The sequence below is a fragment of the Mercenaria mercenaria genome, chromosome 4, assembly GCF_021730395.1.
Source record: "Mercenaria mercenaria strain notata chromosome 4, MADL_Memer_1, whole genome shotgun sequence".
Taxonomy (NCBI): Eukaryota; Metazoa; Mollusca; class Bivalvia; order Venerida; family Veneridae; genus Mercenaria; species Mercenaria mercenaria.
The window spans coordinates 49,035,653-49,179,831 of NC_069364.1; the positions used below are offsets into that span (position 1 = coordinate 49,035,653).

The 144,179-nt window shown below is 35.6% G+C and overlaps 4 protein-coding genes across 4 annotated transcripts; 3 read left to right on the top strand and 1 right to left on the bottom strand.

Moving 5' to 3' along the window:
* Window positions 1-6,576: 6,576 nt before the first annotated feature.
* Window positions 6,577-16,532, bottom strand: LOC123540428 (uncharacterized). Its single transcript, XM_053542177.1, has 7 exons — window positions 15,906-16,532; window positions 11,507-12,004; window positions 8,843-8,936; window positions 7,897-8,080; window positions 7,534-7,637; window positions 6,915-7,081; window positions 6,577-6,596 (listed from the first exon to the last, which is right to left on the bottom strand). The coding sequence occupies exons 1-7, from the start codon at window positions 16,216-16,218 to the stop codon at window positions 6,577-6,579; spliced, it is 1,380 nt and encodes a 459-aa protein (XP_053398152.1). The 5' UTR covers window positions 16,219-16,532.
* Window positions 16,533-31,200: 14,668 nt separating this feature from the next.
* LOC123551623 (DNA-directed RNA polymerase I subunit RPA1-like) lies at window positions 31,201-93,019 on the top strand. Its single transcript, XM_053541102.1, has 34 exons — window positions 31,201-31,277; window positions 32,977-33,104; window positions 33,493-33,700; window positions 35,554-35,749; window positions 37,865-38,025; window positions 47,990-48,129; window positions 48,591-48,740; window positions 50,456-50,596; window positions 52,585-52,805; window positions 53,917-54,052; window positions 54,604-54,687; window positions 57,026-57,164; window positions 57,807-57,921; window positions 59,308-59,416; window positions 60,153-60,236; window positions 62,068-62,226; window positions 62,394-62,510; window positions 62,991-63,202; window positions 65,098-65,182; window positions 67,335-67,535; window positions 67,791-67,919; window positions 68,616-68,777; window positions 69,329-69,522; window positions 70,845-70,965; window positions 72,945-73,034; window positions 74,658-74,882; window positions 78,174-78,229; window positions 82,013-82,174; window positions 82,991-83,214; window positions 84,364-84,473; window positions 85,189-85,269; window positions 86,754-86,918; window positions 87,485-87,595; window positions 92,648-93,019. The coding sequence occupies exons 2-34, from the start codon at window positions 32,997-32,999 to the stop codon at window positions 92,942-92,944; spliced, it is 4,893 nt and encodes a 1,630-aa protein (XP_053397077.1). The 5' UTR covers window positions 31,201-31,277; window positions 32,977-32,996; the 3' UTR covers window positions 92,945-93,019.
* Window positions 93,020-109,360: 16,341 nt separating this feature from the next.
* LOC123551625 (uncharacterized) lies at window positions 109,361-117,868 on the top strand. Its single transcript, XM_045340689.2, has 4 exons — window positions 109,361-109,518; window positions 114,175-114,268; window positions 115,694-115,848; window positions 116,304-117,868. Exons 1-4 carry the CDS (start codon window positions 109,458-109,460, stop codon window positions 116,486-116,488), a joined length of 495 nt encoding a protein of 164 aa, XP_045196624.2. The 5' UTR covers window positions 109,361-109,457; the 3' UTR covers window positions 116,489-117,868.
* A 7,650-nt stretch (window positions 117,869-125,518) lies between these two features.
* Window positions 125,519-135,111, top strand: LOC128546008 (uncharacterized). The gene is made up of 4 exons (XM_053541104.1): window positions 125,519-125,677; window positions 128,280-128,373; window positions 129,575-129,729; window positions 130,284-135,111. The coding sequence occupies exons 1-4, from the start codon at window positions 125,617-125,619 to the stop codon at window positions 130,466-130,468; spliced, it is 495 nt and encodes a 164-aa protein (XP_053397079.1). The 5' UTR covers window positions 125,519-125,616; the 3' UTR covers window positions 130,469-135,111.
* The last annotated feature ends 9,068 nt before the right edge of the window (window positions 135,112-144,179 follow it).

The following is a 144,179-nucleotide window of genomic DNA, read 5'->3' on the forward strand; positions in this document are numbered from 1 at the left end:
TAATTTTATCTTCAATATGTTGTAAATATATTTCTTAACATTTTTATAAAGTTTGAAGACAAGACATTGTGAAGCTTTAAAGTAATCTTGAAAAATGTTCTATTGTTTACATTTTTGCTAGTCAATTTCTTGGGTGGCCAGAGCAGACCAAATGGGCCTCCGTGGCCGAGTGGTTAAGGTCGCTGACTACAAATCACTTGCTCCTCACCGACGTGGGTTCGAGCCTGACTTGAGGCGTTGAATTATTCATGTGAGGAAGCCATCCAGCTGGCTTACGGAAGGTCGGTGGTTCTACCCAGGTGCCCGCTCGTGATAAAATAATGCACGGAGGGGCACCTGGGGTCTTCCTCCACCATCAAGCTGGAAAGTCGCCATATGACCTATAACTGTGTCGGCGCGACGTTAAACCCAACAAAAAAGAGCTGACCAATGCAAATGAATTATTAAAAATGTTAAGTGATATTTTTCAGGATACAAATTTTGCTGTCATGTTTTAGTTATACTGAATATTATAGATTTTTAGAAGCCTGACCGTTCAAAAGCGGTATCTCACAGTATTTCTTTATTTGCTCAGTTTCTCACGTGTGTAGGCGTGGGAAGATGAGGGCGAGGAGGTAGGCAGAGCTTTTTAAAGTACCTTTCATTATTTGATATTTATTCTTGAGTTCTCTTTGGCTGTGTTATATTTTTTTGTGAAATATAGGGAGAAATAGATTACAATATCATTTATGAAATTTTCGCATTATTATTTAAGACAGAAACAATTTTATGGAAAGAATTGTTAATGCTATGGATATCTTCTGTAAGGACCTAGCTACTTAATACTTACATTAATATAAAGTAGAAAACAGCTTTTCAGAAAAGGTACGAATTAACTGTCGTATACATTCAGATAAGAGATGCTATTTAATCAAGAATCATCATGTATTTTTTGTCAATGAAAACAGAGAGTAATACTTACAAAGACAGAAATTATTTCGAACTAATATATATCCTCTAAAAAATTTACAAATATTTAATTAAAAAAGCAATATGTGTAGTTTGTATTAGATTATAAACTACACCCCATTCTGTACACGGGACAGTGTTCTTATGTTGGTGTATTGTTTTTGTTGTTTTTGTTGATTTTATTCAATGTTCGTTCGATCTTTGATAAAATTTACTGAAAATGTCCGTAATTTGCAACAACGGCAACCCTTAAAAATTGGGTTATGGCGATACTATATGTGTATTTTCCTTTTTACTTGAAATTTTAAATACACCCTAAGTATATGGCATTCCCTAAGAAGTTTTGCTGTCCGTATCCGCATGTCCATGAGTATCGGGATATGCCACAGTATTTGAATAGAGACTAAGAGAATATCTTGTTTTCTCAATAAAGAAGTCTGGATCAGTTTCATTGTATTCGATCCCTAATAATTGCTCAAACATCCTATGAGTGAGTCAATGTTGGGTCAGCAATTTTTTTTTGTGTTGGTAGATCCTGTCTCCATTTCCAGTACATTGTTAATTGTTAAGGTTCAAAAGTCACCAGAGATAGAATGACACTCAAGGCGTTGGTGTCGTTTATAGACATTTTGTTTACGATTCTTTAGTAAGCACATATCTCGATTGTTACTCAATAAAAGCTAAGAAAATTCATACAAGACTTTCCCATACTAATTACAAGTGAATAAAATAATTAAGCACTCTAATTCTCGTCTGCTTTTTCATATTTACCACCCTTTCAGCAATTTTTCCAGGGAACTTTATCATTGCCAGTGAAACAAAATATTGTTTTTTGGTTCGTCTCGTATGAAATTGGAATCCCGGAAATAGAATCAGCTTTCTAATGATTCTGAATGTCTTCCAATGCTTTAAAAGCTGTTCAGTGTACTTGTGTGAAAAATGCCACTGTATCAGTTAATATACGATCGTTTATAAAAGAAGAAAGAAACAAAAATACCTAAGTCAACATTTTTAATACAGCACAACAAATACACAAATATTATACAATCCTACAATTGTTTAAAGAGTTCCTCTCAGTAAATCCTCTGAACACACAATAGATTTATAGGACTGGTATACCTGCATACCTAAATAATATTAAAATCCCTTCAGGGATTACAGAGTTATTGATCATAAAAGAAAACAACTAACGACATTTGACCTCCAAGTATGACCTTGACCTTTGAGTTAGGGGTCTGGGTGTTTAGCATGACACTGTTGTATCATGTGGTGCATTTATGCTAAGTACTAGTAATATGAAAATCCCTTTAAGGATTGTTGAGTAACAAACCGGACAGGAAAATAGCCGTTTTGGCCTTTGACTCTCAAGTGTGACCTTGACCTTTCAGCTAAGGGTCCAGGTTTTGCGCATGACACAATGTATTATCAAGGGAAATCTGATATTCAAATCCTGTTTTGCATGACAAAGTTATAGACCGGAAAGGAAAAAAAACATATTACACTTTGATCTCCGAGCGTGACGTTGGCCTTTAAATTAGGGCTCTGGGTGCTGCACGTGGCACGTCGACTCATCATGGGGAACATTTATGCCAAGTAACATTGTAATCCCTTACTGGATGACGGAGTTCCAGACAGGACACAACACAGACTCTGTGCATGCCATGTTAACATTTGACTGCCAAGAGTGACCGTAACGTTTAAGCTAGGGGTCTGAAAGTTGTGCATGACACATCGTTTCGTCATGGGGAACATTTGTGCCAAGTAATAATAGAGCCCGTTGATGAATGGCAGAGTTATGTATGGGACGCAAACAAACCCTCATCATGCTGTGTTAACATTTGGCTGCCAAGTGTGCCCTTGACCTTTGAGCTAGAGTACTTAACGATGTGCATCATGTTATTTAAGAAATAATAAGTTCCCAAACGTGGTTTATCGTAGAATAAGTCGTGTTTTGAGTTCTTATGCGTAAGAATATATCACGAAGGCCGTAGGCCCGAGTGATATATTGTTTCGCATAAGAACGAAAAACTCGGGTTATTCTACGATAAATCGCACTTGGGAACTTGTTATTTCGATTCTAACACGAGATACTAGTATCAAAAGTGTTAGAAAAAAATAGTAACTACTTTTTACGACCGTGCTACGCAGATGTATCGAATGACGTCATTGCACGCGAGTGGTTTATTGCACAATAACTCGAGATAGATTTTGCTCTAAACACGGGTGGTAAACGCGCAATCCAATTCCCGCCGGGAATACGCTTAAAATGGGTTGCGCAACGTCCGGTGCTGGTGTTGCGCGTAAAAAAAGACGAAATTGAGGTATGTGAAGTTATGATTTTGCTTAGTATGAGACAAGAATAAAATTTCTCGAAAAAAGCAAAATGCTATTCGACACAAATATGATAATACATCATATGTGTAAAATATCTGGTTTGTAATTTATGATTCGGCTCTATTATCACAAAAACTCAGGCGACACGAAGCGTGAAAAAAGTATGAAATCAACAAAAATGGGAGTTTCTGACCTCATATGCCTAATCTGAGGACATCTGATGCTTTTTATGATAACTCAACTGTTATAAAGTAACGAATATCAAAATTATTTGCTTCAAATCCAGTTTACGGGGACATAATTGACAAAAAAATCATCGGAAATGGGGTTGCGCAGCGGGAATGGAGCTGCTCGTATACATCATAATGTATATAATGTATACGCGCAACTCCATTCCCGGGGCGCAACCCCATTCCCGATTATTTTTTGCCAATCTTTCCCCCAAAAGCAACATTTCATTGAAGTGTATGTAATTTAATGACTGTTTTACACGCGTTTGGTCATTAGAAGCGTCACATTTCCAGAAAGAAGGCACAAGAGTTAGAAAATCCGCATTTTTCATGATTCCATGCTTTTTTGACAGCTCGAGCCAGCAGAGTTTTCGTGATAACAGGGCCGATTCTTAAATTAATAAGTTGATATTTCACACATATGATCTTTATTCATTTTTGTGTCGAATAGCATTTTGCTTTTTTTCGAAAGCACTCGTAAATGTGTCATTATTTACAAAAACAAAAACCCACCTACCTCGATTTTGTATATATTGATGCGCAACACCAGCACCGGAAGTCGCGCAACCCATTTTTAGCGTATTCCCAGTGGGAATTGGATTGCGCGTTTACCACCCGTGCTAAATGTATGTAGGTTATTCGCCTGTCGTGATAGAATATGGCGTACATTTGTGCCAAGTAATGTTAGTGTTGATCATATTTTCATATACTATGCCAAAGAAGTATAAAACACTTTTTATAGCTCTTTGACTATGCAAAATAAAAGTATAAATAACGTAGTGTCTTCTTTTTTCCGTTCCGTATTTTACATTATTGAAAAACAGAAGTAAACCAAGTTGATGACTATATTTGCTGTTGTTGTTTTACCGGTACTTAAAATTGGTGTAAAATAAATCACCCTTCCCGCTACGTTTTTACAGGAGATCTCTAATCTATAATCCTTGTTTTTTATGATCGGCACCTCCCGTGATACGATAAGCGGAGATAGCCGAACCATAACGATCTAAAAAATATCCGATAGTGATCGATATTTAGCTAGACGGTCGAAGGGAGACAACAAGGTATAGCGTTGATCTCAATAAACAAGGAAAGATAATAGAATCGAGTTTTGCCCAATTCTTTAGTATGAACTTCGCAGATGGCAAAATTTAGCCTTTCGACATTTGACCTCCAATTTTGACCTGAACGTTTGATTAGGGATCTGGGTTTTGTGTATGACATGTCGCTCATCATGTGGAACATTTGTGCCAAGTAGTGTTAAAATTACTCGATGAATTATGGACCGGATATAAAAATGCGGACGAACTGATGACGGAAGGACGGACGGAAAGGCGCAGTTCTTTCGACCAGTAGGGAACAAATAATTAAATCTATTCAACATTGCAAATAACACAACACAGGTAAATTACTAAAATGATAAGTATCGCTAACAAGACCAGTGTAGTCTGCTAGTTAAGGTGTCGGCCACTCAGCCCTGGGGTCGAGGCTACACACTCTAACATGACACCAGAACTAGTTTTCCTGGGAACGGAATCAAGACTGGTTCAAATGAAATAGAACATCTCATCATAATCAAGCTAAAATGAATTAGTATAAGCTATCCCAAACAAAAAAAGATTGGAATGAATCGGTGTAATAAATGGTAAACAAATCAGGTGATTTGTTCACTATTCGATCACGATTCAAATGGTATGCAAATGAGCTAATGAATCGGTAATAAATCGTAAACAAATCGTTTAATAAATGGGTAACACATCAGGACTTGAAATTGTTTTGCTAAATAATGAATCGGTAACAAATCGGGTATGCTGAAGTTGAAATGAAAGGAATTTCGAAATCGGTGGCACTAATAAATCGGTAATAAATCGTGCTAATGAATCGGTAATGAATCGTACTAATAACTCAGCATTATTTTTAAGGGACGAAAGCATGAGTACAAAAACTTTGAGGACAAATTGTAATTCTCTAGAAAGGATTAACTATAAAAATGGCAAACTAAATGTTCTAGTAAGGAAAGAACAACATGAAATATATAGATTCTATTTAAAGTATAGCAATTGCAAAATTCAAATATATGATACATATTAGAACATATGCATTCAGATCTAATTTATAAAATTTCTTTAAAATTGTCATGAAAACATATGACAATCTTGTAATTATTTCCTAAAAACTTAACAGCTTCAAATATAGTGTAAAGAGTTAATGTATGCACTTAAACATGTCCTTTTACAATTATATTAGACAATCAAACATTTGCACTTACTCCATAACAGTTAAAATTCCAGTATTTTAGAGGATGCATGTGGTGTCTCTGTGTATTTCAGTTATCCTGCCAAAATTTTAATGCATTAAAGATGGCTGACAATATACTCATGTTTCCCGCCTTTACTTTTTAATGAATCGGTAATTAAATGATCACTCTTTTTTTTTTTTTTTTTTTTTATAAGAAAAGGCCAAAATTTTTTATGATAATAAATATTTATTAGGTTACATATAGATCACGTTTTAACAATAACACAACATACATATATGAACTAACCAAATTTTATGAGTCAGAGTAGTACATTTCTCATATAAAAGGTTAGTTATCATTCACTACTGACTACTGTCAACTACAAGATACAAGATACAAGATACAAGAAGCTTTATTTTAAGTCGGGTAGTATAAACAAAGAAACATTAGCTAGACAGCTATTTTCCGACAAAAACAAAGTCATGCAACAACAAAACGAGAAAAACAAAAATACCTGTAAAAGAAATATTTAGCACATAAAAACAATTAAGTTAAAGAGCACATTTAAAGGGAGATCATGCAGATAAAACATATATCACAAAAAGTATTTAGTTAAAGAGCACATTTAAAGAGAGATCATGCAGGTAAAACACATATCATAAAAACTATGTTAGGAGAAGCTATATGAAAAAATCACAAAAGGATACATATTAAGACTAGGTTTCAGCAAAGATAGTGTACAAAGGCATATAATGGCAGCACAAAAGTTATATAAAACAACACAAAATAACTGATAGTTTAAGGCATCTAAGACAAAGTAAGTAAACATTACATAGTATGGCTAAGAACTAAAACACAAATACAAAATAAAGCAAAATTGAAAGACAACTAAAAGCAAGCTGGGTAATACAACAGAATCACAAGCAAGCATTCAGAAATGATACAAAAAAAAACAAAAAAAAAAAAAAAAACATGCAAATTAAAGACAAACTACATACATAGGGAGCTTTTACAGAGGTCCAGTCCAGGTACGGATAAAAAAAAGCAACAATTAAGAGACAACTAAAACAAGCTGGGTATTACAAAAGAATAAGCACAAGCAGGCATTTAGAAATGATACAAAAAACACGCAAACTAAACAAACTACATACATAGGGAGCATTTACAGGATGGTCCAGCCCAGGTGCGGATCAGTCTCCTGAACTCTTTGAAGTTATCCACCTGTCTGATTTCATTTGGGAGGCTGTTCCACACCTGCACTGCCTCATACCTGAACGACTTCTTACCATAGGTAGTGGATTTTACAGTTGGTACTAGTAAAGTATTTACATACCTGAAAGCATAAGAATCATTTTTAAAGTTAACAAGATCATGAAGATAGGAAGGAGAAATTTTGTACAAACATTTGAAGGTTTCTATAGCCAAAGCTCGTTTCCTGCTAAGATGTAAGGTTGGCATATCAGCCTTATGTAAAAGGTCATTATATGAGGATATAAAATCATTGAAGGTTATTTTCAATGCTCGGTGTTGAAGTTTTTCTAATTTTTCAGTATTAGCTTTATTGCAAAAGTGCCAAACAAGAGGACAATAGTTAAAATTGGATCTAATAAAAGATTTGTATATAAGTATTTTGTTTTCAGTATTAAGAAATTTGCTCATGCGTAAAAGTACGTTCAGCTGCATTGCTGCTTTCCTGCACATCTTGGCAATTTGGTCATTAAAGTTTAGCATAAAATCAATGTCTACACCCAGCAACTTAACAGTATCATCACAAGTAATATTTACATCTCCAACTTGAAAGGTAGGAGAGACATCATGCGTATCTTTTCCAACAGAAATTGCTTGAAATTTGTCAGGGTTTGCTTGCATCTGGCTAAATTTGAACCATTCTATAAGATTTAAACTTTCTTCTTCTAAAACAGATTTTAAGACATTTATATCTTTATGATTAAAAGAAATGGTATTGTCATCAGCATAATTATACAGTTTAGATTTTTCCACAAAATAAAAAATATCATTAATAAAAATATTGAAAATCATTGGTCCCAAAATTGACCCCTGTGGAACACCTTTAGAGAGTTCAAGCCATGTGCTAGATGCCTCTCCTATTTTGACCGTTTGTTTTCTATTTGACAAGTAGTTATGTACAAGTTTGGAGGCTCTGTCAGTCAGCCCATATGCCTGTAGCTTGAGGACAAGAAGATCATGAGGGATACAGTCAAAAGCTTTTGACAGATCCATAAGTATTGCGGCCACGTGGTCTCCCCTGTCCAGTGCAATCTTCCAGTCCTCAACCACACGCAAGAGGGCTGTCTGACAGCTATAGCCTGGCCTGAAAGCAGAAAGTAAATCATTAAAAAGGTTGTTAAAATGTGTATTAAGCTGATCATTTAAAACTTTTTCATAAATTTTAGACATTGTTGGGAGGATGCTTACAGGTCTGTAATTTTTTGCAACAAAAGGATCATCTTTTTTGAAAATTGGTGTGACCTGTGCTAGTTTGAGATTTGATGGAAAAGATGAAGTGTCAATCATAGTGTTGATTACTCTTGAAGTTGGACCTGCAAGTACCCTTCCAGCAGATTTTAGTATTTTAGGAAGGATGCAGTCATATCCAGTGGCTTTTTTAACATTCAAATTTTTAAAATATTTAAAGACATTTTCAGGCGAGACATGACTAAAACTAAAATTATCTATATCAGGGTTTCTGTGTTTAATTTGAACAATGCTAAGATGAGTATTATCTATTGGGGTATTGTCCTGGATGCCTATATTTTTGGCTACATTGATATAAAAATCATTTAGGATCCCGCAGACATCTCTTTGATTTGAGATTATTTTGTTTTCTTCTTTTAAAATGATTTCTGATGATTTACTTGTTGACTTATTTGACAAAAATGGTTTGATAGTACTCCAAAAGTCTTTTGATTTTGGTCCTCCACCACACCTTTCATGAAAGTAGATAGAAATAGATTGACGTTTTCTTTTTTCTTTTTGATTACGAAGTTTTCTAAAGTTTTCCCAGTTTTGTGGACATTTATTTTTAAGAAATTTGTTGTGAGCCTGATGTGTTTTATAAATAATTTTTCTGTACTCTGCATTCATGTAAGGGGGTGGGTTTTTTCTTGGACGTTTCTTTTTTATAGGAGCATGATCATCAATAACTTGCTTTAGTAATGTTTCATGAACTGAATAAACATCATCAATGTCATCAAAAATATGAGCAATATGGAAAGGAACATGTGAAAGATCCTGATTAAACTTTTCTTCGTCAAAGTTTTTATAGCTTCTGAGCAAAATCTGTCGGTTTTTAGTACTTGGTAAAGATTCACGTAGCGTTGTTATTATCATACAGTGACAGTCACAAAGCCACAAATTGTAACGGTAGTGTTGCAAAAAAGATTTGGTGAGTTTGTCAAAATTACATCAATGAGTGACGGTTTATTATTTTTTGTAAAACAGGTTGGCTCTTTTATCAAATTTGTTAAGTTATAAGCATCTTGTAGATGTTGTAGAGGTTTTTGTTTTGTTGAAATCAAAACATCATAATTCAAATCTCCGTGAACAATAACATGGTCATAACTTAAAAACATTTTGTCAAGGGTAGAACTGACATCATTTTCAAAAATAGCATCTGACATAGAGGGGGGCCTATAGGAACACAAAATAAACTTATTCAGTATAAGAAAACTGAATATCTACATAAATAAGACAGTAATCATTATAAATTTTCAACTAAACGCTTACTATCAGAAATCAAATAAACAACAAACAATAGACAAGTAAACATATAAATATTACATGAAATTATAAACACATATACAATAATATCAAGGGCAGGGCGGGTTCGGGTATTTTCAAAATTATTTTAGACGTGATCCAACCAAGAAAAATACAGAATGAAGAAAATTGTCTATATTGAATTATAAAATACAAGAATAAGCCTATCAATGATTTTGATAAAAAAAACCAATAGATTTAAAAAGAATAAAAACCGTTGACCAATCAGAAACGATGACACATAAGACGATTAACTTGATTTACAGATGCGAAAAAAGTGCTGTTCTCAATAATTAACCGATTTTATGAATACAGAAAATCGCCTAAATTAAATGATCACTCTTTTTTTTCTTTTTTTTTTTATAAGAAAAGGCCAAAATTTTTTATGATAATAAATATTTATTAGGTTACATATAGATCACGTTTTAACAATAACACAACATACATATATGAACTAACCAAATTTTATGAGTCAGAGTAGTACATTTCTCATATAAAAGGTTAGTTATCATTCACTACTGACTACTGTCAACTACAAAATAAACTTATTCAGTATAAGAAAACTGAATATCTACATAAATAAGACAGTAATCATTATAAATATTCAACTAAACGCCAACCCACAGGCCCAGCATAAAAACTTAATACATTATACATTTACATAAATAAACCAAGCAATTGCTACATATAACAAAACCTCAAAGAAACATATATGTAACCATCTACAGATACTATATCAACAGATACTATATATACTGTATTGATAATTGTAAATTTACATCAAACTTCCTATAAAATTGAACTCCTAATAAGAATGTCTGCCCTTTATGAGATTGTTAACTGAATATTCCATAAATTTTAATGCACTTAAACAACCGTATTACTACTACAATAACCAACCTTTTTCTAGGGAAACGTTACATACCATTTCCTCTAAAATTATTTTATTCCAAAGTATGACATACTACTTTGTAAACTGAATCAACTTCCTTTGAATAAATTTATACAAAGTGAAGTTATTGCACTTAATGCATTCCATTTTTATTAAAAGGTATTTTTTCTTATAATTATGACAACTACCAAGGTTTACTTCTAATCACAATGATTCTTTGAATAAATATATAAAAGTAAAGTAAATGTGTTCAGTTTCAATCTAAAGGTATTCATACATTTAAAGTAAGTATAAAGAAACTACTATGATTCACCGCAATGAAAACAATGTATTTTCTTGTATGAAATGAATTAAATAAATAAATTCCTAAATAACAAATTTATAATACAACTGTCCTTTTTCTAGGGAAACGTCACATACCATTTCCTCTAGAAAAACCTTATTCCAAAGTATAAGATACTACTTTGTGAATAGATAGACTTCCTTTGATAAATTATCTGAAGTGAAGTACATGTTGTTAGATCAATAAAATTCTAAACACACAAGTCTATAATACCACTGTCCTTTTCTAGGGAAATGTCATATACCATTTCCTCTAGAAACTCCTTATTCCAAAGTATAAGATACTACTTTGTGAATAGATAAACTTCCTTTGATAAATTATCTAAAGTGAAGTATATACTGTCAATCACTATTTGTAAAGGAATATAATCCCTTAAATAACACATAAATGTAAAAAAATTTTTTTAAGACATTCGAGTCTTAGACTGTTAGTGTACTGTCCCTTTTCTAGGGAAATATTGCTTACTACTTCCTCTAGAAATATCATATTCCAAAGTATAACATACTACTTTGTGAATATATCCATCTTCCTTTGATATATTATATCCAAAGTGAAGTGAAACTCAGTTAAGCAGTAATAAAAAAAAAATTTCTATGATGAGAATAGAACAACTTACAGAATACACAGATACACAATTATAACTGAATAACAATTCTAACAAGACCATATTACAACCTTCCATTCATATAGTGTTTACATATGTGCTACTGTGTTTATAAAAAAATGCTTTAGCCTTCTAGTACCCTCTAAATTTAGATGTAAGCCGCCATCTTTGATGGCGTAAAGCTCTCTACGAGGCTGATTGGCTTTGAGAAAGGGACGAAAAGATTTTAGAAACTTAATCTTCCTATCCTTACAAATGGCTTCAAGAGATAAATTTATCTCTTTGACTTTCGGTCCTGTTTCTGAGAAATCTACTGGTCTAGGCAAGATAGAGGACAAGTATATTGTGACAGAACTATCTGTGAAGGTCTTGACAGCAGTGATTAAGTTAGAATACAGAGAGGAAATTTCACCCGAAGAAAAGTTATTGACATCATTAGTACCTACATGAATAACAATATTTTCGTAATTTAAATTTATTGAACCCTTCATGATCTTAGAAGTTAAATGTCCAATAGTTATCCCAGGATAAGACCGTATGTCTGTTTCACGAATGTCAGTTACATGCTTAGCCATAGAGTCAGACAGAATTAGACACCTCTTCACTTTCGGGTTCCTGAGTTGGTTTATGCGAGAAACTGAAGTAGAAGAGAAAAACAAAAAAAAAATTTATTAAGAGGACACTAGAATGCTTAAAGCCATTTATCTTATTAAAAATTTAATTTATCACTTACGGATTTCATAATATCAAGTTTGTCTTCTAAAGTAAGAGAAATATATTTCTTATATACGTCTGACCTCCAGTCTCCTAATATCTGAATTTCATCAGCTGCTACGTTCGATCGAAAGGCAAAAGTTGCAAACCCCCTACGAAATGAATGTGACGAAAAACTGACCGGATCATAACCTAGTTCCGCAAGAATAGACTTTAATTTATTTTGAAACATATAATAATTGATCATATGTTTTTCATCCAGAGAAAATAAAGGTTGATCATCTCTAATGGTAGGAACAAATTCTAACATTTTGTAATAGGCTACAACTGGACACAAACAAGATCTAGGTAACCTCAACAGAGGAGTTTGAAGTAATCTGTCTCCAAATTGCAAAGTTTTTGACCATCTAAAATTAACACACAAATGATCTCCGAAAGGAGTAACATCTTTTCTTAATAAAAATTCACTAACTTCAATGTCTGCTTTTTTTGTTGGTACTAAATTAGATTTTCTAGCTACTAAGAAAAAGGCAAACAAAAATAAACACCAAAAAACAATGTCATTTTTATTTGACATATCTAAAATGGAATGAATCTCACTTAAAATCTTAGGTGTAATAGGTTCTGCTTGTTTAATGAAATGTTGTTTTATTCTAGTTAAACCCTTCAGAGATAAATTTAATAAAAACTGATTTATTTTATCTAACGAAAGGCCTAACAATAAATGCATGGTTCTAACAGCGCTTAAATAATTTCTGATACTGTCCACTGATTTGAAAGAACGGCTCAAAAATTGAGCATACAATTGTAAAGTGTAAGTTTCAGCTGGAAGATACTGTAAATGAAAGTATAAACAAAAAAGTATAAAGGACTCTCATTGAATTTTTAAATTCTTCCGTGAACCAGATGCATATGCAGACAAATTTGAAACTTTGAGGTCCTGCTTTAATTCCTTAAACTGTTTATCTGAAATTAGATATCAAAATGTTACCAAATATTTAAAAATTTAAACATTTTCTCTGATATAAAACATTCATATACCTCCTGTTCATGTGTTAATTTTTTAAATTCATCCTGATAATGAATATCTAAATGCCACCTAGAAAGACAATCTGCTAGCCTGTTCTCATTACTAGATAAATGAATTGTTCTTATCTCACATTCATGAATAGCACACAAATAGCTAACCTCTCTTAAGCCATCTTGAAAAGTCTCTGACCTTGACCTACCTGTATTTAAAACTTGGCACACTGATTGATTGTCGCAATACACTAAAATTCTTTTTCCTTTAAATTCTTGTCCCCATAATCGAAGAGCTATTATAATAGTAACCATTTCTAACAAACCTATATCTAAATTTTTGCATTTTACAGCTTCTGGAAATTCTGAATGAAAGTAGGCTCCTTGGAAATAACCTCCACATCCAGTTCAACAACTGTCTGTGGAAAAAATACCATCTGGTTTTGACCAGTCTTTATATAACATAATAGATATTCCATTGTAACTCACAAGGAACCTATCCCACCAATTCAAATCCTTTTTAACATAATCTGGGATATCAACTTCCACTGTAGGATTTAATCCATGTATGGCTCTTAACCAGTTTAATAACCTATTTATGAAAATGCGTCCTGGTCTTACACAAGCGGCCACAAAATTTAATTTTCCAATGAGAGACTGTAATTTCTTTAAAGAAGCTTTAGTTTTATTTAACCAAAAAACAACTAACTTTTTAATTTCGTTTAACCTTTCATTGGTTAATTCCATTGTCATGGAGTTAGAGTTAAACAAAATGCCTAGAAATATCATTATTTCTGATGGTGGACAAGCTTTATCAATTGATTCTGACAAACCAGCCTTATATAAAACCTGCCTTAAGCAATGAAAAGCAAACCATGCTTTGTCATTTTTCTCTACGCCTGCTAAGTCATCTAGATAATTTAAAATTGCAATTCCTATTTTAAACATCATAAAAGCTACAGCATTAGTTACTCTTTGACAGATAGCTGCAGCATTTCTTAAACCCATTGACAAAACGGTATCACAGAAGATATGTTTTTTCCAACGATAAGCTACTAGATTATAATCACCTGGACAAATACAAATTTGTCTATAAGCTTTCCTCAAGTCTAATTTAAACATCAAACAATGTTTACCTTTAGCTTTTATCAAATGAATAAAATCATCAACTTTTGGGAAAATTAATTCAATATCTTCTCCTAAATAACGATCTTTTTTAATTGAATCATTAACTGCATTACCCTTAGGGAAACTAAGGTCCAGAATAATCCGTCTTTCTAACGTATCTTTTTTAGGAACAGAATTTAACGGAGAAATCTTTAACGGACTGCTAAAAGGATTTTTCTTAAAAGGACCAATAATACAGTGACTTTGCTTTTCTTTTTCCAAATAACTATTAATTTCTGAAGGGAAGCTTTCTGCTCCTTTATGATTTTTACATTTCCATAACTCTGTTTTTTCAAAAGAAGATATATTGCCTTGAAAATCTAATGGAAAACCATACTTAAGTAATTCTATAACTAATATATCTTTATAACAAGATAACATTCTGTTCCAAAATTCTGTGTCTATTTTTTCATTCACTACTACTTTACAACTTAAAAAATTTGGTTGACCTGAATTTTTACCCTTTTCATGCAATTCTATTTTACTGAGAGAATCTTTATCATGACTAATTTTTGTGACTTTACAAATATCACATTTTACTGAATGATGACAAAAACAAGTATTTATTTCGACTTCTTTGTCACTAATGATTTTTTCAATGTTTCTCAAACAATATTTTGGCAGAAACAAATTTTCCAGATGTTCCTTGGACGTACTAGCTTCTGTTAATTTTGAAAAACCATTTTTAAGTCACTTTTGGGCATGTGGACATGCACTTAGCATTCTGGATGTTCAAGTTTTTTGTTGTCTTTCAACCAGCATGTTGCACAAACATGTTGTGCCCATCGTTGTTTCCCCTTTACAACCATCATGTGCGAATTGGATTTGTGTAGACATTTATTTTTCTGATATAAAGGGCAAAACCAAACTTTTTCATTAGAAATTTCTTCTCTTTTTGATTTTAAACCAAATTTGTTTGATGGTAAAGATTTTTTGACTGAAGCCCTAGCTAAAATATTTGTTTCTACATAATTGAAATCGCTGCCCCATTTTTTGTGTCCCAATTCAATTTCTCTCAAAATAGCTGCATACAGCGATTTTATGGTACTGAAATTATAAGTACCGCTTAAATACATGAGCCGTTTTAAAAGTTCTACACGTGCTTTTCTTTCCTTTTCTTTTGTAGAAGAGCTGGATATAATTTCTAGTTCTCCCGCTACAAATAGATTCATTTCTAGAGTATCAAAACTTAACTTTGCATTTACATGTTCAAATCTTAAATAAGCATGTGGATATTTTTGTCTGTATTTTACATGATCTGACGACTTTGCCGAAATGCCAGATTTATTTTTATGTTTTTTATGTTTTCTTTTGGATTCTTTAGAACTAGAGCTATCAGAGCTTGATGTTTCGTCACTACTAGACTCATCTTCATAATGATTATTTTTGCTAGAGCTTTTCTTACTTTTCTTTTTATTTTTCTTTGATTTCTTTTCTTTACTCACTTTTTCAGAATCTTGTTTATCTGATTCAGACCCCGAATCATCGGAACTGCTGTCTGACTCTGAATTTGATTCTGAAACTAATCCAGTCTCCTTCAATTTTTTACTTGCTTCCGAACGCAATTTTTTTGTCCTTTCTCAAGTCTTTCAAAGAAACTTTACTGTCTTCAACTGAATTAAAGTTTTTATTCTCACCTCGTAATTCTGCTACTGACTTTTTCTTCTGCTCAATCCTTTTCTGCAATTTTGTAATTTCTGCATCTTTCCTCAACTCCTCCCCTTCTTGATCCAACGATTGTAACTGGCTTTGCAGAAGAGCCAAAGTCTCATCCTTCTTATTTTTCACTGGGCTGAAAACGGCGGTAGAAATGCCGGTAGCGCCATCTTGGTTGTCCGAATTTTCGGAAGGATTTCCAGTGTCATCATCTCCGAATCCTATCTCGTTGACCTTACCGTAGTCATGGCGTGTTGTTGGTCTACCAGACTTCCTATTTTCAGACCCCGACATATTGAAAAATTTTTTTGAAAACTACGAAATGTTCCAATAACAAATAATTAATACTTTGTATTGTCCAAATAAATTTCGAAATTCCTTTCGTTTCTACATGACTGTAAGTTGTATAAATTATAAAAAATTTTGCCAACGAAAATACTTCTGTATTAAAAACTTTTCAAAATTATTTTAGACGTGATCCAACCAAGAAAAATACAGAATGAAGAAAATTGTCTAAATTGAATTATAAAATACAAGAATAAGCCTATCAATGATTTTGATAAAAAAAAAAAACAATAGATTTAAAAAGAATAAAAACCGTTGACCAATCAGAAACGATGACACATATTAACTTGATTTACAGATGCGAAAAAAGTGCTGTTCTCAATAATTAACCGATTTTATGAATACAGAAAATCGCCTAAATAAATGGTACTGCACAAAATATCCGTTTCTAATGAATGGTAAACAAATCAGTTGGTTGCAATGAATTGGGGAGGGACTTTCTCTGCTAAACCCGATTAGCTTCCGAATCGTAAACAAATGGTGTTGATAAATAGGCAAATCCCGGTTTGTTCACCATTTATTCACGATTTTGATACCATTTGTTACTTGATTTTTTTTGTTTGGGATAGAACTAAAGTTACAACACTTGGCCGGTAAATTATTAAATATATATACTAATAACACAAACAAATCATTGAACGGAGATTCATGTGACATACCGTATATTTCCGCTTGCAAGACGCCCTAGCTTTTAAAAGGTCGGACATGCAATCTGGGGTTTCTTTTTCTCAGCTTTTTATCATTAATTGAAGATTGTAAGTTTGAAACATTTAGTGATTTTCCTGATCCCTGAAATTATTTAGCTCCTAATGGAAATCATTTACGAATCATTGGTACGCGAATCATTTAGGCAAGGTAGCCAGAGGAAAATTCTGTATATATGAGATATTTGGTCTCAACAGCTATACGTTTTAACAAAGGACATTCTATTTCGTTTGTCAGCTAGTCTAAACATAGTCGCCTTAAGAATAGGACCCATTTCATTGTTCAAGATACTAAAAGCGTAAGCACTTCCCTGGGTCATATAACTCGTATCCTGACAAAGGGAACTTTTCTATGATTTGAATTTCCCGCGCTACAACTGACATCACAATTTTGCATTTATCAGCTGTTCAAATTTTCTAAAGAATTAACAATCATTATCTCTCACTTTGATTTACAGACATCAAACATCACGAAGTTTTAATTATTACAAATACTGACGGGGGCAAAACTCGAAGTGTACCCTGCTACTTAAATCAAATTAGAAATTATCATAAATTGAAAAATATAAAAATCGTTTAATTTTCTGTTGGAATGATATAAAAAGATGTTTATAAGTGTATATTTTGTAAACATCCGTCTTTCTGAGAAATGTAAAGTCTTGTCACAAAAATGTTTATTCGTTTAAAAAATGCTGTTTGCAATGTGTGCCAAGCAAAATCAATTAATTAGAATAATGCTAGGAAGTAAATTGCCATGATCTGATAATGTATTTACGGAGGCATGCTTAGGACATGCATTTATTTCTTTTAGATTAAATTATCTCGTGCGCACGACATCTTATGGAAATGTTTCACTGATAACTCTCAATATTACTAGTAAAAACATATTACAGTCAGTGATAGTTTGTTTTGTTCGGTGTATGTAAAGAGAGTATCATTTCCTACTCTCACATATAAAGTTCAGATACTGACAAGCAAACCAAAGGAAGTGAAAATTGTGCTAATAAAATATTTAAACAAAATCGATACAAGACAATTATGATTTTTAGCTCACCTGAGCATGGTACTATTCTGATCTTCATGTCTACATCTTTTGTCGTTGTCCATTAAGGTAGTTATGCACGTTTGATAACCGGAAGTGATGGTGTAACGTCAATTTCCACAAAACGAAAAATAAAGCCTGGATTCGGTGTACGGAAATGAAAATCATTTTATGAACTAGAGCTGTTTTTGAGAAAAGTGCATGTCTCCTACAACTGCCTTATCATCTGAATATAATTTATCTGAGTCAACCATGCACCAATATATGTATCACTGGCATATGCATACAAAGTAATTTTAGGTAATTCAAGAGTCATAATTCTGAAGTGTCTGACCGAGGACTTATTAGCAAACAAATTTTGTCCAAGTTTGGTGAAGATCAGATGAGAAATGTTCGACTTAGAGTGCGGACAAGTGTTACAGAGCGATTTACGGTAATTCAAGGACCATAATTCTGAAGTGCCTGGGCCGATTTGGCTAGTTATCGAACTTGGTCGAGGAATTATTGACAAATACATTTTGTTTAAGTTTAGTGAAGATCGGATGAGAATTATTTAAGTTAAAATGCGGACAAGAGTAAAAGGCCAATTTTCGGTAATTTAAGGGCCATAATTCTGAAGCGCCTGGGACAATTTGGCACGTTATCGAACTTGGCCGAGGACTTATTGGTAAATATATTTTGTTGAAGTTTGGTGAAGATCTGATGGGAACTGTTCAACTAAAAGCGCGGACAACATTTGCGACAGACTGACACACGTACACACACAGCGAGCAGTAAATCAGTATATCTCACACCGTTTGGGACATAATCAATGGACCTTGTAAGCAGATTTATTACAATGGCACTGTTACTATCTTAATAAAGTTAGAGTGTGATATTAAAACATCTGACGCGTTATATATTTAATAATGTCTTAAATTTAGCGTGAAATGTGCGGCTCATTTTAATCATGGTCAAATATCTCAAAAATAAGCACACGGACCTATACATTTTATTTCACCATATTATTAGCTATTATATTTATTAATAACTGTGAACAATTACATTAAAATCTACATTGTAGAAAAATTTCTTTTCGCGAAAATGTTATAAAAGTTATTATTTTCCCATAGACTTCCATTATATAAAAAATGCCTAAGGTCATTCATTCATTTCATTCTAGCAAAAAAAAAATCAAACAGATGGCTCTATCTTTTTTAATTGCAGAATTTTCTAAGTATATTCGGAAGATGTTTAAAACCAGAGTTTAATCGAATTCTACATTGTAGAAAGAATTTCTATACAAACGTACAGAACTATCTGAAATGTGACTGTTCACAATATTGGTCTTATCTTAACGAACCTTAGTCAGATGGTTTGGTTCAGTGTTGTATTATTTTCTGGTCCTTTGGGATCATGGAGGCAATTCAATATCTTTGTAATAGAATTCCGCTTAAGCCGGTGCAAGTGGACGTGAGAGGTGTTGCACTTTCAATTACCTCTCATGAACAGACTCAATCAAACCGAGTCTGCTATTATTTTGTTTGGTCGCATTCTGTGCTTCCAAAGGATCTTTTTACAGATATTATTGCTTTGATAAAATATCGAAGCACTGTGATTTTGAGCCATCTTGAGTCAAGAGCCTATAGGTCTCTACATGAAATAATAGACAAATATGATTAAAACTCTAGTGCCTTTAATCAAAAACTCTTCGTCAAAAAATATTCGTCCCTATAATCAGATTAGAAACTGATTAATCTGGAGTGAAATACTAGGCCGCTGGGCTAAGTTGTAGAAGAATCTTACTGAGTTTCTAAATGTCACATTTTCTACCTGATCTATATGATATCACATCAGAATGTTCTTGTTAATGAATGGAAAGCCGGTCGTTTGATGTACAAATCTAGGAAGATATTATGACCTTCATGACTCTCTTGTTATGAAATATATTTCCGAGAAACTGCGTCGTGAAAATGTAGTTTTCACGGGGGAGGAACTGTTACACGAGACTCGGTTGTGGAGGATATCATGTTACAGATTTAGGATGCTTCTGTTACAGTATTCCTGGATAACGTTACAGCATTCGGAGGATAATAATAGCTATCGGTATTTTGTTTGCCAGAGATGTGGTAAAGATTTATCTCTTTTTCCAAAAATAGAAATTGTTTTTCTAGATCAGTGATATGCACGTCTGTTGAGACATGGCTTAACCTGCGAAACACAGTATATTGATGTCAGTCAAGCGTTTTATGAAAAAAATTCGAAATTTTGATAGAAAAATACTCTAAAAGAAATTGATTAAAAGATATTCCAACCGTATTTCATGCAAATTTGCATTGATTAAAACCCTCTTCAGGCATGGACTTATAAAACGAGGTAGAAAAATTACTGTTGATCTAATATTTCGTGGTTTTATAGAATGTTGCAGTTTAGCCGGATATGTTACAGTTGTGGGGTGCTGCTTTCGAATATGTTACAGATTTAGGATGATACTTTTTCCTTCTTTAGGATTCTGTCGTTAGATGTAAATACTGCTAAACAACATTTATTTGGTCATTTGAGGCAGTCAGACATTTACTAGAGTGGCGTTGCTGTAACGACGTTTAAAACACAGGAAAGTCCACCTAACGGGAGAAGATGTCGGTTGTGATATGTCAAGAATCATATATGATGGACAGTTGATGATACAAGTTATGCAGAGCAAATCTCCCATCCTTTCCATGCAAATTGACCGATCGTTTGAACAATCTCTAAAAACATCGGTTGTTAAATGTTTTTCCATCACCTCTAAATAAATCACCAAAGATATCGCGGAGCGAAATCGAAAAATGTTTTAAGTGTGTATTTATTTATATTCCCATAGATTAATTACTTTCGTTCAAATCTAAAAAGAGAGTGAGTTACTATGTTTATAGGGTAACTAATTTTTGAACAACCCGAATTTAATGTGCTCATGCTCGCGTTTACGCAATGCCTACAGTCCTGAGACATGCCTTCTAATGGCGCACAGTCCTGAAAAGCCCTTGCCACCGTCATACACACAAAGACAAAGACGCATATACTTTTAGATGAAAATCCCGAAACATGATCCATTTTAACTATGAATTGCGTATAAAATCCTCTGTTAAATGATTTAGGCTCCTAACTGTGACAAAACGGATTCAATGCTTCAGATTAGCCTATTTGATTGTGCATGCTTGCCAAATCTTCATTGCGCAGACGCATATCTGCTTGTAGGCAGCTACGCGCCTGCAAGCAGACTATGATTCGATGGTTGTTCCAACAGTAAACATGTATACATGTTTAACAAAAAAAGAATATTTTGTTATTTGAAATAAAGTTTTATTGCACATGTGCGAGTTGTCTTGAGGAAAGCCAATTAATTTCTTAAGTTCTCCTTTACCGATTCCGAGAGGATATTTTCTTTTAAGCTTATTAGTAATTGAAATCGTTGACAAAGACACGCATTGCCAAACTCTTCTGAAGCTAGGACACATCGTTCGCTAGCTTAATACATGTAGCATAAACAGGTACTATTTATGAAAGAACAGCTTATTAAAGTGCAAACGACGATTCAATGCGAATTGGTGATTATGGTATCATATACATTAGATATAGAACACTAGCTTTCCATTGAAAATGTTTATATATCATTTTATTATATAGCTGTTGAACCAGATTTAGAATTTCGAAATTAGAAAAAAATGCACTTGGTATAATATATTTGTTACATCTTACAAAAAATCCCGCATAATTCATGATATCTAAATTTTATTTGCTATCCTGGTATTGTATATTGTCAAAATGTATTCTAAAAAGTATCATCCTAAATCTGTAACACATCCAGAAGAAGCACCCCACAACTGTAACATTCTATAAAATCACGAAAAATTAGACCCACGTTGATTTTTCTACCTCGTATTATAACTGCATGCCTAAAGAGGGTCTTTGTCGATGCAAATGAGCATAAAATATGGTTGAAACATATTTTAATCAACTTCTTTTAGATAATTTTCTATCAAAATTTCGGATTTTGACATTAAACGCTTGATAGACATCAATATACTGTGTTTCACGTGTTAAACCATATCTCAGCAGACGTACATACCATTGATCTAGAAAAACAATTTTTACTTTTGCAAAAAAGAGATAAATATTTACTACTTTTTTGGCAAACAAAACACCGACAGTGATTTTTATCCTCCGAATGCTGTAACGTTATCCAGGAATACTATAACAGTAGCATCCTAAATCTGTAACATGATATCCTCCACAACCGAGTCTCGTGTAACAGTTCCTCCCCCGTGGTTTTAGCAAATGCCGAAGATCACAATGTAGTTTTCGTAATTGATAAAAATGGCCAACAGAATTTTTGTTTAGAAAATTAAAAACTATTTCCGTGATTTTGTTTGGACATTGAAATATTCCATGGGAAAATATGACGGTGATACATGTGTTATTAGATGGTTAATTTTTTCTAGGCTACGTCACTTAATTAGCAAATGCATAGTTACTGTTTTTATTTTGTAACATACTAATATGAGTATCCAAAGAAAAAGTTTGTATGGATTAGTCATAACTTTTGATATTCAATCAGAATTTTTTACTGTTGTTTGAGTAATGAAGTTTTATTCAAATATGTTTAAGATGCAATCTTCTTGTTAAAGATGCTCTACAGAGTAGCCTAACTGCATTATTTTTCATTTCCATGATGGTAATAATACATACATTACTGACAGTGACATATATATGTAATTGATATTTAACCTTTACCCTGCTAAATTTCTAAAATGGACTGGCCTGTCATTCAATTTGGACAGTACTATTTATTAATTGAAGGAAAATTTACTGACTGAACAGCAAACAGTGCAGACCATTATCAGACTGCTCTGATGTGCAGGCTGATCTTAGTCTGCACAGGTCGCAAAGGCAGAATCACATGCCGCCAGTAGGTTGAAGGTTAATGTAGCATTCTAACAAGATCCGATTCATTTTTCCCATTAAACAAAGAAGGCAGAAAACAGTGAATTATTATACAACAAATCACTGTTCTGACGTCACACTAATGATTATTACGGCATGGCGTCAAACGGCATAGCGGCGCGCTGGAAAAGAAACCGATTGAAAACGGGCAAATATTTAATGAATGTCGTCAAGGATGTACTTAAAAATCCTTGGTAACGTGTTAGAATCGAAATAATATATCTCATTTAGTGATTTGCTCTTGAATAAATCATTGTTTGTCGTTCAGATGCGTATTATTATATCACTCGGGCTGCGCCCTCGTGATATAATTCCTTCGCATCTGAACTCCAAACAATGATTTATTCAACGACAAATCACTGGATGAGATATATTATTTCTTAAGTATACACATTACTTGCATGATGTATCAAGTTATGTTTAGACCACACATTGTTTCTACAGTGTGAGAAATGTTAATAACACTATACTGAAAAGAGATTGACGGAACAAGTTCTTGTAACCGACCTTGAATGTCTTTGTTACTGAACTGCAAATAAATGCAAAATAAGAAGTCTAGACATAACTTGAAAACACAGTTACATCGTTTGTACTTCTTTTAGCGGAAGCTATTACCAGATTACCGTTCACAGCGAGAGGACTGCATCGGACACTCCATGTGAAAAAATACGGCAAAAATAAAAATGGAAAGAATGTGCAACAAAAAAATCAAGAAACTGTTTGATTATCTTATAGTCAAACTGAAATCAAGTATTAAAATATCAAGACGTTGTGATACGTTAAATAAGACAAATACGAAGGAAAGTGGGATCGTTCACTCACCTTCTAACTGGAAACAAAGGTATTATTGAGGTTTAGGTCTTGAAATGAGCCGCGCATGAGAAAACCACCATAGTGCGTGTGCGACGCCTAGCATGGATCCAGATCAGCCTGCGCATCCGCAGTTGTCAGGACCCATGCTGTTCGCTAACGGTTTCCTTCTAATTTCAATATTCTTGAAGAGAACAACCTTGGGATCTGTCAGAATCCATGCTGGGGCGCAAATCCACTTCATCATGACCCGCGGCTCAAATATAACACAACCGCTGATTTCTAATGTAAGTAACAAGATTTGTATTCCATTTTTGTGTGAGAACGAAAAAATATCTTAGAGAAGTTATATAGTATTTAAGGCATAAGAAAGGCAGCTTTGAACTAACACAAAATTATTAATGGTATTAAAACACTGTTCATTAAATTTTCAGATCACTCTGTTACATTATCTGACATGGGATTAAGAAAGTAATTGTTGTTGTTGTTGTTGTTGTATTTCATTTCTTTCAGCATTCGAGTCAATGCGGTTTCAACTTCAACTTGATTACGGTTACTCCACAATATCTTGTATGAAATCTAACGGAGTGGCGGGGACTGTACGTTGTTAAATCTGAACATGTATTACACTGATATACACTGTACATACATTTAGTCCCGCTTTACTCCCTCACAGTTGATTGGACAGCGGCCTTGAAACCATCAGTTATCAAACTGCAGACTGACTGTGTAGGCGTTTCCCAGGATGACAACCCGTGAAAAGAATGTCGGATGATTTTACGCATTTTGCAAAGAGGAAGTCAATGTTGGAACACTCACATAAATATAATCGTTTAATGGAATAAGAAAATGTACAAAGGCTCTGAATACTGTAAATATCCGTATTTAGAGTTTTTCTGTAAAACTGTAGTAGGTGGCTGAAAGTCTTCCAAAGTACGATGCAGTTGATAATAATATAATAATAATCTGACTCATAAAAATTATGATATTTATACAAAAATACTCATAGAAAAGGAAGCCTGTCCCAAAGAAGATAGAACAGTGAGAAGTTTATCGGATTCGGATAGAATGGTATTATAAAATATGTACTAAATTAAACTTTACCTGGAGAACATTCAGTACGAATTAATTTGTACATATCTCATTTTTTTTCTTTGAAAACATGGAGATAGAACATTGATATTGTAGGGCGATGAGGGTCTTATGTCATTAATTCAAATGATAATCATGAGATCTGGCCAAAGTGAATTGAAAGGATGCATTTAACATAAACATTTTAAAATTTATGGTAGAGGATGGCTTTATAGGCTGAAAACTACAAAATCAAATGTAAGTCTACGCCAGGTCTAGTCACAATTAGTAGTCCAAATATAAAAAGGGCTGATCTTTTTCTTTGCTTGTTCCTTTTCTCCAATAGCATCGTGTTTTTCCTTTACTCTACCGCGTTTCAGTATATGTATGTGTAGCATTCTTTCGAAATCGGCATGTTCCTATTGCATGCTAGATTAAAATGGCGGCGTAAGAATAGTGACATTGAAAGAGGCGAAAATGAGTAGAAAATTCAGCGGGTTGTATTTTGGCTGATCACAACATAATCAAATGTAAGCCTCCGCAGGTCTAGTTGCAAGAAGTACAGATATATATAGAGCTAATCTCTTTTTCCTTTTTTTTTCTTTCCTAGTGCCTTTTCTCAACAGCAACGTGTTTCTTTTACTCTACCACGTTTCAGTATGTATCACTTTGCATTCTGTCGAAATCGGCATGATTTTATCGCATGCTAGGTAAAAATGGGGCTTAAGAATTTAATGTCTCGAATAGAGAACTTGAAATAAGCAAAAAGGAATTAATTCAGCATTTCGTATTTAACGAACGGTAGTTTTCATATATTTATTTTATTTATTTTGTTGGGTTTAAAGTCGCGCCGACACAATTATAGGTGATATGGCGACTTTCCAGCTTTGATGGCGAAGGAAGACGCCAGAGCCCCTTCGTGCATTATTTTATCACGAGCGGGCACCTGGGTAGAACCACCGACCTTCCGTAAGCCAGCCGGATGGCTTCCTCACATGAAGAATTCAATGCCCCGAGTAAGACTCGAACACACATCGATGAGGGGAAAGTGATTTGAAGTCAGCGACCTTATATAACCACTAGGCCGCGGAGGCCCCTGTTTTCCTATATAAAAGATAACACCCCCTTTTCTTTTTGTTTTTCGAAAGTAGCGATTTAGTTCTTTATGGGAATGTAAGTCTCTGAAAATCTGATGCGCTAGAAAATGTCGAAAACCCGTTATAAAGTAAGTGAATTTTATATGAAATAAAGAACAGCCGGATTTAGAGGTGTTTAGCCTTTAGCGAACTGTAGTTTTCTTATATTGAAAATAAGTATCTGAAAATCTGATATGCTATAAATGTCTAAAAACCGTTACGAAGTTAGTGGATTTTATATAAAATAATAAAAATGTAGTGGTGTTCAGCCTGTAGAGTTAGGTCTCTCTGACCTTGTGACCCGTGATTTAGTGATTATCACAAACTAATATTTTCCATGTTTCACAACACATGCCAATAAATAAATAAATAAATCATGACTGTGGCTACATTTTAGTAGGTATAACACAATTTTAATAAAAGTTATTCTTAACTTGAAACACTTTCAAGTAATGATAATTTTTAGAAATTGTCATGCATTATTTCAAACGTCAAAGCTGTTTGTCTTTAGTTTTCGCGATTTATCCGTTTGCATCTTTTTCTATTTTATTGGTTTTGTAGAACTTTCTCCAGTTCTGAGTGTCAGATTTTAAGTTCTAGCTAGACACAGGCACTTGGAGGGCAGGCACTTCTCTTCCCTCTCCAACCCTGTCAAATGGCGGCCAATATTTAGCTTTTTAATACTGTAATAATCTATAGATTCAGCATGTTTTGAAAAATTCATTTACAGTCAATGCAATAAAGAAGTAAAGACAAGTTACTTCAAGTGTTTTTAAACACTTTCCTTATGAGGGAATATGAAAATGGAATCTGAGCTTGGTTGATGTAGCAAAGCCAAATTAACATCAGAGTGGACATTTGTTATAGATATTCTTAATTACAAAAAAATGTTCCCTTGGCCGCGGTTAAGGCATGGGTTTCTATGCTGCACTCCTTTGCTATGGCCGTGAGTTCGCTTTCTGTTATATGACAGTCTTTTTTTTTTACTCACCTGTCACATAGTGACTAGGGACAGGGTGAGCTTTTGTGATCGCCCTTCGTCTGTCGTCCGTCCTTCCGTCCACAATTTCCTTGTGAAGACGATAGAGACCACATTTTATATTTGATTTTAATCAAACTTGCACACAACTTGTCTTGGCGTAATATCTCGGTTTCTTTTCGAAAACTGGCCGGGTCCCATTATGGGTTCCAGAGTCATGGCTCCTTAAAGGGCCAAAAAATTTGCCATTTGGCTTTGTGAAACGTAGAGCACACTTTTGGCAATCAATTAATAAAACTGGCACCACACTTGTATTTGATTAATATCTTGGTTCCTTTGAAACTGGCCAGATCATATGGGGTTCCAGGAGTTAAGGCCCCTTAAAGGGCCAAAAATTGCTATGTGAACTCATAATAGAGACCACATTTTGCAGTCAACTTTGATCAAACTTGCACATAGCTTGTATTGGCATAATATCTCAGTTCCGTGGAAAACTGGCCAGATCCTGTCATGGGTTGAGGAGTTATGGCCCCTTAAAGGGCCAGAATTTGCTATTTTTGGTTTGTGAACACGATTGAAGACAACATTTTGCAATCAACTTTAATCAAACTTGCACACAACTAGTATTGTGCTATCTTCCCCGGTTCTTTTCAGAAACTGGCCAGATCCCTTCATGGGTTGCAGAGTTTTGGCCCTTAAAGGGCCAAAATTTGCTATTGGCTTTTGCTGCTATATAGAGACTTCATTTATGTTTGATTTGCTACAAACTTGCCATAATATCTTCAACAACAATAAGTCTTGGATTCCATGATGAATCTGTCAGATCCAATCATACATGTAGTTCCAGAGTTATGGCCCTTTATTGACCCCTAAAAGAGCCAAAGTTTCGTAAATTTTATTGCCCTTGAACACCATAGAAGTGCATTTTATATTTGATTTTAACCACCCTTACACACAACTTAAGTCACAATAAGATCTTGTTTCCTTTCGTAAACCATCTAGATTCCATCATGGGTTCTAGAGTTACTGCCCCTGTCAGAAAGGGGCAAAATTTTCTATTCATAACTTTATCATGACATCAGGAGTTCTAAGTGACAAATCAGAGCACTGCATTTTCAAGTACCCACCAGTTTCCACTTGGGTAAAACAAGTTATTTTTACTATGAACATAGTGACTTTAGAAGTAAATATCACACTATTTCAGAAGTCAAATTAGATTTTTGACTGCCCATGCCCCAGGTGATGCTAAAAACTACAAAACTTCGAAGTTTCATTGAACTGATATATGGATATAATGGTTTGAATTTCCATTGGATTTTAACAAGGTGTCTATGATAAAGGTCTGATTATCTGATGATGTTAGGCCAAGTTTGAATGGGTCATATAGGTCAGAAACTAGGTCATCAGGCTCAAATAAAGAAAAGCTTGTTAACACTTTCAGGCCACATTTATGACCCTATCTTCATGAAACTTGGTGGGCATATTAAAATCGCACTGTCCGTGCGTGCGTGTGTGCGTCCAGTTAAATTCTTGTCGGGCTGTAACTTTCATTCATAAGGTTTTTGAAATAAATTGGATAAATGTTACACCATAATTAGATGATGTGTCATGCGCAAGACCCAGACCCCTAGCTCCAAGGTCTATGGTCACACTTAGGGGCAAAGGTTAACATGGTCTGGTTTGTGTCCAGTCCATAACTCTGCCATCCATGAAGGGATTTTGAAACAACTTGGCATAAATATTTACCATAATGAGAAGATGTGTCATGCACAGACAGACCCCTAGCTTCAAATGGTCAGGTCACACTTAGAAGTTAAAAGGTTAACTGGGTATGTTTCGTGTCTACGGTCCATAACTTCTCACCAATGATGAAAGATTTTGAAATTACCTGATAAATGGTGCCTCATGATCAGATGATTTGTCATGTGCAAGACTCAGATTCTACTCCAGGGTCAAGGTACATTAGAGGTCAAAGGTTAACATGGTCTGTTTCTTTCCGGTCCATAACTCTCACATTGATGAAAGGATTTTGAAATTATTTTTAATTATGTTTCGTGTCCAGTCCATAACCCTGCCATTCATTAAGGGATTTTGAAATTACTTTGCATAAATGTTCCCTATATAAGATGAGGTGTTATTCGCAAGACACAGACTCTTAGCTCAAGGTCAAGGTTCATACTTAGAAGTCAAAGGTGTTCTTGTTGGTCCATAACTCTGCATTTATCAAGGGAATTGAAAATAATTTGACACAAATGTTATCCAGAATGAGAAGATGTGTCTTGCTTATGGACCCAGGCCTTATAGGTTCAAGGTCAATGTCAAAAATGATATTTGATTTTTTTGCGATTACAACTGTGGCCTTCTTGGGCCTGCTTCGGTGGCATTTGTCACAGTAGTGGACAGCTCTTGTTGATTCTATCGTCATAATTTTGGTCAGAATGTTTGTTATCATGAAATCTTGGGATGATTTCTAATCTTGGTCATGTGGGGTTAAAATCTAGGTCATTAGGTCAAATCATAGGAAAAGCTTGTATACACTCTAGAGGCCACTTTTTTGCTCCAATCTTCACAAAACTTTGTCAGAACGTTTGTTTTCATGAAATTTTGGCCAAGTTCGAATCTGGGTCGCATGAGTTAAAAAACTAGGTCAAATCAAAGAAAATGTTTGTTTACATTCAAGAGGCCACGTTTTTTGATCCAATCTTAATGAAAATTGGTCAGAATATTTTTCTCCATGAAATCACTAAGTAAAACATGTTTACACTGTTATGGTGTGTTACACAGGTGAGCGACCTAGGGCCATCTTGGTCCTCTTGTTTTGTTTTAAGTATAATATTTTTGTCTTGAAAGTATGTCATAAAAAAAGAAACGAAGTAGCTAAGGGTCTGGTAACTGGACCTCTAGACATGGAGTCTGTTAATCAGTATACTTGTAACGATATGTTCTGTGTTACAAGTGTATAGCATAATTGCTGTGGAAAGTTATAATTATAAGGTTGTCATAAAGTTGCTATTTTAATGTAGTTTTTGTAAATCGAAGGCTTGGAGCGAAACTATTCTATTTGTTCTGTATATAGAAATAGAAGCAGATAGAATAGTTTGCGCTAAGCGCTCGAAATATTCTTTATGATTTCTCACTTGGCTTTGAGGTGAATTGAATATGAAATTTTATCGGCGAATTCCGTCAGTGAATGTTATTTACTTTAGCAGTAAACAAATTCAGCAATTTATAAGCACAATCCAATTCAAACATACTAAAGATAAACATATGTTTATTGTTTTAATCCTTCATTCCTGCAGCAACCTGAAATTGATAAAAAAGTCCATTAATTATATATTACCCACAAATGGCTAATTACTTTTAATAATTTATCAAATTCTCAATAGCGTTTTTCTCATCATTAAAGTATTATAAATACATCTGTTTCCCATCATTTGCAATGTCTTCAAAACCATGAAAAAACAAGATCAAATTTATGAAATCATTGCCAATTTTGATAGATAAATGAAAGTTTCCTCTCTGCAAGTATCATTTTAAGTTTCGTATTGATTCTGCAGAACTTGTAACCTCTTTACCATATTTTAATATTGTTAAAACACGGTCACATTGATGTCACATAAACATAGTACTTGATGCTATACATACATCTCTGTTTCATCTTTCTTCTGGCATATGACCTTTTTGTTATGTTTAAGTGTATTAACACATGGTTCTGCTATATCTACCTACCTCTAAAATTGTGAAGGATAGTTCAGCACACAAATATAATTGAGTCGTGCCATGAGAAAATCAACATTCATTTTTGTGGCTTTGCGACCAGCATGGATCCAGACCAGCCTGCACATCCAAGCAGTCTGGTCAGGATCCATGCTGTTCACTTTTAAAGCCTATTGCAAATAGAGAAACAGTTAGCGAACAGCATGGATCCTGACCAGACTGCGCGGATGCGCAGGCTGGTCGTGACCCATGCTGATCGCAAAGCTACTGTTGATTTTCTCATGGTGCAGCTCAATTATTATTTTAAGGATGCCCCTATTTGCTTGGCAAATGCTGCACAAGAAGGTAACACAGTTATTATGTCATAATTATAATATATTCTGACTTCTCTAGGTGATGCATTAAAAGATTGGCAGAATGGATCCAGATCTCAATATTGAGTACAACCCACCGTTTTCTATTGAGGAGTCAAGTTCGTTGTACTCGCAGCGGAGATAGGAGCGGAAGTGTGAAAGAAATTAACAAATGTAGAAACATTGATTGTCTTGGGCATACCAACACTGGTGGGCTGTATGACCCAGCACTTGGTAAGTACTTTTTTATCCCCCGCCGATGAAATCGGGAGGGGGGTATTGAAATGGCGTTACTAGCTGGTAGAATTTCATGAAACTTGAAATAAACATGCCACCAACATACTGCGATGATGCCCGTCAAGTTTTTTTTTGATTGGTCAATTTCCCTTAGAGTTATTGCCTTGATTTAATATAAATGTCCGTCCGCAGCCATGTTTCAGTAATACTCAGGTAGAAATTTCATATAAAAATTGATTTAACATGAACCAACATACTTCAAATGATCGCCGGTCATGTTTTTTTTTCGATTGGTCAATTTTCCCTTAGAGTTATTGCCTTGATTTAATGAAAAATGTCCATCCACAGCCATTTCTCAGTAACTATCAGGTAGAATTTCATGAAACTTGAAATAAATATGAACCAACATACTTTGATGATGCCTGTCAATTTTTTATTTTACTTTGTCAATTTTCCTTAGAGTTATTGCCCTTTAATTGTTTAAAAATATACAGATTTGTAATAACAAACCGACACAATTGGTAGATTTTCATTATTTAAATTCTTTCATTTTTCTTCCATGGAAAATTTATTATATGTGAAGTTTTGTACCCACACTGGTCACCACATTGCCTTTGGCAACCCTTCCCCCCCCCCCCCCCCCCCCAGCCCCGCAAAAAAAAAAAATTCATTCCTTTTTTTATTTCTTTTCAAACCTTCCATGATATTATCAGCATACAAAGTGTACCACTCTTCCCCCACCTCACTCTCACTCAGTCTTGCCACACCCCGATCATGCATCCCATTCCCCACAATTTTTTTTTTCTTCATTTTTAATTTTCCATCAGTATTTATAATCAAACATGTGAAATTTTGTACCCTCAACCTGGTCCACCCTGCTGCCCCCCCCCCCCCCCCCCCCCAAAAAAAACGCCAAAAACATTCATATTCTGTTAAAATGATTTTGACTAATGAAATTATTTGCTTCTTAGTAACATCCTTAACTTTTTGTCAGATACATTTTTAACTGTTTAACTGCTTGGCATGCTGGTTCATAACTGGCATAATTGGAAAGAAAATATACATGTATGTCTTGTTTTGAAGTTTTCTTTAAAGGGTAAGGCAACGTTGTTCTTGTGTTAATTCATCAGCTGGGTTTCTTAAAAATTTTAAAAAAGGTTGAAAGAGTTTCAAAAGTCGGGAGTAAAAATTGAGAATATGAGCATTTAAATATTTGGTCAAATTGGTGGACATTTTTGTTTCCATGTCAACAAAAAAAACATAAATGGCGGATTTATTAAATTTGTAGATACACATTTAAACTGTAGTTACGTTTTTCTGTAAAATAAATTTCTCATACTTTTTCCAGCGGTAATGAAAGAAATTATCATGTTTTCACCCTACACTCAAGAAAACATATGAAATCAATTTATCTCAAAGGTTATTTGTAAATAAAGAATTCAGCTGTGTGTAAATGACGTCATAAACACTAAAATGGCTGCCTCCATGATCAGTTATTTTCTTTAATTTCAAACTGCCAGATCTTTTTCAATAGTTATCCGATTTTAAAAATTCTTTCAGCATTATGAAAGGCTTCAGGATGGCTTTCATATAACTGTAACTTAGTGTGAGGCTTTCCTTACCCTTTAAAGTGTCATTTACCTTATACCAAAGGTTATACTTAAGTAAAACATATTTGTATATTTGTCAATTTCAGGTACATGTGAATTGTTTGAAATGTGCTATACATGCGGGCTGTCATGTCAGAACTGTCCAGGACATATGGGACACATAGAACTGGCTCTTCCATTGTTCAACACTGTCGTGTTTCCTACATTATATCATGTAGGTGTTAACTAAAAAATTGCACAAACTTGAAAAGATTTAAAACGTACATAGCTTATACTTGCGTCATTTCACTAGTTACTTACTTGTACATTTACTGTATGGTACCAGATAAAAACTGATTATAGTATTGTGGGGGGGAATAAAGGGTTTATTTATTGATTACAGTGCCTTATTAGAAATAGGTAGCTGTTTGCCATAAGATTGGGTGTATATTTTCTTTATACTCTTGGAACTTCTTTTTATACTTAAGTAATATGTGTATTTTGTAAACAAAAGTAATACCAATATTGTATTGAGATACTGAATACATGTATTCATGTAAGTTTCTTCAAACCTTTATGCTCCTCCTAAATTTTAAAGTTGTCATCTCTATCTGATTTTCCAGCTTCTGAAGGCAGTATGTTTTAATTGCCACAGATTGAGTGTAGGACAGAGTGCAGCTGAATTATTACTAGCACAATGTAAACTTTTAGATGAAGGCCTTGTTGCAGAGGCTAAAGAACTACAGGGTTTATTTGCTGAAGTTGACAAAGCATCGGAGAAACAAGACAAGATAACAGAGATCAAAGCATTTACAGAAAATGCCTTTAATGGTAAAATTTCACTTTAAATTGTTGTGTAAAGTTGATTTAGTGGGAATTGTCATTGTACATTTCTTTCATTCAGTAGTTTTGTTTAAATGTGTAAGGAACTGACTGAAGGTGACCACTATAGACTAACACAGGTTACCGCTGACTCCAGTATCCAGGTTTCATACGTGTCTACTATTGTGGAAGGATTTTTAGCTCGACTATTCGAAGAATAAGTAGAGCTATCCTACTCACCACGGCGTCGGCGTCGCGTCGGCGTCACACCCTGGTTAAGTTTTTTGTACCAGTCCACATTTTGACAAAGTCTTTTGAGATAAAGCTTTGAAACTTTCAGCACTTGTTTACCATCACCATGTCCAGTTATAGGCAAGAGTACATAACTCTGTCAAGCATTTTGACTGAATTATGGCCCCTTTTGACTTAGAAATCTTGGTTAAGTTTTTCGTACCAGTTCATATTTTGGCAAAGTCTTTTGAGATAAAGCTTTGAAACTTTCAACACTTGTTTACCATCACCATGTCCAGTTGTAGGCAAGAGTACATAACTCCATCAAGCATTTTGGTTGAATTATTGCCCCTTTTTTACTTAGAAATCTTGGTTAAGTTTTTCGTACCAATCTACATTTTGACAAAGTCTTTTGAGATAAAGCTTTGAAACTTTTAACACTTTTTTACCATTACCATATCCAGTTGTAGGCAAGAGTACATAACTCCATCAAGCATTTTGGCTGAATTATGGCCCCTTCTGACTTAGAAATCTTGGTTAAGTTTTTCGTACCAGTTTATATTTTGTGTAAAGTGTTTGACATATGGCTTTGAAACTTTTATATCTTGTTCAGTATTATAGTCTCTATCAATAGGCAAGAGTACAAAACTCTGTCATCTTTTTGGCTGAATTATGGCCCTTTTTGAACTTGGAAATTGGTTTTGTTTTCGTATATGTCCATGTTTTGTCAAGACTATTTGACATATGGCTTTTAAACTTTAAACACTTGTTTATCATTATGATTTCCATCTGCAGGCAAGAGTACATAACTCTTGACAACTATTTTGGTTGAATTATGGCCCTTTTTGGACTTGGAAATTTTTGTCAAAATATTTGAACTGTGGCTTTGAAACTGTTAACACTAGTATATCAACATGATTTCCATCTGTAGGCAAGTGTACATAACTCTGTCAACTATTTTGACTGAATTATGACCCTTTTTGGACTTGGAAATTAGTTAAACTTTTCATACTAGTCTATGTTTTGCCTAACATATAACTTAATAACATATTTGCCATCATGGTCACACATTGCCACTTAGTGCAAGACTAATCGAAATCCACAAATACAGGAAAATTGTTTGTTTAATCCATTTTTTTCTTTTGTCTGAAAATCTGTGGAAATATTTTGACCCCATTCTTCAATCAATTCTTCGAATAGTCGAGCGCGCTGTCATCCGACAGCTCTTGTTCAAATTTATGATGCCTTTTGTGAAGTTAAGGTTTATGTATATTCAGCATTACTGTTAAAAGGTTTTCCTTGATTTTGTCTTTTGCATTAACTTTGATAAAATAAGGTGTTAAAGAATGATACCACATACTTAAAGCATTGATGGTTAAAGCACCCGAGCTGTACAAAACACTAATCCCTTGAGAACTGATAGTTGTAGCACCCGGAAACATTTAAGCAATTTACATGGTTCCCAAGCATTTTCCGTGTATTTTCTATGTTCTCATTGCCCAGTCACCAGGGTAACTTTAACACTTTGCACCTGAGTGACTGGTGTTTTATTTTATCCTGTTTAAAAGGTCTTTTTGTATAACTAAAAAAAATTTTAAAATTTACCGTATTGCATTTAATCTATGTTGCAGATAGAAGGAACGGTACAATTAAAGAATCTGGAATAAAAAATGTAGAAGCTGTGAAACAAGAAATCTCGAAAAGTTTCATGAAAACTCATGTGAAACACAGTAATAAATGTGTTTATTGCTCCACACGGATGCCGAAACTTCGAATGGAGTACAATGCGAAGATATTTGTGGTTGGCGAAAGTATTGGTAGTAAAAAGTTAGTGCATGGTTTCAGTTATTTATTACAGGAATGAATGGTGAATACATAGTTCTTTCTTGGGGTATGAATTTTGTTTGTTTATGAAGGCCTGAAATAAATATATAACCTTAACATGCATTGCATTTCCAAGTAAAAATTATTCAAACTGTGATACAAAAGAATTCTCATGTAGGAGAAATAGAACATGTATACTGTTTTATCTCATGCCTGTCGTTACCTTGGTAGATATTTTGTTCTCCAGTCAACAGTATGAGAATATGTAGAACTGTGGCTGCCGAGACTCCAAATGGTGGCTGCCTGTGGCCGCTACATTAAGTCAGAGAACAGGTCCCGATGAACTTGAGACTAAAATTTGTCTCTGATCAGTAACTGGAAAAGGCCCAGACCTTCATCAATGAACTTTCATTACTGCTTGACGCTACTGATTTCACTGGCACTAAATTTGATGATTTTAGCCAAAACCAATATTTAGTCAGGATATGAATTTATCAACTTCGATTTTGAACATTAAATAAAAGTTTTACTTATAAGTCAGGGCACTCGTTTGGCCATTTATGTGGCCGAATATGGGTACCATTCCCTTTCTAAAATAATATGTTTTTTCCCCTTTCTCAGAAGAAAATTCCCCTGATGATAGGTTGTTTGACACAAATTGATATTAACTCTTTCTTTTAATATTATATAGTGCCTCTAAGGAAGATTACTGTTGCAATATAATCACATCAGTTAGAAATGATTGAAAACAGTATTAATAAGTAAAAACTTCCCCTTTTTGTCTTAAAATGTCGAAAATTCCCCTTCCTGAGGGTATGGGTACCTGTCCCCAAAAGTTGTCTAGTGCCCTGTAAGTTGAGATTAAATTCTATTGATTGACCACGAAATCCACCAAAATTGTCAACCGCAAATAATAATGTTTTTACTGTAGTGGTTCTGGAGATTAAAAGATAGTTTTTCATCTGAAAACTGGTAGAGGATATTGTACGGTTGTGCAACACAAGGAAGATGTACATGCTTGTCCTATTTCCAAACTAGTAAATGCATATTTGGAACTCCATTAATTACACCCAAAAGTGAATAGCTCTCTACAATGACTTACATTTTATAAAAGAATAGAATTCTGAATAATTCTATTCCTCGAAGCAAAGGGCTCTTTACAACAAAGTCTCCCAGTGGTAGTCAGTCCTGAGGGTTAATTTTCCAGTGGTGTTCAGTCTTTTGAAGAAAATTTTCCAGTGCATGGTCCATCTAGAGAAGTAATGAGTTGATGCTGGTTTAAAAGTTATCTAGAGTGATTGATCCCAGTGGAACTTCGAAGTCAGTCTAGAGTGATTGATCCCAGTGGAAGTCTGTCTAGTGATTGATCCCAGTGGAAGTTTGTCTGGAGCAATTGATCCCAGTGGAAGTCTGTCTAGAATGATTGATCCCAGTTGAAGTCTGTTTGGAGTGATTGATCCCAGTGGAAGTCTGTCTGGAGTGATTGATCCTGGGCAGTGGAAGTCTATCCAGAGTGATTGATCCCAGTGGAGGTCTGTCTAGAGTGATTGATCCCAGTGGAAGTCTATCTAGTGGTGATTGATCCAAGTGAAATTCTGCCTAGAGTGATTGATTCCAGTGGAAGTCTGTCTAGAGTGATTGATCCCAGTGGAAGTCTGTCTAGAGTGATTGATTCCAGTGGAAGTCTGTCTAGAGTGATTGATCCCAGTGGAAGTTTGTCTAGAGTGATTGATCCCAATGGAAGTCTATCTAGTTGTGATTGATCCAAGTGGAAGTCTGTCTAGAGTGATTGATCCCAGTGGAAGTCTGTCTAGAGTGATTGATTCCAGTGGAAGTCTGTCTAGAGTGATTGATCCCAGTGGAAGTCTGTCTAGAGTGATTGATCCCAGTGGAAGTCTGTCTAGAGTGATTGTTCCCAGTGGAAGTCTGTCTAGAGTGATTGATCCCAGTGGAAGTCTGTCTAAAGTGATTGATTCCAGTGGAAGTCTGTCTAGAGTGATTGATCTCAGTGGAGGTCTGTCCAAAGTACTTGATCTTAGTGGAAGTCTGTCTAGAGGGGATATATTGTGCATTGCTTAATTTCTTCGTCAATGTCAGACAAAACATTTTGAAATACAGAAATACCAAGAATGTTGTTAGTGATGATGAAGATGAGGATGATGAAGATGATGATGATTCGGGAGGTCAGCCCAAAAAGAAGAAACAGAAATTGCAAACAGTGAAGGAAATTGGTAGCAAGGCTGTTGATGTTACACTTCTTACACCGATTAATATTAGAGGTATTATTTTTAGCTTGACTTTTGAAGACAAAGTAATGCTATAGCATATTCCCCAGCGTCAATGTCGCCAATTGTTAAAGTTTTTAATAAAGTCAAATATCTCTGTTCCTATCAAAACTATTGACTTGAAACTTAAAATAATTATTAACTATCAATGTCTACACCAGGAGAAACAATCTCTAAAACTCTGATTGTATTTTGACAGAGTTATGCCCCTTTTAACTTAGAATTTATTTTGGTTAAAGTTGAAGTAATGCACTGAGAAAAGTCTGTCTATAAACAGCTCTTGTTGTTATGCTTCTTACACCTTTTAATATCAGAAGTATCATTTTTAGCTCATCTGATTTTTTGAAAAAAAATGATGAGTTACTGTCATCACTTGAGCGGTTGTCGATGTCTGCATCGGCGTTGCCTGGTTAAGTTTTATGTTTAGGTCAGCTTTTCTCCTAAACTATCAAAGCTATTGCTTTGAAACTTGGAATACTTGTTCACCATCATAAGTTGACCCTGTATGGCAAGAAACATAACTCCATCTTGCTTTTTGCAAGATTTATGGCCCCTTTTGTACTTAGAAAATATCAGATTTCTTGGTTAAGTTTTATGTTTAAGTCAACTTTTCTCCTAAACTATCAAAGCTATTGCTTTGAAACTTGGAATACTTGTTCACCATCATAAGCAGACCCTGTACATCAAGAAACATAACTCCATCTTGCTTTTTGCAAGAATTATTGCCCCTTTTGGACTTAGAAAATGAGTTTTCTTGGTTAAGTTTTATGTTTAGGTCAGCTGTTATCCTAAACTATCAAAGCTATTGCTTTAAAACTTGCAACACTTGTTCACCATCATAAGTTGACCCTGTACAGCAAGAAACATAACTCCATCCTGCTTTTTGCAAGATTTATGGCCCCTTTTGGACTTAGAAAATATCAGATTTCTTGGTTAAGTTTTATGTTTAGGTCAACTTTTTCTCTTAAACTATCAAAGCTATTGCTTTGAAACTTGCAACACTTGTTCACCATCATAAGCTGACCCTGTACAGCAACTCCATCCTGCTTTTTGCAATAATTATTGCCCCTTTTGGACTTAGAAAATCATTTTCTTGGTTGAGTATTATGTTTAAGTCAATTTTTCTCCTAAACTATCAAAGCTATTGCTTTAAAACTTGCAACAGTTTTTCACCATCATAAGTGGACACTGTACATCAAGAAACATAACTCTATCCTGCTTTTTGCAAGAATGATGGCCCTTTTTAGACTTAGAAAATCATGGGTAGGACAATATTTCTATTACACAAAAAAAATCAGATGAGCGTCAGCACCCGCAAGGTGGTGCTCTTGTTTATGCTTCCTACACTACTTCATATCAGAAGTATAATTTTTGTTTATGCTTCCTACACTACTTCATATCAGAAGTATAATTTTTGTTTATGCTTCCTACACTACTTCATATCAGAAGTATAATTTTTGTTTATGCTTCCTACACTACTTCATATCAGAAGTATAATTTTTGTTATGCTTCTTGCACTATTTTATATCAGAGGGGCTGGTTTAGTTCACTTGAGCACAGAGTGCAGGCGGTGAGCATTTTGTGATCACTCACCAGCCGTCTTACCATTGTCCATCCACTTTTGTCTTCAGACAACTTCTTGGAAAACCAGGTGGTGGAAGTTGATGAAAATTGGCCTGGATGTTTCTTGGGTAGTCTCCTTCAAAATATTGTTCAGATGGGTCCACTTGGTTGCAAATACTACGGGGGCTGCATGAGCTAAAAATAGAAAAATCTACAAATGACATTTTAAGATAATTTTACACAAATAGTTCTTGTGTGACCCCCTTCCGATATTGTTCAAATCATTCAGATTCGCCAAAAAACATGGCTGCCAGGGGACGTGGTCACTTTCCCATGTATGAATATAGTAGAAACTAAAAAAATCTTTTTGTATGAAACTTCTGGCACAATCTTAAAATAATTTCACTCATATTATCCTTAGGTGACCCTCTACGAAGATTGTTCTGACTTGTTGAAACCATGGCCACCAGGGAGCATGATATTTTCTAATCTAAACTACTTCAAAATTGGTAGTGTTTTACAAACTTTTTTTCAAAATACTTAAGGTCAATGACATTGACTCGCATATTAGACATTAGGTCTAATTTTTAGGAGAAAAACTTCATCTTATAGGGGAGTAAATATAGTAATATTTTTATACATCTGTTTTGATAAAATGGGTTGTATTATATGATGGTGCATGTGTCTGTCCTTCCATTTGTTTGTTTGTTTTGTTTGTTTCTTTGATTTGGGTTTAACGCCGTTTTTCAACAGTATTTCAGTCATATAACAGCGGGCAGTTAACCTAACCAGTGTTCTTGGAATCTGTACCACTTCAAACCTGTTCTCCGCAAGTAACTGCCAACTTCCCCACATGAATCAGAGGTGGAGGACTAATGATTTCAGACACAATGTTGTTTATCAAATAGTCAAAGAGAACATACGCCCCGCCTGAGGATCGAACTCGCGACCCTGCGATCCATAGACAGACCCTCTACCTACTGAGCTAAGCCGGGGGGTTCTGTCCTTCCGTACATTAAAATTCATGTCAGAAGCATAACTTAATAACCATTAAAGCTATTGACTGTAAAGTTGGCATATAGGTAGATGGCAATGAGTCAATGTGTAGAGCCCTTGAACAACTCTGTAAGTCAAAGGCCAAGGTCACAAATTGGGCTAAAAGGTCAATATTGTCCATTACTTTTTATCCGGAGCATAACTAAATAACCATGCAAGATATTGACTTCAAACTTGGCTTGTAGGTAGGTGGTGATGAGTGATGGGCAAAGCACATGAACTGGGTCTGTAGGTCAAAGGTCAAGGTCACTGATTGAGCTCAAAGATCAGATCTGTCTGTCATGTTTTGTCTGAGCATAAGTTACTAACAATTCAAGGTATTGACTTCAAACTTGAGATGTTGGTAGGTGATGATGAGAGGATGTGTAGAGTGCATGAACCAGGGAGGTAGGCCAAGGCCAAGGTTACAGCAAGGTCAAATCTGCCCATCATATGTGTCCAGGGCAAAGTATATTAGAGATTCTGACTTGAAACTTAAAATATAGGCAGGTGGTGGTCATTACACCCCTCATTCCCAGCCATTAACACCTCTCCACCCCTAAATAGATATATACAGTCGAATACCGTTACCTCGATATTCAAGGGACTGTAAAAATTGCATCGACGTATCCGAAGTTCGACGTAACGATATCGACTATCTGGGACTTCTTTGTACTTGTGTCGGACGTCTATATTGTTATTATATCCAATGCATTTTCAAAGGGTTTGAAAGGGGAAAGAAATAATATAAAACGTAAATACAATGTTAATTTTATTGACAAATAAAACACCCTATTTAAGTAGTACATACATACATACAACTTTTTAATTTTTCAAAAAATACGTGTACACATTAGCATTTTTATTCCTTCCCTAAACAAATCTGAATGTAGCGGTAATGTTCCTAGATGAGTAGTCATTTTGACTGTGCTTCGACACCTAAATTTGCCAGTTAAAAACGCATATTGTTACTCAACCCTAAATGGCAGATTTTTATTCTGTCAGACAGAAAATATATTTCATCCAAATTAGTTGTTATATTGGAAAACAGCTTGCCCGCTTGCACGCTGTTTTATCAGACTAATTATTGGGAATTAAATACAAACTTCCTGACATTTAAATTGGATTAAAGATTAAATAACAAACAAAACTAACACACAAACCAACTTGATTATGATAACTACATCGCCAGACAACAATAGGTTGATTTTCACACCTTACACATAACATGGATATTTTTTTGACAAGCTGTGATATCGACGAAACCAGGTGTAAAAAACAGTACAGGTAAGTTGACGGGACTGAAAAATCTCATCGAGCTAAACAAAATATCGGGCTAATCATATCGAGGTAATGATAAATAATTACATTGAAGTATATAGGGAAAAATTGGGACCGACTAAAAGACATCGTGCTAACCGGAGTATCGAGCTAACCGATATCGAGGTAACGATATTTAACTGTACATATATATATTTTTGTTTTTTTTGTTTTTTGCCCTTTTGTATCCTGTCACTGCAACAATCTACATTACACCCCCACACCATTACCCCTCCCCCACCTTTAGTATCCTTTGATCCCCCCCTCATCACCGCACACACACATACCCTGCTTTCACCAACCACCCCACACCCATCCCCCATTCTACGCCCCCCCCTCCCCCACACAGGACCTTTCTCTGTATCCTGTCACTGCAACAGTCTACATAACAGCCCCCACTGCACACACACTACCTGCTCCCTTCACGTCTTCCACACACACACCCTGCTCCCTCTCCCTACCTTCACACACATGCACCCTGCTTTCACCCCCTCCACACACACACCATGCTCCCCTCACCCATTCCACACACACCTTGCTCCCCTCCTGCCTTAAACCCTGCTCCCCTCAACCCCTCCACACATACACCCTGCTCCTCTCCTTACCTCCACACACACACCCTGCTCCCCTCCTGGCCTCAATACACACACCCTGCTCCCCCACCCCCTCCACACACACCCTGCTCCCCTCACCACCTCCACACACACCCTGCTCCTCTCATCCCCTCCACACATTCATCCTGCTCCCCTCACTCCTCCACACACAAACACTCTGCTCCCCTCACCCCCTCCACACACACAAACACACCCTGCTCCCCTCACCCCCCTCCACACACACACCCTGCTCAGTGTTCCCACTACATTTTTTGGCCGGGGGTATTTTAACCTCCAGCCAAACAAATCTGGGGGTGAAACATGAAAAGTGGGGGTGACAAAATTAAAGTGAACAGATAAAAGAAATAAACAATTTTTTAAGTATTCTTTGTGACATAGTGCATTCACTAAAATTCTGTTGCCCATTCTAGTCTATATAGCAGTGGTTTTCTGGACGCTTTACACCCATGGACAATGGGAACAGGGCCGGGGGGTTGGGGGTGTTGTCAGTTACATGCTGTTCGGGCTTTGTGGATGAATGTTGCACATCCCCACCCGCAGTTACAAACATGTTGGAAATTTTTCACTGTGCAGCCATTTTGTACCGCAAAAGTAAATAATTTCAGTACTATACTGATACCGCATTATCAAGTTTTAGTACCAGTCCACTACGTCACGCATTCGGGTTTAAAAAATGAATCGAAAATAGAAGTAAACTGTCAATTTGCATCAGAACTAAATAAATATTTTAATTAGTGAAGGTACATGACGGCGATATTACGGAATATTGATTAAACACGGTGATGTCTTTTTTATTAGCTCACCTGTCACATAGTGACAAGGTGAGCTTTTGTGATCATCCGTCGTCCGTCGTCTGTGCATGCGGGCGTCTGTCCGTCAACAATTTCTTGTCTGCACGATAGTGGTTTCATTTATGATTTTATTTTAACCAAACTTGCACACAACTTGTATCACCATAAGATCTCGGTTCCTTTCTTGAACTGGCCAGATCCCATTATGGGTTCCAGAGTTATGGCCCCTGAAAGGTCCAAAATTAGCTAATTTGACCTTGTCTGCACAATAACAGCTTTATTATGTCTCCCACCACACAGTGGTGTGGGAGACATATTGATTTACTCCAGTCTGTCTGTCTGTGTGTGTGTCTGTCACAAAGCTTGTCCGCACTCTTAAGTCAAACATTTCTCATCCGATTTTCACCAAACTTAAACAAAATGTGTTTGACCATAAGACCTCAGCCAAGTTCGATAACTAGCTAAATCGGCCAAGACACTTCGGAATTATGGCCCTTGACAATAATTTATGAATCACCTAGATGCATAAAAATGCTGAAGTCTTCATTCTCAAACATGCACCAAAAACCATTCATCTTGTCCGCACTATAAGTCGAATATTTCTCATCCGATCTTCACCAAACTTGAACAAAATGTGTTTGACCATAAGACCTTGGCCAAGTTCGATAACTAGCTAAATCGGCCAAGACACTTTGGAATTATGGCCCTTGACAATAATTTATGAATCACCTAGATGCATAAAAAGGCTGAAGTCTTCATTCTCAAACATGCACCAAAAACCATTCATCTTGTCCGCACTCTAAGTCAAAGATTTTGTATCCGATCTTCACCAAACTCGAACAAAATGTGTTTGCAAATAAGACCTTGGCCAAGTTCGATAACTAGACAAATCGGTTAAGACACTTCGGAATTATGGCCCTTGACAATAACTAATGAATCACCTAGACTCATAAAAATGCTGAAGTCTTCATTCTCAGACATGCACCAAAAACCATTCATCTTGTCCACACTCCTAGTCAAACATTTTTTATCAGATCTTCACCAAACTTAAACAAAATGTGTATGACCATAATTCCTCTCCCAGGTTCAATAACTAGCAAAATTGGCATAGGCACTTCAGAATTATGGCCCTTGAATTACTGAAAATCAGCCATTTTACTCTTCAAAGGTATACTTGTTGTGACTAAACAGTATAAAAACACTGACTTAGTGTTTAGATGATTAGGAAGTTGTGGGAGACATGCACTTTTCTCAAAAGTTGCTCTAGTTTTTGATTTGATTTTTACCAAACTTGCACACAACTTGTATCACCATGAGATCTCGTTTCCTTTCTTGAACTGGCCAGATCCCATTATGGGTTCCAGAGTTATGGCCCCTGAAAGGGCCAAAATTAGCTATTTTGACCTTGTCTGCACAATAGCAGCTTCATTTATGATATGATTTTAACCAAACTTGCACACAACTTGTATCAGCATAAGATCTTGATTCTTTTCTTGAACAGGCCAGATTCCTTTATAGGTTCCAGAGTTATGGCCCCTGAAAGGGCCAGAATTAGCTATTTTGACCTTGTCTGCACAATAGCAGCTTCATTTATGATTTTATTTTAACCAAACTTGCACACAACTTGTATCACCACAAGATCTTGGTTCCTTTCTGGAACTGGCCAGATTCCATCATGGGTTCCAGAGTTATGGCCCCGTAAAAGTCCAAAATTAGCTATTTTGGCTTTTGCAGCCATATGGAGACTTCATTTATGGTTTGATTTGATACAAACTTCCAAAATATCTTCAACAACAATAAATCTTGGATTCCATGATGAATCTGTCAGATCCAAAAATTATTTTATATCTGATTACCTCCCCTGATTGTAATCAAAATGGATTTATATCAGTAAGTCCTTATAGGACTTATTTGAAATTTCATTATTGTCATTAGTTGGACTGAGACAATCAGGGTAGATAACTATGGACTGATTTTATGTCAAATTACGACTCTTTATTTCAAATTAAAATGGGTATTTCTCCATAACTAATGAAGATACTGATCTGAAATTTCAACAGATGGACTTGGAGAATCAGTGAAGATACATATTGACAAATTACCTTATAGGACTTATTTGAAATTTCATTATTGTCATTAGTTGGACTGAGACAATCAGGGTAGATAACCAGGGCTCCGGAAATTTTGATAACTCAATCGGTCCGAAACGAAAATCCTGACATCGGCGCTACCCCACCCACCGCATTCCCAATATTACATATTTTGTAAAACGTGATAGGGTAAAGAAATAAGCATGTCATGCATTAAAACTGAGTTACCAGTCACCGCGCGTTACCATACAATGAAGACAGTTATTCAGTGTTATGTGTGATCGTTACTTTGTTTAAATTTCATTATTTTTTCCGAGATAATACGAGGCATTGACACCGTGTGCGTAACTAGTCTAAAAGCCAACGCACGTGACTTCGATACCGTATACACGGCAGATACTTTGTGATGTTTCCTCATTCTTTGATGGAATTCTATAAAATACGATGCGTCAAAGAGAGTTACACGACACATATTCTCTGCTAAACAGCCTCAGTATTTAAAGAATACTCTGCCGCGGACCGATGTGTACGTTATTTGAACGCTGAGATCGAATTTCCCGCATATATAGTACCAAAACATCACGCGGGTTGGCCACGGATATTTCCCAACTTACGTTGTACTTCAATAAGCAACTACATTTTATAAAGTTATATGTTCTCTTCTGATGTAAACCAAATTTCATTTTGAAACGTTTTTTAAAAGACCGATTTGATAAACAGTGCCACTCCGGTTTTCTTTATCATTCGTGGTTGCCCGTCCATTTTTTTCTTTTTTGTACAGTCGGGTTGCAAAGACGATTTTCTGCATTTGTTTCAACTGGAGCCCCAACAAATGAATCATGTAATTTTTTCAATCAAGTAATTATAAAAATTATTTTTATCGGTTTTCCGTGTGATGTCTCATTAAATCAAAGACCTATAATGTACAATTATAGCTCTTTGATTAAATGCAGCGACCATTTGTTTGTTACCGTGATCAAACATAGCCTTTTGAAATAAACCATCTGTCGGATTCTAAATAAAAGAAGTGGATCCCCGTCGAAATGATTTGGATCCAGTCAGAAACGTTAGGGAACCAGTCAAAAATGTTTAATACACCGCAGTCGGCTGTCTGCAAACATTAAAGGATGTGCCGCGCGAACATTGATTGCGTCACGCGCTAATTACGGACCGATTATCAAAGTGACAATCAGACCGGTTGACACGTTTATTGATTATCTGATGGTGCGACCAACAATTTCCTACTTGGCAGGTGATTGTGTATTGAGATATCAGACCAAAATTTATACTTTTCTCCGTTTTTACCGGACCGATTTTTTTCGTTTTTTCACTTCACGAATCGGTCTGAAAAGTCAAAAATCGGTCCAAAACCGACAAACCGGCAAATTTCCGAAGCCCTGTAGATAACTATGGACTGATTTTATGTCAAATTACCTCTCTTTATTTCAAATTAAAATGGATATTTCTCCGTAACTAATGAAGATACTGATCTGAAATTTCAACAGATGGACTTGGAGAATCAGTGAAGATACATATTGACAAATTACCTCCCTTTATTTTTTATCTAAATGAATACACCTTAGCAGCTTCTAATGAGATTGGTTTGAAACGATCATATCATTTTGAGCAATGGTACTCAGGTGAGCGATATAGGGCCATTGTGGCCCTCTTGTTTTTCTTTGCGTGATTTTTCATTCGGGAGACTTTTTCTTTGTGTGGAATGTGAAATCTGTGCATGAAAAACGTACATATTTACAAGAATGGGAACACTGCTGCTCCCCTCCCAAGCCTTCACACACCCACCCTGCTCCCCTCCACACACACACACCCTGCTCCCCTCCACACACACACACCCTGTTCCCCTCATCCCCTCCTCACACACACACACACACACACACACACACACACACACTGCTCCCCTCACCCCCTCCACACACACACTCTGCTCCAGTGACCCCCCACCACACACACACCCTGTTCCTCTCACCCCCTCCACACAAACACTCTGCTCCCCTCACCCTCTCCACACACTTATTCCCTCCACACGCACCCTGCTCCCATCTCCTCCTCCACACACACACCATGCTCCCCTCACCGCCTTCACACACACACACACACATTCTGCTTCCCTCACTCCCTCCACACACACACCCTGCTCCCCTTACCCCCTCCACACACACACACACACCTTACCCCCCTCCCCTGCTCTCCTCTCCCCTTCGACATATACACCTTGCTCCCCTCAGTCCCTCCACACACACACACCCTGCTCCCCTCACCATCTCCACACACAAATCACTCACTCACACCCTGCTCCCCTCACCCCTCCACACACCCTGCTCCCCATCCCTGCCTTCACACACATCTATCTCCCTTCTTTAAAAAAATCTTTAAAATTTGCCCGCCTTCTCTGATATAACCATTTGGGTGTATATTGTCCCGCTTGGCAGAGCTGCTGTACGAAGTATTTTATATTTCAGTTACAATTGTCAAAATAACTTGCATTTTCTTTGTCAGGTGACAGACTTGTACCTTTCTATTTCAGAAAATTTAAGAAAGGTGTGGAAGTTAGAAAGTGAGTTGTTAAAACAAATGTACCCATCATTGATGTCCACAGATATGGAATATCCAACAGATATGTTCTTTGTAGAAGTTGTTGCAGTCCCGCCAACAAAGTTCAGACCAGTTAGTGACTTTATCTATTGAATGATTGAAAAAAAGAGTACTTAGAGATTTTACTCTATCATCATTAATATATGTGTGGGACTTTGTGGGTTTTGTAGTTGATTCAATCTAGAAACTTAATTCTGTCAAACTGGCAAAATTTCCATTCATTCAGAGATCAAAATCCATGAATGTATATCCCCATGAAATAGCCATTTTTGCATAAAACATAGAATTTTCATGTCTACAAGATTAACAGATTTCACAGTATTCATAGTAGTGATATATTTGCTTAAATCTATTACTTTCCTTTTAAGGAATATAAAACTAGCGTCATTTTACAAAAAAAAGTATTTGTGGCTACAAGTTGTACTAAGTACTGGTTTGGAAAAGATTGGGTGGAGCTAAAGTCATTTTACATGGTGCTTATTTATCAGTGTTGTAAAACTTAGGAATACAAGACCTTTGATCATATCTTGTAGATTTCCATGAGATATGGGAAGAAGTTTGAGCATTCCCAGACCTCAAATTTACTACGTGTATTGAAGTGTAACTACATTGTGAGAGAGATACTATGGGAGATGGAGAAAGCCTCTGCCAACACACAGCTTGAAGAACAGGGCAAATACTCCGTAAGTTATATATCTTGAACAAGTAATGAAGGATTAATAAAAAGCATAAGGTATCAATAATATTGCCTTTCTTTAGACGAAAGATAAAAAATTGGGCAAAATTCTAATTGTTAACCATGTTTGTAGAGTTGCCCAATTTGAAATTGCTTGTCCTTTGTAGCTCTTGAGTTTGAGCTATAATTATGCACTTGGTTCAATTCTTTTATGTAAAGAAGTCATCCAGCTGGCTTGTGAAAGCTGTTGGTTTGTCAAATGTGCATTGCCGTTTCTGAAATAATCCCTAGAAAGTAATATTTGAAACAAATAAAAGCTAGACATTTATCTACCTCCACGCAGATGTTGGTATTTTTTGTGTTTCAAAACAATATTGTTAGTGCACATTCTCTATTCATTCAAGAGTGAACTTTTAATGATCACCTTCAGTACAAGCTTTACCCTATTATTATACCCCCACAAAACGAAGTTTGTGGGGTGGGGGGTATATAGGAGTGAGCTGGTGATCGGTCGGTCCATTGGTTTTCATGGTTTCCAGATGATAACTCAGGAAAGGCTTGACTGATTTATGACTGATTTCAATAATTTTTGGTACCCAGGTGTAACATCAGAAAATACAGGTCAAGTTCGAATTTGGGGTCAGTAGGTCAAAGGTCAAGGTCACAGTGACCCTGAACAGTTAAACGGTTTCTGGATGATAACTTGAGAACACTTGGGCCTAGGATCATAAATTTTGGTACACAGGTGTAACATGATAAAATAAAGGTCAAATTTGACTTTTAGGTCTGTAGGTCAAAGTCACAGTGACTCGGAACAGTTAAATGGTTTCGAGATGATAACTTGAGAACGCTTGGGCCTAGAATCATAAATTTTGGTACACAGTTGTACCATTATAAAATACAGGTGAAGTTTTACTTTGAGGTCAGTAGGTCAAAGGTCAAGGTTACAGTGACTCAGAACAATTGAACGGTTTTCGGATGATAACTTGAGAATGTTTGGGTCTTGGATCATGAATTTCTGTACACAGGTGTAACATGATAAAATACAGGTCAAGTTCAACTTTGAGGCTAGTAGGTGAAAGGTCAAGGTCAGAATAACAGGAAACAGTTAAACGATTTCTGGATGATAACTTGAGAATGCTTGGGCCTAGGATCATGAAAATTGATAAGGAGGTTGGTTATGAGCAGCAGATGACCCCTATTGACTTTGAGGTCAGTAGGTCACAGGTCAAGGTCACAGTGACCCGGAACATTTAAACCATTTTTGGACAATAACTTCAGAACGCTTGGGACTAGGATCATGAAACTTAATAGGGAGGTTGGTTATGACCAGCAGATGACCTGTATTGATTTTGACTTCCAAAGGTCAAAGTTCTGAACGACCTGGAACATTTAAACATTTTTCGGACAATAACTTGAGAATGCTTTGGCTGAGGATCATGAAACTTCATAGGGAGGTTGATCATGACCAGCAGATGGCCTCTATTGATTTTGAAGACAGTAGGTCAATTGGCTTAGTTCTGTGACAGTGTGGGCGTATAATTCGTCACTCCTGTTACAACTCTAGTTGGAAATTATTTGATTGCATTGTATTTCTTAACTATGGCCAGTAACTTGTTTCGTACTTTTGTGAAAGATATTTTCCTCATTAGAAACTAAATTAATATACTAAAATGCTTAAATTGCATTAAACCATGTAGAAATATTTTTTTCTGTCTTCAGAGAGACGTTAGTCAGATTCCAGGAAAAACTTTGGTCGATAAACTTAGTAATGCATTAGCGAAGTTGCAAGCATACGCTAATGCAGTTATTGACAGTGATCTTGACAAAGTCTCGGATGATGTCAATCCAGGAATTAAACAGGTAAAAATATCAGCTTCATGTTTAAAGTTTTTTTGTTGTTTTTTTTTCGTGTTCACTTTTAGGATCATTTCTTAGGTGGCCCTATTTCAAATTTTCTCTCAGGTCTAGATAATCATTGCAAAATTCTGGTTGTGATGGCAACCAAAAGGAAAAACTTCAAGAATCTTCAGAAATCAGAGGCCAGATCTAAAATAATTTCATAGTAGTGATATTGAAACTTTTTTTTTTTCCTGAAACAACTGGCCCGATTTTAAAACTGTTTCACATGAATGTTCCCTTGGTCCTTCAGATCATTCTGCTATGTCAAAGAAGTTGGCCACCGGGAGACGCTGCACACTTTCTCTTAAAGCTATAGTGGAAACTTTGAGAATCTTCTTGTCAAAAATTGTTGGCCAGAGTGCAATGCTCAGTTTTCACTGTATGTGTATACAAGGATTGATCCTAAAGTGACGTCACTAGAGCCATATGAATTTAAGGAAAACCTAATCTGTACAGGCTCAAGTTGTGCTTTGGTTGTCAGGTGAGGGAACCATCCACATGATTCATGTGTGGGGGGCAGGGTTCATGGTTCTACTCAGGTGCTTGGCCATGCCTGTAGTATTGTCCACATGGGTACCTGGGATTTTCCTCCTCTTGAAAAGCTGCAAAATCATTTTTGTCTAAACATAAGGCATGTTGCTTAAAACTTGGCCAAACATTTTTAAAATATGATTGGAAACCAACTCTTAAACTTACGAACAAGATAAAAGTATTCTTATCCACTACATTAGAAAAAAAGCTTTGCTGGGATGGAATACAAGTAGGCTTACAGAAAACATCCACAGTTTTCCATCCAGAATATATTATGTCAATATAAGGGAATAGGCTGACCAGACACGTACATTCAGACCATTGAGGTCAGGACACATTCATATGGGGTGCATTTGATCACACCTAAATTTTATACTAGACCAAGAATTAAACCATAACTCCAAGTTATCCGAAAGACAAAGGCACGGAACAAAAACTATGTTACAAGGACATGGACACAGTTGAAAAATAAAATGGCCATCAAATTAGTCATACCAAGAAAATTACTCTCTATGTAAAGTAGCCACAATAATCATCGAGCTAAAGCTTTGATTTTGATACCTTCGTTTTTTATATTACCACAAAACAAGATTTTAGTATCTGATTTTGTGTTTATTGTCACTAGGTGTTTGGCGTTGCGGTAAGTTTTATTTAGTCAGCTTTTCTCCTAAATATAGCTTTTGTTTGAAACTGGAATATTGTTCACAATCATAACTGACCCTGTATAGCAGAAACATAAGGACTATCTTGCTTTTTGCAAGAGTTTATCCCCCTCTTGTACTTAGAAAATATCAGATTTCTTGGTTAAGTTTTATGTTTAGGTCAGCTTTAATCCTAAACTATCAAAGCTATTGCTTTAAAACTTGCAACACTTGGTCACCATCATAGGCTGACCCTGTACAGCAAGAAACATAACTCCATCCTGCTTTTTGCAAGATTTATGGCCCCTTTTGGACTTAGAAAATATCAGATTTCTTGGTTAAGTTTTATGTTTAGGTAAACTTTTTCTCTTAAACTATCAAAGCTATTGCTTTGAAACTTGTAACACTTGTTCACCATCATAAGCTGACCCTGTACAGCAAGCAACATAACTCCATCCTGCTTTTTGCAATAATTATTGCCCCTTTTGGACTTAGAAAAATCATTTTCTTGGTTGAATATTATGTTTAAGTCAACTTTTCTCATAAACTATCAAAGCTATTGCTTTAAAACTTGCAACAGTTTTTCACCATCATAAGTGGACACTGTACATCAAGAAACATAACTCTATCCTGCTTTTTGCAAGAATGATGGCCCTTTTTAGACTTAGAAAATCATGGGTAGGACAATATTTCTATTATACAAAAAAAATCAGATGAGCGTCAGCACCCGCAAGGCGGTGCTCTTGTTTGATATGAATTTGTGTTTATTGTCTCTAGGTGATTGAGAAAAAGGAAGGTATATTCAGGAAAAATATGATGGGAAAACGTGTCAATTTTGCAGCAAGATCGGTTATCTCCCCTGATCCAAACATCAACACCTGTGAGATTGGTATACCGGAAGTGTTTGCGAAGGTTTTATCCTATCCCCAACCTGTCACACCGTGGAATGTACATGAACTGAGGCAGGCAGTCATAAATGGACCAGATATACACCCAGGGTATTTGAACAAAAATTTATCACCCTAGTTCTTTTGTAATACATTTTTTGTTGAGCCTGCTTGTGGAAGCAAAGACATAGTCGTCCAAATGGCAGTTCGGTGTATGTGTGTGCATCGTGTGTGCGTGCGTCTATCCGGATTTGTTTGTCCGGACCGTAACTTTGACATGCATGGAGCAATCTTGTTTATATTTAGTATGATTGTTAACCTCAGTGAGACAGAGTGTCTTGCCCAAACAGCAAGTTCCTATCTCAAAGGTCAGGGTCACAGTTGAAGGTCAGATGTCATATCTGATCTTCATAGCTGGTGGGCTTGACATGTTGCCTGTTGGCATCTAGTCTGATATTGAGATATTTCATTGCATCATAGTAACTCTGGTATTTTACTGAATGAGGAGGCAGTCTGAATGGACAGAATCACAGGTTTTACATACATTCTCACTGTTTCTTTTGAATAATTAGCTTAAAAACAAGATGTCAATGATCTATGGTTAAGATGTTGTGTACTGTCTATTGTATTTGATTATTTCGGCACATAGCTAATTTGCATTTGTAATTAAAGGCTGATCTTCAACAGCAATACTAAACTCAAGGTATCACATTTTGGAGAACAAATGTCATATTTGAGCTTATTGTGGTCGACATGTTGATGTTGTTGGATCTGAGATAATACATTATCATAAATTTGATATACACTAGAATAAAGCTGATTAATGTTGACCATTTTAGTCATAGGAGACGTTGTTCAAATTGGCTTGGTTTATGATAGGTAAAGAAAGACGAAATTTTGATGTTTCAGTAGTAAAAATTTTACAAGTGATAAAAACAATGTTACATTTGTTTCTTTTCACATTGCATTTATCATATTAAACTTCTTGAATAAGATACATAAAATGCTTGGCAGAGCCTCGCATTTTATTATTTTATTCAATTTGTTTAATGAAATCAGTATAAAAATACAATCATGTAATTTCCTGTATTACATCATTTTAGGATTATTTTTTGTGAATTATAGTGAAAGGAAATCCGTCTGAAGTAATACCTGATTTTGTAATATTCATAAAGAACATAAGGTCATGAAATTCCTAATATGAACTGTTTGTTTGTTACAGGGCTACTCATGTTGTAGATGAGAATGGACATAAAACACGACTGGATAGTAGATACCCTGGTAAACGAGAGGCCATAGCCAAACAGCTGCTCACTCCTACCATGGTTACAGAAAAAAATCCAAATGGAGTGAAAAAGGTATGTCTTTGTTACACAAAAAAATAAGGGGATCGTTTTTGTCTTGCCTGCTTTTAGTGGAAGCGAGGCTAAGCGATCCAAATTCCGCCGATGGCATCAACAATTGGGAATAATTAAAAAATTGTTACATATATTTCTTTTAAACCTTGTAGAATGATTTAGAAACTAATTTTACACCCCCATGGTGACTCCTGGCCCCCAAGGGACCTTGACTCAACATGTACGTGATGCTAATTTGCACTTGAACTAACCAAAAAAATAAAACTTGCTTTACTATAAGGTTCTGATATCTGTAATGTTGATAATAATTGGAATTATTTGACTTTGGCAGATATTTTCAACCAGTAGTTTAAAAAAACAAGTAATTGGGCAAGAACGTTTAGAGCGTATTATCTCACAAATAACCTTCTGCATGATACAAATAGTGTTTTAAACCACATGGGCCATAATTTGGAAATAAAAGCAAGATAATATCAGTATGATTCTTATACATATAATTTCTCTGATGTAATTGATGAGATTTTGAAAGATAAATTTCTATACATTTTCAGGTTTTTAGGCATTTAAAGAATGGGGATGTGTTGTTGATCAACAGACAGCCTACCCTACATAGACCGAGTATACAGGCACACAAGGTAGGGATAGAGTGGGCATTATTTGTCAAGTGATTAAGGTGCAGTGAAACATGGCTGACCCAAGCATTGTCAGCTTTAGCATCCAGGCTCCTTTGAATTATTATGTCCCCACCAGTAGTGGAGACATATTGTTTCTGCTCTGTTCATCCGTCTGTGAGGCAGTCCATCCGTCTGCCACACTTCATTTCCAATCAATAACTGGAGAACCATTTGACCTAGAACCTTCAAACTTCATAGGGTGGTAGGGCTTATGGAGTAGACGACCTAAGGGTGTAACGAAGGTTAATTGATTTTGTTGGGTCCCGTACGATTTACAGAACAACGCATGTCCGCATATGGTACAGCACGGTGTATTCCCATACTCCAAATACTAGGGAAGTAAAAATCAATAATCATGGCATCAGTTGAATTCAATCACCACTGGGGACAATTAAATAAAAAATTTGGACTCGTTTTTGTTTGAGGACTATCAAGTAGGATGACAACAGATTTAACAACATGCTTGCATTGTTATAATGAAGTGTCATAAATCAAGTAATGCATCCAATATGGCAGCCATCATCGTATATTTTTGACATGTCTGTCGTCAAAGCAAAAAAGATAGTTACGCCTGACAAAAGAACAAGCTCATCTACGACTTGTGCAGCAGACCAGTTATGGCTCAAGGGCACAATGCAAAGGAAATTGCCCATTGGCTCTTCACGAGCACTTGTTAAAACAAAGTCTGTAGGTCATTTTATTGCAGCTGATTTGCAACTATTTAGTGTAGCTGAAACTTAGCAATCATTTTAACAGACTTTAGATTGAATGTAGCTGTATTATCAGAATCTTAGAATTATCCAAGGGATCAATTTTAATGTGTTGTCAAGTTGTAATAAAGTTTAAATTGTTTCTACTGTCTTTTCATCTAAAACTATGTATCACGATACATATTGTATCATACACTTTGTATCGTGATATGTATCGTATCACAAAGTGAGCGTATTGTTACACCCCTAAAACGACCCCTGTTGTTTTTGGGGTCACTCCATTAGAGGTTATGGTCACAGGGGCCTGAACATAAAAGCCATTTCCGATCGGTAACTTGAGGACTGCTTGACCAGAATATTGAAACTTCATAGGATGATTAGACATGCAGAGTAGATGACCCCTATTGATTTTGGGGGTTTCTCTGTTTAAGCTCAATGTCACAGGGGCCTAAACATAGAAAACCATTTTCGAACAATAACCACTTGACCCAGAATGTTGAAACTTTATAGGATGATTGGACTTACAGAGTAGATGATCCCTATTGATTTTGAGGTCATGCTATTAAAGGTCAAGGTCACAGGGACCAGAACATGGAAATCCATTTCTGATCAATTACTTGAGAACCATTAGACCCAGAACCTTCAAACTTAATACAGTGATAGGACTTACAGAGTAGATTGCTTCAATTAGACCCAGAACCTTCAAACTTAATACAGTGATAGGACTTACCGAGTAGATTGCTTCAATTATTTTTGGGGTCACTCCATCTAAGTCAAGGTCACAGAGGTCATCTGCCTGTCACACTTCATTTTCGTTCAATAACTGGAGAACCATTTGACCTAGAACCTTCAAATGTCATTGGGTGATAGGGCTTACAAAGTAGATGACATCTATTATTTTTGAGGTTACTCGATCAAAAGTCAAGGTCATAGGTGCCTGAACACAGAAAACCATTTCTGATCAATAACTTGAGAACCACTTGACCCAGAATGTTGAAACTTCATAGGATGAATGAAAATGTACAGTAGATGACCCATATTGATTTTTGGTTCGCTTGAGCAAAGATCAAGGTCACAGGTGCCTGAACATGGAAAACCATTTCAAATCCATAACTTGAGAACCACTAAACTAGGCCCAAAATACCGAAACTTTTTGGATGATTGGACAGGCCGAATACTAGATGATCCCTATTGCAGCAAACCATCAGTGTCTTTTGGACTTCTGCTCCTACTCCCCTATTGACTTCTTGCCTATTACTACTATGCATTGGGGGTGACATGTGCTTTTCTACAACAGCATTTTCTAATTTGTGCTGTTCTGGTGGATTTCCTTTTGTAATATATATGAAATTACCATGGCATGGTTCAGCATGGATAAAGTGAGCTCTCAAGTATACTGTATGACACCTCCTCCATGTTTATGAATCTACTCCTTGTTAAACCTGGCACACTTTAGCAAAGATGTCATAACTTTTAGCATCAAAACTGCCATAGTCAAGCAAAGGTGTCATAACATTTAGCATCAAAATTGGCATACTCGGTGGGTAGCATATTTTTGCATATATCCAAACTATTCATGAATATTGCAGGCAAGAGTATTAAAGGGAGAGAAGACATTACGCTTGCACTATGCTAACTGTAAAGCGTACAATGCTGACTTTGACGGCGATGAAATGAATGCTCATTTCCCACAGAATGAAATAGCTAGATCAGAGGCCTACATTTTAGGTAAGCATAATGTTTAGATATATGCGTATACCTCTGCAGACATAAATTTTATAGAAGTATATTGTTTGGCTCATGCGGTTTAAAGACATACACTAGAATTCCCTGTATATGAGAAAAAGAGTTGTCAGCTCTTGAAGACGTCATTTCCCCAAAAAGGCCATTTTCAATATGGTGTGCTTGTCTTTGTTATACTTAAGTAGTTTGTCTGTCAATTTTCAATGTAAAATCTTTTATGAACAATACCAGAGTTAGTAGGAAGCTGTTAAGCTATCCATGGTCTTTTGTTGTACGAAACAACCAGTCTTTGCCTGAAAGTTAGGCATTTCATGGTAGTCTGCTTGTTAGGTTCGTTATATAACCTTATTTGCCAGTGTTACTGTAAAAGCACATATTTTTGCTCGGTCAAAATTTATGATTTTGAAATTTTGAGTTTGTTTGCGATGTTTAATATTCGCGAAAAATGTTTAAATGGTATCCAACTTTAATTTGAATTTTACTAATGGTAAATATTTATGTGAGAATTAATTTTCCTGACATGAAGGCCTTCGCAATTATAGTGGAAATTAAACCCTCGCTTAAATTACTGATTTTACATTATTTTTGTGTGGCAACAAAAAATATTTTTATTTGGTATATTATTAGCGATCACAGATTGGCAGTACCTTGTACCAAAAGATGGCACACCTTTAGCTGGTCTGATACAGGATCACATGGTGTCCGGTGTCTCACTCACTGTCAGAGGACGATTCTTTACAAAGTAAGTGCCACAACATTGATAAACATATCTTTTCACTGTAGCCCAGTAAAAAACCCAAGGTCTGTCATATAAGATCTCATCCCAATAATAATTGGGTTATTTTCCATGATAGTTTCAGAAAATTTATTGGTCATAAAATGTTTCAAGGTCTGCTTAAGGGTTACTTACGGCCTCTAAGTCACAATGGGTTTTACCTTGCTTGTGACATACGTGTCATAATAGGTTGTTACTTTACTTACAAATGATTGGTCATAATGGGTCGTAGGAAAGCTAACAGCCATTAATTGCTTGGGTGTCAATATATTGCAGATCTGTAGTGATACTACTGTGTACTATGGAGCTGATTTTCTTTTTGTTTTTTGGGGGGTCACCAGGTCAAAGGTCAGGGTCACACTGGTCAGCGTTAACTTTTTGCATAACGGCACTTTACTTGCGGACCACTGCACCCAGGACCTTCAGACTTCACGTGCTGATAGTACTCATCGAGTACACGACCCCTACTGACTTTGGGGTCACCAGGTCAAAGGTCAAGGTCTTAGGGGCCAACGTTAACTTTTTGCATGAAGGCACTTTACTCGCAAACCACTGCACCCAGGAACTTCAGACTTCACATGCTGATAGTACTCATTGAGTACACGACCCCTACTGACTTTGGGGTCACCAGGTCAAAGGTCAAGGTCACACGGGCCAACGTTAATTTTTTGCATGAAGACACTTTACTCGCGAACCACTGCACCCAGGACCTTCAAACTTTACATGCTGATAGTACTCATTGAGTACACGACCACTACTAACCTTTGGGTCACCAAGTAAAAGGTCAAGGTCACAGGGGCCAATGTTAACTTTTTGCATGAAGGCATTTACTCGCGAACCACTGCACCCAGAACCTTCAAACTTCATATGCTGATAGTACTCACTGAGTACACGGCCCCTACTGACTTTGGGGTCACCAGGTCAAATGTCAAGGTCATGGGCCAACATTAAATTTTTGCACTGAAGGCGCTTTACTCAGGAACAACTGCACCCAGGACCTTCAAACTTCACATGCTGAAAGTACTCACTGAGTACACGACCCCTACTGACTTTAGGGTCAACAGGTCAAAGGTAAAGGTCTTAGGGGCCAATGTTAACTTTTTGCATGAAGGCACTTTACTCGCGAACCACTGCACCCAGGACCTTCAAACTTAACATGCTAATAGTACTTATTAAGTACACGGCCCCTATTGACTTTGGGATCGCCACGTCAGTGGTCAAGGTCACCAGGTCAAAGGGAAGGTGCTGGGGGTGGGGAGGCATTTGTCACCATTAGTGACAGCTCTTGTTTTACTTAGCAGTATGCCTCAGGTATTAATTTTTCATTACACAACTTCTCATTTTATTTTACAGAGCAGATTATTGTAGACTGGTTTATGGTGCTCTTGTAGACAAAAGTGGACCAATCAAAATGCTTCCACCCTCAATCATTAAACCAGTCAGATTGTGGTCGGGAAAACAGGTAGAAATCTGTTTTTAGATTTAAACTCGCCGTCTGTAAGTTTTGTAGCATGTGAACTGACATTACCTTCTTGATATAGAATTCTAATTTTAGATTTTGTAAAAAAATTTAATGGAAGTCAGTGCAGTCTTACTTGTTAAAATCTCTGTGTTTTAGGTAATATACGGATAAAAGAAATTGTTCTATGTTTCATATTGAATTCAGTCACTTCAGATACAGTTTGGTATAGTTTCTAGATTTTTTCCGGCATAGACCTATTTTCCACAAGACATCTATATGTTTGCTTCAATAAAATGAAAAGAAAAAGGAATGTTGAATAGTAAGGAGTGAAATGCAAGTCAGCTGTAGTCGGGTGCCTCATATTGCCACATTTCAGAAACTGGAGTAAACAGAATAAATGCCTCACTAGTGTTCTCAAGAAACAACTTGAAAACATGCAAATATATGCATGAAAGTGTCTTGTTTTATGTGAAGTACATTTCAAAGTAATGAATAGTGAACCGCCAGTTTATGCACAAATATGCAGAAATTGGAAAAATTAGGGTCTGTTTATTAGGGGTATTTTTAATACACCAAGGAGGCATATTTCTGTTATAGAATTACTGCTATTTACACCTTTCATTTTGTCTGAGGATTTCCTCCCTTAGCACAGACCTAAAATTGTATGAACTTTCTTATTTTTGTAACATGTATTTTCTCTAGAGTCTGTACACATTGAACTTCTTTATTGGTGTAGGTTTTATCTACAGTAGTTCTCAACGTGATACCGCATGGTCAGCCTGCTTTGTCTTTGGATGGAAAAGCTAAAGTTCCTGAAAAGGTAGCTTTTAGATTACGAAAACCACAACAGTTTTAAATTGTGTGCCATTTACCTAGGCAAGAAAAGTTTGTACTTACTATTAAAGAAACAAGAGTCTTCCTCCACCATCAAAAAATGGAAAGTCACCATATAAATTAGAGTTGTGTCAGTGTAACAACTCCAGCAAAACAAAAAAGAAATATAGAAACAACTTTTAACCTTTGTTGCAATATTGCATGAACTAACAAGTACAGCGTGGGGACTTAAACTCTGTGGAGAATGTGTGGGTGGTTAACAGGGTGATATATTAGGGTATCTTCTCCCATTCCTGACAAAACTTTTGAAAAAAGTATTATAAATGGAGCTTTTTCCAGCCTTTTCAATCCTTATGTTCGCTTGATAAAACTTTTTGGTTTTTATACGTTTTCTGTTGTTCCAAGTTAAAGGATGTATTCATGAATTTTTAGATGAAATAATATTGTCTCCTCGGCATTAGCTGACTTAACTGACCTTAATTTGTTCTTTTTACAGCTGCATTGTGCATTCAACTTTTCAGCTAGAAAGATAGAAGTATTACTGTAAATACAAATACTTGATGCCTCTACTTAAAGACCCTTGAAAGATCTTTGTCATTGTACTCCCCCAGAATAATAATGATACTTCCATTTATGCTTGAGTAGCCCGCCAGCTTAGCTCACTAGGGTGAGCATCAGTCTACTAATTGTGGGGTCAGGAGTTTGATCCCCGGGCAGGGCCTGTGTTCTCCATGACGATTTGATAAAAGACATTGTGTTTGAAATCATTTGTCCTCCACCTCTGATAACTCATGTGGGGAAGTCGGCAGTTACTTGCGGAGAACAGGTTTGTACTGGCACAGAATCCAGGGACTCTGGTTAGGTTAATTGCCCACCGTTACATGACTGAAATACTGTTGAAAAGTGGCTTTTAACCCAAATCAAAGAAACAAATTTATGCCTGAGCAGTATTTGTTTCATGCACTTGGATAAATAAGCTGAGAATGAAATTATCTATAAGCAACTCTATAGAGCGGCCCGGGGAGATGAAGAAGGGGGTTACGGTACATCTGCCTGGCTCTTTCTCCTGGCCTGACTTGCTTGAAGGCATGCAGGTTCATTGTGTGTATTAGTATTGTGTGTTATGGTGGGGTGCACTCCAGGGTAACATTGGCACCCCCCTCCACTATGTACGGAGGAGAGGCCCAGGGCAGGGTTACGTCCGGGACCGCAATAGCTCAGGAGTCAGATATAATCCAGGCTGCCCGCTAACAACAATCCTCATCAGGGTGTGCAACTGTTTGGACTGACACCAAGGGTTCTAACCTGGGTCACTGACTTGCCAGTATACCATTTAGGGAAGGCAGTTAGATGTCTCCCCGGGACTGTATAAAATTTAGGGGTTTAGCCCCCGTCTGCAGCCAATATTCCGCCACAGGGTTTATTATAGTCTGGATAAAAGTATTGATGTCAAACAATTAAAATCTTGTTTATTTGTTGGTTCTGGTTGCACATGTATGTTCCTGCGGGATACACTGTGGAAATCAGTCAAATGATTGTCAAGAGTCAGAGTACTGAGTTTGTTCCCATGAACTATATATGTGTATTCTCCCTTTGTCTGGTAGAGAAATCTTTATAGTGATCCCTCTTTGTCCGTCTCGTAGTTTTTAGTTTTAATACTTGAAGTATGGGATTTAAGCAACTCTTTAGACGTAGTAAAACTAAATGGAGGAGAACGTGATTTAATTGCATTGTTAATGAATAGATTCTTACAAAGGTTGCTAAGAAGTTTAAGACCTTTCTTTTGTTCATTCTTACAAAAAAGTTTTGTTTTGCAGAGTTGGGTCAAGGTTCAGAAAGGTAGTTTTGGTGATGCACTGAAATACATGACAGAAAGTGAAGATGTTATTATCAGACAAGGGGAACTACTGTGCGGGGTACTTGATAAAGGGCATTATGGTCCATCAAACTTTGGATTGATCCACTGCTGTTATGAGGTACATATAGCCATTGTTTGTAATATTTTTTACAGCTTGAACAGCATTTTTAGTTGCATATTTTTTACTAGAAAGCAAAACATCAGTGATTCAAAAATGTTTCAAGCTCCCTCAACAGTCAACCTCGAACTAAATCACTAAAAGTAAACGTGATTTTATTTTTCCAGTTATATGGTGGTGCTATAGCTGGACTTATGTTGACATGTTTTGGACGACTTTTTATGAACTTTCTTCAGTGGCGAGGATTTACACTGGGTGTCGAGGATATTTTAGTAACAAAACAGGTATGTTTATTTATTTAGATTCAGAGGGCTGTTTAGCCCTCATTTTATGTGTTAACTGTAGCTCTTATCTGGAAAACTGTAAAGATAAAATAGATTAGCACCAGGCCCACATATACAGGTTTCAGAGTTTCATTTCAGTTACTTTTCCTGTATAAAGCTTGTCTAAAACATTTTCACTTTTAGCAAAAGCAAAAAAAACACTGTTCCTATAGTATCAAGTACAAAAGGTGCATGACCACAGGGCTCAGTGTGCAAATTTAGGTACTTAGCAGTCAGACCATAAAAATGTTATATGGACCAAAATGGAGATGAGGTCTGTATTGCATTTATTGCCTACTGGTTTTATTAAAGGAGATATGCAAATGAGGAAAAAATATTCATATTGAAATTAAGGAGGAAACATTTATCAAAATTTTTAAAAAATGATAGAAGCACAAAATTTAAAGATTAAAAACAGGAGCACTGAATTTTATTTACCAGGGCGATAAAAGGAGGAAAAAGCTTATAAAGAAGTCCCCGACCTGTGGTGAAATGTCAGCTAAGAAGGCACTGGAGCTTGAGCCGACATGTGACAAGGAAGAACTACTGAGTGCTCTGAAGAATGCCCATTTCAGTAAAGATGAGAGACGGATGAGAGAACTGGACATGAACATGCGTAACCAGACCAATACCATACAGAATGATATTGTCAAGTAAGTAATATTCTGGCAAGGTCATGTTAGTATTCAGTACTTATATTTTCCATAGTTTTATTAGCTCGACTATTCATAGAATAGTGAGCTATTGCACTCGCCCATGCGTCGGCGTCGGCGTCTGCGTCCGCGTCCGCGTCCCGATTTTGGTTAAGGTTTTGTATGTAAGCTGGTATCTCAGTAACCACTTGTGGGAATGGATTGAAACTTCACACACTTATTCACTGTGACAAACTGACTTACATTGCACAGGTTCCATAACTCTATTTTGCTTTTTTACAAAATTATGCCCCTTTTTCGACTTAGAAATTTTTGGTTAAGGTTTTGTATGTAAGCTGGTAACTCAGTAACCACTTGTGGGAATGGATTGAAACTTCACACACTTATTCACTGTGATGAACTGATCTACATTGCACAGGTTCCATAACTCTATTTTGCTTTTTTACAAAATTATGCCCCTTTTTTGACTTAGAAATTTTTGGTTAAGGTTTTGTATGTAAGCTGGTATCTCAGTACTTACTAATGGGAATGGATTGAAACTTCACATACTTGTTCACTATCATGATCTGACATGCACTAAGCAAGTCCCATAACTCTACTCTCTTTTTTTTCAAAATTATTGATCTTTTTCGACTTAGCAGTTTTTGGTTAAATTTTTGTATGTAATCTGATATCTCAGTATCCACTAATTGGAATGGATTGAAACTTCACACACTTGTTCACTGTCATGATCTAACATGCACTGTGAAGGTCCCATAACTCTACTTGGCATTTTTACAAAATTATGCCCCTTTGACTTAGCAGTTTTTTGTTAAGTTTTTGTATGTAAGCTGGTATCTCAGTATCCACAAATTGGAAAGGATTGAAACTTCACACACTTGTTCACTGTCATGATATGACATGCAGTACAGAGGTTCAATACCTCTACTTTGCATTTTACAAAATTATGCCCCTTTTTCAACTTTTGTATTCATTCAAATGACAAGGCTGTTGAATAGTCGAGCGTTGCTGTCCTCCGACAGCTCTTGTTTATTATACCCCCCAGATGAAATGTCTGTTGAAACTATTTTGGAGTCTGGCATATCCCTTGGTCCATCTGTCTATCAGTGTGTCAATTGTTGGATTTACAAGTAACAACCGGTACACAAAAGTGTTCATCAAGACAGTACAATGAGAACCAGTTCAGACAAAGGTCAGTACATCAAAGGTAACGGTCAAACAGCATAATTTTGTGTCTTTTTCCATATTATAAGACAAGCATTAATTACTTACTTCATCAAGACAGGTCGTTGCAACACATATGGTATAATTGATTTTCAGATAACTACTCCTAAATGTTCAACATCATAATACAATGAGAATCATGCGCAACTTAGGTGGCTTGGTCCAAGATCAAGGCCACTGATCATGAGGTGAAAGATCAAATAGCTTACTTGAATGTGTCCACTCCATTCTTACAAACTGCTAGAAGGATCATAAATGGCTTTGATATCAAGACAATGTTCAGATTGCTAGACCCAAATCACTATGTCAAGGTTAAAATCATGGATCTGGCCTCTGTTGTCAAGTGGTTATGGGGATGACTTCTCTTGCCCTTCACTGATGTGGGTGTTGAGCCTTGCTTGGGGTGAAGAATGATGGCCCTTTTTGTACTTAGAAATTCTGAACTGTAACTCAATCTTTTCTTACATACTGACCAGCAATTGCGGATGAGCGATGGCACCCATAGGCAGTGCTCTTGTCCTCCAGCCAGGCAATGATCAGTATCTTTTATTGTGGTAGTAGTGCGATTAAAACTGTTGGTTAACTTGGAAAGAAAGCAACATTCTTTATATATATCATAAAACCTTATACGTGAGAAGTAATTTATGCATATATGCATGTTATTTTTGCAGCGCTTGTATGCCAAATGGTTTAGAAAAGTTGTTTCCTGACAACAACCTGCAGCTTATGGTGCAATCTGGTGCTAAAGGATCTATGGTAAATATAAGGCCTGGGATGGTTAAGGACTGGTCCTGATTTTAGGCATTTGACTGCCTGACTTTCTCTACATTACTCTATTTAAAATGGACTTTTCAGGCTTGAGAAGTTTTTTATTTTTAGCTCACCTGTCACATAGTGACAAGGTGAGCTTTTGTGATCACCCTTCGTCCGTTGTCCGTGCATCTCGTGCGTCAACAATTTCTTGTCTGCACGATAGTGGTTTCATTAATGATTTGATTTTAACCAAACTTGCACACAACTTGTATCACCATAAGATCTCGGTTCCTTTCTTGAACTGGCCAGATCCCATTAGAGTTATGGCCCTGAAAGGGCCGAAATTAGCTATTTTGACCTTGTCTGCACAATAGCAGCTTTATCTATAATTTGATTTTTACCAAACTGGCACACAATTTGTATCACCATAAGATCTTGATTCCTTTCTTGAACTGGCCAGATCCCATTATGGGTTCCAGAGTTATGGCCCCTGAAAGGGCCAGAATTAGCTATTTTGACCTTGCCTGCACAATAGCAGCTTCATTTATGATTTTATTTTAACCAAACTTGCACACAACTTGTATCACCATATGATCTTGGTTTCTTTCTTGAACTGGCCAGATTCCTTCATGGGTTCCAGAGTGATGGACCCTGAAAGGGCCAGAATTAGCTATTTTGACCTTATCTGCACAATAGCAGCTTCATTTATGATTTGAATTTAATCAAACTTGCACAAAACTTGTGTCACCATAAGATCTAGGTTCCTTTCTTGAACCGGCCAGATCCCATAATGAATTCCAGAGTTATGGCCCCTGAAAGGTCCAAAATTAGCTATTTTGACCTTGTCTGCACAATAGCACCTTCATTTATGATTTGATTTTAACCGAACTTGCACAAAACTTGTATCACCACAAGATCTTGGTTCCTTTCTTGAACTGGCCAGATTCCTTCATGGGTTCCAGAGTCATGGCCCCTTAAAGGTCCAAAATTTGCTATTTTGGCTTTTGCAGCCATATAGAGACTTCATTTATGGTTTTATTTGATACAAACTTCCAAAATATCTTCAGCAACAATAAATCTTGGATTCCATGACAAATCAGATCCATTCGTAGGTTCCAGAGTTATTTTATATCTGATTACCTCCCCTGATTGTAATCAAAATGGATTTATATCAATAAGTACTTATAGGACTTATTTGAAATTTCATTATTGTCATTAATTGGACTGAGTCAATGAGGGTAGATAACTATGGACTGATTTTATGTCAAAATACCTCCCTTTATTTCAAATTAAAATGGGTATATCTCCGTAACTAATAAAGATACTGATCTGAAATTTCATTTTTGTCAACAGATTTATTTGGCAGATCCTTCTTTTGTTAACATACAATCATTTTTTTTTTTTTTTATTACTTCCCATTTACGTTACTATAAATAGCTTGTTTTTAGTAACTTTTTTATTATTGACCGTAGGGAAAAACAGAGACCACTTTTCTGTGGTACAACATGGATGGTACCTCCAATTTTTCGGTGTATTTTGACATATCTGTACCTTGTAAGAATTTTTTTTTTCTTTTTGGTTTAATTTCTTCCCTTTGTTGTTCCTGTCCTTTGGACTTATATATTTTTTCTGAGGACCTTCTTGTCCTCAAGTGCAATGATAACAGGTGAGCGATATAGGGCCATCATGGCCCTCTTGTTTACTGAATCCGACCTGTAAATATACAAACATGTGTACAAAGACAACCTTCTTGAAATTGAATGATATAGTCTTTTTATCATAATGGGAATAATTGTATTGCTTGTAGATATTAATTTAGAAAACAGAACTGTGTCCTTTCAAGGTAGGTTTTGTAGATAAATCATTATTAGGAGGTATCTTTAAGACATAGATTACCGTAGGGTAGATTACCGTAGGGTAATGTGCAGCCAGACTGAATCGAACCTCAAGCCACAAAGTACCATTCCTGTTCTCTTCCACCCCGAAAAAACGTAATATATTTATATGTCATAATAATTTGTGTTCAGCTACAACATAGAAATCAATTTTTTTTATGTCTTGAAAGTTTTACACAAGATCTCGGTATAAAAAAAGAGAACTTTACCAAAGCTAAGTTGAATTATGATATAGGAGTTTTTGTATTTCAATATTTCAGGTGAACTGCATGCAGATCTCATGTTTGCTAGGTCAGATTGAGTTGGAAGGTAAACGTCCACCTCTGATGCTGAGTGGTAAAACCCTTCCGTCATTCCTATCATATGATGTTACACCTCGAGCGGGGGGATTTGTGACGGGAAGATTTTTAACGGGTATACGACAGCAGGAGTATTTCTTCCATTGCATGGCTGGGAGAGAGGTACTGTTACCTTTGGTATTAAAGTAAAAATGGCAATGTTCGGGTATTTTTTTCGCTCGTTCCCTGTAAATACCTGACAACTTTACTACATGAATTTGAAGGTGATACATTCTGTGAAATTGTTTAGAAAAGAAAGTATTGGATTCGTGACCTCTTCATCTATAGTCTTTTGCTTTGTTGTCATGTTACATTCCTACATATTTGATAAAATATACTTGCTAGAAGTTACCCTTTTGCAAATATGAAATATTTCAGGGCCTTGTAGACACCGCAGTGAAGACGAGTCGTAGTGGTTATCTACAGAGATGTCTAATCAAACATCTAGAGGGTATCAAAGTGAACTATGACCTTACAGTGAGAGACTGTGACAGCAGTGTTATACAGGTATAACTTTTATGTCTACAATGTATATATAGGCAGTATTATTATAGTGCGAAACTCATTGTCTTTATTTGGTATGTATGATGTGTTTAACCTTTAGCCTGTTGGCGGCAAGTGATTCTGCCTTTGTGACAATTGCAGACCAAGATCAGCCTGTACATTCATGCAGGCTGATCAAGGTCTGCACTGTTCACTATTCAGTCAGTAAATTTTCAGTAAAAACCCCTTCGAACAATAAATGATATTGCCAAAATTGAATGATGGACCAGTCCATTTTAGAAATTTAGCAGGGTAAGGGATAAAATTACTTGTCCTTCACCTCAGTAGATTTAAGCCCTGCTCACATTTCTCTGTGAATCAGACAAGAAGCTGGCCTTTGGGAAGAAACTAGCCTGTGGAAGTCTGCAAGTTTTACTTTAGTGCCTTTCCATGCCTGAAATCATGTATAGACGGAGGATCTTCCTGCAACATGAAAAAGCTGGTCAGCTGCCATATGACCTGAACTGTCGGGTCTTGCATTGCTAGTCTGCCTAGTTTCAGGTTAGAAAAGTATGATAAAGGTAGGAGGAGAACAAGACGTATCAATATGACATAAATTTATAACTGAAGTAGTGGAAGTTAAGAAGTGATAAATTAACCCTTTGAAAACAGAAAAATTAAGAATGTTCTTTTACAAGAAATGATATATTTTGATTTCAGTTTAAGTATGGAGAAGACAGTCTGGATATCTCAAAGGTGGGCTTCCTGATCCCGAAACAGTTCCCTTTCTTATTGTCTAACAAACATATCCTGGAAAACAAACAACAGAAAGTGCCATTTGATGAGTCGGAGGAAAAGAGAATTTCTAAATTAGAGAAGAAAGTAAGTGTTAAAGACATTTCATGTAAAATCAGTACTGAGAAATTATTAATATTCAGTTTTTTTTCTTGGTTTTAATGCTTGTGTCAATGCATGTAATAAAATTCTGACACATAGGAAAAAATTTTGTTTATCTGATCTTTAACTCTTGGTATACTGCTGGCGGCAATTGTATCTGTCTTTGCATCCAGTGCAGATCTAGGTCAGCCTGCACATCCGTACATACTGATCTTGATCTGCACTGTTTGCTGTTCAGTCAGTAAATCTTTAGTGAACACCCCTATGAACTATAAATGGTAATGTCCAAATTGAAAGATAGAGCAGTCCGTTTTAGAAACTTAGCAGGTAAGAGTTAAAATTTGAAATCCACATGAATATTAATAATTTTTTAACCATAATAATTGGCTAAATATAAGATAAAATACTGTGAAGTCATCAATATTCAGAGGTAACTAATTTCCTTTGAGTTTTTACAGTAACTGTTAAAAAATGATATTTTAACCAAATAAAGCATATCATTCTTCCAAATAATGCATTGCTTTTATTGATTGCAGATTCAAAAATGGCAGAAAAAGAATAACAGAGATGGTAGACAACTGGTGAGAAGATCAGGATTTCTGCAGTTCTGTCAGGATGTAGGAGATGACCTTGACATAACTGAGGACTGTGACACTGCACCTGGAAGGTCAGATAAAGACTGGCAGCTGTGTACATTGTGGAAAACCATAAGCGAAAAACAAAAGAAAAAGTAAGATTTATGTGTCCCTTTTGCTTTTTGAACCTCTTATTTGTTTTGGAAACGGGGGCTCCAATGTCCAAGTTTTAAGGTCGCTTACTTCAAATCACTTGCCCTTCATCGATGTGGATTCAAGCCTGACTCTGGGCATCAAATTCCTCATGTGAGGAAGCCATCCAGCTGGCTTATGGAAGGTAGTTGGTTCTATCTAGGTGCCCACTTGTTATGAAATAATGCACGGAGGGGCACTCAGGGGTCTTCCTCTGCCATCAAAGCTGGAAAGTCGCCATAATATCTATAATTGTGTTGGTGTGACGTTGAACCCAACAAAATAAATTGTTTTGGAAAGTATTCAATTATTGTTGGTAACAAGTTAGCTCTGGAAAGAAGCCCAACCGCAATGTCAGTCTAACTGAAGGCAAGGCATATTTTTGTCTTTGGCAATTTGATACATAACATTATGTCCATAATCGTTCATCCTTCAATTTAGATTCATGTGGAAGAGTTGCAGCTCCTTGCAGAATACAGAATGGCACTTTTTCTCTTGAACCATATGATGGATCTTCACTGAATTTGGTCCTTTCATGAACCTCTCCCAAGTATGTTCAAATGAATCTGCATGGTCCTTTTGAAGGGCTATAAGAACTAAAATGAGAAAAACGCATTCAGACTACATCTGATGAACCATTTGATTGATTTTCACCAAACTTCTTTTGAAGAACCCTTACATAGACTTCTTTTCAATTTGTTCAAATGGTTCTACTTGACCCCTTTTAGGGGCTGCAAGAGCTACCAAAAACACTTCAGAGTGACTTCTTCTCGTGAATTCCTTGATGGATCTTCACCAAACTTGGTCTGTAGCATCTTTGGATGGACCTTTCTGGGTTTATTTCTTGTGATTATGCTTGACTTTTCTTAGAGGCCTTTGGAGTTTCAGAAGAAAAGCAGTAGAACAACATACATGTAGCTTGATGGATTTTTGTATTTGTCACAAACATCTCAAGTTTCTGCTTCTTTTCCTCTGTCTTGTCTTATCTATCCAGATTAAGTTTTTCACACTAAACAAAATTGTTGCATTTAATGGTAAAGTGTGTCATGACAGTTATCATAGTTCATAAGGTCAAGGTGATGCGAGCGTCTTTACACAGCTGCTATGGCTCAATTGTTCTCCTTTCAGTATTCATCCATTTAACTATTTTACTGAGAAAGCTTTTATAAAGTTAAGCATGGCTGTCCTCAATCACCTCTTTGTTATGTCCTTACAGTTAAACCAAAATATGTATTGATGTAAAAGAGCTGAATAAGGTGTTTTACAGTATGTTTTCTTGTTTCAGGTATGAAAAGAAGTGTGTAAAATGTCCTGACCCAGTTCTGTCCAAGTTTTTACCCTATAGTCCGAATGTATTGCCAGAAAGACTTGGTGATATCATCAGGAACTATGCAAAGAAGAACACTGTAAGTAGGGTTGTGAAATTGCCTTGATAGCCTAGAGGTAGAGCATCGGCTTAGAGTGTGGGAGGTTGTGGGTTTGATCCTCCGCTGCGTTGTACCAAAGACGTGAAAAATGGTACCAGTAGTTCCATTGCTTGGCACTCAGCATTAAAAGGGAAACGGGCCTCTTCCCTCATACCCTCATGGTGATGGATTCCATCAGGAATGAGGTGTGGGGAGTGATTAATATAAGTTGTAGAACTTGCTTCCCAATCAACTTAAAATAAGTTAGTATAAACTAATCGGAAATAACTAGAAATATCCACATTTGAAATTACGTAGATCATTAATACATATCAGTAATTTTTCCCATTTAGGGGAATGTTGATGGGGCTTGTTAAGAAGTGAAAATTGTGTCATAACATCTAAAATTGGAAAAAATCATCTTTTAATGATAGCATATTCATAAATCACTTTAGAAGAAAATCACTTAGTGATTTGGTTGAAATTATATTAGCAAAAAAGAGAAAAAAAAATCTAGAGGGTAATTTTTGTCAAAAAATAGGGGGAAAACTTTGCTTTTTTGAGATTGAATTAGACTGATTTTCAACCCCAAAGACGCTGTATTTTAGAAGTAAAAAACAACATTATTCTGAGTACTTCCTGTAGACTTTTCCACAGTTAAAGAATTAAAATATGTAAAGATTATTTCTTACAGTATTCTATATGTGAAAAACGTGAAGTTCATAAACTGTACAGGTTTGTAGATTCTATATTGATATTGATACCCGTTATGTACAAAATCAGTGAATGGTTTATAAAACCAAACCTCTGGCAGTAGTGTTGATATAACATGATTACATACAAAATCAGTAAAGGGTTTATAAACCAAACCTCTGGCAATAGCGCTAATATTACATGAGTAGTTGATAATTCTAACACTTTTAAGATTTTCTTTTAGATAAGCAAAGAAGGATTTTAACATGTATTGTCTTGTCGATTAGAGCATGTTTCACAAAATGACCTACTTTTGGCTATTCTTTACTCCCTTTTATTTAAAACCGCATTTTATTCCAGATTAGTATCCCTTCCTGGTGTAATTCGAACATGTTAGAATGGAAGTAGATTTTAGTTTTGTGTTCTTTGTTGGCAAATAAAACACATTTTTGTTCAGATGTGTCTTATTAGATTACTACTCATCCGAACTCAAAACTGTGTTTTATTTGCCAACAAAGCATGCAAAACTAAACTATATTGCCCAAGTTAATATTGTCTCTGAATAAATAGTCGCATTTGTATAAAAAAATATGCTTTAATACTTGTTTTCCAAATGCTGCAGTATAATATGAACTTAAAAAAAGTCCTGAGTTTATTTACAAAACAATGTTTTTCTTACTTTATACTTTTAACTTAGGGCCTCCATGGCTGAGTGGTTAAGATCATTGTCTTCAAATTACCTGTCTTACCTGTCTCTACTTAGGGCGTGGCTGTAGAGTTCTCTCATGTGAGGAAGCCATCCAGCTGGCTTATGGAAAGTCAGTGGTTCTACAGAGGTGCTCACCCTAATCTAAAATAGTGCCTGGACAGGCATCTGGGATCTTCCTTCACCATCAAAAGCTGGAAAGTCGCCATATGACCTATGACTTTCTTGTTGTTGTTACATTAAACCCAGCCTGCCCACTTAGCTCAATAGGGAGAGCGCAGATTGCGGGGTTGTGTTCGATCCCCAGGCGGGGCACATGTTCTCCGTGACAGTTTGATAAAAGACATTATGTCTGATATCATTCGTCCTCCACCTCTGATTCATGTTGGGAAGTTGGCAGTTACTTGCGGAGAATAGGTCTTACTAGTTAGTTTCACTGCCCGCTGTTACATAACTGGAATACTGTTGAAAAATGGGGTTAAACCCAAAACAAACAAACAAACATTAAACCCAACCAAAAACTTTATATATACTTCAGCCAGGTTGAATGGTAAGACTTCCTTCCTGTTTATGTTTTCAGGATGAGGAACAGTTCAGTCAGTTGATGAATATGAAAGTACAACAGTCAGTCATAGAACCAGGAGAAGCTGTGGGCCTGTTATGTGCTCAGGTATGCTGTAAAACAAGATATTTCAGCAAGGCTAAATACTTGTTACTTTTGTACCACCAGATAAAAATTGTACAGGGTAATTTTTATGAGGTGTTTGTCTGCCTGTCTTGTAATTCCTTTCAGAAGTTACCAGCCAAAAACAGTTTTGATTTTCAAATAATTACTTATAATATTCACTATGATAATGCAAGAAAAATCATGTATGACTCCGGTAATTACACAGAAGTTCAAGGTCACATTTGGAGATATAAGGCTAAACTGCTTGACTTCTTGTGTTCTCCATATCTGAAATTCCATAAAACAAGCATGAATGCATAGATTCAGCCTGTCGTTCAAACCAATAATACTGACCAAAAAGATAATGCGTTATTCCACGATCTGTTACCTTTGTTGCTTAGAAGCGCCATTGTGTGTCGCAAGCTTACCATAGGTAAGTACATGCAGATTGTAAAGTTCTAAATAAAAACAATATTCTTTTAGGTTTCCTTCACGGGCTTGTGTGAAAAAAGAGATGCTTTACATATGAAATGTAAATCTGAAATAAGAAAAGGAGTGATCTGAAAAAATTCAGTAGCCCAATAGAATGTGGGCATTCCTTATCAGAAAAACAGATCTATGCATTGTATACCTCCTCAAGACAATTTGCAGATACTCCTGTTATTAGGTCGAAAATCAAGGTCACACTTGACGGTTAGAAGTCAAATTGTTTTATTTCCAACTATATGTTGTCCAAATATTTACACATAAATGTTTACCATCAGAATATGACAGGAATCAAATAGGTTTATGTCCATTTTATAAAGCTAGCATCAGTTGTTAAGATGATGTGAATTTAGCACAAAATTAGTTGCAGTATCAAGGACATGCAGTAATATATGGACACCATTGAAGGTCAAACTCAAAGGTCATAGGTCAGAAACAATAAACCTTAACTTTATCAAAATAACTTTTAGGGATATTGATCACAATCAGTGATTACTTTAGTTGAACGTAGAATTAGTTTTTACAGTTGAATATTCAAGATGTTTGGCCAGCTTGTGAATTATATAGGACTATTTATACCATTTATAGCACTTACACAAGTATTTATTTTCATGTATATAGTGCATTAGAAAAAAATGCAAAAATATATCCTTTGAAAAATTTTCTGATTGTACAGCTCACTAAAATCTTTTGTTTAATTTACATTGATTTCTTAGTAATATCAATCCACTTATATCTAAATAGCATTCTGTAACCTTTAGCCTGCTAAATTTCTAAAATGGACTGGCCCACCATTCAGTTTGGGCAGTACCACTTACTGTTCAAAAAGGTGTTCACTGAAAATTTACTGATTGAATAGCTAACAGTGCAGATCTTGATCCGTTCAGACTAATCATGGTCTGTACTGGTCGCAAAGGCAGAATCACTTACTGCCAGACAGCATTCTCTAAAAATTGAAATCAGCTAATTAAAAGTTATTATTATACCTACATAATTAAATTATAAATAATATAAAAGTGTTTGTCTAGTGTATTTCTTATGCCAGTCACTTCATGGCTTAAAAATAGAAGAAATACAGTATTAACAAATGCAATAGGGAGCTTAAGTGCAGTTGAACATGATTTTCTTTTTTGTTAACAGTCTATTGGTGAACCTTCCACACAGATGACTTTGAATACATTTCACTTTGCTGGTCGAGGTGAAATGAACGTGACCCTCGGTATCCCCCGGTTACGAGAAATTCTTATGGTTGGAAGCAAGAACATAAAGACCCCGGCATTAGATATACCTGTTCTACCAGGTGATGATATTAGAGAGAAAGTTAAACAACTGCAGAGGAGACTAACAAAGGTTAATCTGAATGAGGTAGGAATTTCTAAAATTTAACCCTTACCCTTCTGAATTTCTATAATGATCATGTCCATCTTTCAATTTGGACAGTACCATTAACTGTCAAAAGGGGTGCTAACCAAAAAGATACTGACTGAATGGCGAACAGTGCAGATCATAATCAGACTGCATGAATGTGCAGGTTGATCATGATCTACACTAGTCTTAAAGGCAGAATCAGTCGTGTCCAGCATGATAAGGGGTAAAAAATATTTCTTAAATAATCTTCCCATAATACCCTGAAATCCTGAAAATAAGCCGCGGCTTATTTTAAATTTTCGTAAGGATTTGGCGGCTTATTATCGAGACCGGCTTATTTTTGAGTCCGGCGAACTTTTGAGAATATATATTCGGTAACGGTTTAAAACCGGCGTATTTTCGAGTACCGACATACTGAAGATACGGATGTCATATTTTAGCTTATTAGTACAAAGATCGACGTTGGTAAATACTTCTGACATACCTGTTTTATTACAATTTCTTTATGAAAATAATCCGAAGCTAACAGGTAATTACCCATTAAACAGTTTTGTCTAACAAACAAATACACCTAGATCATTTAATCGTCCAACGTGTATGAGTAACTTACACAATAGGTGTTAAACACCCCATTGTGTTATAAGGATCGGTTATGATAATTAGTAGAAATGACATACCTATTTTATTACAATTTCTTTATGAAAATAATCCGAAGCTAACAGGTAATTACCCATTAAATAGTTTTGTCTAACAAACAAATACACCTAGATGATTTAATCGCCAAACGGGTATGAGTAACTTACACAATAGGTGTTAAACACTGCATTTTGTTATAAAGATCGGTTATAATAATTAGTAGAAATGACGTGACAAGAAGTTTAAATTTGTCCAGGGTTTTAAAAATTAGCACAACTTCCATTGTTTTAAGTGCTTTTTAGCTCACCTGTCACATAGTGACAAGGTGAGCTTTTGTGATCACCCTTCGTCCGTCGTCCGTCGTGTGTTCGTGCGTCCGTGCGTGCGTCCGTCCGTCCGTCAACAATTTCTTGTCTGCACGATAGTGGTTTCATTTATGATTTTATTTTAACCAAACTTGCACACAACTTGTATCACCATAAGATCACGGTTCCTTTCTTGAACTGGCCAGATCCCATTATGGGTTCCAGAGTTATGGCCCCTGAAAGGGCCAAAATTAGCTATTTTGACCTTGTCTGCACAATAGCAGCTTTATTTATGATTTGATTTTTACCAAGCTGGCACACAACTTGTATCACCATAAGATCTTAGTTCCTTTCTTGAATTGGCCAGACTCCATTATGGGTTCCAGAGTTATGGCCCCTGAAAGGGCCAAAATTAGCTATTTTGACCTTGTCTGCACAATAGCAGCTTCATTTATGATTTTGTTTTAACCAAACTTGCACACAACTTGTATCACCATAAGATCTCGGTTCCTTTCTTGAACTGGTGAGATTCCATTATGGGTTCCAGAGTGATGGCCCCTGAAAGGGCCAGAATTAGCTATTTTGACCTTGTCTGCACAATAACAGCTTCATTTATGATTTGAATTTAATCAAACTTGCACACAACTTGTGTCACCATAAGATCTCGGTTCCTTTCTTGAACCGGCCAGATCCCATAATGGGTTCCAGAGTTATGGCCCCTGAAAGGGCCAAAATTAGCTATTTTGACCTTGTCTGCACAATAGCACCTTCATTTATGATTTGATTTTAACCAAACTTGCACACAACTTGTATCACCACAAGATCTTGGTTCCTTTATTCAACTGGCCAGATTCCATCATGGGTTCCAGAGTTATGGCCCCTTGAAGGTCCAAAATTGGCTATTTTGGCTTTTGCAGCCATATAGAGACTTCATGTATGGTTTTATTTGATACAAACTTCCAAAATACCTTCAACAACAAGAAATCTTGGATTCCACGACAAATCAGATCCAATCATAGGTTCCAGAGTTATTTTATATCTGATTACCTCCCCTGATTGTAATCAAAATGGATTTATATCAGTAAGTACTTACAGGACTTATTTGAAATTTCATTATTGTTATAAGTTGGACTGAGACAATCAGGGTAGATAACTATGGACTGATTTTATGTCAAATTACCTCCCTTTATTTCAAATTAAAATTGTTATATCTCCATAACTAATGAAGATACTGATCTGAAATTTCATTTATGTCAACAGATTTATTTGGCAGATCCTTCTTTTGTCCACTTACAATATTTTTTTTTTAATTACTTCCCTTTTACGTTACTATAAATAGCTTATTTTTAGTAACTTTTTTATTATTGGCTGTAGGGAAAAACCGAGACCACTTTTCTGTGGTACAACATGGATGGTACCTCCAATTTTTAGGTGTATTTTAACATATCTATACCTTGTAAGATTTTTTTTTCTTTCTGGTTAAATTTCTTCCCTTTGTTGTTCCTGTCCTTTGGACTTAGATATTTTTTCTGAGGACCTTCTAGTCCTCAAGTGCAATGATAACAGGTGAGCGATATAGGGCCATCATGGCCCTCTTGTTTTTAAATTCGAAACTATGTTTTATTGCTAATACATGTGGAAATAATTTGGCTGTGTACACGTTGGCAACTTTTGCTATCTTTCATGGTGTCCTAACAAAGTACTTGATACTATTACAGATACCAAAATTACGGACGGCTTATTTTTGAGTGCGGCTAATTTATGTGTCCGTTTTGCCTGTAGTGAAATGGTGGCTTATTTTTGAGATGGCTTATTTTTAAAACCGGCTTATTTTCGGGATTTCAGGGTATGATTAGTTTTACTAGGTTCTGGAAAGTTTCCTAAGCTGTACCTTTGAAATAAAAGAAAACTTACTATCATCATTGGAGATTTTTAGAGTGATGTATAACTAATGTTTGGATCTTACAAAATGAAGCCACAATTCATGAAAAATTCTGTTCTGTATTTAGGTGATCAAACAGTAAATCTTAACCATTACCCTGCTAAATCCCTAAAATGGACTAGTCCATCATTCAGTTTGGGCAGTACCATTTACTGTTCGAAGGGATGGTCACTGAAAATTTACTGACTGGATAGCGAACAGTGCAGACCATGATCAGCCTGCATGGATGTGCAGGCTGATCATGGTCTGCTCTGGTCGCAAAGGGATAATCACTTGTTGCCAGCAGGCTAAAGGTTAATTTCTCAAAAGTATGACTTTATATGACTCTTGTTTATTCTAATGTTTATATTGGTTCAAATGACAATTTATAGATAATATAGCTTTTAGATATCTTCTCTTCTACAGGTAATCCAAAATATACAAGTGTGTGAATGGTTGGCTATTAAAGGCAAAATAAGAGCGTAAGTTTGTATTATTAGACCCCAAGATACAAAGTATGTGATTGCTATTTTGGAGTCATGCATGTCTGACCATTTGTTAGCTCGACTATACGAAGTATAAGGAGAGCTATCCTACTCGCCCCGGCGTCGGCGTCGGCGTCTTTCCGCGTCCCCACCTTGGTTAAAGTTTTGGTGCACTTTCTCTTTTTTCAACTTATCTCTGTAATTACTTGAAGGATTTGATTCAAACTTGAAATAGTTATTCCTCATCATCATCCACATCATCTAACATAAGGGCCATAACTCTGGCACCAATATTTCATGAATTATCCCCCCTTTTCACTTAGATTTTCAGGTTAAAGTTTTGATGCACTTTCACTCTATCTCTGTTATTACTGAATGGATTTGATTCAAACTTAAAATAGTTGTTCAACATCATCACCCACATCATATGACACAAGGTGCATAACTCTGGCACCATTTTTTCATGAATTATTCCCCCTTTTTACTTAGAATTTCAGGTTAAAGTTTCGGTGCACTTTCTTTCTACCTCTTTTATTACTGAATGGATTTGATTCAAACTTAAAATAGTTGTTCAGCATCATCACCCACATCATATGACACAAGATGCATAACTCTGGCACAATTTTTCATGAATTATTCCCCTTTTTACTTAGAATTTCAGGTTAAAGTTTTATGCACATTCACTCTATCTCTGTTATTACTGAATGGATCTGATTCAAACTTAAACATTTGTTCAACATCATTACCCTTATCATATGACACAAGGTGCATAACTCTGGGACCAATTTTTCATTAATTATTCCCCCTTTTTACTTAGAATTTTAGGTTAAAGTTTTGATGCACTTTCACTCTATCTCTGTTATTACTGAATGGATTTGATTCAAACTTAAAATAGTTGTTCAACATCATCACCCACATCATATGACACAAGGTGCATAACTCTGGCACCATTTTTTCATGAATTATTCCCCCTTTTTACTTAGAATTTCAGGTTAAAGTTTCGGTGCACTTTCTTTCTACCTCTTTTATTACTGAATGGATTTGATTCAAACTTAAAATAGTTGTTCAGCATCATCACCCACATCATATGACACAAGATGCATAACTCTGGCACAATTTTTCATGAATTATTCCCCTTTTTACTTAGAATTTCAGGTTAAAGTTTTATGCACATTCACTCTATCTCTGTTATTACTGAATGGATCTGATTCAAACTTAAACATTTGTTCAACATCATTACCCTTATCATATGACACAAGGTGCATAACTCTGGGACCAATTTTTCATGAATTATTTCCCCTTTTTACTTAGAATTTTAGGTTAAAGTTTTGATGCACTTTCACTCTGTCTCTGATATTACTGAATGGATTTGATTCAAAATTAAAACAGTTGTTCAACATCATCACCCACACCATATGATGCAAGGTGCATAACTCTGGCATCAATTTTTCATTAATTATTCCCCCTTTTTACTTAGAATTTTAGGTTAAAGTTTTGATGCACTTTCACTCTGTCTCTGTTATTACTGAATGGATTTGATTCAAACTTAAAATAGTTGTTCAACATCATCACCCACACTATATGACACAAGCTGCATAACTCTGGCACCAATATTTAATGAATTATGCCCCTTTTTGCTTAGGATATACTTATATAGTGTTTTGATACATTTTTTCTTTACCTCTCTTATTACTTTAAGTTGATATTTTTGACATAGACTCAGGCTATTGTGCAATATCTTCATCCACAATTGGAGTCATTAAACACTCCAGTGACAGCTCTAGTTTCCTCAGGTGTGCCCAGTTTCACTATCCAGCATCGAAATAGTCGAGCGCGCTGTCTCCTGTGACAGCTCTTGTTGTATATCCTTCTGTCTGAACGTCTGTATTTGTGTTTGCTCCATATCTTGTTAACATGTAGTACTTGTGCAGAGTGCACAACCAAGGTCGCTAAGTCCAAGGTCAAGGTCATACTTGAAGGTCAAATGTCAGTAGCTTAAGTTTGTGTCTGCTCCATATCTATTAAATCACTTGGAAGGCTTTTAATTATGCTTGCAGGAAGTATTGACCTTATTAAGATGGTGTGCCAAGAGCACAGCCCAGGTCATTGGTCAAAGGGCAAGGTCACACTTAGAGGTCAAATGTCAGGTAGCTTAACTTCATGTTCGCTCCGTATCTTCTAAACTGCTTCAAAGATTTTCATAAAACTGACATCAAATATTAACATCATCAAGGTGAAATGCAGAGTGAGAACCTAGGTCACTAGATCCGAAGTCAAGATCACACTTGGAGGTCAAAGATCAGATGGCTTAAATATGTTTCTACCCTACAACATCTTAATCTCTGGAACGATTTTCATAAAACTAGCATCAAATGTAAACCACATCAGGAAAGTTTGCTTAGTCTACAATGCAGATCACTACATGCAAGGTCAAGGTCACACTTAGAGGTCAAAAAGCTAAAATTTGTGTCTGCTCCATATATTCGCTAGCCATTGGAAGGATTTTATAAATATTTTAATGAATATGTCTATATGTCAAAGTAATTGTGTTCAGTGATAATTCAAAAAGCATTAACCTGGAAATTTGATCGTAAACCTTTTATTTTGGTTTATTTTTAGCTCATGCTGAGCTCTTGTGACTGCCCAATGCCCGTCATGTGTCGGGCGTCCTGTGTCCGTCAACATTTCTTAACGAAATCTTCTTCTTGAAAGCCACTGGGCAGAATTACACCAAACTTCACAGAAATGATCCTTGGGTGGTCCCCCTTCAAGTGTTCAAAGAAGTGAATTCCGTGCAGAACTCTGGTTGGGAAACTTAAAACCTTCTTGTCCAAATTCGCAAGGTGTATAGCCTTTATATTTGGCATGTGACATCATCTAATGGTCCTCTTTGAAGATTGTTCGAATTGTGTACCTGGGGTGAAAAGAGGCCCCGCCCAGAGGGTCCGAAGTTTTACATAGACTTACACTGGAAAAAAATTTAAACATTTTCTTGTCTAAAACCACAAGACCTAGGCCTATGATATTTGGTATGTAGCATTTCTGTGTGATCCTCTTCCAAAATTGTTAAATTTATTACCAAGGGGTGAAAAAAGGCCCTGCCGCAATGGGTCTCAAGTTTTACATAAACTGCAAGGCATAAGCTTTTGATATTTGGTATGTAGCATTTTCTAGTGCTCCTCTAACAAAATTGTTCAAGTTATGCCCCTGGGGTGAAAAGAGGCCCCACCCTGGGGGTCACAAGTTTAACATAGACTTGTATAAGGAAAAAAAAACCATCTCCTTGTCTGAAAGTTCAAGGTCTTGGCCTTTGATATTTGGTATGTAGCATTGCCTAGTTTATCTCTAACAAGATTGTTCAAATTATGCCCCTCTGGGGGTCACTTGTTATATGAGTTATATAGGAAAAAATGCATAAAAAATTATCAGGTCATTTTTCTTAGACTGTTCAGTTATAATTACCTGATTACCTCAAGCGATTAGGGGTTACCTGACTGACCTTGACCTATTGACCTTTCTTATTTTTTAAGATACAGCCTTGAAGTTTGGATGACATGTACAGTTTTGCACACCGATCTTAAAACTGACTTTCAGTGACCATGAATGTGACCTACTGACCTACTTTCTAAATATGTTATCATCAGTTTTCCATTTGAAACATGTGGCTCATATTACTCATGTGAGCAATCCAGGGTCATCAAGACCCTCTTGTTTTAAAGTATTAATGTCACTTAAATTGCAAATTGCCTGTACTCTTTACAGTTGTTTTATTTTTTACAGCCAGCGTAGTAGAGTGTTTAGAATACGAATGAACTTTCTGCCACGAGAATGTTACAAGGAAAGATTTGTTGTTGGACCGAACACGATCTTGAAGTTTGTAGAGAAGACATATATCAAGAAAATTGTACAGCTTGTCAGAGCGAAGATAAATGCCCAGAATAAGTAAGATGGCTTTTGAATTCATTTTTTAATTGAAGTTAAATTAAATGTTATCTGTAGGACAATTAAACAGTAAACTTGAAAACTCTTTGTTGTAGGTCATAAACTACACCAGTATAAGTTCTGTATCCATGCAGCAGTTTAAATATTTTAGGTTTAATACTAAACAGTAACAGGTCATCAAGCTGGCTTTTAGAATGTTGGTGTTCTATCCAGGTGCCTAGCTATACCCTGTTTGGCACATGGAGTTTTTCATCTGCCATTAAAAATTGAAGCACCACCAAATGGATTGAGCTAGTGTGACAACAAATGGTGAATGTTTTGGCTCTGTGATATACAATTTCACTAATCTGGTTGTGATATACAATTTCACTAATCTGGTTGTGATATACAATTTCACTAATCTGGTTGTGATATACAATTTCACTAATCTGTTCCTGTGGTCATGTCTTCCTGCAATTTTTTTTTCATCAGTTTCTGCATGCTCTTAATTTATGGTATGAAGGAGGAAGGGAATATACATTTTGTGTTAACCTTTAGCCTGCTGCCGGCTAGTAATCTTGCCTTTGCAACCAGAGCAGACCAAGACCAGCTTGCATTTCCATGCAGGCTGATCATGGTCTGCACTGTCCGCTATTCAGATGGTAAACTTTCAGTGAACACTTCTTCGAATAATAAATGGTGCTGCCCAAATTGAATGATAGACCATTCCATTTTAGAAATTTAGCATGGTAAAAGTTAATTAGCTTTAACCTTTTTAGAAACCATTTCTATGTTGTAGATGTTATTGACTATGTTTATTACCTTTTTCCATTATAGATTGCTATCATCAGGAACTCAGAAACGAAGACTTCAACCTCGTTCTACAGAAGATTCAGAATTCTCTAATGTTGGAGCGAACATGGATGATGATGAAGAGGAAGCTATGGATGCTGACGATGGTGATGAAACAGCAAACAATCAAAAGCATAAGAAAATGGAGGAGCATGAATACGACGATGAAGATGAGAATTCTAGAGATTCCTTTGATAAAGAAGATGAAGGTATTTATAGTAATGTTGAAGTCACAGGACATTTTGGTGGACAGTTCCATTCTTTAAAATCAGTGTTGTTTCTTTTGTTGTTTTGTTGAGTTTGACATTGCACTTACATAGTTATAGGTCACATTGCATCTTTCTAGCTTTTCATATTGGAGAAAGGCCCCATGGTGTCTGTGAGCATTATTTTAGACATGGTCCGACACCCGAGTAGAAGCACCGACCTTACGCAAGTCAGCTGTATTGCTTTCTCGCATGAAAGGGGCCAACACCTTGAGTGAGGTTTCGAACCCACAACCGTGAAGGACAAGTGAATTGAATTCAGCGACCTTAACCACTAGGCCAGGGAGGCCCCTCAACTCTTAGAGCTTGAGTCTTTTCTTAAAAAAAAACCTTTGTAGGTTTTACTTTTCATATGACAGGCTCTACAGTAGGCTTCATAGGAAGAGAACAAAGTTTTGAATCAAGTGAGGCAAATGAGCCGTGCCATGAGAAAACCAACATAGTGTGTTTGCAACCAGCATGGATCCAGACCAGCCTGCGCTTCCGCGCAGTCTGGTCAGGATCCATGCTGTTTGCTTTCAAAGCCTATTGCAATTAGAGAAACCGTTAGCGAACAGCATGGATCCTGACCAGACTGCACGGCTGCGCAGGCTTGTCCGGATCCATGCTGGTTGCAAATGCACTATGTTGGTTTTCTCATGGTGTGGCTCAAATGTTTTCAGTTATGACGTTGATTGTAGTTGACATGTCTGAAGTGACTCGCAATCCACCACAGGTTCATGTGGAGAAATTGTAGGTTATTTGCAGAGAACAAGTTGATACTGGTTAAAGAAAACGTTTCACTGATATACTTTTGAAAACAAAACAACATAAGACGGAACTAAATTAAGAACTAATGAGATTTCTTAAAGCTGTTTTAATTGATAGTCATAATTGGATTTAAAGTATTTTGATCTGGTATGACTTTCAAGTAAGATACTTTTACATATTTAAAACATTATATAACATGCTGTTGTAAGAGGAAATTTCATAAACTAAATGTAGTTCAGGTTCTCAGATGAGTAGTTAAGAGCAACCATAATCCACTGGTATTGAAACTGGTTTTCTTATCTCATAATTGTTATTGACGTGATTTATTCTATATTTTTGTAGAAGAAGATGTAGATATGGAAGATGAAGTTCCAGAAACAGAAGATATAAATGAAGAACTGATTGCGGAGTATGAAGTGAAAGATAAAGACCATCCAGAAGCTAGAATAAATGTAAGTCCAATGGTTCAGAAGTTGCAGATCTGAGTCTTTATCAGTTTAGAAATTCTCTCTGGAAGCTGACCCTTTCTGTTGGAAAATCAACTATTGAATATCACTGGCCAGGTGGTTTAGGTGACTCAAATAGTGGTTTCAAACAAACTGTGGTTGAATTATTTCATTTTGGGTTATATGAAAGGTCAGTAGTGCTACACAGGTGATGTCAATGTCTGAAGTAATACTGGGAGGGGCTCATTGGGGCCTGCCACTGCTGTTCAAAGCTCTTCAGTAGCCTTATGGTAAAGCACCTGTTAAGGAAAATGTGGATTTACTCCCCGGCTGTGTCATACCCAAGACCTGGAAAATTGGTAGCAGTAGCTCCCTTGCTTGGTGCACAGCATTAAAGGGAAATTGGCTTCTTTAGGTGGCAGATACATCAGGATAGATCACTAGCTTGACAACCATTACATAACTGACTGTTAATATTGACCTTGACCCTGCTAAATATTTGTGGAACTCTTAGACTGCAAAACTTTGGTTAAAAACTATCTCTGAACACATACCAAATGAATCTTCATTTCTGATTTAAACTTGGGCTATGAATATAGACTAGATGCAAATAAAGGTGACTTTTTGGCTCTTCCGAGCGTGGCCTTTAAGTACATGTTTGTATATATATTTACACTTATATATAAACTTAGTAGTATTATACTTGCTGTCTGTATTTCAGGCTGTCCTACAACTTGGAGCAGAAGTTGAACATTACAGATATGATATAAAGAAAAAACTGTGGTGTGAGGTCACGATCAGTGTAAGTATACTGAAAATGCTGGATTAGGTATAAGTGTTGTTTGTAGCAGGCAGCAGTAGAGACTAGACTATTTGTACAGCCTGCATTTCACCTAATAACCCACTTCACTCTAAACCATACCCCAAGCTATTTGAGGCAGATGTGCTCCTGCGATGACAAAATGGCTGGTGTCCATTGTTCTCCACTTAGGCTTCATGTGGAGTAGTTGTGAAAAGCTGACCACATGAATTGAATTTGTTGTCTCGCCCCTGTTATATGAACTGAATTGCTGTTAAAAAATTACCTCAACCCATGTCGAGAGAACAAACGAAACAAATACCAGATTTAGCTGGTGTTGCATACAGGTAACTTTTTCAGGTGTGAGTTGGTACTGTCTTAATGATGTTTTGAATAAAACATATCTGAAGTCATTCAGCTTTCAACTTGTAATTATCTGCGGGGACGTTTATAGTTACTTATGGAGAACACAGTATTAATCAAAGAACATATATTTGACAGACTACAAATATTGTTACACCCTAAAAGAATATTTGAGCCGTGCCATGAGAAAACCAACATAGTGGGTATGCGACCAGCAAGGATCCAGACCAGCCTGCGCATCCGCGCAGTCTGGTCAGGATCCATGCTGTTCGCTTTCAAAGCCTATTACAATTAGAGAAACCGTTAGCGAACAGCATGGAGCCTGACCAGACTGCGCGGATGCGCAGGCTGGTCTGGATCCTTGCTGGTCGCATACCCACTATGTTGGTTTTCTCATGGCACGGCTCATTTAATGTTGTAAGGTGTGCTTACGTAGTTTCATTTTAGGTCCCCACTTTTTAACAACCTGTTATGACCCTAGATGCCTTTCCAGACATTGAGCCCGCCGGCTGAGCTCAGTAGGTAGAGCGTCGGTCTATGGATTGTGGGGTCGCGAGTTCGATCCTCGGGCGGGGCGTATGTTCTCTGTGTCTATTTGATAAACAACATTGTGTCTGAAATCATTTAGTCCTCCACCTCTGATTCATGTGGGGAAGTTGGCAGTTACTTGCAGAGAACAGGTCTGTACTGGTGCCCAGGAACACTGGTTAGGTTTACTGCCCACCGTTACATGAATGAAATACTGTTGAAAAACGGCGTTAAACCCAAAACAAACCAACAAATCTCCAGACATTGGTTCAGGTGTGGTCAAGCACCCGGGTAAATCCACTAAAATGTGAGCCAGCTACATCACATACAAGGTTTGATCCAACAGCTATACCCCAGAAGTGATTTAAAGTCCGCAACTGTGACCATGTGGCCAAGAGCCCTGGCATAGTTTTAGATTTGATATGAATTTACAGCTAATAATTCATGACTATCCACCAGGGGCCTTCCTCCACCATCAAAACTGGAAAGTGGCCATACAACATATAATTATGTCAGTCCGATGTTAAACCCAGCAAAACAAAACAAAAAAATTCATGATATGAAATGAGAAAACTAATGACAAGATTTTGTTACAGTTTCCGTTACAAGACAGTAAGATTGACTTGCTGGCGTTGTTAGAGTCGGACATAAAGAAGCATGTAGTGTATGAAGTACCGGGAATATCACGCTGTATTCTTGGTGAACAAGATGGTCCGTATGGCAAAGAAATGCATCTAAAAACTGAAGGAATTAACATGCTTGTAAGTTTATTTTGTTTATGCCAGCTAACGACCACCTTTGAACAGAGACCAATGGACTGTGACCAGTTTCATTTCCAAATTAAGTATCTTCAGTTCTTTTAACCTGTATATAGAGAACCACAGCAGATATAGACCACTTTTTGTCAATCCCAAGTGATGATATGAGATTAACAGTTAAACTGTAGTAGGCAAGACCCTGTGTGTCATTGGGCTATGACTTTATCTCCTGGGAAGACTTGTGTTCTCCAGATATAATTATGTAGAAGTTGGCAGTTACTTGAAGAGAACAGGTTAGTACTGGTACATAATCCAGGAACACTGTTTATGTTAACTCCCTTATGTAGCATAACTGAAATACTTCTGGAAAACATGAAACCAAAAACAAAGAAACAAACAGAGCAGTCGGCAAGATAAGTAAAATGCCATAACTTTATCAGTAATGAATTTTGATTTTTCTGTAATCAAATATGTACTTCTATAAAACTCTGAACTTTAACAAATTGGATAATAATTCTTGGTTTGAAGCATTTCATCTTTCTAACTTCTGTTTCTCTTGTCTGTTATAGGAGCTCTTCAGGAATGCAGATATTCTGGATATTAACCGTTTGTATTGTAACAGTATACATGACATGGCAATGATGTATGGTATAGAGGCAGCCAGTAGAGTTGTTATCAAGGTAAGGACGTTCAAAAATCATAAAGTTATTTTCCCTAGTACAGTATTTGTTATTCATAACCAATTAAAGGTCAGTACTGGTTTTTCCAGGAAAGATTGCTTCCCATGTATCTATGCCATATATCGACCATTTCAAAGAACCAGACTGCATTTTTGCAAAGAGCTAGTCTAAGTTAGCTGGACTGGCCTTTATCTAGTGGACTTCTGTTGCTCGGGTTCTCTGGTCAAATGGTTGCGTTTTTGTACTAGCAGAGGATGATTTTTGCATCCAAGTTGACTGTCTTATGAAAAGCACTTTTGAATGTGTTTATCGTGAAAAGGGTGCAGTAATTATTAAACCACCATGCAATTTATTTTAATGAACAGTAAATTCTTACCTTTACTGGTATTATTACCTATTCAGTTAATGAAGATATGTCTGTTCACAGAGACATTATTCTTCTAAAATTGCTATAACTAAAGTAGAACAACTTAAAGTTACTTGCCATAATATTGAAGTCATTTTCAACATTCAACAAAATGTTAGATTATGATATCAGACTAGGCAATTTGCAGTTTTTTATGTTTAGATTTCATTCCGTTACTTTATAACAGCTTATTTTCTATGGAGGACTTAAGATATAGTGAAATCGAAAGTAGACTGATAACCAAGAATGATATAATATATTTATGTAAATAATCCTTATTTCAAATCTCATTAAAATTTTGGTTAGAAAAATTTGATTTTTCTAGGATCTATACTGTGCTATTCATACAATCACTAAGTGTCATCGACGACAGTTAGTCAAATTCCGTTAATATATCAAAAAGTATACTTATTATAACCTTTATCAGCAGGGCTCCGGAAATTTTGATAACTCAATCGGTCCGAAACAAAAATCCTGACAACGGCGCTACCCCACTGCATTCCCAATATTACATATTTTGTAAAACGTGATAGAGTAAAGATATAATCATGTCATGCATTAAAACTGAGTTACCGGTCACCGCGTGTTTCCATACAATGAAGACAGTTATTCAGTGTTATGTGTGATTGTTACTTTGTTTAAATTTCGATTTTTTTCCGAGAAAATACTTGTAAGGATAAAATTACCGAGGCATTGACTCCGTGTGCGTAACTAGTCTAAAAGCCAACGCACGTGACCGGTACCGTATACACGGCAGATACTTTGTGATGTTTCCTCATTCTTTGACGGAATTCTATAAAATACAATTACATGACACATATTCTCTGCTAAACAGTCTCGGTATTTTAAGAATACTCTGCCGCGGACCGAATGTGTACGTTCTATGAATGCTGAGATCGAATTTCCCGCATGTATAGTACCAAAAGGTCACGCGTGTTGGCCACGGATATTTCATTTCACTTATGTTGTACTTCAATAAGCAGCTACATTTTAAAAGTTATATGTTCTCTTCTGATGTAAACAAAATTTCATTTTGAAACGTTTTTTAAAAGACCGATGTGATAAACAGCACCATTCCAGTTTTCTTTATCATTCGTGTTTGCCAGTCCATTTTTTTTTCTTTTTCTTTTTTGCACCGTCGGGTTGCAAAGACGATTTTCTGCACTTGTTTCAACTGGAGCCCCAACAAATGAATCTTGTAATTTTTTCAAATCAAGTAATTATAAAAAATATTTTGATTGGTTTTCCGTGTGATGTCTCATTAAATCAAAGACCTATAATGTACAATTATAGCTCTTTGATTAAATGCAGTGACCATTTGTTTTTTACCATGATGAAACATAGCCTTTTGAAATAAACCATCCGTCGGATTTTAAATAAAAGAAGTGGATCCCAGTCGAAATGATTTGGATCCAGTCAGACATATTTGGAAACCAGTCAAAAATGTTTAATACATTGCAGTCGGCTGTCTGCAAACATTAAAGGATGTGCCGCACTAGTACTGATTGCGTCACGTGCTAATTACGGACCGATTATCAAAGTGACAGTCAGACTGTTTGACACGTTTATTGATTATCTGAGGGTGCGACCAACAATTTCCTGCTTGGCAGTAGATGGTGTATTGAGATATCAGACAGAAATTTATACTTTTCTCCATTTTTACGGGACCGATTTTTTTTGTTTTTTCACTTTATGAATCGGTCTGAAAAGTAAAAAATCGGTCCAAAACCGACAAACCGGCAAATTTCCGAAGCCCTGTTTATCAGTGCGTCAGGATTGAAAGTTATATAATTTGACCACCTTAATCAAAAATAACTTTTTTTCTTCACCAAATTCAATCGAACTATGGAATGCACCTTTAAGTGTTCATGGTATTTCTGATTCAGAGAAAAGGTTATAGTACAGTATCTGTGATATTGTAATGCATGGAAAGAGCTGGAGTTATTGTTCAAGGAAGTGTGGCATCTGAGAAGTGACACTGACCTGCCATTACTCATTTCCTCGCCCATAGTCTTGTTCCAAGTACAGGAAAATCATTAATTTTTGTAGGGAAACTAATGTTCATGATTGAGTCAGCCTAAGAAATTCAGTTCCAACAAAGCAGTAATATTCCGACTTATTTTGTGTTTCAAAAGTCAGAATCCACAAATTTATAATTGTCCAAAAAGTCGAGAAATTTCAAATGTTTTCCCAGTGGGTCTCTGACAAATGTTCTTTGACAGAGTGAGGCACGAACCTGGGGCATAAAGTTTCTTTTTAGCTCGACTATTTGAAGAATAAATAGAGCTATTCTACTCACCGCAGCATTGGCATCAAAGTTACAACCAGTCCACATTTTGACAAAGTCTTTTGAGGTAAAGCTTTCAAACTTCCAACACATGTATACCATAACCATGTCTAGTTTTAGGCAAAAGTTCAAAACTCCTTTGAGGATTGTGCCTTTTAACTTAGAAATCTTAGTGAAGGTTTTTGTAACAGTCCACATTTTGTGTAAAGTGTTTGACATATGGCTTTTAAACTTTTATCACTTGTTTATGATTACATTTTCTATCTGTAGGCAAGAGAATGTAACTCTGTCAACTATTTTGACTGAAATTGCCCTTCTTTGACTTTGAAATTGGTACAATTTTTGTACAAGTCTATGTTTTGTCAGATAGTTACTATTTGAGATGTGGCTTTGAAACTTTGAACAATTGTTTATCATCATGATTTCTATCTGTAGGAAAGAGAAAATAACTCTGTCAAATATTTTGGTTGAATTATGGCCCCCTTGGACTTGGAAATTTGTTCAGTTTTCGTACAAGCCCATGTTTTGTCAAAACTATTTAATATGTGGCTTTGAAACTTTGAACACTTGCTTATCATCTTTATTTCCATCTGTAGACAAGAGAACATAAATCTGTCAAGTATTTTGGCAAAATTATGGCCCTATTTGGACTTACAGATTGGTTCAGTTTTTTTATAAGTCAATGTTTTGTAAACTATTTGACTTGTGGCTTTGAAACTTTGAACACTTGTTTATCATCATGATTTCCATCTGTAGGCAAGAGTACATAACTCTCAACTATTTTGGCTGAATTATGGTCCTTTTTGTACTTGGAAATCAATTTAATTTTTCATACCAGTCCATATTTTGCCTAATCTGTTTGTCATATGGCTTTGAAACTTTGACCACTTGTTTACCATCATAGTTTACATATATAGGCAAGATTACATAACTAGGACAAGGACATTAGCTGAGTTATGGCCCTTTTTGTACCCCCCGACAACAAAGTTGTAAGGGGGGGGTATACTGGTTTCAGGTTGTCTGTCTGTCTGTCAGTCTGTCTGTCTGTCCGTCTGTCCGTAGACGCAATCTTGTGCGCACCATCTCTCCTTATCCCCTTGACACAATTTAATGAAACTTCACACAATTGATCAGTACCAACAGTAGTTGTGCATGGGGCATGTTAGGTTCTTTTAGAAAAAAAATTTGCAGAGTTATGGGACTTTGTTTTTTTGTTACTATACTATATACATAGACGCAATCTTGTGCGCACCATCTCTCCTTATCCCCTTGACACAATTTAATGAAACTTCACACAATTGATCAGTACCAACAGTAGTTGTGCATGGGGCATGTTAGGTTCTTTTAGAAAAAAAATTTGCAGAGTTATGGGACTTTGTTTTTTTGTTACTATACTATATACATAGACACAATCTTGTGCGCACCATCTCTCCTCATCCCCTTGACACAGTTTAATGAAACTTCACACAAGTGATCAGTAACAACAGTAGTTGTGCATGGGGCATGTTAGGTTCTTTCAGAAAAAAAAATTTGCAGAGTTATGGGACTTTGTTTTTTGTTACTATACTATATACATAGACACAATCTTGTGCGCACCATCTCTCCTCATCCCCTTGACACAATTTAATGAAACTTCACACAAGTGATCAGTAACAACAGTAGTTGTGCATGGGGCATGTTAGGTTCTTTCAGCGACAAATATTGCAGAGTTATGGGACTTTGTTTCTTGCTAACATACTGTGTACATACAGTCTGCATATGCAGTCTTGTGCGTGCCTAATCTACCAAACCCTTGCACACAATTTAATGAAACTTCACACAAGTGATCAGTACAAACCCTAGTTGTGCATGGTGCATGTTACATTCTTTTAGATAAATATTCTGCATAGTTATGGGACTTTGTTTTTTTGTTACTATACTGTATACATACAGTCTATATACATACAGTCTACATAATTATGCAATCTTGTGTGCGTCAAATTGCAATGTACTGTGTCAGTGCATGCGGGGGGTACATTCATCACCTTTAGTGATAGCTCTAGTTTTGACATAGGAATTAATTAAGTTTCGCATTCTATATTTTGTCTTTGAAACTTTGAATTTGCTAACCATTGTGGTCCCAAATTGCCATATAGTGCAAGAACTGTCCAAATCCACAAATGCAGGTACATTGTTTGTCTTATCTGTTTTCCTTATATTGTCTGAAAATGTCTAGTAATATTTTGACCCCATACTTTCATCAATGCTTCGAATAGTCTAATGCACTGTCAACAGACAGCTCTTGTTTTAATTTCTCAAGAATGTTTTTCTAGGAAAAATTTCTGTATTTTGCTGAAAGTTATTTGCTTTTGTTCAACAGGAGGTACAAGCAGTGTTTGCAGCTTACGGTATCAACGTGGATTACAGACATTTATCCCTGTTAGCTGATTATATGACATTTGAAGGATCATATAAACCTTTCAATCGTGTTGCCATGGAAACCAATCCATCGCCTTTACAGAAAATGAGCTTCGAACAGACAATGAAGTTTTTAGTGGATTCTAGCGTAAAATGTCGAACGGACAGTTTGAAATCACCGTCTGCCCAAATTGTGCTAGGAAAGAATGTTTCTTGTGGAACAGGCTGTTTAGATTTATTTACACCACTCACTTTTTGAAATGTGAATCATTGTCACCAGCCCGCCTTGGTAACCATGGTAACCATTTGTGTTCAAGAATAAATTTGAAATATACTTCCTTAGGCTTGAGTTTGTTGTTTTCAGTTTATATAAAACAATAATTGAGCCGCGCCATGGGAAAACCAACATAGTGGCTTTGTGACCAGCATGGATCCAGACCAGCCTGCGCATATGTGCAGTCTGGTCACGATCCATGCTGTTCACTAACGGTTTCTCAAATTGCAGTAGGCTTTAAAAGTAAACAGCATGGATCCTGACCCGACTGCCCGGACGCGCAGGCTGGTCTGGATCCATGCAGGTCACAAAGCCACTATGTTGGTTTTCCAATGGCGCGGCTCATTTATGTGTTTTGCTGTTTGTAGCTCTACTGGTCCTTTGTTGTAAACTTATACAAAAACAGCTTCTCTAAATACTACTGAGCTAGATGTTCAGAAGTCACCAGATGGATTTTTTAAAGGGACCAATGATAAAAAGATATACAATTAGCATTAATACCTGCATAGTATGGCATCTGAAACCACAATAGCTGGAGCTGTGTCTCTGGAGCTTATTTGGTAGGTCGCATATTTAAATGACCTTTATCATAATTTTACAAGTCGTGATCCTGGGGATCAAAACTGGCCGCAAGGTAACTGAAAATTTAAAAAGATATACAGCTTCCTCTGCACAATTGTAGTATGTAGGTAGATTATAGAAAAACCAAGGTTGGGGTTGCATATGGGGTTCAGCTCAGTATCGCTATACTAAGTTTTATATTTGGTCGAGCGTTAGTCTATGATACAATTTTAATGTATGCATTTTGAAGGATAAAGAAATGAAAAATTAAGATTCCATTTTGGGGCAGTGGGTAAAGGTCAAGTCACGATTACTAAATATATAGAAAACAAGATGTGTAAAACATGTCCCCAATGATGGCCTCCCTTTGTCCTTTGATCAACTAACCTCAAAATTAAAAGGCCTTTTCTACTTCTTACATTAATGAAAAACTGTTAAAAATGGTACTTAACCCAAAACAAATCAGACTTGGAAAATATTTCATTTGATTGTTTTTGAGTTTTCATTTTTTCTTACGTTTCAGATATATCATATTTGGTCTTTTCATTGTGTCAGACTAATATGAAAGTTTGACACCTGTAGGCCAAAGCATTTTTAAGTTAGCAGTAGGAAACCCGTGGTCGACATCAGAAGACGAACAGGCTTTGACAAAAACACTATTGTTTTTATGATACAAGTGGAAATTCCAGGCCAAGGTCTTCGTTGCCTTGCCCATGACATTTTAACAAAACTCTATGTCGATAGGGGTGATCTGCCAACCAACTTAGTTTGGTGTGCCACAGCGTTCACTTACGCTTTTAAGTTTTAATATCACTGCCTAGACGAACTGGTCCCAAAAACAAAAGGGATCATCTACTGAACACAGGCAATCGTCTTACTAAAATTTTGATGCCTGTAGGCTAAAAGGTTATCGATCGGAAACCGTTTTCGCGCTCAACGGCACTGTGATCTTGACCTTTGACCGATTAACCCTTCAAATAATAGTAATTATCTACTGATCACAGGCATTCGTCCTATAACGTTGGACGCCTGTAAGCTAAAGCGTTCTTCAGTTATCGATCGGAACCCGTTTTAAGTACCCAGGTCACTACGACCTTGACCTTTTACCAACTGACACCAAGGACAAAATAGATCATCTACTAGCCATATGCAATCATTCTGAAGTTTGATGCGTTCTTCAGATATAGATCAGTAACACCGTTTCCGGTCTCAAGGTCACTGAGATCTTAACTGTTGACCTACTGACCCCCAAAAAACAATAGAGGTCATATACTGACCACAGGCAGTAATCCTATGACTTTTGACGCTTACAGCCCAAAGCGTTATGCAGTTATCGGCCGGAAAACGTTTTCGGTCTGAAGGTAATTGCGACCTTGACCTTTGACTTACTGGCCCTAAAAACTATATGGTTTATCTACTGACCACAGGCAAACATCCTATGAAGTTTGAGGCCTTAAAACAAAGTGTTATTCAGTTATTGGTCTGAAACCGCTTTTAGTCAGACGGTCCTTGCGACCTTGATTTTTGGCCAACTGACACACACACAAAAAACCCCATAAGGATCATTTACTCGCCTTATGCAGCAATGTTTGACGTCAGTAGGTCAAAGATTTTCTTAAACTATCGATAGGAAACCGTTTTCAGTCTCAATACCACTAAGAGGTCCTCTTAATTACGGCAGTCGGTCATCCTATGAAGTTAGTCACTTGTTGGCCTAGGCGTTCTTCAGTTATAAAATGAAACTTGGTCAGTATGTAAGCGATAAAAAAAAAAACAGTTTATGATTGCATATGGAGTGAGAAGGGTCAAGTCAAGGTCACTACTTCTGAACTTTGTAGTTAACTCACACACCTTATCAAGATTCCACATTCGTCAACTGATGTTCAGTATGAATTTGAGAAGTTCAGATTCAAATTAGTAACAAGAAAAGAACATTTAAGACACCGCAGAGGTCAGTGAATTCACAGGTGCTTGAAGCTCTATCAACGAAATATATGTGCAGGTTAGATCTCTTGAAGAGATCGTAGATCTCTGATACTATTTCATAGTATATTAGGTGGGTGGGATAAGGTAATGCATATATTTATTGATAGAGCTTCAAGCGCCTGTGGTGAATTCAAATCAGTGTTATCATGAAAAATAGAAAAAAGTGTCTACTCATTAGTTTGGATTGTTACATAATAAAAAAGATACTTCAGGAAATATATTCTAACAGCGGCATAGCGTCCAGATTTCAAGTTTTGACGCCTTTTTACTTTGCTCGATTTGCTTCGGGCTTAAAATATTTACTCATCATATATGGCCCACTTTCTGTCCAGTTTACTGAATCTTTTTCAGTGTGTATACGAGTTGTAAGATCTTTTTAAAGCTGCATGAACATGTCATAACAGGTCAATTTATCCCACCTTTATCAAGATAATGTGTACCGCCAATATCATATAACTAGAAGCGTATTCACGAAACCTTTTCACTTTATATTTCAGATTGATGTTTCTCTCTATCTCTGTTTAAAATAAATGGACTTGATACAAACTTGAGGTAGTTGTGTCTCATCATCACCAAGATCTTACATCATATGACACATGGTCCATAATTATGAAACCCGGTTATTCTTAAATTATGCCCCATTCTTAATTTAACTTTACCCGGGCGCGGCGTAGGCCTGTGTTCTCCGTGAAGATTTGATAAAAGACACTGTCTGATATCATTCGTCCTCCACCTCTGATAATTCATGCGGGGAAGTTGGCAGTTATTTGCGGAGAACAGGTTTGTACTGTTACAGAATCCAGGGACACTGGTTAGGTTAACTGCCCGCCGTTACATGAATGAAATACTGTTTGAAAAACGGCGTTAAACCCAAAACAAATGATTTAACTTTAAGTTTATACTGATAATCGGGGCCTCCGTGGCCGAATGGTTAAGGATCACTTGCCCCTCACCAGTATGGGTTTGAGCCTCACTCGGGGCGACGAATTCTTCATGTGAGGAAGCCATCCAGCTGACCCGCCTATGATGAAATAATGCACGAAGAGGCACCTTGGGTCTTCCTCCACCATCGAAGCTGGAAAAGCGCCATATGACCTATAACGTTAAACCCAACAAATATACATATAATCTTAACTATATTTTAATACTTTTTCCTACAATTTAGAATACCAGCTGAAGTTATCATCAAGGGGCATGAAAATAGGACAGATCGCTTGTATTAGTCATTGCTTACTTCGCTCGTTAGTCATTTAACATAGATATATGTCAATCAGCCATCAACGTTGATTTCAAACGTCAAAGAGAAAAAAGCAACATAAAACGCATTTTTATAGCCCTACAAAGGCAGTCACTTTTTCCCATTAGTTTTAATTCTGCACAGCAATCGCCTTTCTACAAGAGACAGTGGTGTTCACTGTGGGAAGATTGCACTGTACATTGATAAGTCAGATTATTTCTGCGTTGACTCGAGCCTCTTAAGAGACAGTATAAATGACTTTGCTCATTCGTTACTTAAATACAGTGAGAACAATTGTGGTAAGGAGGTTATACGGGCTGTTATTTGGAATACAACCAAATTTGCGATTGCAGTATACGACTTGTTCAATATAAAACGCTGTACTGTACTACAGTTGTGTTTAACCGGTTCAAAACAAGCAATACTGTAATAGCAAAAGTCCAGGCCCTAAAATCTTAGCACCAGGTTACGTAGGACTTTTTCATACTCGTGTCATTTGAATGTCACCAGATGTTCAAGTCGGTCACTTTAATGATACAAGTAAAGTAGTTACATCCGAATTTCCTCACCAATAAACACTACTTCGTAGCGACTGAAAATTCAAAAAAAAAAAAGAGAAAATTTAAGGTAAGCTTTACATCTAAAAAGGAATTAAAAAATTGTAATATTGTATTTTCTAAGGAACTGTGTAACAATTTCGTCGGTGGAAAAAAAATCCAACCGTTCAAATACTTACTTAACTTTGTGTTAACCCCTTATATTCCACGTGTGCAGTGCATTTTTTGCTATACTGTATACATTTACTATTCGGTCCTCTGGCCAATAGTTCTGACTATCAACCGGCAAGCCTTTCAATAAGCTATTTATTATATAGCATCAATAATTCATTTTCTGTTTTATTTGTATTTTTCTTACTTGTTAACATAGTAAGCACGCGTTCAATAACTAAAGCAGATATGCGAGACCGTACAACGCTTTTGACGTATAACGCTCCCCCGGAGAATATTATGCGTTCTTCACTTCCGCATAAAGCTCGTTATCGTCATTCAACATCGTTATAAATGTTGTCAAACACACTGGTCATCTCATCGTATAAGGCCATTTCATCGTAGAAGAGGACCCGCCGGAGATCATATTTCAATGTTAAACATTTAAATCAACTAGGAATCAAATTTGAATCCGTGTTTAATTTGGGTTATGAATCAAAACGACGTAACGGTATGAAGCATTGTATCGTACCGTCGTAAGTCGTAGCGTGTCTTTCTTCATCCCGTCTCCTCATTTTTTCATTCAGTAACAAACCATACAAAATTTTTATCATTTAACCTGTATGGAACCGATCACCTTACATGATCTCACCTGCGCTAAAAAAGGTATTTCACTGACTCCTTCACTGGTTCGAACACAGTTTGTCATAATATTTTTCTAACCATGTCTTAACGTTATTTGACCCGATCTGAGTCCCTATGACCGGGGTGTATCCACATTCTATTGAGAATGACTTGTGGGTATAGAAGATAAAGAAGAAATAGAAGAATATGATGATAATTGTTTTGATAGTTTCTGCTGTTATTGAACTTGTCCATCTTTCATTTTGGGCAGTACTATTAACTGTCTAAAGGGATGCTTTCCAAAAAAGATGCAGACAGAATGGCAAACAAGGCAGATCATGATCAGACTGTACGGATGTGCAGGCTAATCATGATCTACACTGGTCGCAAACGCATAATCCAGCATGATAAGTGTACAGTTTGTTTGAATGGGCCCAGATTTGTATTATATGGCTTTTACAATTGGAATATTTGGCAGCAAATTGTATTCTTTTTATGTAATGTCTAACAGCCAAACATAAAACCTTGCTGAAAATCGAAGCAGGTGACTGTCATCAGCCTTAAACAATATGTTTTACTCCCGTAGTATTTTCTAAAATGTTTTATTGTTTAATCATGTCAGTAACGCATTTTCAGATATTAGCTATAAAATTTAAAATTCAATTACAGAAAGAATAAAGTTCTATTATCAAAAGCAGAGAGCACTAAAACCAAAGAAGAATGTCGATCTATCAAATTGTTTCATATCACTGAACCTGTCATCATTTAACAACTTCTTGCGAAACTTCACACGGAATCAAACGTTGATCAACATTTTATTAATTCCCGACACGACAAAGAAAACTATTAATTTCACATAAGAGACCACCCAGGGACCTTGTTGGGACTCGTCGGTGGTCAAGAAATAGCTCCGCATCTTCTCGCACATAGGTGCTAATCGGAAAGATACGGCGATTATCGGTAATAAAGATCTCGGAATGGCTGCATGCTGGGATGTCACTAGAGCGCGTGCAACAATACCTACTGATGACCGAGATAATTCGGAAATCATTTGTTCATAATTAGTCTACTGACACCCATTGTTTTAAATCTAGCAACTACTTGGTTAATTTCTCGGTAAATGTATATGCTTTCCAATTTTTTTTTAATAATTTCAAATGATTACAAAAGTCTACAGCGATGTGCTTTATTAGTTTTTGGTAAAAATAAATTTAGTTTTATCATAAACGATAATTTATCTCTATTTAGACTACAGTCAGCCTTTATAAATTAACAAGACATTGAAACATTTCAAGTACGAATTTTTTGTATTAATGGATGGTTCCAGTTTAGGAGCATCTTTTTTTATTGACAAAAGAGAATTTGTTTACTTTCGTTCAAATTTAAATCTGGTATTAACAGAAGCGTTAATTTTGTTGTTGTTGTTGTTGTTGCTGCTGCTGTTGTTGTGTTGTTGTTGTTGTTGCAGCTTCTGCTGCTGTCGTTTTTGTTGTGTTACACCAAAAACATGGTCCCGCGGTCATCATGTTATAGGTGCTATATTTATTTCTTTTTCTTAATGACATTCATTTACATTGTAAGGATGTTTATATTGACACACCCACCCCTCCCCAACTGAAGAAAAACAACAAATTAAAAAGCAAAAAATAAATAAATAAATAAATAAAAGATAAATAAGGAAGAAAAATTAAGAACCAGATAGTATTTGATCTAGGTATTTATTCATATACACTAACATAAATGATATTAATAAACAGAAATATATTTTACTAACTATCTAAGAAAAAAAGACGAATGCTCATTTGATATGAAGAAATACAATGCATATATATTCATGAAATAGATGCTTGCTCTCATTATAGCTTAATATTCATGAAAGCGTATCTTTACTTATACGTATACATTGACGGTCTGTACTCTGTTGATCTACTATAATTTTAATTTGATGACACATTAAATATAGCTATATACACTTACTACATGACCCGTTGTATAAATCAACCGTACGATAGTTTGTGCAATATGACTCGTCTATATTCAGTACAGCTTTACTGGACAATTGAAATAGAACTGTGAAAATTATTTTCTAATGTCATGTAATAAAACAATTATTGAATGTCCTGCTTGTCAATAGTCAAAATTTACTGGCACGCGGTCCTTCGGATCTCAGGCAATAGTTTTGACTATTGACCGGCAAACAAGCTACTCAATTAAATCTAATTTTTTTGTTTTCTAGGTGTCTTATAGGTTCATTGGGTCGGGTTTTATATTAAATTATTGATATGCCTAAACGTTTTACACATGTTACTGTCATAAAATATTAACTTAGCTATACAGTTACAAAAGAAAGTACTTAAGTTTTAGTATTCACCTAAAAAACAGCAACATTTTTTAAATAACAATTGTCATGTCTGGTACCATTTTAAAGCATATTTTCCTTACTTTTAGATGGATATATTTGTTTTGCAAATTGGCCATGCTTATACAATAATTTATTTTCAAGTTTTGATTTAGTCCCCTGTGTTATGCAAAAACAAATACATTCACGTGAAAGGCAATAATATGTTTCAAAACTTGGTACAAAACATGGTATAGTTTGATCATTTTTTATATAATATAATAAAAGATTTTTAGGAAAACAAACCTACAGTGTCCATACTATTGGTACAGAGTATATATTGTTTAAACTATATTGTCAACACTTTATTTTACCCCCCCCCCCCCCCCCACAAAAAAAAAAAATAAATAAATAAATAGATAAATAATAAGCAAAGAATAGACTTATCTACAATACTACTGTTCGATCAACCATTAACGTAACATTGTTTCGTTTATTTGATGAAAATATTGATTTTCTATAACTTGTCCAAAGAACTAAAATAGCGATATTTGGGACAAGAATTTCAATAGTTTTCAACCAAATTCCATTATGACGGGGTATTTTCCATTGTAAATTTCAGTTATTATTGAAGACAAGGATATTCTTTAAAAGTATCTTTGGCTGAATTTGTTTACGATTATCATAAAACTTTCATATCCTAGTTCGCACAAAACAACATCTTTCTGTAAGAAATTCTGACGCATTTCTGAAAAAAAAATCCATTTTCTAATTTTTCAAGTGTCAGGATTTTACAGAGATTTTCCAATTACTTTTGCATATTACCATACAATTAATGAATTAATAAATTAATATGAAATATCATAAACAGTCCTACAACCACCCAAGGGAATACTTAGAATGATATATAAATTTATACATTGTTTTTGAAACACGGAAGCACTGTTACAGAAACAGTGAAGATACTTATTTTATAGTTTAATATAGTAATAAATCTCTAGGTTTTAAAACAAAGTTAATGCTGAAGAATAAAAAAGAAACAGAAAAAAAAAAACATATTTTTAATATTTCTAGTATTTTGTAATCCCCAACATGTTGTTTTATTTTTTTAAGAATGACTTAAAAATATCAACGAAATTCTTTTTATAAGAAATTAAAATTCGATCACGACATTGAGCTGAAAGATACAGCATACTCGACACCTATACAACGCCTGTTAAAACTGAATTTTCTTTCAAAAGCTTAGTGCCTGGTAGTGTTTTTCAACTTAAAAAAAATAATCCTATCTTACATTAACTTGCAAGTAGTTAAACGTATACTCTTTGCTGCAACGAAACAATGGAAATTCCTAAATCGAGCTTTTGAAATTAATTTCTCGCCTTGTAATGACTGGTCAATTTGTTTCAGTCTATCAAATGCTCCTTACACAAACGTATTCAGACTCCTTCTACTTCCCACTGACCATCAATAAAAGTGCCAGCGTTCCGGCCATTTGTCCAGAAAATGACCATTAAAAACCGATTTACATTTTTACAGAAGCGATGATACATCTCTTAAAAGTTTACGAAACGACGTAATCGTTTTTGATGATCTTTAAGATGGGGGAATTTTGATGGTGGAGTTGGTATGATATATTGGTGATATTGTCTCCTAATGCTTTAATAAAACATGATGGAAGTAGTTCTCAAAAGAACTGATAGACCTGCATGACGCCGATTAGCACGTTGGCGCGAAATGTTATGCACCGTCCCTCTTAGAACCCGAAAATGTCATTTAGCAGAAAATCGCATTTTTATTGGTCTTTAACTTTTGTCACGTGATTCCGTTAGCCAGCGGGGCTTATCAGTTAATATATTAAAATACAAGAAATCACTTACAATTTTGAGTTTTTGCACTGTTGTTGAATTTTATATATATGGATGTTAAAAAGAACAGTGTTGCCATGGAACTACAGTCTGATAAACAATCTACGGAATATAAAACAGGACTTTTTCGCAAAAGTAAAAAACGGAAATTTGAGGATGAAGATAGTGACAGTGAGCAACGAAGACTTGAAGCGAATTTACAGGAAAGGACTAGAATGCAGAAGATAAATAGTGCCCTGGAAGACTTGAAACAATGCCTACCAGAACAGTTCCATCTGCACCACCGCCGTATGTCTAAAATTCGGGCTCTGCGCTGCGCTATGATGTACATTCGTAATTTGTCGCAGCTGATCCACGATGATAACATGAGACGCCAGGAACAGTATATGCAGGCGATGAACTACATGAGGTCAATGTGTGATCCCCGCTTCACCACGAGGCCAACGGAAGCTGCCGACCAGTTGGACCAAACTCAGTCCACCGTTACACCCTATTATCCATACCTTGGACCACTTTGTGCCAATTCAGTGCCTTCGATGTATCAGACTCCAGTTCAAAACCATCCGGCGCAGAATTACCAACCTCGACCTCTTGATTTTTCTATTACGGTGCAAAATAAAACTTCGACCCAAACTGTTACAAGTCCAGATACCGACAACGGCGTCGATTATCTTCTCGCTGGAATGGCTGAAACACCAATGAAACCAAAGGAACACATCTTGCCAAGGCCCAGACGTTACACCGCAGCTGCAACTCCTCTTCGTTCCAAGATGATTAACACCAAGTCTAAGCCCATTACGTCCCCGCTGGTGGGTTTCAGAAATGACAATGAACTGAACATAAGTTTCTTGAGTGCTAATAGTGACCATACCCATGACGACCAAGACGAGATCCCTCGACCCTCGAGCACGCTGTCAGACATTGTGGTTGGAACTTGTTAGCACCATACTGACTCATGTCGGGTTAAACAGGTATGTTATTTTGAATACTTAATATACATGCGGTGCAGGTATTTTCACTGCACTTCATTCAAAATGTTTAGATTTTCAAAAACTCATTAGAGAAAAAAGCATAAAGCACAAAAGCTGTTCGTACATAAACTGCCACGGACTGGTGAAATAATTTTTTTCTATAAAAATATTGTACTTTTAATTTTACCTGGATTTCGAAAATTAAGTGTTTAATTTTGATCCATCTGTTATTCTTATATTACATTTATATGTAAAGATGTGTATGTAATAAGAATAGTATTAGTTCTGCACTTGTTCTTCTGCGGAGTAATATCGTGTTCATAAAGTCGCACAATATTTCCATTGCAGAACTCGTGCAATATTATTTCTACAAAACTAGCAAGCTTATATGTATAAAGTGTTTAATTTTGACCCATTTATTATACTTATATTACATTTATATGTAAAAATGTGGTATGTAATAAAAATATTATTAGTTTTGCACTTGTTCTTCAGCGGAACAATATTGTGGTCATAAAGTCGCACAACATTTCCATTGCAGAACTTGTGCACAATTATTTCTACAAAACTAGTAAACATATGTATAGATGTGTATGTAATAAAAATGTTACTACTTTTGCACTTGTTCTTCAGCGGAGTAATATTGTGCTCATAAAGTCACACAACATTTCCGTTGCTGAACTCGTGCATATTCCTACAAAACTAGTAACCTTATATGTATAGAATAATAGATGTGTATGTAATAAAGAAATGACTAGTTTTGCACTTGTCATCTTCAGCAAAATAATTATTGTGCTCATAAAGTCACACAACATTTCCGTTGCAGAACTCGTGCATATTTTTACAAAACCAGTTAGCTTAAACTTGCTCACTTATAGTTTGAACAATCGAGAAGTAATACTTAACGTCTGTATTTAAGATTTGTTGACAAAAAACCGCCAATTTACCGCCTATAATATTTTTTGGTTTCTTAATTTAAACCAATGTGTATGGATCTGCCAGGTTTTGTTAACCATTTCATCGCTGAACCACAAGACCAGAGTAGAAGACTGTAACGAAGATGCCGCAAGAAACAAACAAGCAAACAAACAAAAATTAAATGAGCCGCGCCATGAGAAAACCAACATAGTGGCTTTGCGACCAGCATGGATCCAGACCAGACTGGTCAGGATCCATGCTGTTCGCTTTCAAAGCCTACTGCAGTTAGAGAAACTGTTAGCGAACAGCATGGATCCTGACCAGACCGCGCGTATGCGCAGGCTAGTCTGGATCCATGCTGGTCGCAAAGCCACTATGTTGGTTTTCTCATGGCACGGCTCAAATGTGTATTTTTTTCCGATGAATATTCAAGAGTGTTCTTGATTTATTGCAAAATACTGTCCAAAAACGATAGCATTTATTAATCATTTGTATATAAAAAAACAACGTATATGTTAATAAAACGGAGAGCGGTACACTTAAATGATAAATCATTAAATGGCTATGGCAAGGTAATAGGCCCATGAATAAGAACAAAATTTTGCTATAAATTCTCCTGTTATCATATTTCTTGGTGCGTTATCACCTATGGACCTATTGATGATTCATGGAATAGTTTATTTTCTAATCCAAAACGATACTATAAGCAACAAAGTAAAAGCCTCTAATTTTTATATAGTTTCATATAGATAAATAAATAAGTAAATAAAAAAAGAAGAAAAGAAGTTGGAATACTCACCTATACATACTAGCATCATAATTATATAGACCTATATACTTTTTTGTCAGTAGATGTTAGTTGTATCAAAAAGGAAAAAATAAAAAAATATGGTACCCTAAACTTTTCTTCCTTCATTGTACGTAAACATGCAAATAAAACCCTCGGGCTATTATCCCCTTTCAAGGGAACACCATTTTCACATTTATTTAACAATCATTTACTGCAGAACTACGTTTTAATACTCGGACTGTTCCATAGCAAAGAATGTAAAACTTAACGTCAACGGGAGAATAAATTTACAAGATCGGGTGGATTATTACATGTGTACGTGGCTACAACCGAATCGGAATGCTTGATATCTGCTATGTGTTATTTCGATTCTTATATTATGCCTTTTATGTAAACGGGTGGGTGGATGGATCAGGGAAGCACTATTACGTGACGCAAAAAATACAGCAGGTCGACGTGACATTTTTCAAACACAAGAAGTAACGCGTCACGACAAATTATTTATAGAAGTGCGTTGGCGTCTAGTGATTTATTCTGCGCACCTATTAATCCATTTAGAATCTGTGCATATTAAGCATATATCATTTCGATTACATATGTATATAAAGTAGTACTTAGATATCTAGGCCTGCGTATTTTTTGCCTTATTTTGAAGAAGTTGTACATATCATTTTAATTAAAAGAGTAACATAATTATACTTGCTATCAAATTTATCTTTAATACATAATTTATGTATAGCACATTCTCTAATCAGCCCCTGTGTCTATTTTTAGAATGACCTGATAAAACCCAGGTTTATGGTTTCAGAATTCGGACAAACATTGAGAGAAAGACTTTATTTCACTTCCTCGAGGTCAAATAGTTGAAGTATTGATTTATTACAAGACTCGTCGGTTCATAGATTGCTTTTATGACTTGTTTATTTTCAACATATCCTTATTTGAAATATTTAAAAACGAATCTGTGAAGATTAATAATTTCTAATGTCATGTAAAAATCACTTATTGCACTGCCGATCAAAAGTCAACCGTTATTTCCCACCTGCCTTTCTGATCTCTATTAACAGTTTTGACTATTAACCCGAAAGCCTACGTGAGGCTATCTTACACAGTGACGTCTTGTTGTGTAAGTAAGTTTGGACGTATGTATGGCCGCGCCTTTTTTTCAGAATTTGTATTTATTATATTGTTGTCTTATTCAATAAAATAACAAAAAAATATCATATGAAAAATGAAAATCTTGATTACAGTGACTTTAAACGTTTAAAAAAATTAAAAGAAATGATCGCCATTTAAACTATAGAAATCTGGACAAGTAAAATAAATTGTTTAAAAAAAGTCCTACGTCATAAAATTCTAATGTTCAACCAGGTTGATTGTTTTATCGCGTTTATTTTTTATACGTGACTTGTTTTGAACAAGAATTCGAAAAAATGGATATTTTAAGAATGCCTTATCACTCTATTTTCAGGCAAAGGGAAGTAACTCTGGAGAACCAGAAAGGAGTCTGTATGCCAGTTCCACAAAGGAGTGAATTCATTGTATTTAATTTATATAAAATAAATTTGAAATGAAAAATAAGTGTTGTGTACTAGTTTTCTTCTCCTACAGAAAGTTCATTCAGTTTAAAATCATAACTGGCAACAGAGGTATCAAATCCTATAGGTCTTTCACACTGAGAAGTAAGTCCTTACCAAATGAGTTGGTGGGGGCAGCTGTATTGGAGTCACTATGTCCCGTCTGTCTACCCGTAGCCTGGCTTCCTGGCTGCTTGGTCATTTTTGTATTTAAATACTATAACGTTGTTTTTTTAAAAAAAAATTAAGCCTCTAAAATAGCACATTTTATCTGTGTTCGGAGCCAGGGGCAATAAAAATGTCAATGTAGAAACAACCTTTTGAAGTTACTTCCCCCTTAATGAATAAAACTTAAATACACAATACTAGTAATGTATGTAAATAAGAACATTCACAAACATAGGGACGGGAGTCAGTCTAGTCTACCCGTACTCCGTATAGAAGGGAAAATATAACCTGATAAAAAGACATATAATAAGCATAAAACCCGTGCTCAAGGTGACCTATTGCCGTCTGTTCATATTACTGAAGTCAAAATTTTGACCCAATCTTAATGAACATTTTACAGAGTGTTTGTCTAGACATACTTACTTGGCCATTAGGCTGGTCATTTTAACCTTAGGGGTTGAACTAATTCCAAACAAATTTTTTAGGGTGGAATAAGTAGTATGAAAGGAAATGAAATGTCCTCAAAAATCTCATGGCACATTTTTGAGATATTGCATCTGGAATTCTGAGTACTGTGGGCGATACGCTGTATTGTTCTACTTCTGTTTTACTGTAGCAAATATTTGCTTTGGATATCTATTATGATTTCTAGCAAATACTGATAGGTTAGTTTATAATTTTACCATCTTTGTAAAAAGGCGTTGAGAACAAAGGTGTCAAAATTCATAACACCAAATCTTTACTTACATATTTCTAAAACAAACTCGTCGGCATCGAAGTTAAAAGGGGTTGAACACCAAACATGTGTATCTCAAACATATGTTTCTCAGAAACAAGCGAAAAAACAACATTCATTGGGTACACGTTATAACAAGTATGTATTCATAATGCTACTGCAGATGGGTGGGGTACTTGATAACATCACTATTTGCTCGAAATTTATAAAGTTACGGCAAATATTTTAAATGCTTCTTGGACTGTTTTATTATATGATGAAAATGAGCCAAGTATTATCTGTGCTTATGTGTTACTAAGCACTATATGAAATAAACAAATTATTCTTACATTCCATAAATGGAAATTTTTAGAAAGTTCTAGAAACCTTGGAATTATATTAAGTAAAAAGAAATATAAAAGTATACGGGGCAACCTCTATTACATAACCGATTTATATCGCAAGAACGATAACATTTTAAAGAAACTGCAGCAAAAGCACATGATATAAGACAAACAAATCTGTAATAATTAATAAATTCTTGATAGATACGTTAATATTTCCATGAGACTGACAAGAAATAAGCCCTGCTGGAAATAATGTCAAGTCCTATCCTAACCATTCAATCCGAAAAATATAGAATCCAATGCAACAAAAAGATGTCAGTTAAATTCATGCACCGCATTTTTTGTTTTTCTAAGTTCTTGCTTTTTTCTACATCTTAGACCTGACGCATCAGACTTATCAGTTGGTGTTGGCGAAGCCTCTGCTGTAGAGATACATGGCTTGGACAATACTAGTAATGCAACGACCTGGCAATGCATAAGACTCCTATCTATATATCTAAAATTACATACTCTCTACATTTGTATCGTATATGACGTTAATATATAAACTAAAGGAAGAGCGTTCAATATTGTAGTCTCGGGTCAAAATTTAAAAAATTGCCCTGAGTATAGATTTAAAATCAAACGTTGGGCTACGCACATGTTTTGCAAAAAGTCTCGGTGTATTTAGATTAAGGTGTTTTGCATAGGTAACTTTCACGAACAGGCTCATTCAAACCAAATCTGTTATTATTTTGTTAGATTGCGTTTTCTGCTTCCAACGGATCTCACAACTGCAAACCATCAAAGCCAACCCGGCTATGGCCGAACTATATATTTACAAGAGAAAGAACGCTATGGTAGCCGACAGCAAGTTAGTGGTAAAAAGGCGGACTCTGGTGATCCATCATATCTCCCTTATCAAATTAGTTATTAGTGCCTGGAACTTAGTATAACGAAGTAACGGTGTTCATTAAATGATGCTTTTCATTTCTTGAATATCTATGCGTTGGACGGAACCATCGGCCATGCTTACCAATGCATAAATTAAGCTAAACAAATATCATACTAATACTGATTAACAATCATAGGAATGTGAGGATTTTATGTGACTGTGTAAGACGTCCAATCAAACGGGACGACACTGAGGACTAGAACCAATGAATTTTGAAGTCAATTATTATTAGATTCAAAATATGAACTTTTCAGAATATGTTCCTTGATGATCCGCCATAAATATTCAGTGCTCACAAAGCTTGAAACACTTAGCTTTAATTAAACTATGCTAGTACGAGTTTACCCAAAAGTATTTTCAAATTTAACTTTAAATTGATTTTGACATGACACTGTGTTCAGTATAAGTAAATTCAGAAATTCAGAAATAGAAATTCAGTCAAAAAGTCACGTTGACAACTTTTTGAGTGCCAGTAAACATATTAGTCATTAACGTGTGCTATAGCTCATTCTTTATTCTAAAAAGAAAGAAAACAAGCAAAATCATGTTTGTTTTGCGTCACTAAATGTTTAAAAGTACACGTTAAATAATAAATACATCGATCGATAGTGTTTATTAAAATTAAAGTTGGGTTTTCATTGGCCCAGCCATGGCAAATAAACAACACACCCTGCTTAAGGTGCAGTGCCTTATTCTTTAACCTATATAAACGAAGAAATATTGCTCGTTGGTTTATTATAATACGAGTATCAACAGAAATATGGAGGTTCTAAATCAAACGCTATATCTAAGTTTGCTGCTAATATCATCATTTATTTCGGGTAAGTGCATAGTGTTTACCTAAATTAAGAAAAAAATTATAATATAATATTATTAATGAATATAATAAATTAATATTTCTATTTTATTGTATCATGTTACTTTTTAACAAAAGCACTAATACTTAGAAGAAATAATATTTGAATATTGTCTTGTACTACTTATTTAAACTGTCGAAACATTTGCCCGGCTTTCATTATATTCTGTTCGCACCTTTATAAGATTAACATGAAAGCCGAGATTATGATTCATGTGGAGAAGTTGGTAGTTACTTGTGGAGAACAGATTAGTACTGGTATAGAATGCAGGTAACTGCCCGTCGTTATATAACTGAAATACTGTTGAAAAAGTGGCGCTAAACCCAAAGCAAACAAATAAGGGCGAATCTTAACGGATGTAAAACTTTTAAACTGGACAGTAAGATATGATTTAGCTCCCTTGTTATTCTTAACGTCAGGTAAAACTATTTGATTGATCTTATTCGCTCGCGAAAATTCAGTAGATTGTAGCTTGTAAAATCTAAACCTACTCCAGCAAAATCCAGATACTATATATTGAATTTGCGATATTGGTGCTATTTCAACTGGGCATGTTTTATTGCAGTTCCGATTGTTTTTATGAATTAAGATAAATATTATCAATTAAAGATTATCAAACGACGTGGATTTTGGTTTTTTTTTTAATATTGATCGCTGTTTTGTACAAAAAGCGGAACAAGATTATGTAAGGACATATTTTGTTTTGCTTTTTTACTACCTTTATTGATCATGACTGGTTTATTTACATTTTACGACATGCAAACACATGGATTATCAATCCGAAACAATCTACATATTTACGTCCGAATATTCCGAAAACAGGATTAGGTTTCAATTCTGTTGTACTCAGTATACATTATACTGGTGGAAGCAATTAATCGTGATTTAAAAAAGAAAGCAGATTCTAATTACATTGTTTTAGGAAAAGAAAAATGAATAGATGGAAATAGGAAATGTCAAGGAATTTTCTTCTGAAGTAGGTCCAGATATTGATGTTAATATAAATAGAAGCGTGTGAACATAATTAAAAAGGCACAGATCAGTGCGTTTGCGAACAGCATGGATCAGGATCCATGTTGTTCGCTAATGGTTTCTCTAACTGCAATAGGTATTGAAAGCGAACAGCATGGATCGTGACCATACTTCGCGGATGCGCAGGCTGGTCTGGATCCATGCTAGTCGCAGCCGCACTATGTTGTTTTTTGTCATGATGCGGCTCATTTGAAAAAGAATAACAACTGTTCCCAGATGTAAAGGTTGCAAGGTTGCACGCTAATGATTTACACCCTAAAGACTCTATGATCAGTACTGTACAGCATTTCAGTGTCAGAAAAACCATTTTTTTAACCTGTTATTTAAACGTTTACTAACCTAATAGCTAAACATATTGGGATGTTATTCTGATTTAGCGAAGAGCATGTGAAGAATGAGAGTACCATTCCTTAAACAGCTAAAAAAGATTTAGTCTCCCTTTAGTGTCGTATAAAAATTCAATGCTAACTTTATTTTTGATATTAAAGAAATACACGTGTATGGATATTCGCAATTCTTATTTCATGTGCTGAAAGTACCCACAGTTACAGAAGAGCATAAGTGCCAGGTGCGTTCTTGTGTGAACTTGAAGTTTCGAGTTAGTAACTCGAAATTACGACTTACCTAGCTCGAAATTTCGAGTTACTATGTCGAAATTTTGTGTTACGTTAGTCGAAATTTCGAGTTACTGACCTGGAATTTCGACTTATTATCTTGAAATTTTGAGTTAGTAACTCGAATTTTCGACTTTCGTAACTCAAACTTTCGAGTGAGTAACTCGAAAGTTTCGAGTTACTATCTTGCCCTTTTATCCACAAAATTTGAACGTCTATCTGTCTGTCAAAGGCCGAAAAAAGTAATGGATGACTTTTGACTCTTCGAAGTGGAATCGTCTATCTACACATCCATATATTGTTCCGAACAAATAGGAACTTGAACATATACTACTATACATCAATGTATGACCTACCATAGCCTCTGGAGCTACAATATATTTCAAACTGTATCTAGGATATATACCCACATTTACATGTATAGTATGTTCGTGAGGTAGAGGCTCGAACAAGGTTGAAAACCTTCCAGATATGGTCAAAATACTGAAGTATTGTAAGTTTGAATACTTCCCGGTCACGTTCTATGACCTCTCCTCAAAATCTAGCTAGATCTGTCCAGGTACCACATCTTGGTCAGACTCGTAACTACACTTTCATTTAGGGTATATCTATATTTCATTGGCATATGGGCTCAAACTTGGTTGAAAATCTTCCAGACTTAAACATGTTTTAGGCATCTGAGGTCTCCCTCCAACATAAAAGCTGGGAAGTCACCATAATTATGACCTATAATTAAACCAAACAAAATCAATAAATAAATAAACATCGTTGAAATATTGATATTTTCTAAGAGCAAACACTGTACGGTCATCTTAATTATATGACCAGGTAGGGCTGCCCAGTGGAATAACCAGGTACCTAATCTTGGCCAGGACCTATATATCAACGTAAACTTTTGTAGTTAGTAACTTGAAATTTCGAGTCAGTAACTCGAAATTTTAAGATACGTAACTCGAAATTTCGAGATATTAATTCGAAATGAATGAAGGTAATCTTGAATCAAAAACTAAGTCACTAGGTCAAATCAGAGAAAAACCTTGTTTAAGCACCAGGGACTGCATTTTACAACCGATATTCATGAAATTTAATCAGAGTGTTTGTCTGGATGCAATCTAGGTCAAGCTCGAGTATGGGTCATCTGGGGTCAAAAACTAGGTCACCTGGTCAAATCAAAGAAAAAACGCACTAGGGGCTGCATTTTAAACTGGATATTCATAAAATCAAAGGAAAAGTTTGATAACACTTTAGAGGCCACGTTTATGACTATATCTTCATGAAATTTGGTCAGAATGTTTATATTGATGTTTATAGTCTTGGATGATTTCGAATGTGGGTATATGGGCCAAAAACTAGGACACTAGGTCAAATCAAAGGAAAGGCTTGTTTACACTCAAGATGTTTGGTCCAATCTTAAGAAAAATTGGTCAGAATATTTGTTTCCATGAATTACTGGGTCAAACATGTTTACACTGTTATGGTGTGTTTCTCAGGTGAGCGACCTAGGGCCATCTTGGCCCTCTTGTTATAGGATATTCATATCTATGATAATTTATGACAATTTATGAGAAAGAAATATAGAAAATAAGATCTAAAACGAAAGTAATATATCTTATGTTCACAACAAAAAACCTTGCAGCCGCTTTTAAATAAAGACTTTAGTTTTATTCAAGTCATAAAACTAAAGTCATTTCATAGATATTAGCTGGTTTTAAGGACAGAAGTCCTTTCATTAAAAATAAATGAGCCGCACCATCAGAAAACCAACATAGTGCATTTGCGACCAGAATGGATCCTGACCAGACTGCGCGGATGCTGTTCGCTAATGGTTTCTATAATTGCAATAGGACTTGAAAGCGAATAGTATGGATCCTGCCCAGACTGCGCGGATGCACAGGCTGGTCTTGATCCATGCTGGTCGCAAATGCACTGTGTTGGTTTTCTCATGTTGCGGCTCAAATATTATTTTCTGCGACTTTACAGCAAAGTATGAAGATTCTACTTGTCGAAGTTATTTTCCTAGACGATATACATAGAGACTGATATAATACAACTAAAATTTTATTTAAAGTTTTAGATCTACTGAGACAACATGGCGTTAGATATTTATGTTGTAAAACAGTTAAATACTTTATATACGTTGACTTCTTTTTTTTTTTTTAAAGAAAATGCGTATGTTTTTGTTCGCACGTTCAAGTGTATTTTCAATCTTGTAAAATAATTATCTCTTTGAATGTATTAGATGATTTAGATATTAGATTTCAATAATCCACTCAGTAGCGTCATTTCTATTCAAAATTTCATATGTCATTTTTTTGTTAAGCAAAAGGTATGAAAACAACTTCAATAGCTGTCAATTTTATACAGTTAGTAAACAGGTCTGTTGTATGAGTAAACAACTACCAGGTATATACTCAAATTTGAATACAAGATGAAGGATTGTCGATCTATTGGGCACGTAGTTGTAGTATGTATCTTACACATCTTCCTGGTAGATTGTCATGTTTCAAAATAATCACGAATTGTACCAATTTCAGGATAAAAATGTTTACAAATACTGAGTCATCTGGAAATATTTTATCATCTATATCATTTGTCTTATTCTTTTTCAAATATTGATCCATGGGGCCACAAAAGTTATCATTTTCAGGCTGTTTGAAAATACTAGTAATGCGTATAATTATGAGTTCATCTCTACATAACAACGTTAGTTTACCATATGAGCCGCGCCATGAGAAAACCAACATAGTGGCTTTGCGACCAGCATGGATCCAGACCAGCCTGCGCATCCGCGCAGTCTGGTCAGGATCCATGCTGTTCGCTTTCAAAGCCAATCGCTATTAGAGAAACTGTTAGCGAACAGCATGGATCCTGGCCAGACTGCGCGGATGCGCAGGCTGGTCTGGATCCATGCTGGTCGCAAAGCCACTATGTTGGTTTTCCCATGGCACGGCTCATATTATTTGTATGCTTTCAGATGTATTTGGGTATGAAGTGTGCTACTCTACAACTGACTACGAGTATTACTGCGAAGACGGGTACTACTGCTGTAATGGTGACACCAAGTGCTGGTAAATATTATCATAAGTAGACACGTCAAGGCATAAATCTGGTATAATAATAATAATAATAATAAACAAATGATCCGTTGATAGGGACATTCTTAATACTTTTTTATTGTTTTAGTAATAATTTAGTTATAAGTTCTGTTTATCAACATACTCATTTCTCATATTTCAGTTTTTAAAGTATTTCAAACTATCTAGGTTAAAAACATCTACCACTTTTGTGTCAAATATTTTTGAGTCAAGAAGGAAAAAATAGTGTTGTGTTACGTGTACATGCATTCCAGCATACCAGAGGTCTACCATGGTTGGCTCTCGTTGAATCTAGGCGATACAATATCGAGCACTGCCTTAACCTTATTTATGTTTTACCGGAGGGACTTTAAGAATATCCACCCTCCCCATGGTCAAAAGAATGCAGATACCAAATGAGTAGCCACATAAATACCCATATGTGGGAGCGTCCGTCTGTCCGTCCGTCAGTCCGTCAGCAAATCTGGATCCCCCGATAATTCAAAAAGGATTCAAGCTAGGTTAATAAAACGCGATATGTGAATAGAGGACAATATGTAGATTATGCATGTTCATGAGTTATGCTGGTAGGTCGATGCTCAAGGTCTTAGTGCTACAAACAAACCTTCCCCATGATGAGACAATGTGTCGACACATGATCTATGCTTGTCGCTTAAAGGCCAAGGTCACTATTCAAGGTCAAGTAAAAATTTGTTCCATTACTTTTAATTACATTGAAGGATTTTTTTAGTACTACACAGAAATGTTCCCCATAATTAGACTATGTGTCGCGCACATGATCCATGGTTGCCGGTCAAGGTCACTATTGAAGGTGAAGCAATATTTTTTTGTTTTTGTTTTTGTGATTGTTTTTTTTAACCGGTTGGGGACTTTTGTATTACCGCTGCAATAATCGGTCACTTGTTTAATATAACATACTTGGCATGCATGAAAACACCAGAACTTGCTAGGTAATTAAAGATGTATATGCAGGCCTATTGAAACCCTACGCCACATTATACGTTTCCATATGCTTTGAAGTAAATGACATTAAGGAAACGACAAAATCAAGGTTTAGAGTTTATTGAATATATATTTTAAGCTATATGTATTTCTGTGATAAAGTATCAACATCTCTTTCACTTAATTGCCTTCAAAGAAAAAATACTTAATCCTTACTCTACTAAATTTCTATAATGAACTAGTCCATCTTTCAATTTCGACTGTACCATTGACTGTTAGAAGGGATGCATACCAAAACCATACCACATACTGACTGAATTGCGAACAGTGGAAATCTTGCTCAGACTGCACGGATGTGCAGGCTGGTCAAGATCTACACTGGTCGCAAAAGCAGACGACTCAATCATGTCGAGCATGAGATATAAAGTGAACTATTCGAAATAATCTTTCTTGTAGTGAAGGCAGTTCAGGACCAGACTTACCAGCTGGGGCAATTGTTGGTATAGTGGGTGGAGTTTTCTTTTTCATAATCTGCTGCTTTTGTGTGCAACGTCATTGTGTAAAGAAAAAGCAACAACAGAGACAAATTGTGGAACCAGTACAGCAGCCTGGTACGGTCAAACTACGTAACTTAATGTAACATTTTGGTTAACCCTTACCATGCTAAATTTCTGTAATAGACTGGCCCATCTTCCAATGTGGGCAGTGCCATTTATCGTTTGAAGGGATGTTTACTGAACATTTATTGACTAAATAGCGAAGAGTGCAGATTATGATCAGACTGCACATATATGCAACGTGCATGTTTCTAAACCAGAGCATACCATGAATAGTGATTTTTTTCATGCACATAGTGGTCATTTTGTAATCGTTATGGAATATGCTTAACTTGTATAACAAACTTATCCAGTTAACGTGACTATATTTGACATATTCAAATTGATTGCTAGTTTAGATGTTTTAACATAATATTAACAGGCTGGTATATCAATATTTAATTTAATTGTTGTCCAAAGCTGGAGCTATATTTTAGTAAAATGCGTCAATTTATTATTCATTACTTCAGGAGTTGCTGTTGTCGCAACGGAACAGTTAAGACAACCTAGTTATGATCTACCAGTTTATGGAATGCCATCTTACGGTCAACAGCAGTACGGTTTCCAGCAGCCAGAAAGCAATAATAAAGCGGGATTTAATAACGCAGCATTTCCTCCACCACAAGTATATTATCCGCCTACCGAGAAAAATTAAACCATAAATTTAATTCTCGTATTCGTCGCAGGGAAACAGTCATACGGGTTACAGCAATTTGGTTTCCACCATAAAGCCTGTGATTTAAAGCGGCTATAGACAATCTAGCATATCCACGAAATGCTAGGAATTGCTCATAGGCAAACTGTGATACTATTTAAATTGCATTATTTACGTTTTTGATATTATCAAATTTGTCTTTAATGTTTCGTTATTACTAGTGGGGCTGACATTAGGAGAATATAGCAAATGGTGATACAAGAATGAAACTTTCAGGAATTCTTCGCCAGACCATGGAAATTTCAAAAATAAAGTGTACCAAAGCATAATATCTCAAAATGGGCAAATGAAAATAGACACATGCTAGACATAGATGATGTAAAGCTACACAAAAAATTTATTTGTACTCTTTAAACCACCCAGTATTAATTTAATGATGAAAAACAACAGATCTTTTTTTTAAAATGGCCGCCACAATATAAACAGCTTTTATAAAAAATTATATAACTTGTCTCAATTCTGACGGCTGTTTTTATATATATGGAAAAGTATCTTTCTTTAGATATTAATGAAACATAAAAGGGTAGTTCTGCACGAGTGACGGCGTAACGTCATTTATCCACATAACGTAGAATAATGTAAGGAAGTTCATTTCGTCCAAATACTAGGACACTTTTACCACATCTGGAAACCACTTCTATACCCGATTTATTTGGAAATTCTCTTACCGTTGATTAATACCTTTATAAATCTAGTACATATTTTAAAATTATTTTCAAATCCTTAATTAAATGAACCTGTCATCGTTTTGTTATTTCATGATCACTAAGACGTCTAAGATTCGCCAATATCTAGTATGGAATCATGAATACGAAATTGTTCCAAAGTTAATCGTGTTAAAATGAATACTTTGTGACGTCATATGGATAAATCATGTTTCCCCCTCCCACTGGGTACCTATTTGACATCATCTGAAGATGTAACGTGCTGATTTTAAGGTTCATATGACATTTTCTTGAAGACTTCTAAATAGTCCGGTTTTCTAGGATCTTCGTCACTTGTATTGTCCTCTTTAGGGACGCTATCTCTATCGGCAAAGACACACAGAAAGGCTCTATCTGGAGAGGTAGATCTAGTATCCAGATTTGTCAACTATAAAATCTTTAAAGGTCCTAAATCCGTACTATAAAACATATTAACATGTAGTCAAACTACTTCAAAGAAGTAGGCAGTCCCTTTAACTGGAGTGGTTTTCAAATATAACTGCATATGTTACCATAGACCCTTGTATGTATGTATGAATGACTACTATGGATGATGTTTGCTATATTTTGAAGTAAATAAATGAGATATTTGAATAAAATACTGCCTTGCCTCTTACTGTGCCTTGTCATGCCTACAACCTTCTTTACAAATGTCTGCACTGAGCTACATTATCCAACATAAGTGCGTAGCTGGACAACGAGCGGTCGTAGAGGGACGGGACCGGCACCATTCGACGCGGCTCGCCGATCCTGAGACGAGTGAGGTCCAAAGGTCGTGCCAACCACCGTCTGGTTGGCAAGTGCGGAATACAAGAGTCCTTGCTCTCAGAGAGCCGTCTACGGATGTTTTTACACAGCTGCTGTCGCATGGGATAGAACTCAACTATAGCCCGAGCGGCGAAGTGTCTGTCGCTCACGGAAGAGGCTCGTTGCTGCGGCTGAACAACTGCCGCCTTGGTGAGCCCTTAGAGTAAAAATGGTCGATTTAGCCTTCTTTACAGTATTTATAACCTTCATTACTGCTTTTATGATGATAATAGCATCTTTTTAATGCAACATCGTCGTATAAGTAAGGGAATACCTACTACCATAAAAAGCGGGATGTGCCCTGTGGCCGTGAACAGGGGAACAAAGGTTTGGTCCTAATGTGTGCCTGGAGAGCAAAAATGGCCAATTTAACCTTCTTTACACAGATTTTAACCATAATATTTGCCTCTATGATTAGGACAGTTCGCTTAAATCATAATGCATTCTTCTGTATGTAATGGGTATACCAGCACAGTCATATCCTAAACAGAAGTATATATCCTGTGGCCATGAACAGAGGGACGAACGTTCGATCCCCATTTGTGCCCGGGGCCTGCTAATGGCCAGTTTAGCCTTCTTTATCGTGTTTATAAACTTGATTGCTTCCTGTGTGGTGATCTCAGCAGAAAGGGACGATATTGACCAATGTACACAAACCTTGCTGCTGCCGGGCGTAAATACGGTTATAATCAATTGACACAATGTTCGAAGCTTTGCCAGTACTGTTCCATAAAATTTCAATTGGGAAGTTGTCGCTAACATTCTAAATATGAAAATTACAATAAAGTTTGAATATCAAACTGAAATGAAATGAAAGTGATAATTACGCAACGGGTTGGACTGGTCTGGATCCATGCTGGTCGCAAATGCAATATATGGGTTTTCTCATGGCACGGCTCAAATATAAATGAAAATTATATGAAAAGACATGATTTACTACGTCCGACAACTGTGACAGATTTATTATAAAGGATAATTGAACATATTTAAAGTTGATGTTGATTAAGTTGTTAACTTCAGTGGTTCATCTAGGGCACAGGGATTTAAAGGCTAAAAAGGTGACTTTTGATATGCTTGTAAAGGGCGATGCAAATTGTTCGTTCCTTTTTGAAAGTGCTTTCGGTTTGGTTAGAATTTCAAACGTAAAATATGTATCATTTGTACTGTATAAGAAATAAAAACATTTTGACATGTATTGAACATATAACTGTCTTTGCTTTAAGAATATTGAAGTAATTTTAATAAACTATTTAGAAACAGTAGATTGAGAGTCGATCAAACTTTGGAAAAAGTGTGAACAGAACTTTATTTATTGATCATTATCATAATTTATGTTAAATCATTAGTAAAAATGCATTAATTTTGTAGTACAGTCCTATGACATGCTCTGTAACACGAATTAGTTACTTTGTAAATTACAATTTATTAGCCTTTACCCTGCTATTTTTTTTAATGGACTGTTCCATCATTCAATTTCGGCAGAACCATTTATTATTTGAATGGATGCTCACTGAAACTTTACTGACTGAATAGCAAAGACTGATCTTGGTCCGCACTGGTCGCAAAGACAAAAAGACAAAACCACTTGCCGCCAGCAGGCTAAAGGTTAACGATACAAGATTTTCAAATGGCCTACTCATGTTGTTTCTATCAAAATCACATTTCTTTCCAACTCTGCAAGAAACATTATTAATATGGTTGCCATCATATATTGTACATCATTAAAACATTTCATGATTTATAACATGATTACTTAAGCTCGCCGAGACGGAAGTCATCAGAGATATTGCTATACGTCCGGCATCGGTGACGGCGTTGGCATCGCATTTAGACAGCTTGTAAACGATTCTCAGAAATCTCAATTATTACTAATTGAAACTGAATGAAACTTCATAAATGCATTTCAAATGATAATACTAACTGAATAGCATCGGTTTGTAACGTTTACTTTTATTTTTTGAAGTTCGCAGGGAACCAGTCTATAACACGTTGTGACAAATTATAAAGAAGTGTGTTGATGTCTAGTGATTTATTCTGCGCGCCTATTAATCAATTTAGAATCTGTGCATATTAAGCACATATCATTTCGATTATATAAAGTAGTACTTAGATATCTAGGCCTGCGTAATTTTTGCCTTATTTTGAAGAAGTTGTACATATCGTTTTAATAAAAGAGTAACATATACTTATTACCAAATTTATGTTATAATATGTTTATATAATAAAATGATAAAAAATATCATATGAAAAATGAAAATCTTAATTATAGTGACATTAAACGTTTAAAAATTAAAAGAAAATTTCGTCATATAAACTACAGAAATCTGGACAAGTAAAATAAATTTCATGACGTAGAGCTGCTTTTAAACAAATTTAGTTGATCGTTTTATCGCGTTTATTTTTCTAATTCGTGACTTGTTGTCACAAATTGACATACGGGCCTTATTTTATATGTATTGTAAATGCAGGTATTGCATCATCTTTTTGTAAATTTTTGAGTTATTGAGGTAAATGTCAAATTTCACGCATGAAATACCTCTCATGTTTTTCTGTATTTCATAACTTAAATTTCCATGTAAATTTCATTAAATTCTGTTCAGTAATAAGAAAGTTGATATTTTATAAACTTCAGTAATTTATGTTTTTATCCCCAAAACCACTATAATGGGCCTCAAATTGTCAATTTAAATTCGCGCCAAAGTAGTTAGATTTCCCGGCTATATCGTGAATCCCGTGAAAATGACAATAGTCATAGCTCACGGCTTAGCCGTAAATCCCATGAAATTTAGTATTTGGCGGGACATTATCCTTTAAATAGACTGGACTAGATATGCCTTGCGCACACCACCTTACGACTTTATAGACGAATCTATGTCTGAATTATTTTCTTGCTAGAAATTTATGCTCGATCGAGGTAAGAAATTTATTTGTTAGATTTTTGTATGATTTTTGCATTACGATTTTTATTTGGTAAATTTTTGTTCATTCTACAGAATTCTGTAACATTTACTTTTCGGCATGTGATTTTAGCTAGTTTCGGTATGTCAGGATGATTTATTAAATTTTTCAGACTTTTGTAAATTATTTGGAAAGAGGAATCTAAAATGTTTCATTTTTATAAGATGTAAAATTTGTACTGAAATTTGTAACATGATATTTATAAAGTACTTTGTTTCAAAAACTTATGTCAAACATTTTTGTTAATTATGCAACGCCATTACTGCATTGTATTGTTATGTATAAATCTATATGGCAAGTCTAGTACCATGTATGTAATATATTATTGTAATTGGTAATTGTGTGCCAGTCTATAGCACATCTAATTAATGTCCGTTGTAGTGTATGGCATTTGATATTATATGGATGCCAACTATGATATAACGTTTGATTTATATTGAATTTTGTTAATTTGTAGTTGTAAATAATAGCTGCAGTTTATCATGTCCGTATCTATAATGTTTCATCATAAACTTTTCATATCTTTTTCATACTTTAACTTTAATCTTTAAGTAAGTAATCTTTGTAATAATGGAAGTAATAAGTGACGTATTTTAATCATGTGACGTATGAACTTAGTAGCACATATGTTTTGTATAAGTAGCACGTATTATTTATGGGAGCCTACGGAGGTATGGTGTACCCAAAGGAGTAGTTTTATGCCCTGACTTATTTGTTTTGCTATGGTGCTTACCATATGTTATATATTTTAGCTTCTTCCGCCAGACGATTTTTCCTGGTGATGTCATAACCCGGAAGTACAATGCCCGAGGTTCACTTGTCTTCACTCGCCTGGATGTGATATTCCCAGCGCAGAGCTTTCGTCCCATGGTGGTGCCGTAAACCGCAAAGACGATGATTTTTGTTATCCTCTGAAGTCAGCTCAGGGATGCAATCACCTACCACCATAGGGAGCCAATACGGAATCAACGTATTCACGGTTTAAAGGGACTGTATTTTGAATTTAGAAGCTGTTTTGTTTGTGCTACTTAAAGTTCACAATTACATTAAAGACCTGTGTCACGTCAGATTAGAATGGACTATAAGAACTTTTGTATCTAGAGATACTGAACTTTCTTTTTTTTGTCTTTCTTCTAATCAGTTTTTTTTTCTTTTCATATCTATTCATTGTTAATAATCATCTTTTGTAAATAAATTTGTAAATATTGTAAAGGGTGTTGATTTGTTCTGATGGTTACTGTCGCCGGTACGGCCTTTCCTGTCACACTTGTTTTGAACAAGAATTAAAAAAAAATGGATATCTTTATAATGCTTTATCACTTTATTTTCAAGGAACGGGACGTAACCTTGGAGAACCAAAAGGAGTCAATATGCCAGTTCCACAAAGGAGTGAATTCATTGTATTTAATATGTATAAAATAAATTTGAAATGAAAAAAAATTGTTGTCTATTAGTTTTCTTCTCCTACAGAAAGTGCATTCAGTTGAAAATAATAACTGGCAACAGAGGTATCAAACAAGTTTACATAGATTCTATTGGTCTATCATTCAGAAGTCCTAACCAAATACGTTGGTGGAGGCAGCTGTATTGGAGTCACTTTGTCCCGTCTGTCTACCCGTAGCCTGGCTCCCTGACTGCATGGTTATGTTTTGTATATAAATACTGCAAACGTTTTATGAAAAAATTTAAGCCTCTAAAATAGCACATTTTATCTGTGTTCGGAGCCAGGGGCAATAAAAATGTCCATGTAGAAACAACCTTCTGAAGTTATTTCCCCTTGATGAATAAATCTTAAATACCCAATAATGTATGTAAATAAGAACAAATAAGGACGGGAGTCAGTCAAGTCCTACCGTACTCCGTGTCGAAGGAAAATATAACCTGATAAAAAGACATGTGGTAAAGACGGGAATGACAAGCATAAAACCCGTGCTCAAGGTGACCTGTTGCCGTCTATTCATACTACTGGGGCCGTATTCATAAAGCATCTTAAGTATAAGTTTTGACTTAAGTTGAAGACTTTACTTAAGTTCGTGGTGATTTTAGCTTAAGTTTAAGTAAAAAACTAAAGTCCTATTCATAAAACAACTTAAACTTAAGATACGTAAGAAATGGCTTAAGTCAGAAAACAAAATGGCGTACGATAAAGTGTTGTTTTTCAGATAAAAGCACTTTAAACATAATTGTGCATGTTTTATCTCTCTGAAATTAATGGATCTTTTTTAATGTTTTCGTACACAATAAAAGCCAAGAATTACTTATTAAGTTGTTTTATGAATAACAAATATACTTAAGTAAAATAAATTTCTTACCTAAGTAATACTTAAGTAAATAATCAATTTCTTATACTTATACTTAAGATGCTTTATGAATACGGCCCCTGAAGTCAAAATTTTGTCACAATCTTAATGAATTTTTGACAGAGATACTTGGCCATTAGGCTGGTCATTTTAACGTTAGGGGTTGAACTTATTCCAGCAGAAACGTTTTAGTGTGGAATAAGTAGTATACAAGAGGGTCATGATGACCCTGGATCGCTCACCTGAGTAATATGAGCTACATGTTTCAAATGTCAAACTGATGATAGAATATTAAGAAAGTTAGTAGGTCACATTCATGGTCAATGAAATTCAGTTTTACATTTTGTGTAATCAAAATTTCAAGGCTATATCTTAAAAAAAAAAGTAGGTCAGTAGGTCAAGGTCACAGTCAAGTGACATCATATTACTTGGGATCATCAGATAATTATAATTAAACAGTCTTGGAAATTGGATCAGATGATTTTTGAAGTGTTTTTCCTATATAACTCACATAATAACTAAGTGATCCCAGGGCGGGGCCTCTTTTAATCCCACAATTTTGGTAGAGGACTACTAGACAATGCATCATACCAAATATCAAAAGCCTAGGTCGTATGGTTTCAGACAAGAAGATTTTTAAAGCTATTTCCTATATAAGTCTATATAAAACTTGGGACCCCCAGGGCAGGGCCTCTTTTCACCCAAGGGGTACAATTTGAGCAATTTTGGTTGAGGACCATAAGACAATGCCACAAACCGAATATCAAAGGTCTAAGTGTTGCGGTTTCAGACAAGAAGATTTTTAAAGTATTTTCCCTATATAAGTCTATGTAAAACTTGGGACCCCCGGGGCGGGGCCATATTTGACCCTAGGGGGATAATTTGAAAATATTTGGTAGAGAACCACTAGATGATGCTACATACCAAATATCAAATCCCTAGGCCACGTGGTTTTGTACAAGAAGATTTTCAAAGTTTTCCCTATATAAGTCTATATAAACCATGTGACCCCCGGGGCGGGGCCATGTTTGACCCTAGGGGAATAATTTGAATAATCTTCGTAGAGGACTACTAGATGATGCTACATACCAAATATCAAAGCCCTAGGCCATGTGGTTTTGTACAAGAAGATTTTCGAAGTTTTTCCCTATATAAGTCTATATAAACCATGTGACCCCCGGGGCGGGGCCATATTTGACCCTAGGGGGATAATTTGAACAATTTTGGTAGAAGACCACCAGATGATGCTTCACACCAGATATCAAAGCCCTAGGCCCTGTGGTTTTGGACAAGAAGATTTTCAAAAGTTTTTCCTTTCGGGTGGCAACCAGAGTTCTGCATGGAATTCAATTCTTTAAACAATTTTGAAGGAAGGGGGGGGGGGGGGGGGGCAGCACCCAAGGATCATTCCTGTGAAGTTTGGTGTAATTCTGCCCAGTGGTTTTCAAGAAGAAGATTTTTTAAGAAATCGTGACGGACGACTGACGACGGACATCAAGCGGTCACAACAGCTCACCTTGTCACTTCGTGACAGGTGAGCTAAAAAGGAAATGAAACACAGAAAAAATGTCCTCAAAAATATCATGGCACATTGTTTGAGATATTTCATCTGGAATCTGAAGTAACGTTTAATCTTTGTGACTATTGTGAGTAACGGTCCATATGCTGTATTATATTGTTCTACTTCTGATATTGTTTGCTTTGAATATCAGAAAAAAAAGAGTTCTAGCAAGTACTACTCGGCTGCGTTTATCATTTTACCATCTTTGTAAAAAAGCGTATAGAAAATAGGTGTCAAAATTCAGAACATCAAACCTTTACATACATATTCCTAAAACAAACGGCAAAAAAACTTGAAGAACTTAGCTTTAATTCAAATAAAACTATGCTAGCACGAGTTTACCCAAAAGTATTTTCAAATTTAACTTCAAATTGATTTCGACATGACACTGTGTTCAGTATAAGTAGTATGTAGAAATTCAGTCAAAAAGTCACGTTGACAACATTTTGAATGCCAATAAACATATTAGTCATTTACATGTGGAAGAAAACAAGCGAAAACATATTAATTCATCTTTGTTTGGCGTTACTTAATGTATAAAAATAACGTAAGTATAATAAATACATCGATCGATAAAGTTTACGGGAACACTGAAATTATTAAAGCTGGTTTTTCATTGGCCCAGTCATGGCAAAAAAACAGCACACCCTGTTTAAGGTGCAGTGCCTTATTTTTTAACCTATATAAACGAAGACATATTGCTCGTTGGTTTATTATAATCCGAGAATCAACAGAAATATGGAAGTTCTAAATCAAACGCTATATCTAAGTTTGCTGCTAATATCATCACTTATTTCGGGTAAGTGCATAGTTTTTACCTAAATTAAGACGAATTTAATTAATTAATTTATTAATATAATAAGCTAATCTTTCTATTTCATTGCTCTACTTAAAAAATATTTTGATATAGTACTAGAACATATAAATAAAAATTATGTTTGCCTCGCAACAATTTAAGGGCGACATTTCTTTTGTCCGCCCGCTAAGCTCAGTAGGGAGAGTGTCGCGGTGTCTGAGTTCAATCGCCGGGCGAGGCGTATGTTCTTCGCAACGCCCTATAAAACACACTGTGTCTGAAATAGTTCGTACTCCACCTCTGATTCATGTGGAGAAGTTGGTAGTTACTTATGGATAACAGATTAATACACAATGTACTGGTACAGAATGAAGGTAACTGCCCGTCGTTACATAACTGAAATACTGTTGAGAAGTGGCGCTAACCCGAAAGCAAACAAACAAACAAATTAGGGCTTGTTAATCTTAACGTCAGGTAAAACTATTTGATTTATCTGATTCGTTCGCAAAAATTCAATTAAGTAAATTGAAGCTTGTAAAATCTGACCCTACTTCAGCAACATCCAGACACTATAATGTATTTGCGACATTAGTGCTATTTCAGTTTGGCAAATTTTATCGCAGTCCCGATTGTTTGGATGAAATTGAGATAAATATTGAGAATTAATATAACCACACCCACGCTTATCAAACGACATGGATTTTGTTTGGGTTTTTATTTTCATATTGATTGCTGTTTTGTACTAAAAGCGGAACAAGATTAGGATAGGACATATTTTGTTTTACTTTTTTACTGCCCATATTGATCATGACTGGTTTATTTACATTTTACGAACGTTCTTTCCACACGCAAACGCACGGATTATCAATTTTTTAAAGTTGAAATATACAGAAACAATCTACATATTTACGTCCGAATAATAATATTTCCGAAAGCAGGATTACGTTATACATTCAGAGCCATAAAGGGATGTACTCAAAACGATGAATTCAGTAATACTTTGAACTATATTAATGAAATTTTCAAAGCTATGACAACTTATGGAAAGGATATATAGAAAATAGGATCTAAAACGAAAGTTATATATTTTATGTTCATAACAAAAAAAAAAAAAAAAAAAAAAAAATACCGTGCAGCCGCGTTTTAAACAAAGACTTTATGACACTTGAACAGTTTTATTCAAGTCATAAGGGCTGACGTCTATTCAAAGATATTAGTGGGTTTTAAAGACAGAAATCCTTTCATTGTAAATAGATATTATTTTCTGTGACTTTAGTGCAAAGTATGAAGATTCTACTTGTCGAAGTTGTTATTTTACTAGAATGATATATATAGACTAATATTGTACAACGAAAATTTTATTCAAAGTTTTACTGTGACAACATGATACTGTAATTTTTAATGTCTTTTATTCAAATGTAATATTGTAATTTTTAATGTCTTTCATTCAAATGTGATATTAATTTATCTTTCAAATGTAGTTTGAGATTATTTCTTGCTTCAGATTTTATCTGTCACGGATAGTAATTTATTGATTAACTTATAAAAAGTGCACATGTGCTACTTGAAGTTCAATATTTACGTAATAAAAAAAAATGTGACATTTTTTCTGTTTTTCATTTCCTTTTTAGCTCACCTGTTACGTAATGTAACACCAATTTCTGTTTTCTTCCTATGTCATACAATATTATATATTAAGGACCAGAATGGAAACAAGAGTATTGAGCTTATCTTTACTCCTTTTTTTTGTGTTATCCTTAATGTTTTGTAACCTGACACATTTCAATTTATATTCATACAGATTTGTTTATTGTTTATTGTATGTATATAATAATTTGCCATGTTATATTGATACATTATATGTTGAAATAAATCAATCAACATTACGTTAGAATGTTTACTTTGTAAAAAAATAATAGTTTTATAAGGGTTATACATTGACTTTTTTTTTAAAAGAAAATGCGTATGTTTTTGTACTTGTCCAGCCTATTTACATCGTTGTTTTCATGAACCATTCTTGTTAAGAATAACCGATTTTTAAAGATGACATTCTTCCGTGCTCAAGCGTATTTTTATTATTGTAAAATAATTATCACTTTGAATATATTTTAAATGTTTTAGATATTAAATTCCAATAATCCACTCAATAACGTCATATTTTATTTAAAATTTCATATGTCATTTTTTGTTAAGCAAAAAGTATATAAACAACTTAGCCTTCAATTTTATACACTTAGTAAACAAGCCTATTGTATGGGTAAACAAATGCCAGGTATATACTGCAGTATTCAAATTTGAATACAAGATAAAGGAGTGTCGTTCTATTACGCACGTACTTAATACAGTTCTTACACATCTTCCGGGTAGATTGTCATGTTCCAAAAGAATAACCAATTGTACCAATTTCAGGATAAACATGTTTACAAATGCTGATACATCTGCAAATATTTTATCATAAATATTATTTGGCTTATTCTTTTTCAAATATTGATTCATGGGCCCATGAAAGATATCATTTTCAATTTATTTGAAAATAATGCGTATAATTATGGGCTGATCTCTACATAACAGCGTTAGTTTACAATATTATTCGAATGCTTTTCAGATATACTTGGGTATGAAGTGTGCTACTCTACCACAAACTATGAGTATTACTGCGAAGACGGGTACTACTGCTGTGAAAATGACACTAAGTGCTGGTAAGTATTATCATACATCAAGGCATTAACAAATGGTCCGTTAATAGGGATATTCTTAATCTATTTTATATTGTTTAAGTAACAAGGGAAATGGAAGTTAAGTTAGTTGTTAATTCTGTCTATCAACATACTGCAATTCTTCCAAGTATTTCAAACTATTTAGTTTAGAAACATCTGCCACTTTTGTGTCAAATATTTTTGGGTCAAGAAGGAAAAAAACTTGATTTGTGGGGGCAATATGTAGATTATGCATGTCTATGACTTATGCTTGTAGGTCAAACGTCAAGGTCATTATTGAAGGTCAAGTAAAACAAATTCTCTTCCTTAACTTTCATATGCATTGATGGATTATCTTAATGCTACACACAAACGTTCCCTATGATGAGACAATGTGTCAATGCGTGATCTATGCTTGTCGCTTAAAGGTCAAGGTCACTGTTCAAGGTCAAGTAAAAATTTGAAAAGTGTTCCATCACTTTTAATTGCATAGAATGAATTTTAGTACTTCACAGGAATGTTCCTCATGATTAGACTATTTTACGCGCACATGAGCAATGGTTGTCGGTCAAAGATCAAGGTCACTACTGAAGGTGAAGTAAATTGTATTGCCACTGCAATACTCGGTCACTTGTTTAATATAACATATTTGCCATGCATAAAACAAGATGATATGTTTATTATTTTAAAGCACAGTTGAAATATAAATTTCAAGTTTGTTTTACTGCATGTAAAAATAGAATACTACTTAATAGATCTTGCAAGGTAATTAAAGATATAAATGCATGCCTATTGATACCCTACGTTACATTTTACGCTTTCCACATGCCTTGAAGTAAAACACATTAACGACATGACAATTTCAAGGTTTAGACTTGATTAACTATATATTTTAAGCTATATACATTTCTGTGATAAAGTATTAATATTGCTTTCACTAAATTGCCTCCAAAGAAAGTATACTCAGCTGAATTAAGGAAATGCTTCACCCTGCTAAATTTCTATAATGAACTTGTCCATCTTTCAATTTGCACAGTACCATTGACTGTTAAAAGGGGTGCTTACAAAAAGATACTGACCGAATAGCGAATAGTGCAGATCTTGATCAGACTCCTGATCAAGATCTACACTGGTCGCAAAGGCAGAATCAATCGTGTCCAGCATGAGATATTTTGTGAACTATTCAAGATAATCTTTCTTGTAGTAAAGGCAATCCAGGAACAAGCTTGTCAGCTGGGGCAATTGCGGGTATAGTGGGTGGAGTTTTCTTTTTCGTAATCTGCTGCCTTTGTGTGTCACGTGTTTGTGTAAAGAAAAAGCAACAACAGCAACAAATCGTGGAACCAGTACAGCAGCCTGGTAAGTAAAGTAACACTTTTTGTTAAGCTGACAACGTGCATGCTTCTCGACTGGAGCATACCATGAATGTTTTTATTTTTTCATGCTCATAGTGGTCATTCTCTGTAATCGTTATGGAATATGCTTAACTTGTATAACAAACATATCTAGTTAACATGACTAAATTGACAAATTCAAATTGATTACAGTTTAAATATTTTAGCATTACATTTGCAACCTGGTATATCAATATTTAATCACTTGCCCCTCATCGATGTGGGTTCGAGCCTCACTCGGGGCGTTGAATTCTTCATGCGAGGAAGCCATCCAGCAGGCTTACGGAAGGTCGGTAGTTCTACCCAGGTGCCCGCTCGTGATGAAATAATGCACGGAGGGGCACCTAGGGTCTTCCTCCACCATCAAAAGCTGGAAATTCGCCATATGACCTATAATTGTGTCGGTGCGACGTTAAACCAAACAAAATAAAATAAATAAATAAATATTTAATTAAATTGTTTTCCAAATCTGGCGATTCATTTTAGTAACACGAATCAATTTATCTTTTATTACTTCAGGAGTCGCTGTCGTCGCAGCAGGACAGTTAAGACAACCTAATTATGATCTACCAGTTTATGGAATGCCATCTTACGGTCAACAACAGTACGGTTTCCAGCAGCCAGAAAGCGATAATAAAGCGGAATCTAATAACCCAGCATTTCCTCCACCACAAGTATATTATCCTCCTACGGAGAAAAAATAGCATATTCGTCGCGGGGAAACAGTCGTACGGGTAACAGTAATTTGGTTTCCAGCACCAAGACTGTGATTTAAAGCGGCTACAGTATAGACAATCTAGCATATCCACTGAATGCTAGGAATTGCTCACGAGCGAACTGTGATACTATTTAAATTGCATTATTTACGTTTTTGATATCAAATTTGTCTTTAATGTTTCGTTATTACTGGTGGGGCTGAAATTAGGAGAATAGAGCAAATGGTGAAACTTTCAGGAATTCTTCGTCAGAATTTGGACACTTCAAAAATGAAGTGTGCCCAAACATAATACATGTATCTCAAAATGGACAAATGAAAATAGACACATGTTAGACATATAGATGGTGTATAGCTACCTAAATATTTATTTTTGCTCTTTAAACCACCCGGTATTACAAGTATAAAAAGAATAATAGATCCTTCTATTTTAAAAATGGAAGCCAAAATTTAGACAACTTATTTAAAATATATATAATACGTCTCAATTCTGGAACCACAATAATACATATATGAATTTCGGCTTAATTGATTTTTTGATAACCACCATATATTTCACACTCCGCCGAAAGAAAATAGTTCCCAAATGGCAGCACATAGAAGGTCACAATTAGGTAAATAGTTTTCCCTATATATTCTATATAAAACTGACCTTTTTTAAAGAGCTACCAAATATAGCTGAACCCATTTCAGAGAACAAATCATTACCTCGTTTTAAAGAGTTATGATAAAACTGATATAAAATGAAGAGAAAAGTAGGGGTCATGTATCTTCTAAGAGAGATTTCTCTGGTCACATTTGCTTACTGTAAACTGACACCAAAATCACACTGCTCTGTCCTGGAAGTACTACTCATACTAAAATTGAGCTCCACTTCACCAAATACAACCTGCTCTCCCATTTTTCCTTCCAAAATGTCAAAAATATATGCACAATGAAATTTAAACACAAACTAGCTGCAATTTAGACCTCTGTTGCCATACCAAGTGAAAAATTAGTGTTCAAATACCTGGCAGCCATTACGCGACTAGACCAGATGGCTCCCACGCTGGTTCCTTTAGTTTAGTTAGGCCTATAAGAAAAACTGTTTTTCTGTAATAGTCTCAATTTCATTTGTATAGTACCAGTAACATATCTGCATGAAAATACCAAGTTTCAGCTTGATTAAATCAGTTTTCCGGGTTTTATGGCATTTTCAGTAACGCGGTCCCTGTGCCAATTTTCCTTCAAAATTGATGTTGCGACATAATCTTTAACCAGTTCTTCTAGCCAGAGCTAGTTTTTGCCCTATTTCATAAATTGTCACTATAATTTGTAAGCAAATAACACACTAACACTTTAAAATATACCAAATGTCCCTCTGAAAGGTATAGATGGGCAAAATGTAGAGTGTAAATGTGCACTTTTTTAAACAAAATACACCCAAAACAGTGAAAATGTGATTTTTTGGGTTTTTATCAATTTTTGCAGCAAAATTTCAATGAAATGCTCATTTTTTACCAAAATCTGACCAAACTAGTTCATTTATATCAATATCTGGACAAATCTCAATTTTTGCCCACATTTTCTTATAGGTCACAATTACGTAAATAGTTTTCCCTATATATTCTATATAAAACTGACCTTTTTTAAAGAGCTACCAAACATAGCTAGACCCACTGCAGAGAACAAATCAATACCTCATTTTAAAAAGTTATGATAAAACTGATATAAAATGAAGAGAAAAGAAGGGGTCATGTATCTTCTAAGAGAGATTTCTCTGGTCACATTTGCTTACTGTAAACAGTTAACTGACATCAAAATCACACTGCTCTGACCTGGAAGTACTACTCATACTAAAATTGAGCTCCACTTCACCAAATACAACCTGCTCTCCCATTTTTTCTACCAAAATGTCAAAAATACACCCACAATAAAATTTAAACACAAACTAGCTTCAATTTAGACCTCTGTTGCCATGCCAAGTGAAAAATTAGTGTTCAAGTACCTGGCAGCCATTACTAGACCAGATGGCTCCCACGCTGGTTCCTTAGTTTAGTTAAGCCTAGAACAACTGAAATTACCACGCTTCTCTGCGCGCTTTAATTGAACGCAGACGATTAGTGTAAACGCAATCAGACGATGTGCCCGCTGAAAAAACGAAAAAGACATTTACTAGTTTAACATTCCCAACAGAAAAGGGACATTACTGATCTCGGACCTGACAGAGTCAATACATTTCAAGACAATCCGTCCTCTAGTGTTTACAATGTTTTGATATGTAATATGAGAGAGGTATTTCTCCCTAGATATTGACTGTTATAATAATAAACTCCTGTTATTGATTTAAAGTATAAAAAGGTAGTTAATCACATTTGATAATCCGGAAGTGATGTATCCAGATAACGTTGAAAAGTGTAGCGAAGTTCATTTCGTCCAAATACTAAATCACTTTTACTTCCTGTGGAAACCACTTCTATACCCGATACATTTGGGCATTTTTGGTCTCTGTCACTAATTCCTTTCTAGTAATTTATATCTAAACGAACATGTAATCCTTTTGTTATTTCATGATCATTAAAAACTTCTAAATTAGATCTATATTAAGATTCACCATTATCTGGGTTCTGCTTACTTCCGTTACTGAATCATACGAAATTGTTCCAAAGTTAATCGAGTTAAAGATGGAGATAATTTGTGACGTTATATGGATAAATCGTGACCGCCACTGGGTACCTATTTGACATCAACTGGAGGTGCACCTTTTGGTTTTGAGGGTTTGTGGCCTTTTCTTATAAATAGCCCAGATTTTCTATCGTATTGTCCGCTTTAGGGACGCTACCTCTATCGGCAATGACACACAGAAACGCTCTATCTGGAAAGGTAGTATCCAGATTTGTCCACTATAAAATGTCTTTAAAGGTCCTAAATCTGTACTATAAAACATACTACATCAGAGAATTAGGCAGTTCCCTTAACTGGAGTAGTTTACGGATATAACTGTATATGTAACCATAGTGCCTTGTATGTATGTTTGACTACTATGGATGATGTTTGTTATATTTTGAAGTAACCACTGGCGGCATGGTGAGCCCTTAGAGTGAAAATGGTCAATTTAGCCGTCTTTACAGTGTTAATAACCTTTATTGCTGCCTGTATGATAATAATAGCATACTTTTGATCGTATGAGTAAGAGACATACCTACTACCATTAAAAGCGGGATGTGCCCTGTGGCGATGAACAGGGGAACAAAAGCTTGATCCCCGTGTGTGCCTGGAGAGAAAATAAATGGCCAATTTAGCCTTCTTTACACAGCTTTTGGCCTAAATGTCCGCCTCTATGATGATGCCAGTTTGCTTAAATCATAATGCATTCTTCTGTAGGTAAGGGACATACCTAAACAACCATATCCTAAATAGCAAGGTATTTCCTGTGGCCGTGAACAGAGGTACGAATGTTCGATCCCCGTTTGTGACCAGATACTGCTAATGGTCAATTTAGCCTTCTTTACAGTGTTTATAAACTTGATTTCTGCCAGTGTGGTTATAATAGTATGATATTGCATTCTCAGCAGGAAAGGGACGAGCTTGACCTATGCACACAGACCTTGGTGTTGCCGGGCGTAAATATGGTTAATCCATTGAAACTCACAATGTTCAAAGCTTTGCCAGTACTGTTCCATAACATTTCAATTTGGAAGTTGTTGGTAACCTTCTTAATATAAAAATTACATTAAAGTTTGAATACACCTATTTAAAAGGACACGTATTGCATTTTAACTAAAAAAAGAACAAGTTTCAGTTTATAGAGATTTAAATGAAATTTATATGATTCACTTCGTCCGACAACTGTGACAGATTTATTATTAAGGATAATTGAACATTTACATATTTAAAGTTGACCTTGATCTTTGATGGGTCTAGGCAAAGGTTTTCTGAACTCAAATGATTATGTTGTTAACTTCAGTGGTGCATGTAGAGCACAAGAATTTAAAGGCTAAAAAGGTGACTTTTATATAAGGTAAAATTTGTATCATTTGTACTGTATAAGAAATAAGAACATTTTGACATGTTGTAAATTCATAAATGTCTTTGCTTTTAGAATACTGAAATCAATTTACTAAACTATTTAGAAGCACTAGATTGGGAATCGACCAACTATTGGAAAAGTGTGAACGTTACTTTATTTATTGATCATAATCATTATAATTTATCTTAAATCATTAGTAAATACATTTGTAGTAGAGTCCTATAGCATGTTATGTAACACGAATTAGTTAGTTTGCAAATACATTACAATATATTAATGATACAAGCTTTTCAAATGGCCTACTCATGTTGTTTCTATCAAAATCACATTTTTTCCAGCTTTGCAAGAAAAATGATAAATATGGCTGTGATCCAATCTTGTACATTATTGATCTATAAAATGAGCATTTAAGCTCGCCTTGACGAAAGTCATCAGATATTATTAGGTTATTCAACATTGTTCTGTACAATACGGAGATATATTTGGACAAGTACCCAGCTGAGAAAACCATATTGGACGAGCCACTAAAAAATACTTCACACAATTCTTTCCTACTGTAACAACAACTGAAAATACCTCTTTTTGTACTTAGCATTTCTTACACAAATAAAATTAAAATCTTCTACTGTCTATTGTCTTTCTTGAATATAGTTTGATATTCCTTGCTGTGAAGTAGAAGGAGCACAGAACTGCTGTTAATATATCTTTATGTCCACCATCTGACTGCCCTCACACCCCAACCCACTCATAAACATTTTTTAACCTTGAGTATCTTATTTTCTAGATATTGTCTTAGTATCCCGTTATTTGCCTCAGCCCATAGTACTCACCAAATCACCCCATCCTAAACACCTCACTTTACCCACACCACTGAAATATAGCCGCACCCACATCACTAGCCCCCAATCCCTACCCTAGCCTCATCTTAATCCCTCAAATTTGTTTTAATTTCTTGTGTTTCTTGATAGCGTGTCGTAGTACTGTCCTGTCACACATACACCCACAGACACACATGCCCCTGCCATCCCCAGTCCTTCCACATACGGCAACTAACCTCCTTTCAGAATGTGCACTTCTTATCCCCGCCGCCCCCCCCCCCCCCCTCCTCACCCCCCCCCACCCCTCCTCACCCCCCACACACACGAACAAATACCTCCTCCCCCTTTTAGATTGTGTAGTTCTTATCCCCGCAACAACGCCCGCCCCAAACACACAGACGCACGCACGCACGCATGTACACATGCACGGAAAATAACTCCCCTTTTCAGAATGTGCTCTTTTTAAGCTGTTCAATTGTTGCAGCGAGTTTCGATGTCTGCTGACAACTCTTGTTATTAATTTCTTTAATTTCAATATGGTTCTATAAACGCTAAAATGTTTACACACCCTTTACCTTAAAAACAAGAAAAGAATCGCTAAGCAAGACAAATTTTATGTGCGACATTTAACGGTGCCACAGACGCCTTTACGAGTGTTGAAATCAAGTGCAAAGATCCAGTAGGTATTATCCACGTATCAATAACACAACTTCCCTAAAACACTACGCTACAGCAGTTTATGATTGTATGAATTGGTAAATAATTGATAATACATTTTGACAAGAACAAAACAAACAAAAAGGTACACAGTTCTTGGAAATCAATTTCAGGTTATAATTCTCACTATACATTTTCTATAAACTATGAAGCGATGACTACCGGTTTCCTTTGTCACATGACAAAGAAATCCATTAAAATCAAATGATCTTATCACACAAAGGCAAAACGTCTCATTGATCTACATAATGGAATTACGAAAAGAGAATACAGTTGAACTACAGTATTTTTCTTTAGATGAATAATCTTTGTCATTTTACGTAGCCACAGTCATTTCTTTTTTCAATTACGATTAATAGAATACATTTGTAATAACAATAAATGTACAATTTTTATCGTTTACCTTATCGTACTTATTTGAGCCGTGCCATGAGAAAACCAACATAGTTTATTTGCGACCAGCATGGATCCAGACCAGCCCGCGAATCCGCACACTCTGGTCAGGATCCATGCTGTTCGCTTTCAAAGCCTATTGCAGTTAGAGAAACCGTTAGTGAATTTGCATTTTTTTTTCATAAAAGTCATCCTACTTCCTTTTACCAGATGCCGAAAATGGATTTAAAAGTTCAAATATAAAACCTTTACTTGATGAATTTCCAGAATAAAAGTAAATATTTGACATGCGTTGACAATAACCATTATGAAAACAACAGCCATGCTATAACTTTAGTACCATCAGCTTAGCATTTGATTTCCTGAATCTCCATAATTATAATGTGATAGGGAGCGTTAATGGGAGTTATATTGCTTTGATGTGTCCGAAATTATATGGGTTATTTCCACCAGGTAAATTGATTGATTTTGACTGGCTGCCTTGGTGGAGATGCCTAATTATTTGTAAGTAAGTGTTAGTAATGTTCAAAATGTGGACCTATTGATGAATGGAAAGGAAGAACGAAAAAGTCTGATTTGTTGGCAAAAAATAAAGGAAGTTCAGTTTTTGATGAAGGAGGGCGCCTAATGATAATGTCATTTGATAGATATAGTACTAGTTTACAAGTTTACTAGAGATCAATCAATGACACAAATAATAATCCTACCCTGCATTTACCTTGTTATGGGAAATAAAAATTGCTGTCTTTTTTTAGCCAGTGCTTTAGCAATTGACTATAGCTCTAAATCAATTACCAAGTTTCAATATCGCGTCGTTTGAGTTTTTCTTCTATTTCTATGTGACCACATCACACAAATATTCTGGACGTGTACAAAATAGTCCCATTTTTATTTATATTTTGTTATAATCTTAGTATTGTGCGAGTGTGTGAGCAACTGAGGACTACTGTTTTAAACAACAAAAACAAGCAGCAACGGATTCTAGAATAATTATGAACTTTATGGTCGCATTCGAAATATTCGGAATCACTTCGCTTTAGGGTAAAAGTTTAGGGTTAGGGTTAGGGTTAGGTTTGAAATGGCAAACTTAGCTTGTAAAATCTTCTTGTCCTGAACCACGATGCACAGAGCTTAGATAGTTGGCATGTAACATTGTTTAGTGGACCTCTACCAACATTGTTCAAATCATGACTGGTGTATGCACAATGAATGTTGATTCTTCAGGTGTATTGGTTGAAATATCACTAAATAAGCACTGGCTATCAGTCCTTTCAGGGCTTTGATTTAATCTGTATTCACGCATTCTTCAATCGCATTACACCATTGTTTTGCGGATGGAAATATCTAGGCTAACTGTTTATTCGACGCCGCCAGGAGGTAGCGTCGATTATATGGGATATACTTTTATTTTGGACCATGTAAAAATTGTTATGAATAGTTTCGAAACGGTAAACAGAACACAGCGAATAGTGTGGACTCACGATATTGCACAATAGATTTTAGTGAATAAACAAAAAATGGCAAAAAGAAAACATCAAAAATGTATGTAATGCAAATTATTATGTGATATAAAACAATGTTATTTGTCATTCCTCTCCTTATTTGTAGAGCAGAAAACATTTTTTTATTTAAACATTCGTCAAAATGTTGATTCGATTTATTGATAAGGGAGGTTACTCTAAGTAAAGTTTTCCGAAAGAGAGTGTTTTCTAAATATCCAATGAAATTGTAGGAAATGACATTACCAGATCACGTGAAACTTTATCAGTGAATAGATTACACTCATTACATTATGGTAATAAAACCATAACTCTGAAATAATTTACTTTCAGCATTTCCTCATTTCCAAGCAAACTGCATTTATGTGAAACTTCATACACATGCACCTACAAATAAGAACTGTTGAAAAACGACGTTAAACCCAAAACAAACAAACAAAACAGAACTTTCCACAGGTGCTGACCTTAGTTGGTGAAATAATTAATTTAATTTTGTATGTAAAGGGATCACCTACTCGCAATGTCAAGGTCATTGCAGGTAGAGGATTTGTATTGCTTGGTAATACTTCTTTATCATGTTTATTCTTGACTGTTTCTAACAGTTTATAACATATATTGTGTTGCTAATGTTGTTAATTTGTAACCAGTCAGTCTAATACAGTAATGATTAGGTAATTTCTCATATTTCAGTAAATGTACTTCAGACACAACACTTGGCGGCGTCTTTCATGATTGCATCAATGAATTTCCTTGTTCTATATGTTCGTTTAATAGTTTGTTTGGAAGCTGTGGCCTAGCAGTTTACTAGTTGTAAATTATTACGTCAGAATTACTGAAACGTCAGGATGACACCACCAATTACTTAGAAAGGGAAAACCAAACACAAATACTGAATAATTTTGAAAACCAACCAAATTTTTAATTTACTTTCTAAGCATATGCATATATTTTACAAAATGATTTTAATATACAAATCAGAAAAATGCCAAAAATAGTGATAAAGATGACAAATCAGCTTAATTAATAAAAAGACTGAAGTTCAAGTTCAAGTTCTGCCAAAAAATAAATAATACTCCAAATGAATGTTAACATTAATGTGTATCTAAATGTATTTTATGACTCTGTATTCGTATGACTCAGTGCCGAAAAATAATAGCAATGTAAATTTATTACCAATAACTACTTAAGTATTTAAAAAAGTAATTGCTGTTAAAACAGTTACTTAATTAAAAGATATTATTTACTTATTTAGAGAAAAGTTAAAATTAATTTTGTAAAACTGTTCGGTTAAATAAATAGCCAAAAATAAATACAAAATTAATTAATTAATTATTAATTACTACACCCTAAGAGAGTTTTAAATGTTGTATGCCCAAAAGTTACTTACAGAGTTGCAAAATGGCTCTAATATTCTACTATGGTAAACTCCCAAAATGCATGAAACCATAAAGTATGTAAAGTGCATTTTGATTTGTCAGCTTTTTTCTGATAAACCATTCAACATTTATCATACAAATCAGCTATGACCTTACAATATTTATGTAACCTCTGTGTTAATAAACTAAAAACGCTCAAAATTATTTTACAACAGGTCAGAATAGCTGATGAAAACAAAAAATGGAAATATGCAATGATATAAAATGTAGTTTGTAACAATAAAGATAAAGATAAACTGAAAGTGCTGATGACTATGAAGTATTTAAGCAGTAACAAGTTAAAGGATAGCAAAAGTTCCTTTTAGGGCACATCTATATAAATATATAATGATCATTTTGTAAAATTTTGGTTGCAATGTCTGTTTTAAATATTGGTCAACAGTGTATGGAACCCCAGGATATGACAGAAGGACAAGACCATTCTACCTTATTGACATTCCGTATCCCCCGGTTTAAGCACCCCTGGAGGCGTTACATTTTGCACCAATGGGGCGTTTATTTCTGCACCAAAATACAAAAACCTAAGATTTTGAAAAAGTGTTATGTTGTTTACAACTGCCTAAAAATGTCAAGTCCGCTGTTTCCACAGTATTTACGTTATCGTAAGTTGTTGAATCCAACAAAAAAGTAAATCCGTTACTACAGCTCGATTGCTAGGTCATACGTGTTTACACGTTTTCACCAAACTTTCTCTACTTACAAAATGACCTTTCTACATAAGTTAAACAGTAGAGTCCAACATATGCACCAAAAAGGGCTGGTTTACTTAAGGCGATATTGGCATACTAGAAGAGGTACTGTCCAGAGGGCTAATACCTCTACTAGTATGCCAATATCGCCTTAAGGCATACCGTCCAGTACATAATGTCTAACCATCAAGTTCTACAATTCACTCAAACATATATGACTTATAAGATATAACATCAAGTTCTACCATACACTTAAAATGCAAATGATGTATACAATATATAGCATTAAGCTCTACCATACACATTAAATGTACATGGCGTATAATCAAGTTCAGCTATACACTTTAAATCCTCATGGTGTATAGAATATATAATATCATGTTCCACCAAACACTTTAAATGCGCATGGCGTATAAAATGTAACAGTTAGTTCTACAGACATTACCATAATGACAGGAGTAAAAAGGTTTTAGCTAGACATATTTTAAGGAAACCTTCGTGAAATTTGCCATTCATCTCCATAAAGTCGTACACTTCTTCGTCAAAATACTGTATTTTGTTCCCATGGAGCAAAGCTGTATATTGTCAAACGTAAAGGAGGGTCAGTGCATGTGCTTTAAACAACAGATGAAATATAGATTATATCAGATTATTCTGTCTCCGCAGCCTGTCATTAGTTAGCGAACCATGTAATGTCATCAGTTTTTACCTTTATAGAACTTTCAGAATATGACTGTCCATGCAACCAAAATTTTCTCTTTACAATATCAGGTGTTCTTGTTCGTAAAAGCATCCAAACTGGCTTTGCATCTATTGAAAAATGCAATCCAGTGTTTCTAATTGTGAGACCTGGGTACAAATTAGCCCTTGCTATAACTCTTGATGCCCCTCTGCTCTGGAAAAGAGTATTCGCACCATACAGACAGGAAAACGAAGTTGAATTCTCGTTAACATGCAGGCAATTTGACTTTATACGTATCCTTGAACCAGACTTGAAAGCAGTGGCCAGTTTTTCCGTCGTGTTACTTTCAGAATCGAATACATTAGTCCACGTTGCTTTATCAACAAACCATAAACATTCACTTGTTCCTATGGTTTCATTAAGTACACTACCAGTCCAAAAATCAAATTCAACTGTTTCATATTTACCGGAAGTGGAAACTATTTCCCAGAGTACAACTGCTTGGTAAGAATCGGATTGTTTCAGTGGATACAACGAGAAGACTGTTGTAATATTATCTTCGTCAAAAATGACCATATCTGGCTCTCTCAGCTTTCCACGGAAATGAAGTAGTAGCCTATGTCCATTTGAAACCTTTTCCCTAAGACTTTGTAAAGATCCAAACACTGTATTGCCTTCAGAAGTATGAGTGAATACTTTTTCCCAATTTCCATCGACGAATATTGTTTGATCAAGTGCATTATAACTCTGTCCACAAAGTGTGTTTTCGGTTGTTTTACAACTAAATACTTCAACTATCTTTGAAAAGTTGTATTTAGTAGTTACCCATGTGAAGTTATCAGCATACTTAAGGTCATTGCCTATAAAGGCTGAATAGATTTCCCCTATTGATGTCATTTCTACAATTTTATTGGTATGAATTATATCCGTATAGGTTTTGTAATTTATTTTCATAAATGAATCTTGCGTTTCCATAACACTTAGGTAGAACACGTGCATATTATCAACAATAATGTACGGCTTACTATTGTCTTTAATCATAACTTGTAAACACGAATCTTTAAAAACAAACCAGTCAATTTTGTTGTAGTCTATATTTTCAAAGATGTGTCCATTTTCTGTAAAGTTCGTGCGGATTTTTCCCTGCTGAAACCGACCATTTGTACACAACAAGTAAACCCTCCATTCTGCAATGCTTGAAATTGTTACATATATTTCAGATTGACCACATATTACCGTTTCATTGACAGATGCATAATTCATCGCAAAGCTGTGCGTAGTGTTATCTGCTTTTTCAAGGACTGTTTGCAGTTTTTGTCCGGAAAGAAGTGCTGACTTTAAGCTTGAAATGTTTCCCGATATTATCCCTCCAGAGTTATCCACAGTCAACACTTTGTGCCAGTGTCCTAAAATAGGAAATGGAAGTGAAACTATTTGCAAAACTTCCCAATGTGATACAAAAGTATTATATGTTTGTTCAGAGACTTAGGTACTTAACTTTTGATAGTGAGAACAATTAGAGTATTCTTATCCATTGTGTGTATTCTGAAAGTTTAAAAAAAAAAACTTCCTGAAAAAAGACACACTAATTGTTTCTAATAATAATAGCTTTGAATATTAGCCGCGTTTTTATTAAATTTCAATTAAAAGAAGACACGTTAGACGATTCCATACAAAAAATGGGTAGGTACTTAGATAACATTCTGTCAAAGGTTTCTCTTTCTCTTACGCTCTCTCTGTTCGTCTCTAATACTCTCTAAATGTCCATGTGAAATGCACTCCCCCACCCCTCCCCTCCCCACCTTAAATTTCAGAACAGTGTTTTTCCAATTACATTATGGGATTATCAAAGAGGCTTGCAAAACGGTACTAACAATTTCCGTACAATTTATACACCCCCCCCCCCCCCCCCCCGAAAAAAAAATGAACAAATACACATTATGAGAGACTTTCTTTTTTTTGTTTGAGGCCCATTTATTTTTCCCATAAGTGTTTACATAGGGTTCGGGGAACCATCTCCTATGTCCCCCACAGTGCAATTCATGACACAAATGATATTTCACTTATTACATATAACCGGAGTGCATAAACATGAGTTATTGAACCTCAAATCAATCAATGAAGAAAAAAGGGAGAAAAGAATAAGAACAAAACAAAACCCTATCCTACTACTGTAGTTTTTATAGTTCAAAAACTTTTTTATCCAATGACAAGCGAAGGATTTTCAAAAAAGTAGCCAACTTATTTTCATATTATTTCATAAATGAAAAATTGATCCACTTAATCATGAAGTGGTAAGAATCAATTATTTATTGATCCACCTAGTATGGATCTCCCTCATTCAAGCAGGCGGAGCAGCTGCCAAAGCAGGGACATCAATTAATTTGACAATAGGCACAAGACCACAGTTATTTGCCCTATACGGAAGTGGATACGCGGAAAATAGTTCCTCTGTTTGATGGTGAATATTGGTGAATTTTTCAGCGAAAGACCTGCAATAAATGACATGATTTAATAGAGTAGATATGAAATAGTAGGTACATGTACAATTTGACAGAATGAGAATGTCAGAATATGCATAACATGACTTATTGATAGGGCCTGTTTTGCCTGTTTGCGGACATCTAGAGAGTATTCTTCATACGCATGTGATTTGGTTCAAAATGGTGGAAAAAAGAGCCGTTCAACCCAATGTTTACTGTGGCTGGAATTTTTTCTCTTGAATAGTTCTGTTGAGTTCAGGTATTTTTATGGGAGTTAGAATGCATGCAAAATTGCTATAGTGTCCAGTGCCTATATAGAACATATAGTTAAAATAACTGTGGCCTTAGGCCTGATATAACTACGGCTCCTCCTGGTCTAAAAATAAAACGTAGTGTAGAGATAGACCCTAAAATTTTCAATGATAGTAATACATTAAATAAAGTCTAGAAGTTGATTTCCAAGTCCTTGAAATAACCAAAAATGATTTCACAAATGTGAAGTTTATGATAGTTTTGTTACTATCAATAACAGAAGTTTTGATTTTTAATTTAAAGTTGTGATCCACAAAGAACGACAACTCTTCCCTTGGGCTAGTACTTATAAGCAGAGATATCTATCAGCTTACTTCCCTTGCAATTACACAATTGGATGCAAAATGAAAACTGTTTTAGACACAATATCATACTTTTTTGCACAACAAAAACGTTTAGGATATATTCATTTGTGTTTGATTTACCCCTCAAAACATGGTTCCTAAGATTATGTCAACTTACTCATGGTAAAAAAATAAACTTTTAACAAGCCAATAATAAAATGAAGTACCAGTAAGTACCTAATAGTGCAGATAATACAGTTTTGCTATATTATACTATTGTAATACAGAACACCTGATAGGATTAGTAAAGGTGCAATTATATTGATCTCTATTTCCTATGCCTACGTAGTGGGCTTACAGCAGTTGGTAGATTATGTA

Coding starts and splice junctions, on each gene's coding strand:
- LOC123540428 (XM_053542177.1), bottom strand. CDS start 16,218: ATGTCGGGGTCTGAAAATAGGAAGTCTGGTAGACCAACAACACGCCAT. Junction 8,937..11,506: donor CTTACATCTAAATTTAGAGG/GTACTAGAAGGC, acceptor ATGTTTATTCAG/TTCATGAAACATTACTAAAG. Junction 8,081..8,842: donor CCCCCTTACATGAATGCAGA/GTACAGAAAAAT, acceptor TTCTGCTTTCAG/GCCAGGCTATAGCTGTCAGA.
- LOC123551623 (XM_053541102.1), top strand. CDS start 32,997: ATGTGCTATACATGCGGGCTGTCATGTCAGAACTGTCCAGGACATATG. Junction 60,237..62,067: donor AAGCTAAAGTTCCTGAAAAG/GTAGCTTTTAGA, acceptor TTTGTTTTGCAG/AGTTGGGTCAAGGTTCAGAA. Junction 74,883..78,173: donor CAAAGGTTAATCTGAATGAG/GTAGGAATTTCT, acceptor TCTCTTCTACAG/GTAATCCAAAATATACAAGT.
- LOC123551625 (XM_045340689.2), top strand. CDS start 109,458: ATGGAGGTTCTAAATCAAACGCTATATCTAAGTTTGCTGCTAATATCA. Junction 109,519..114,174: donor AATATCATCATTTATTTCGG/GTAAGTGCATAG, acceptor GTATGCTTTCAG/ATGTATTTGGGTATGAAGTG. Junction 114,269..115,693: donor AATGGTGACACCAAGTGCTG/GTAAATATTATC, acceptor TCTTTCTTGTAG/TGAAGGCAGTTCAGGACCAG.
- LOC128546008 (XM_053541104.1), top strand. CDS start 125,617: ATGGAAGTTCTAAATCAAACGCTATATCTAAGTTTGCTGCTAATATCA. Junction 125,678..128,279: donor AATATCATCACTTATTTCGG/GTAAGTGCATAG, acceptor AATGCTTTTCAG/ATATACTTGGGTATGAAGTG. Junction 129,730..130,283: donor GGAACCAGTACAGCAGCCTG/GTAAGTAAAGTA, acceptor TTATTACTTCAG/GAGTCGCTGTCGTCGCAGCA.